At 39.0% G+C, this 144179-nt stretch overlaps 4 protein-coding genes and 1 long non-coding RNA gene across 5 annotated transcripts in view; 2 read left to right on the forward strand and 3 right to left on the reverse strand.

Moving 5' to 3' along the window:
- Positions 1-9048: 9048 nt before the first annotated feature.
- LOC132694467 (olfactory receptor 10AD1) lies at positions 9049-101092 on the reverse strand. The gene is made up of 4 exons (XM_078449905.2): positions 100906-101092; positions 42364-42488; positions 14213-14334; positions 9049-12112 (listed from the first exon to the last, which is right to left on the reverse strand). The coding sequence occupies exons 3-4, from the start codon at positions 14215-14217 to the stop codon at positions 11149-11151; spliced, it is 969 nt and encodes a 322-aa protein (XP_078306031.1). The 5' UTR covers positions 14218-14334; positions 42364-42488; positions 100906-101092; the 3' UTR covers positions 9049-11148.
- LOC144616917 (uncharacterized) lies at positions 12095-38199 on the forward strand. The gene is made up of 2 exons (XR_013556774.2): positions 12095-12144; positions 37959-38199. It is a non-coding gene; the product is annotated as an uncharacterized LOC144616917 (long non-coding RNA).
- Positions 33981-35438, reverse strand: LOC132695361 (olfactory receptor 10AD1-like). Its single transcript, XM_078449906.1, has one exon. The coding sequence runs from the start codon at positions 35430-35432 to the stop codon at positions 34476-34478; it is 957 nt and encodes a 318-aa protein (XP_078306032.1). The 5' UTR covers positions 35433-35438; the 3' UTR covers positions 33981-34475.
- A 24487-nt stretch (positions 101093-125579) lies between the features above and the next one.
- On the forward strand, positions 125580-126660 carry H1-7 (H1.7 linker histone; the record flags this gene model as incomplete). The annotated part of the gene is given in 2 exon segments (XM_060657838.3): positions 125580-125703; positions 125706-126660. Coding segments are annotated over 2 exon segments (897 nt in total), but the record flags the coding sequence as incomplete, so codon positions are not given.
- An 8234-nt stretch (positions 126661-134894) lies between these two features.
- ZNF641 (zinc finger protein 641) overlaps positions 134895-144179 on the reverse strand; it is a 10054-nt gene continuing 769 nt past the window's right edge. The window contains exons 2-6 of the mRNA XM_060657816.2: positions 141869-142077; positions 141153-141244; positions 139835-139964; positions 138836-138949; positions 134895-138007 (exon numbers count right to left, since the gene is read on the reverse strand). Of these exons, the coding sequence (XP_060513799.1) occupies positions 137253-138007; positions 138836-138949; positions 139835-139964; positions 141153-141244; positions 141869-142052 (1275 nt within the window). The 5' untranslated portion in view covers positions 142053-142077 and the 3' untranslated portion in view covers positions 134895-137252. The remainder of the gene's footprint in view (positions 138008-138835; positions 138950-139834; positions 139965-141152; positions 141245-141868; positions 142078-144179) is intronic.

Here is a 144179-nt window from a genome sequence, read left to right on the forward strand (position 1 = left end):
AAAAATGTTTATTTTTTTTTTTTGAGAGAGAGGCAGACAGAGCATGAGCAGGGGAGCAGAGAGAAAGGGAGACACAGAATCCCAAGCAGGCTCCAGGCTCCAAGCTGTCAGAACAGAGCTGGACTCAGGGCTTGAACCCACAAACCATGAGATCATGACCTGAGTTGAAGTCAGAAGCTTAACTGACTGAGCCACCCAGGCACCCCATGAATATCCAAATCTTTCTGTTGGTACTTCTTTTGGGGATAATTATTATATTTTCCTTACTTCTATTGTTTATTTACTCACTTCTGTTATTTATGTGCTTGTTATTCCCCCTTCCAGATTATGAATATCTTGAGGGCCGGAACTTCTTTCTAATTTTTATATTCTCTTAAGTATTTACCATATGTTATTGACTTTAAGGCATCATCAATTGTGACACATAATTATTTTAGGTGCCATTAAGAAAGAAAAAAAACACTGCCAATTAAACATTCACTGTGCTTTATCAATTTTATTTAAAAATTTTATTCTGTTTAAAAAGTTTATTTAGAAAGACTTATTTAGAAAGAGATGGGTTTTTTTTTTTTTTGTATCACTCCAAAGCACACAAATATAATTTAAAGTCATTATGGAATTCTTATAATTTCTTCATATTGAGTCTGACACTTCTGAATCACTTTTGACTCAAGGTTGTTGATGTCTGTTATTTTTCCAAACATTATATTCTCTGGGTCATTTTGAGTGTTAGTGAAGCAGCATTTCTTAAAAAGAGAGCTTCCCTATTGTCTCTGGCAATTTATTCCAGGCCAAAAAAATCTATTCTGCAAGTTTTAAAGCTGGAACTTTTTGATCTTGCCAGAAAGTGTTCAAGGAATATTTTCAGACAACAACCAGAACTAATATTCCTTCAAATGGTCCTTGAATGGTCAATTAACTGAAACATCAAGGGGTTGTAGATTTCCAGTCATACCACCTAGAATAACAACTAGGCCCAGGCATGTGTAGGCAATGACAACAATGTCATGACTGCTGCTTGGCCAACAGTAATTGTAAGCTGACATTGATTACTGATTATGAAACACATCCCATTTCAGAAGTGTTAAAATGGGGGAGTGGGAAGTATATTTGGAATTGATGAGATCAGTAGCATGGGAACTTCCTTATAATCAGAAATAAATGTTTGAGCCTTAAATATAGAATTAAAAAAATACAGAATTTTAGAACTGGTAATAAAAAAAATGTCCCCATCTCTTAGAATCTTCAAAAGTGTTACTGCTGAAAGAAATCTTAGTGATGATCATATAGCCATTTTATTTATTTATGTGTTATTTTTATTTTATTTTAGAGAAAGAGAGAGAGAGCACAAACCTGAGCAGGGGAGAGGGGTGGAGGGAGAGAGAGGGTGAGAGAGAGAGAAAGAGAGAGTCTTAAGTCCATGCTTAGCATGGAGCCCAATGTGGGGCTCATTCCCATGATGCTGGGATCATGACCTGAGCCAAAATCAAGGGTTGGATGATCAACTGACTGAGCCACCCAGGCACCCCGATATAACCATTTTATGTATAACTCAGATGTCTGAAGAGACTGCTATGTCCCTTAGAGATCTGATTAAATTTGGTCCAAATTCAAATGCCAAAATCTGGGAATTCCACAGGATTCCATACATGCCTGTAGCGTCTTATGGTTTATTTTGCTTTTGCTTCTTTCTGCATCCACAATCCCGAGTCCATGCAAGCTGCCTCAGTTTGACTTCTTATCAGCTCTGGGACACATAAAACAGCCCTTTCACTGGTTTCAATAACAAATATAACCTTACTAGGCACTGAAAAATTTTTACTGTAGACTTGAATAAAAAAAGATGAGGGAGAAGTGATCACAAGGAGAGTTCCCATTGAGGAGTTTATGCCTTTCACAGGCTCCTCTACCCTATCCTTCCTTTACTCTCTTCTTCCTCCTGCCTGCTCCAGAGTAACAAGCAAATTCTTTCTCTTATTTTGAGAAAAATAGTTTCTCTCCCATTTAGTGCCTGGATGAGAGAAATTTATTTTATTCTACTCCAAGCACGTTATAAAAAAGTGTAGTCTCCTGCAGTGAATATATGATGCCATTGCATATAACTAAAGAAATAGATGAGATGACATACCCAAGGTTGCATAGTTAATGACAATATCAGAACCAGAACTCTGTCTAAATTATATAGATCAGTGTTGTTTTTTTAACCCATTAAATGGTACTGTACCTTTCTCTGCTACAAGTAATTCTTTTTTAATGTTTATTTGTTTTTTGAGGTGGGGGAGGGACAGAGAGAGATGGAGACAAAGAATCTGAAGCAGGCTCAAACCCATGAACCACAAGATCATGACCTAAGCTGAAGTAGGATTCTCAACTGACTGAGCCACCCAGGTGCCCCATCTCTGCTATTAGTAGTTATAATATACTAACTGGTGGTTCAGCTTCAATAATAAAAAGGGCAAGTCAACATTCCTTTAGAGCAGGTGAATAATTCTTATAAGCATGAAGGAAAAAGACACCCAAGAAGGAAACCATGACTGAGTCAATTTGCCAACAAGTATTTACCAACTGCCTACTATGTATCATGGAAGGTGGTAGGCACTGGGGCAGACTCTAAGAAGTCATGGTCTCTGCCCTTAAGTTTCTCATAGTCTAATGATAAGGGAATGATGTGCTCTCAAATCGGGAGAGAGTACTTCTCAGAATATTGAAGGAAAAATCTGTTTTCTTTGAGCATTGTCAACTGAATTAAGGGTACTTCAATTTTAAAATGGAAATGGTGGGTATGTGTGTGATGGGGGCCAAGGGGTGGGGGAAACAAGGTAAAATGGAGAGGACAAAAGTAAAGAAATGCTGAGAAAACCCACAAAAATTTATACTACAGAGGACATCAAGTGCAACATTGGAAGAAAAGCAGTAGCTGAGCTGGCATCTCATACTTCTCTGGAAAAAGTAAGTAGAAAGAGGTTGGGGAAAAATACTTATGGCCTCTACACCAGTGCACAAAGTACAGGTAATATACAAATAGAACTTGAGATTTCGTACAATGAGAAAAATAAATTCTCACAGATATAAAGAAACTTGGTAGGGTGGGACTCATGTCTGGGACACGGCAGTGAGAAAAGGTGCGGTACATTGTTCCAAATAAACAATTGGGATCTGATGTGCAGCTGGAAAGGAACTGGCAGTCATGTGATACACACCACATATAAGTGGGAACATAAGCAGCTTCTTTGCTGTGATCTACAGAAAGTCAGCCCCTGCTCTTAGTATTTATAAAATTCAGAAAGGAAAAGAGGAAGAAAAAGTGTAGGGAATGGAAGAAGGAAAGAGACATAAGAAAGTAAGCGGAGGAATACAATAAAAAACAAAGAAAATGATAAAAGAGTAGCACTTTACATCATGAAGACAGTCTTATGGGATTTTATATCCTTGAGAGTGGAAACAGGAAATGAATTATTTAGGTGAAGGTAAAGGAGAGGAAAAGAAGCAATATTATTGTAAAAATGTGCTAGATTCCACCAAAACAGATGAACTGGATTATAGATGCCAGGAACAAATTATGAAACTGGCACAAAGAAGTTCCAGAAGTGAGGGGAAGTTGATTTAATGTAATAGAATCCTTCAGAAGGAAGAAGATGGCAGAGGAAAGATGATTCCGGGTCAGATTCTGACCCACAAAGATGGAATTGATTGGTGAAATGAGGGTGAGGAAAATATTGAAAATAACTATTGCATTTTGGTTCTTCCTGATAGCCAAAGAAGTAAGGTAAGAGGTAGTCCAGGGCTACTGGAAGCCTGACTTCAAGTAACTAGAAGGTATGATTTTTATAGCCTGCAACTCTATAGGGGGAAAAGGCTCAAAGAAGATGGCGTTCTCTTAAGAATAAAATTTAGTCAGTACAATTGCTTTGGAGTCCAATGAAGAGGACTGGAATGAATGATCACAGGGACCTTGCCAATGAACTCAGATTTAGAGATGTCAGGCAGAGAGTAGGCATAACTAAGAGAGTAGTCCATATATTTCAATACTTTCAAATGCACAAACTATAAGGCAAAAACTGGGGCATTTGATTACAAAATAAAGATTTATGTTCTACAAAGGCCAACATGGACAAAGCTAATAGGTAGATGGCAGAATAAGAAACCATTTGCTTTGTCTAAAACTGACAAGGATATAATAGCCTAGAATAGATATGGATCTCCTACAAATGAATAGCAACCAGATAGAAAAAAAAAGGTGCAAAAGATATCAATAGGCAATTTAAAAAATAGGAAAAAGCTAGTATGCATATAGAAATTTGATCAAAACCATCAATAATCAAAAGCACATTGAACCAACAATAATATATTAGTTTACACCTATCACACCAGCAAAAATTAGAAATCTAGAGAGTTACAGATGTCAGGGATGTGGAAATCTGCTACAAGATTGGTTTCACCACTTCTGGAAAGCAAGCTGGCATTACTTGGACACATTAAATAGATTCATACCCTATAACCCTGTAATCTCTCTCTTAAGTAACATAAAACAAATTCTTTACAAGTTCAGAAGGGGGCTAATAAGAGGATGTTCATTGCAGAGTTATTTGTAGTGAAGTGGAGCTGGGGCAATGTGGGTGTTCATCACTGGAGTAGTGGAGAAGTACAACATGGCAAATGCACACCATGGCATCAGTGTGAAAGAACAGATTAAATGTTAGCATATGGCAAGATGGATGGAGATGAAAAACAGTGCTTAGTGAAAAACGTAAGACACAGAATGAGACCTATAACTCAGTAGCTTTGGAATACATTTAAAAATACATGCCTACCAAATAATAACTATTTTCTAAGAACACATTTAAACAGAAATATACACACTAAACACATCAGAAAATTGCCTATTGTTGGGGAAGAATGGGAGTGGAGATAGAATGTAAAGATGGAATAAAGAAATAAAGACATAAAACAAGAGGGTTTTTCCCTGCAGGCACAATGATGGTGTATCATGAACTGAGGAGTATGATGAACTCAATCCTTCAAGGAACAAAAACTTCAAAACAAAACACAGGAAAACACAAACACAAATTTATCAGCACTAAACCATGAACAGAATAGCACTTAGAGAAGAAAAAACCGAAATGAGGAAAAACTTGTAAAAATACTGACAGCAAAATAGGCTTGTTATTCCAAAAAAGAAATACAAAGAATTGATACCTTTGATGCTCAGAACACATGGGGTGCTATATACATTTTTGGAGGCACTGATTTTAGATGTTTGAAATACCTCATCTCATTTAATCCCCATAACCACATGAGGTAGATATCTTAGAACTTTTTTGGTTGCAAGAAATGTAAACCTATCTATAATAATTTTGAGGGAAAAAAGTTTATTATAAAGACACCAGGTTATCTCCAAAACCCAAGAGCAAAAATGCAATTGGCCCTCCAAGGTTGACAAAACCAGGGCAACCATTATCTCAGGCTCTTTCTCTGAAGATATGGTTTTCTATCTTTGCTTCTCTCTGTCCTCCGACTTCAATCTATTCTCCCTACCTGCCAATTTTCTTTGCTTCTTCACATACATGCAAGAAGACAATGGCTCCATATCTGAGTATCTGCCTGTTCCAGTCCCAAAGTGGGTATATCTGCTGCATACCAATTCCAAATTCCTAGGAAAGAGGACTTAATCAATCTAGCTTTGCTGCACTGATTGTGGTGATAATGGGGTGTGGTGTTCCATAGTACTAACTTGACTGCTAGGGCTCACCCCAGTGGGAGAAGAAGAGGGTTCTTGGAGAATGGGCTGAGTGCCATAGCACCCTCTAAAGTATCTCCCATGGCCAACAGGACTGTGGAATATTTGCCAAACAAATGAATAATTGAATGACATGAAACTCAGCTTTCTCTCACTTCAAAGCCCATGCTCTTTGAACTACATCATACAGCCTCCAAAATGTTTCCATTTGAAAAAAACTGATTTCATTACTTCTGTAAAAGAGAATGGTCTTATATTAGGTATCTCCAGAAACCAGATGGCATATTCAAATTAGGATAGTTTGGGGAATTTCATAAAGGTTTATTTATAACGGTGTGGGTAGGTTGTAGGGAAATTGCAAAGGAGCTACAGTACCCCAAATCTGGTATTAGAGGGGCTAAGCCTGAAGAGGTAATGGGAGATGCAGTTCCACAACTTAGAAATAGATAAGTAGAGAAGGCTACAATGACAAGAGCTGAGATCTTACCTAAAGGGACTCAAGTGAGCTTGCCACAATGCCACAGGGAAAGAGCCAGAGGATTAAATAGCCTAACCTCACATTCCTACTTCCCTCTAATCTTCTGCCTATACTACTCATTGGCTGAACCCAATAGAAAGCCAGGGGTCAGGGGATCTGTTGACCTGGTTCCATGCAGGTCAGCCTCCCAAGCCCAGAGCTGGGTAAAGAGGGCCAGGAATTGATCTGCAGAGGCAAAGAGATATCTAGGCCTGTAGACTAGAAAATAAAAACAAACGTGCAATCAAATTGGAAGTCCAAAAAGATAAGACTTTAAGAGTTCCCTATAGAGGATCTAGACATGTTTAATTTTCATGTCCTGGGTAAGCCATATTTCTAGATATTAAAGTGAATATTTAGCTTAAGTCACTAATGATGAATGCCTCAGGGGCTTCCTTGGGGGGTTCAAGGCTCTGGACACTCCCTCTCCACTCCTACTAGAAGAGTTTTGCTATTTTGGTTTAAAACATCAGGATTCTGCTACGTTGAGAAAATAGCGCTACAACACCTCCAGGTACTATGCTAAGGACGCATAAATGAATATCAGTGGGGAAGACAGAGAAGTAAAGAAGTAAGAGTACAGTGTTAGGAAAATGCATTGGTTATGAAGGGAACCCAAATAAAGTCCAATGAATCCAGAAAGGGGAAGGAGTCAAGGAAGGCTTCCTGGAGTAACTGCAAAGGGAGGTAAAGAAGTTTCGAAGACACCGGCCTTGTCTAGAAGGGAGGAGGAGCCCAACAATTATTCACTATCACCTGAAAATATCGAAGCTACAGATCGGTGGACTAGGCTAGGAGGTAGGAAGACTCGACGTGATAGGCAAAGATCTATGCTCAGCCCAGCCTCCAGCCTTGCTCCGCCCCCATCCCATCCCATCCCATTGCATCCCATCCTCCACCAAAGGGGAGCGGCCTTTCAGCATTTCCACTCAGCTGGGAGGGTATTCCAAACCCAAGAGACGCAGCTACCGCGGGGCGCGGCTGCTGCCTAGTCTCCCAGAATAGCTCGTGTTCCCGGGAGGTCTTCAGGTTAGCGCAATCCCGCCCCAGCGCGGCCAAGAAGACGCTCATTGGCTGCCATAACGGTGATCCGAGAAGTTGGGGAAGGGTGATTGGCCGCAGGTTTGTTTTGTTTGTTTGTTTGTTTAGTGCTGACCACGCCCATCTTCTTTACCCTTCGCAATCGGGTCAGGGCCCAAAGCCTCATGGGTAGTTTGGGCATGCTAGATTGGGAAATATGGCGTCGGTTTTAGGAGGGATCCTGAAGGCTGGAAGAGCTGGAACCAGAGCTAGAATTCCTGGGTTCCCTCCCCACGTTTTCAGGGCCTGGGCTGAACTGTGGTAACCTTAGAGGCTTGTCGTGCATCCTCCCGCGACAAGTGGTTTTGCATACGGATAGTGAGGGGGCTGGGACGAGACGGTCATTTCGGAGTGATTTCTGGTTGTTGCATTTACGTGCGTTTTCGCAGTCGCTGGGGGCTTTTCGTGTGCCTCCCGGGCTCGGGAACCAGGGCAGAGGCTGAAGCAGGAGACACCACCAAGGCGTCGGCTTCTCTGGCGTTGGAGCGCTGCCTCCGCGCCCCTGCCCCTGCAAGGTCCGTTGGTGCCCCGGCCTCCCAGAGCCCAGGTCCTTGAATGAGAAAGTGCTCGCCCTTGAGAAGACAGTTTAGGTCGCTCATCCCGATTTTACAACATTCCTGGCCATACTCACCCTCCACCTTCCACGTTGAAAGCATTTCAACAAGGAATCAGGCAGTTCGTTATACCTGGAGTTACTCAACCCCAGCTTCTAGCCTCCCCGCCCCACCCCACCCCAATTTACAATTCACTGCTTATTCTTTAAGGCTTAGTTCTAATGCCATCTCCTCAGTATAAAGCCTGCTCCATTCTTTGGGACAGTTATTCAGTTACATCCTTACGCTAAATGTGGGCTCTGGAACTGCTGCCCACTTAGAAATGCCATTTGAAATGTGTGATTTTGAACAAATTAACCTCTATGAGCCCCAGTTTTGCCTCTTAAAATGGAGGTAATGTACTTCCAGGGTATTGTGAAGATCAAATGTAGAGCTGTTAGAACATAAGTGCTTGATGAATGTGAGCTGCTGTTATTATCTGCCCTCCCAACATACTTTGTATAGGCCCCTTATAACGTTTGTTCTTTATATTACCATTAATATATTATATTATATTGCCCTATTAAACTTTGAGCTTAAAAGCCAGAACTGTGTCTTGTTACAATGTCAGCATACAACAGTGTTGGGCAAATGTAAAGCCAAGAAATTTCTTGGAAACTTTGCAAAAAGCACCCTCTTCTTTTCCTTTCTTACTTTTTGTTTGTTTCTCTTAAAGCCTCTTTGAGACAGGAATTCTCAAACTTGGAGAAGAAGCTGAGATCCTAGGGGGAAGAATAAGCACTTCTTTTGTTCTCCATGGTGACCATGAAGGCCCTATCCTTTCCCTTTCTGCTTGACAACTTTAGACAGGTTTCATCTTAAGTATAGGCCCCTGGCCCCTTTTCTCAGAGCATTTATTTTAGAAAACTTGTAATTGCCAATCTTTCTGTGCCCCTTTTGAAATGTATATGAATCTCCTTTAAAGCCTTTTTCTAGTTTCCAGACCCAGGGAAGGTCTTTCTCAATGACCTGGGAGCCATCCCTTTTTTATTTTATTTTATTTTATTTTATTTTATTTTATTTTATTTTATTTTATTTTATTTTATTTTATTTTATTTTATTTTACTTTACTTTATTTTATTTTTTATTTTATTTTATTTTTATTTTTAATATAATTTGTTGTCAAGCTAGCTAATATACAGTGTATACAGTGTGTTCATGGCTTCTGGAGTAGATTCCCGTGCTTCATCACTTACACGCTACACCCAGTGCTCATCCCAACAAGTGCCTTCCTCAATGCCATCACCCATTCCCTGCCCCATTAAGCCTCAGTTTGTTCTCTGTAGTTGAGTCTCTTATTGTTTGTGGGAGCCATTCCTTTAAAATGCAACCCTCAGGAAGATGGCATTCCTATTTCCTAGTCTCTATGGGAGGGTAGGAGCCCAACATCAATGGGCATCTTGCTCCAAATTGCAAAACTACAACCTGTAAACTTACTTTTCCTTTGAGTAAAACCAGTCACCACACACAGGTAGCCCTACTGCAGCTCTTAAGAACTCTCCAGCCACTTGTTTTAGTAGAGTTGAGTTCAACCTCCTATTGCAATAGTCTTTTATTATTTTTTTATGTTTATTTATTTTTAAGAGAGAGTGAGAGCAGGGGGAAGGGGAGAGAGAGAAGGAGACAGAGGATCTGAAGCAGGCCTCTGCGCTGATAGCAGCGAGCCTGATGCGGGGCCTGAACCCACAAACTGAGATCATGACCCGAGCGGAAGTCAGACGCTCAACTAGCAGCAACCCAGCTTCCCCTCCTATTGCAGTAGTCTTAAATAAAGTCTTTCTTTCCTGTTTAACTTTGCCTGGTGTAATTTCTCTTCGATAATGGAAATTTTTTTGTTCTGTGTTTATTGTTTCTTCTCAATTATAGTGGTGTTTCATTTCTTCCTCCTTGCTGACTAAGAAGTGCTTCTCACATGTCCTCTGATATCTAGAGATTCACCAATTTGGACTCAAAAGATTAGAATTTTGTGGAGTGAAGCTACTGCTTTAAGTCATTGCAGAAGGTAGTGTGATTTGTATAATATGGAAAGGGTAGTACATCTATTTGAGGGAATCCTAACTGAGGTGAATTCATCTTATGGAAGTGGCACCAGAAAATAACAGACCTGTTCCCTTTCCTATTATTAAGAAAGGGGCATGAGAAAGATGCAATTTAAAAAAAAAAAAGAGTGGTTAAGAATATAATGCTCTCTCAAGGGACGCTAAATTTGGTTAAGGAGAAAAGCTAGAAGAAGTGAGAGGGGTTAGGGTTGCAAATGGAAAGACTTCTGCAATGGTAGAGATAGTGTGGAGAGGTGTTACTTAAAGTACAGGGAATGAAATATGTCTATTTAAGGTGGGAAGTAAGGTGCAATGAAATGAAAGATGGTTGGGAAAAAGGAAGGCAGTAGGGAGAGGGGAGTTAATTTGGAGTATATACCAGGGAAGGAAACTAATAGTCTGAGAAGCTTGGAAGAGGTATTGACCACTTGGATCATAAGGGAAATATCAAACAGTCATGTTACTTAAGGAAACTAGAAGATTTAGAAGGGATTTGACAGATTGGTCTATCTCACCTGCATTTCCTCAACAACCCACAAGCATAAACATAAGTTGAATGCAGTGTTATGGTAGCCACTTAAAGCCATCATAAAAGTTCTCCCTTATGGGCTAATGGAAGCTAAGAAGATGGGGTTCAGGCTTATCATCCTTCGTTTTTCTTTTTCTTCTTTTCTCTGACTTTTCTTAATGTCAACACTGCTCCCTAATTCCCTTTTTCTTAACTTCTTCCCCTATTTTTTCTTATGTAGGAGTGGGGTGGATGAGGGTGGATTCAGGATATGAGAGTGGAATGTGAGAAAGAAAAGAACACTACAATGATAAGTTGAAAGAGAAAAGTTTGCTCCTAAATGTGTATGCAAAACTCAGGCTAGGAATAGTATGTAAAAGTACTGTACGAATAAAATTAAATGGAGTTAAGTGCACTTATGCCTTTAAAAGATGTGACAACATAGAAGAAAAACATGAAAGTCTTAAATTATCCTCAGGAAGGCCTAAGAGAAAACAATGCTTGAAGTGAAATCAGACAGATGAGCATTAGACATCAATAGGATCTTCCAGGACTGATGCTAGTAGAAAGAAAGCTATGAATGCTCTTTCCTGGAGGCTCTCAGCATTGGAGAGTTGCCCAATTGTCAAGACTTGGGTGGGCGGGGGGAGACCTCTCTTCCAGGAGTCTTCCCACTAGATAGATTCTGCCTGGGCCAGGCTGGTCCTCCCAAGGGCCCTCACCATGGCCCCCTTCATTTCCTTGTTTCGAAAACTATAGATGATGGGGTTGCACATGGGGGTGATGATGGTGTAGAGAAGGGAGAAAGGCTTGTCTTTGTCAGGGCCGTGTGTGCTGCGAGGATTCATGTAAGAGAACATGGCTGAGGTATAGAAAAAGATGACCACAGTCAGATGGGAGGCACAAGTAGAGAAGGTCTTCCCCCGACCTGAGGAGGAGGTTCTGCCAAGGATGGAGGCCAGGATGCGGGCGTAGGAGATAACAATGAGCACCATGGGGCTGAGCAGCACCACGATGGCATCGGCAAAGATCATTTTCAGGCTAAACTGGGGGTCTCCACAAGAGAGGGCAATCACTATGGGGGCCTCACAGAAGAAGTTTTCTATGTGGTTGTCTCTGCAGAAGGGATTCCGGAATGACATATACTCAAGAAAGATGCCATTGATCAGCCCAAAGAACCAGGCAGTACTCACCAGCCTCACACAGACATGCTGGCTCATGATCTGGGCATAACTGAGTGGGTGGCAGATAGCAACGTAACGGTCATAGGCCATAAAAGCCAAGAGGATGCACTCGGCTACACCCACACAGAAGACCAGGTACATCTGGGTCAAGCAAGAGACAAAGGAGACAGTGTGGTTCTTGACCACCAGGTGGATTAGCATCTGTGGGATGGTGGTGGTGATGAAGCAGACATCCAGGAAGGACAGATGGCCAAGGAAGAAGTACATGGGGCTGTTGAGTCTGGGGTCTGTCCAGGTGATGAAGATGATGAGGCCATTCATGGCCATGGCAAGGCTGTAGAGGGCTAGGAAGAGGGCAAAGAGCAATGCCCGAGTGGAAGAGGAGCTCTGCTCAAAGCCCACGAGGATAAACTCTGTCACTGTGCTCCCATTCCTTAGGTCCACCATCTGCGGCCTGCTTGAGGAGGGAGGACAGGAAAAGCACAGGTGAGATAGTTGTAGGGGAATGCAAGGTACTCACTTGGGCCCCAAAACTCAGCTATAAAGGAATAACGAGCAGCGGTAAACATTTTAGAACTTTAGTAAAATATGTAAGTGGCCATGTTATGGGGCAGTGAAGATATCAAGGTCACTATAGGCTACATACATGGAATTGTAATATCAAAAATTGAGGAAGTGATGGTTATACTTTACTCTGGTTTGGTCAGGCCTCAAGTGAAGTACTGCATCTTATACAGGGCTCCAAATGTTGAAGGATTAGCCACTAACAAAAATGTATTCAAAGGTGCAAAACTCAGTAGGGCTTGGAACCCAGGCTAACTGAGGAATGGTTTAAGAAATTGAAGAATGGGGGGGCGCCTGGGTGGCGCAGTCGGTTAAGCGTCCGACTTCAGCCAGGTCACGATCTCGCGGTCCGTGAGTTCGAGCCCCGCGTCAGGCTCTGGGCTGATGGCTCGGAGACTGGAGCCTGTTTCCGATTCTGTGTCTCCCTCTCTCTCTGCCCCATCCCCGTTCATGCTATGTCTCTCTCTGTCCCAAAAATAAATTTAAAAAAAAAAAAAAAAAAAAGTTGAAAAAAAAAAAAGAAATTGAAGAATGGAGTATTTGAAGGAAGACACTGTGGCTATTAGCTTATAGAAGATCATATTTAGGAAGCACTTGGGAAATGTTTAAAGACATATTTTTCTAGAAGAAAAAAATGCTTAGTCTTAGTGTATATATTTAAAATGATAAATGACTGAAGTTTCAGAGAAAACAATAACATTCTAGCCTTTGGCATTGTCCCTTAGCTGATAATAATTTGGATACCTCTGGAAACAGCCATGATTACCAGTCATCCATCCTCTTTCCAGACTCCTTCTCCTAGTGGTTGCCACTATTGCATCAAACACCCATGCTGTGCATGCTGGAGATGGGGCATACTTGTGAACTCTTTATTGTGTGCTTTCCTCATAGGAGACAGTTTTCCTACTGGGGTTGAAACTTAGGGCTCTGCACCATTGGGTGGAAAGTATGCAACCATCACTGTGAGACAAGGGAAGCTATGAGCAGGGCACAAATTCAGCCTTTTTGGAATGGACCTTCAGAAAATCTTGATCTGTCCCTTGGCTTCTGGGATAAGTCTTGTTCTTTTTCTATCATCAGAGAATGAGAATTCAGAAACTCATGTTCTTTTCTCATTATTGTAAACTTTTGGAAGTCATTATGTTCATATTAAATCTCTCTTGTACTTTTCATCTTGTCTTTGAGTTAGGATATCAGATCCCTTCCACTTTCAGATGCTTATAGTTGGTTAGTATATTCCTTTTTAACCTTAAGTTCTGCCAACTACTCTTCATTTTCTTTTCTCCCACTCCTTTTTCTATACACTCTCACTCTACCCCCTGTGTTAGTCTTTTGCTCTCCCTTTTCCACTTCTACTTCTCACTCTTTCTTCCCCCTCTCCCTTTCTCATATTTGGTGTGGGTGTTTGCCATTTAGCTACCTCTGGGTGGACTCCCTTCTCTTCTCCATATCTTTATTTTTTTCTCCATGTCTTTAAATATCTCAAGTTGCCTATCTTAATTTTAGAAGAGATGTACCCAATTACTGCCACTCCTTTTAGCTTTGTATTCTCGGTAGGTGATTTCCTGATAGGTCAGGCAGTGGGCCATTCCCATCATCTGTACTTTGGAATGCCCCTCTAGAACTTGTACCTAGATATTCTCCTCTTCAGGCCCCAGAAAAGGCAGGGAGGGTCAGAGAGCAATGTTTAATCCAAGATATGGCTTGGAATCACGGACCCAGTGGACATATTGGGGCTGAGGTCAGAATCTGGGCAAGAGAAGTCAGTGAGCTATGCTCCAGACAAGCCTGGGACTTGTCCAAGAAGAAACTGAAGTTCAACCTAAGAAAGCACTAGGATCTATAGGAGTATAAATTCTTATTTGTGGTTCACAGTCCCAGAAAGAATACTCTGTGATACCTGGCATCTAGTGCCCTGTTAACAACCAGGGTTAATGAATCAAGCATTGGTATAAATAAACAGGATAATAATTTGAAAATCATATCCCACCTCATTCTGTTGCTTGGCTGGTGGTGATGTTTGTCATTGAATCACTGCAGCAAATAATAGAGAAAATCTCATTGTATTTGAAGAACTGGTCCAGGGAGGATGGTCTGACCTGATGGGCCACTCTGGAAGAGAAGTTGTGGTAAAGACCTTGTTAGTTCTTTGATATTCACACCATAGGTGATGTTTACTTAAATAATAATATTAAGTTACGTGTGTACTGCACTTCAACTGTCACATATTCCATTTGTTAATAACCCTATTTGCTCCGATTTTTTCATAGTGTATGTTTTGACCTTCTCAGGATTTTTAAAAAAATGTGTATTTATTTATGTTGAGAGAGGAAGAGGGGAAAGAGGCAGAGAGAGAGAGAGAGAGGGAGAATCCTGAGCAGGCTCCTAGCTCAGTGCAGAGCCCAAAACAGGGCTTGATCTCATGAACCTGGGGTCATGACCTGAGCTGAAATCAAGAGTTGGATGCTTAACTAAGCCACCCAGACACCTGCTTCTCAGGATTTTTAATTTTGTCTCAGTGCTAGCTGAATCTTTGCACTTTGACTTGAAAATCACATGCTCTCTTAATTGTTACTTAAAGAAATACCAGCAAGAAAATAAGAAAACATTCATTCTCCTTTAGCTGCTGATAATCTCATATTATTCTAAAACATGTCCTTGAAGTTATTTCTGACCAAAGAATTTTCTGAGACTGGATATAAGAAATTGTTGCTATGTGCTGTAAACCTAACCTTGAACTTCTAAAATATCATTTTTATTGGTGACCTTAATTATGGCCATGGTAATATTTAAACTGATAACTCTCTGTTTTCAGAAAGGCACATATACTTGTGAGATTGCTTTGTTAAACTAGAAGAGGATCATGGGATTTTCTTATGCCAAGTATACAGATATAAGATAAATAACCACCGGTGATGCCTTGAATTTCTTGTTTAAAGAGTCAAGGGTCTGTAATCTCATTTAAATTAATAATAGTTTATAAAATAGTCCACACATGTCACGACATTTGAACCTCTGACTTAGTATTATAGTTTAATGATATAATTTAATCTCATTGAAGACCCTCTGTTAAGTTATGATGGACAATGTAGATGAACATCATTTGGCAGGGAGAAAGGAATAGGGAATACATTATCAACTGTGGGTCTAGAGTGGCTTCAGAATTGATTAACTTACTGCTCTGATTCATTTTAGAATCTATCTGCAAGCAAAATAGAACTGTTCAAAAGTTCTAAGAGCCTCTCAATAGAGCAGTGATTTGTGTTGGAGGAGTAGCCAATATGAAGGTGAAGGTAGGACTGTTTCAATATTTCACACCCTATAGTTAACCATAGACTTAATGGTTACAATGCTAGATACTATCGTGAGTAGGGTAGGGCAGGGATTAACTTCTTCCATATTCCTGATATTTCCTTCCACATGGGTGAAATTGTGATAGCATAACACTCCTGACCTTTCTCTTCTTCATTTACACCATACCATAGGGGGTGGCTTACTGGATTGGTGACTTTAGAAGGAGAAATGGAGCATGTGTTGTCTATCCCTTTCCTCTCACCTTCCCCTTGGGAATGAATGGCCTTCTCCGGGGTAGGCTCTAATCCTGTTTGGGGAGACTCTGTGGTTGTACAGTCTTGCCAATACAGAGGAAATTTTATCTGTCTGACTCTGTGCTTCTGGATTAGGAAGTCCAAATGCTCAAATGTCTGCTTTGTTATTAATAAAAATGATGTTTTAGCTTCCATCTCAGACTTGTCTTATTTCTCAGATGATTCAGACTCAGTTGGGAAGAGCAGTGTTATTTAATGAACCCCTCAAAGTCCCTAATGATTATTGTTAGTAATATAATCACATATATGGAAATAAAATTTAAACCAGGAAATGTGATACAGCCTTGGTTATAACGAAAAGAAACTATGAGTCACGATGATGTCTGGGAAGATCCTGAGAGAGCAGAGTTGTGCTGATACACATATGTTGAATGCTCAAAGTATAGTGCTGGTGAGTTAAGGGAGAGAAGTCTACATTCCATGACCACAGGAGCACAATGAACAAAGTGTGCTATTGTAGACTAGACTGGTGGGAAAATGTCTCATTATAATGCAAGATTTTGATTCATGTCATATTTACTGAAGAGAATCAGGACACTATTGAATACATTCAACAGTTAGCCACAATGCTCCTGTTGCTTTCCTAGCATGCTATGACCACAGGAAAGAAAATATAATACAATACAGCACTGTATTGTTTATTCTGTAGAGTATGTTTGTTTTAAGAATGAGATTAGTTCACTTAAGTTGTAAACAAATTCACCAGCCCTGTTTAAATCATGTAGATTCTCAGAAAGCCTCAGCCTCTGTGAGGCTTGGCTATTCTCTTTCAGGTCTGCTGTAAATAAAATGTGCCTCTAGTAATTTCAAATCTTAAATAGCTTGAAACCTGGTTTATCTTCTGCATACCCTAATCCCTTGCTTTTTGGATTAAATACATAATTTCATGACCAAGCAACAGAAACATTGTGGCTAACTGTTGAATGTATTCAATAGTGTCCTGATTCTCTTCAGTAAATATGACAGGAATCAAAATCTTACATTATAATGAGACATTTTCCCACTACTCTAGTCTACACCTAAAAAGCATTATTTTTCTGAGCAGAAAAATTTTATGATAGATATATTTATCAAGGAGTTCATGGAGCTCTGGGGAATCAGTAGGTATATTTCAGAGTGTCCGTGCATCTCTGAAATGTAGGAAAACGTGTGCACGAGATCATTTTTCTTGGAGAGTTCATAGCTTAATCAACGTGTCAAAGGCAACTGGAAACCACAAAGGGTAAAAAACTTGTCATTTAGAGATTTGAAGTCACTAAGTTCCCATAGACTTCTCTTCTTTAGACTGAAAATCAAAGTATTCTTTCATCTTGCTGAATTGTTTGTTTCCTCAAAAATATCTCTATGGAGTGTGATTGAGACATGGTTGAGCACCCAGCTCTACCACTGGTAGCCTCTTGAGATCATAGTTATTCCCAAGAGGTCTCAAAGAAGTCGTCCAGGAAAACAGTTTATTACTAGCTTGGGCTTTGGCTCCCAATCCTTATGTTAGAGGGCTCCTAGCTCTCATGTTTGAGGAGGACCACATGGTAAGCTTTCTTTGCCTGGGCCACTTAGTGTCCTAAGGCCTACAGTGCTAAAAGTAGTGAGAAGTCTCCTGGTTTCTATCCTCCAGACCTATATTCCCATCTTACTATCATAATTAAAAGAAGAATAAACAGGCCTAAGAACAGGGTTGGGATGGGGAGGAGGGTACAATAAGATGAGTAATTAAATAGCATATTTATGATATAAGTTCAGAAAATGAAATTCTAAATCACCATGGAGCCAGTATTTCTGGCCATATGAACAACCAGGTCTTATCTAGAGACAGTATCAATGTTTGTTTTTTTGTTATTGTTGTTGTTTTGTTTGTTTGTATTTGGAGAAGTAGGAGGAGGTAGCAGAATTAAAAAAAAAAAGGAGCTTCAATGCCCTTGAGGAAGTTCATCCTGGGAAAAACCTCTATGATGACCAGTGGTTTTCCATTTCCTTCAAGGTTAGGACAAGCAGAAATGGTAGCTAGATGAACTTTCTGTCCCACAAGGGCTTTTAAACAATGATATTACTGGTTAAGGGGTATAGTTTCTTGCTCTGTAGGTTTTTTGAGAATATTTCACTGAAAGTTCTAGTATGTCAGGTCTGTTTTAGACTGGTCCAGTACCAAGGCAAAGGACAGACACCAGCCTACATAATTATCAGTGCCCCCAGGAGGATCCATGATTCCTCCTCCTATCCTTCCTCCTCAGTTAATTGTATTATTTGAACTCTAAGTAACCTAAATCAGAAACCACAAAAGTCACCTTTCACTCTTGTCTTTCTAACCTCCATATTATATTAAGTGCCAATATTCTTTATCTTCTCCTACTCTCCTACAGACACCCTAAAGTCCAGCTACAGCTCACATCCCCCACAATACCATAGGCCTCCAAGTCTCTGTGTATGCGATTCCCTCTTTCTGGAATTCATTCTTCAGACATTTTCTCTATTTGGCAAAATCTTGCTTTTATAAGACCAACATCAAGTCCTGCATCCATAGTGAAGACTTCAATTACTCTTGCCCAGGTCGGCCCATCTGAAGTGGCACTCACTCCTACATCTGCTAGGGGAAACACTCATCACATGCTACAACATCTTCCATCTATTACAAGCTCCTTAATCATAGGGATTTTACATCTTTATCTCCTGGAAACTGCCTAGCACATAGCTATATTTGCTGAAAAATAGAATAAATGAACATCTGAGTTCCAACTTTCTGCATTATTTAATGTTGCCAGTGGCATCAACTTTATTTTTTTTAATTTTTTTAAAATTATTTTTTTAACATTCATTTATTTTTTGAGAGAGAGGGAGCTGTCAGCACAGAACCCGATGCAGGGTTCGAACCCACAAGCCACGAGATCATGACCTGAGCCGAAGTTGGACTGAGCCACCAGACGCCCCCGGTGGCATCAACTTGGGAAATAAATTCCTTTAAATCCATTTTTTAAGTCTGTAAAATACATAATTGTATGGTTGTTCTGAAGATTAAGAGGAGATTTATTAATTCAATCAAAAATGTGTGTGTATGTATATATATGTAAATCCCATAGAACAGTATTTGCAGTAGGGAAAGTGCTCCACAAAACTAATGTTTCCTTTTCTAGGTCACTGGATAACTAAAAAATATTGAGACATTTACATTTTTAAATGTCAGTAATCCTCAAAATGCCTTGAAGCCTCTTAAAAACTGAATCCACAAATTAAAAATGTATTTCTTTTTCTTTTTTTTTTTTTAATTTTTTAACGTTTATTTATTTTTGGGAGACTGAGAGACAGAATGAGGGAGGGGCAGAGAGAGAGGGAGACACAGCATCTGAAGCAGGCTCCAAGCTCTGAGCCGGTCAGCACAGAGCCCGACGCGAGGCTCAAACCCACGAAGTGTGGGATCATGACCTGGGCCGAAGTCAGACGCTCAACCGACGGAGCCACCCAGGCGCCCCTAAAAATGTATTTCTAAGCATTATGTTCTGGCAAAGCATGCAGTACAGTTGGGGGTAGAGATATTTTTACAAATGAACTATAATATGATATGGTTAAGAGCTCTAATAGGGCTTTAATAAAATATTGCAGAATCTCAGGGCACCCGGGTGGCTCAGTTGGTTAAGCATCCAACTTTGGGTCAGGTCATGATCTCATGGTTTGTTGGTTTGACCCCATGTCAGGCCCTGTGCTGACAGCTCAGAGCCTGGAGCTTGCTTGGGATTCTGTGTCTCCCTGTCTCTCTGCCCCTCCCCTACTTGCACTCTGTCTCTGTCTCTCCCTCTCAAAAATAACATTTAAAAAAAATTTAAAAAATACTGCAGGATCTCAACAGTAGTAAAATAATGAAATGCTCAGGGGAAAGTGTATAATAAGAAAAGTGTAATAAGAAAAGGCTCAGGAAAAAATATCTGCTAATAATGGACAGATTCAGAGGCTGTTCTTGGAAAAGGGCATTTTTATAAAAGAAAAAATGGCCAATCTAGGTGGGAACATGGATTAAGTCCAGGAAATCTTCAGTTTAGATATAAATTGAAATTATACATAAACTTTGAGGAAGACTCTAAGAGGCAAAAAGTGGCCCTAAAAAAGATGTTCTTTTAGTAAATTGAATTATTTAGTAGATATGTGATTATTGTGATATAAAGGATAGATTCAGTGATGAAAACCAGTTTCTCCTCAATATTTATTAAGGAAAATAGAAATTCCTGTACCCAGTTTGACAATGAATGGGTAGATTGGAGGCATCAAATTCCATAATGGCTGATACTCAATAATTTTGAAATTAAATATATAAAATAAAACATTTAACTAATTGGGGCTTATTCGAGAATTGAGTGGAGATTTTCACTGCTTCTCAAGGCTGAGAACTGAGAGACAGGCTGAAAAACTCTCATAATTAAATAAGACTAGATAAACAGGCAGCCTTCAGGAAGAAGGTAAAGGCATCCACTCTCCTGATTCCAGCCCAGAGAAGGTACAGTTCACCCTAAAGTGAATAATCAATTTCTCTTTGTTAACTAAGAATGAGATTTTAAAAAACAAAAGAAGGACCATTGATCATTTAAAAATACAGGCATGATGAAAAACCTCTAGAAAGCTATAAGGGTCCTTGAATTAACTCTGCTAAAAGAGAAGGGCAACCAGGATCTACAGAGCTCCTTGTTAGTGAGAGTGGGGTCATCCATAACCCGAGATCAGGAAAAATGTACAAGTTGCAGACCTATCTGTGAAGGAAGAGAACCAAGTATTTTGTATCTAGCTGGATTGTATCTCACATCAGAATTATTAGAAAGACAGGGGTGCCTGGGTGGCTCAGTTGGTGAAGTGTCTGACTCTTGATTTCAGATTAGGTCATGATCCAAGGGTTGTGGTTGTGGGATTGGGCCCCATGTCAGGCTCTGAGCTGAGTGTGGAGCCTGCTTAAGATTCATTCTTTCTTTCTCTCTCTCTCTCTCTCTCTCTCTCTCTCTCTCTCTTTCTCTGTCTCTCTCTCTCCCTCTGCCCCTCTCCCTTGCTTTCTAAAATAAAATAAAATAAAATATAAGATAAGATAAAATTTTAGAAAGATAGTAACCTACAGTGAGACTCTTCACCAGGAGCCAAAAAAAGTGAAACTAGAAAGACCTTGTAAGACAAAAGCTGTCACCCATCAGGCCTTATTCTGAGACCTATTGCAGTAGCCCCATCATTAGAAAGACAGTCCAGACCTTTACCAAATCCTTACATTGTCAGAAAAAAATAATTGTTTTTCCTTCTGATTTTATGCATTATTCAGAATGCCCTGTAATTGTGGTATTTTTAAAGATTTAAAAAAGCTTTGGACCCTCATGAGTTTTGCTAACACATCCACATGAACTTTGAGGAATTTAAGAAGAAAATTGGAAGACAACAGGTTGTGCCATGTGGTACCTAACAAAGTTTTATAGACAAAAGCATATGGAACCATGGTTGAAAAGATATTTGGAGGACAGATGTAAATGATTTTTAAGGAAAGACGACCCATCTCAATGTCTTACTAAATCACTTCAGAAGTGTTTCTATAGATCTACCATTTCCCCTCTTTTCTATTTTAAGCTCATTTCCATCTCCATTTTCCTAAGCGAGATGGACACGGAGTAGTCTCTTTGCTCCTCCGTGTGCATTTTCAATAATTGGCTTGCAAGAAAGATTTATCCAATTGAGTGAAATTGTAGAAATGTTCTAAAATCTCTCATTGTGTCTCTCTTAGTCTTCTGCATTCTTTTTGCTTCAGCTACCTCTTTGCTCCTGGATTCACTTCAATCTCTCCATATCTCTCTGAAACTGAGGCCCCCGAAGTACCTGCAGTCCCCTGATGATGACCTGGCCAGGGCCAAATATTATAAATGTGCCAATGCTGGGCATGCCAGATGCCTATTATGGGCTAGATTCCTGTGATGTCCAAAAGGTAAATGTAGGTCACACACTTTCACAGAAGACCTTATTGATCTGCACTAGTGGGAGATACCATAAATAATGGAAATACCAAAAATAACGTCAGTTTCATCATAGCTCAAGTTCTAACTCCGTATTTTGCTTCCCTCCTTCTCGTAAGACATGATCATCCATTGTGCTTATCCATTCTCTATCTGAACCCTAATGTGAACTTCCTATTCCATTAGAAGCTATAATGAAACCAGACTAGACTTGTTGCTCCTCTCCCTTGTCAGTCACTTTCAGTACGGAACGTTAAAGAGTAAAACAACCAAAAAAGCAAAGGGAAAAAGAAAATGATATGCAAAGGTATTCATAATGATATTCCTCTGAATGTTGATGGCCTGTGTATATGTCCAAAGAGGGATGAGTAAGAAATTGAAGAGGAGAACTTAGTAATCAAGAATTACTCAACATCAGCAGATTGGATAACTTCAGCTGTTCTGTGGCATTAGTTAATCTGAGCTATTTTACTATTTAAAATGCCTGAAAAAAACTGGAGTGACTCTAAATGGCTTAGAGAAGAAAGAGAGAAAAAATTAGAGGTAATGAGAGATGGGGAGGGGGGATGTGTATCAATAGAATAGAAGAATATAAAGCTGAAGCACAGAAAGATTCCTGGACTGAGAAATGGATGATTTTAAAAGGTGAATAGTTATATATTTAGAGATTCAAAAACTACATCTAGAACCTGATCTTATCACTTTATAGGGAAGCAAAGAGGCTAATGGGGTTAAGTACAGGGACTTTGGAGGCAAGCATACCTGAAATTCAGCCTTGGCATCGTCACTTACTATAATGTGGAGTTGGCTAGCTGAGTCACAAGTTTTTTCTCCTATAAAATAAGGATTAACTAAAATAATGTACAGTTAATGGGTGGCACAGATTAGATAATAAATAAAAATTAGTTGTGATCTCTGTTTCCTCTTCATCTCCTTGTGGTTTCACTTCACATGTGGAAGGAATATTGTAAAGATCTGTCCAGTTTCCCACTTGCAGAAACTCAGAGAAAGGGAAGGATCTCATCCATCCTAATGGTTCCTACTTCTCCCTGTCAGGAGGGTCTTTCCATCTAACTAAGTTTTTTTCCCCCTAATATATTTTAGTCCCATTTTCTCTTAATCTTCTCCCAGAAACATTGCAAAAAATATCAACCCCAAGCTCTGTATCACAATCTCTAGGAAAGGATCATCATTGAGTCACTTCTCAGCCTCTCTTTCTCCAGGGAACAATAAAGAAAAGTGCCAGATAAACAGAAAACACTGACATGCACAAGCATAAAGAGGAAGACTGAAAAAGGAAAGGAGAAAAAGTAATCCTCTGGGAGGATACTAGGATATCCTAGGATATCTCTGGTATAGCAGAGAGATCTTACCCACACCAAACAAAAAAGGAGGAAAAATGTTAAAGCCAAAGAAAGAATTAGAGAGACTGAAATAGAGAAGAGTGAAATAGGAAAGAATGTGCACATGTGACAAGATGGTATATGTGTGGAAAAGTGATGAATAGGTGGACCTTTAGGGGAGGGATAAAGAAGCACATCAAGAGACAGAGAACTAAGAACCCAAATCTCAGCACAGGGAGAGAGAGAGAGAGAGAGAGAGAGAGAGAGAGAGAGAGAGAAGCCAAAGCCAAAGCCAAAGCCAAAGCCAAAGCCAAATGTGGAAAAAGAGACTGAGAGACTGACCAGGCAAGCTAGTCATGGCTCCCTGGTCATGTGGAATCAAAACTAAATAGCCAGGTACTTGGATTCTGCTTCCTTAAGTTCTAGGAGTACAAGATTGACCTTCTGGATTGTCTTTCTCTCTGCAGCAATTAGAGACTGGTCTTTGCAAACCAGACTGGCCCCACCAGAAACATCCAAGCCATAAGCCCCTCAGTCAAAGCCATGAGGGCTGGTGGGCAGACTCTGAGAGCCTGGTGGGGACTCAGAGGGAGATCCCAAGAAAAGAGTAGCTGGAGAGAATTAGAAAAGTGGAGACAGAGCTAGGCATCTAGAAAGCGAGAAATAGACAAGGTGGAGGTTAATGGAGTGGCCTCTCCTTCATGGCCACTGTGTGAAGAGCCTGGTGTGATCTGAACACAGGTGGTCACTGAGGGAGTCAGGGGGTATTCATCTCTGATAGATGCCAACCAAGTCAGGCTCAACTTTCATTGCGGAAGTGAGTACATTTACTGACCTTCTCCACGGGCTTTGGTACATGAGGGTGATGACATTGGCTCTGCTGATCTCAGCCCCAGAAGAGGGATCCACAGGCATAGAGTGAGGGTACCGCGAATTTTGCTGCAAACCAGCTGCTTGTTTATAGGACAGGGAGTATGACATCCTTCTGTGAATGCACATGTGCAAGGTGTGCATGCATGCACATATGCACATAGATGTGAGCTTCTAACTGGTTACTGCTGGGAGCCAACTGTAATAAGGCCAACTATCTCTTCCTGAAGTGTTACCATTCTAACTGGATCCCCAGGGATAGTCTCAAACCAGTCCCATCCAAGACTCCCTCGTGAGGCTATGTCCATGGCAGGTGGCCTGGAAAGTCTAGACTAGTCTCAGGTTTTCCCAGGGAAGTTCTGGTCCATTTACCAGGTAACTTGATAGATAAGGGGCCTAGCAAATATCATTATCCCTGTGTTTTCAGCTTTAAATCTGGGAGCCCTCTAACTCTTATCTACCAATTTTACTTTGCATTAATTTTCTAGTTAGGGTTTCTGATGACTTGTGCCCCCAATTAAATATTCACTTTCATACGATTACACTACATTCAACACAACAACAAACACTGGCTGAGTACCCACTCTGCTCCAGTTACCTTGTTAAATGCTGCCAATAGGGTGCTAAACAAACAGCCACAAGCTCTCCTTGATAACATGCCTCCCTTCTAACTGCCATCCTCTACCTCTTCATTATCACACTTCCATTCTTCAAATCTGGAATGACCTTCTTTTTAGCTTTTTTTTTTTTTATTTTAGAGAGAGAGAGAGAGAGAGTGCACGCACACAAATTGGGGAGAGGGGCAGAGGGAGAGATAGAGAGTCTTAAGCAGGCTTCATGCTCAGTATGGAGCCCAACACAGGGCTTGATCCCATGACCCTGGAATCATGACTTGAGCCGAAATCAAGGGTTGGACGCTCAACCAACTGAGTCACCCAGGCGCCCCTGGAATAACTTCTTCCCCCTGATCTACCCACTGTTCTTCCCAAACCCTGCCTGCCTAGTACTGAATTAGATTCAGCATAACTCAAAGAACTTCAGTCATCCTCATATCCCCTCAATCCTCTAATGCTCTTCTTTCTACCCCTGGAGAGCCTGGAGTCCTATAAAGTTAAAGTTTATGATGCTTGCGTCCTGACTCATTCTAAATGTGTGGGATGGTCTCCACTCACCACCAACCAAGTGGTCTCCAAGTCTAGGTCTTACAAGATCTAATATAATTGGGGCATTTGGGAAACATAATTCAGTTTGAAGGAAGACACGATTTTCAAGCATAAGTCACAAAAGCTAAGCTTCAGGATATTGACCTTTGCAGTACAAGATGTCTGACATTGTTCAGACACCAATTCAAAAACTCCTAAAAAAAAAAAAGCCAACTTGTCAAGTTCTTTATAGCTATTTCTTTAAAAAAATGTTTTTAACGTTTATTTATTATTGAAAGGCAGAGAGAGAGGGTGAGCAGGGGAGGGGCAGAGAGAGAGGGAGACACAGAATCTGAATCAGGCTCCAGGCTCTGAGCTGTCAGCACAGAGCCTGACGTGGGGCTTGAACCCACAAACCGCGAGATCATGACCTGAGCTGAAGGCGGACGCTTAACCGACTGAGCCACCCAGGCGCCCCTATAGCTATTTCTATACCATTAATTGATACTGTAAGAAGGAACCTTATTGGTGTCCTCACTTCCCTATAACTTCTGGTTCACATTTTAAAGACAGAATTCCAACCCAAACATGATATGCAATTCAAATTTGGGTGAAAAAATAATTGTAGTTGACCCTGGAACAACATAGGGGTTAGGGGCACCACCCCATGTGTGGTCAAAAATCTGTATAAAACTTTAATTCCTCCAAAAACTTAACAACTAATAGCCTACTATTGACTGGAAGCCTTATGAATAACATCTACAATTGATTAAGACACATTTTGTATGTTATATGTATTATATGTTGTATTCACACAATAAAGTAAGCTAAAGAAAATGTAAAAATGAAAATCGTTTTAGGAAGAGGAAATACACTTACAGTAATGTACCATAAAAAAATCCATGTGTAAGTGGACTTGCACAGTTCGGGCCCCTGGTGTTCAAGGGTCACTTGTAAATCAAAAAAAGAGATGTCCAAAAGTGGTATAATTTCAAGAGCCATTAGGGCAAAGAGTTGTTAACTCTATTGATGCTATGTGAGGTAAGTCTGTATATATTTCCATTTATTTAGATTTTCTCTAATGACATTCCATAAATTTATATGCATCTTTCCATGATGGATTACCCTTTTTCATTAGAGTTATTCCTATATATTTTATATTTTGGATAGTATTTAAAATCATATCTTAAAATTTTAATTTTCTAATTTGTTGGTATATAGAAATGCAATTCAGTTTTTGTACATTGATTTTGTATCCAGTAACCATGTTAAATTATATCAATTTTAATATATTATTTATGCATTCTTTTAGTTTTTCTGTGAAGACAATCATATATCATTGTAAATGAAGGCAATTTTGCCTTTTCATTTCTAGTTCTTATATCAATTACCTATTTCCCTTATTTTATTGTACTTTCTAGGATCTTCAATATAATCTTGAATAAAAGTAGGGATAATGGTTACCTAGCCCTCTTTATGATCTGAAGGTAATTTTAATGTTTCACTGTTAGAGGAGAATGTTTGCTGTTCAGTTTGGTGTATAATCACTTTAATAGCTTAAGGAAGTTCATTTCTATTCCTGGTCTGCTGAGAAGTATTGTTTTTTAAGTTATAAACAGGTATAAATGCAAAGTAGATGCATTTCCTGCATCTATTGAGATAATCATGAGGTATTCACTTGTCTGTTAACGTAGTGATTTACATAATTCATTTTCTGATGTGAAATCAACTCTGAATTACTGGAATAAACCCAATTTTGTTCATTATATAAGGTATTATATTTTTAATACATTGTAGGAGACAGTTTTATTTGAGAATTTTGCCAACTATGTTTGAGAGTGAGATTAGCTTATTTTGTCTTCATCAAGTTTTGGTATCAAAGTTATCATTTAAAAAGTTGAGGTGCACGCCAGTCAGAGTGGCTAAAATGAAAACTCAGGAGACTATAGATGCTGGCGAGGATGTGGAGAAACGGGAACCCTCTTGCACTGTTGGTGGGAATGCAAACTGGTGCAGCCACTCTGGAAAACAGTGTGGAGGTTCCTCAAAAAATTAAAAATAGACCTACCCTATGACCCAGCAGTAGCACTGCTAGGAATTTACCCAAGGGATACAGGAGTACTGATGCATAGGGGCACTTGTACCCCCATGTTTATAGCAGCACTTTCAACAAGACCCAAATTATGGAAAGAGCCTAAATGTCCATCAACTGATGAATGGATAAAGAAATTGTGGTTTATATACACAATGGAATAGTACGTGGCAATGAGAAAGAATACTATGTAGCAACATGGATGGAAATGGAGAGTGTTACGCTAAGTGAAATAAGTCATACAGAGAAAGACAGATACCATATGTTTTCACTCTTATGTGGATCCTGAGAAACTTAACAGAAGACCATGGGGGAGGGGAAGGAAAAAAAAAAAGGTTAGAGAGGGAGGGAGCCAAAACATAAGAGACTCTTAAAAACTGAGAACAAACTGAGGGTTGATGGGGGGTGGGAGGGAGGGGAGGGTGGGTGATGGGTATTGAGGAGGGCACCTGTTGGGATGAGCACTGGGTGTTGTATGGAAACCAGTTTGACAATAAATTTCATATTAAAAAAAATAAAAAGTTGAGGTGTTTTCCTCTTTTTCCAGTTATATAAAATTAGATTAACTTTCCTTGATTGATAGTATTTGCTTTAAAATCCTATGTCTGGTTCTTTATTTATAGAAATATTATAGAAATACATTTTTTAATTTTAAATTCCAGGGTAGTTAACATACAGTTTTATATTAGTTTCAGTTGTACCATATACTGATGGTACCGTATAGTACCATATAGTGATACATCACCCAGTGCTTATTATGAGAAGTGCACTCCTTAATCCCCATTGCCTATTTTACCCATCCCTCCCCACCTCCCCTCTGGTAACCATTAGTTTGTTCTCTATAGCGAAGAGTCTGTTTCTTGATCTGCCTCTCCTTTTTTTTTTTTTAAATCTTTGCTCATTTTTTGTTTCTTAAATTCCACCTATGGGTGAAATCATATGGTATTTGTCTTTCTCTGACTGACTCACTTATTTCACTTAGCATTAACCTCTCTAGCTCCATCCATATTGTTGCAAGTGGCAAGGTTTCATTCTTTTATGGCAGAATAATATTCTATTGTGTATATATCACATCTTCTTTATCCATTCATCTATTGATGGACACTTGGGATGCTCCCATAATTTGGCTATTGTAAATAATGCTACTATAAACATGTATTATCCCTACATCTATCCTCCCTACAATGCACTATCCCTATGAATTAGTGTTTTTGTACTTTTTTGAGTAAATACCCAGTAGTGAGATTACTGGATTGTAGGGTAGTTCTCTTTTTTAGCGTTTTGGGGAAACTCCAAACTGTTTTCCAGAATGGCTGCAGTTTGCATTCCCACCAACAGTGCAAGAGAGTTTCTTTTTCTCCACATCCTTGCCAATACCTGCAGTTTCTTGTGTTTTTTATGTTACCCATTCTGACAGGTGTGGGGTGGTATCTCATTGTAGCTTTGATTTGCATTTCCCTGATGATGAGTGATGTTGAACATCTTTTCATGTGTCTGTTGCCCATCTGGATGTCTTCCTTAGAAAAAATGTTTATTCATGTGTTCTGTCCATTTTTAATTGGATTATTCATTTTGGGGTTGTTGAGTTTTATAAGTTCTTTGTATATTTTGTTACTAACCCTTTACTGGTTATGTCATTTGCATATATCTGCTTCCATTCTGTAGGGTGCCTTTTAGTTTTGTCAATTGTTTCCTTCGCTGTGCAGAAGCTTTTTATTTTGATGTAATCCAAATAGTTTATTTTTGCTTTTATTTCCCTTGCCTCAGAAAACATATCTGGAAAAATGTTTTTATAGCTGATGTCAGAGAAATGACTGTCTGTGCTCTCTTCATAATTTTTATGGTTTCAGGTCTCACATTTAGATCTTTAATCCATTTTGAATTTATTTTTTTGTATGGTGAGGAAAAAGTGGCCCAGTTTCATTCTTTTGCATGTAGCTGTCCAGTTTTCCCAACACCATTTGTTGAAGAGTTTTTTCCCCATTGGATATTCGTTCCTACTTTGTCAAAGATTAGTTGCCCATATAATTATGGGTTTATTTCTAGATTTTCTATCTGTTCTATTGATCTATGTCTCCAGTTTTGTGCCAGTTCCAGTGTTTTGATTATTACTGCTTTGTAGTATAACTTGAAGTCTAGAATTGTGATACCTCCAGATTTGCTTTTTTTTTCAAGATTGCTTTGGCTATTCAGGATCTCTTGTGGTTCCATATACATTTTATGATTTTTTGTTCTAGTTCTGTGAAAAATGCTGTTGGTATTTTGATAGGGATTGCATTAAATGTGTAGATTGCTTTGGGTAGTATGCACATTTTAACAATATTTTTTCTTCCAATCCATGAGCATGGAAAGTGTTTCCATTTCTTTATGTCATCTTCAATTTTGTGGAAATAATCTTACACTACTGATTTACTGTATGATTACAAATGTGTGCATGTTTTCTATTTCTCCCTTAGTCATTTCTGGAAAATAGTATCTTTTCTAGAACTTTTCTATTTATTGAAGCAGATTTAATGTCATAAACTTTTCCATAGTATTATAGTAGAATTTTAAAAACTTGTGTTAGTTTTCAATTGCTATGTAGCATATTACCACAAATTCAAGGACTTAAGGTAACACAATTTTATTATCTTACAATTTCCTTGGGTCAGGAGTCTGGGTATGGTTAGCTGGGTATTCTGCTCAGGGTTGCACCAGGCTGAAATTAAGGAGCCACCAGGTTGTGATTTCATCTGAGGCTTAGGGTCCTCTCCCAAGCTCACTGTTTGTCGGCAAAATCCATTTCTTTGCAGTTGTACTACTGAGGTACCTATCTCCTTGCTGGTGTCAGTCAGACAGTGCTATAAACTCCTAGAGGCTGCCCATAGTTCCTTGCCACATGGCCGCCACAGTCAGTTCACAATGTGGATGTATGTTCTTTTCCAGCTAGCTGGAGTGTTATCTTTCTTAGACTTCCAGCCCTTCTCTAGCCTGCCATAATGCAGTTTTATATAAAATAAATTTTATATTTTGACTTTCATTGTTAAGAAGACAGCTGTCAATCTAATTGTGGTTCTTTTGAAGGGAATCTGTCTTTTTATTCAGGGAGCTGTTAAGTTTTTCTCTTTGCCTCTCATTTTCAGAAGTTCTAATGGTGTGCTCATGTGTGTATTTCTTTTTATAAATAATGTATTTTTGATGTATTTAGGACCTCTTTAATCTGTAGATTGATGTCTTTTCCAGTTTTGGAAAAATTTCAGCTATTTTCTCTTCAAATATGTATTTGCTCTATCTATTCTTTCTTTCATCTTCTTTATGACATATCACTCACTTTACTAATCCTTTTATTGGTTGTTTCTAAACATGCTTAAATGCAGATTGAATGTTCCTGGATGTCAGCCCCCAAATTCTTCACTGCTTTTTTAGTGCTTTAGTGCCTTCAAGTGGATAGTTTAAAATATATGTCCAGCTTTTGCTATTTTTAGTGAGACAGTTGGTCCAAATTACATGGTCCACCAATATCAGAAACAGAAGGCCTCTTATAATTCATTCTGCAAAGTCTGCAGTTATGTGCCCCTTTAATTCTTAGTATTGTTTAAGTCTGTTTATTTTTGATCAGTCATGCCACAGTTATGAAATTATTAATTTATTCTATCAATTTAATCAATCTTTAGATTTGTTTGAATTAATTATATGATGCATTTTTATTCCTTCTATGTTCCTTGCATAATCTATTATTCTGTGATTAAGTTGGTAGCTTAATTTATTACTTTTTAACACTTATTTTTTTTTCCTAATAGAAGGAAGTATTGCTCTAGGTACATCCCACAAAATTGTAAATAGTTTCATTACAAGTTTTGGATTTGTAAAATTGTCTAATTTTTATTATAATCAATTCTTTTGTTGAAAGCTGGACATGAGGTATTGGGTAAAAGGAACTGAGGTAAATAGGCCTTTAGTGGGAAGTTTTGTGTTAGGCATTAGGCAGTGTTTACTGTTTGCTGTAGTTGTGGTGTCAGAGGTTAAAATGTCCTCGTGTCCTCGTTTTTGTCTCATTTGCTGTTTTTTTGTTTCCCCAGAGACTCCTTCATAAATAAGGTCTGAGGATTCAGCTCTTTCAGCTGTACTCCTTGAAATTCTCCAGCCTTATTGATGTGGTAGCAAGGTACAGGGGAGTGGAAGAATTCCATAGTCTTATGATTAGGTCTCAGTCTCCTAGTGAGCCTTTGTCCCTGGGCTGTAACCTTCATAGGTCCCTCACAGTTTTCCTTTTTTTTCTTGGATCCTCCCCCAGATTTGTTAGGTTCTCACAAAATAGTTTTCCTTGAGGGGAGACTGTTAGGGAGAACAGTGCTCTCTGGGTTTATTTCAAAATGCTAACTTTTCCCTTCCTCTTGCTGAAGCACAGGGGGTTTATTTCCTGATGTTCATCATGAGAAACCAATGGGGCTGCTGGAAGTAAAACTCATGAAACTACGAGAGCTCCTCTGAGGGCAGGACCTCAGTAGTTTTTATCTCTGAAGCTAGCCTATGCTCAGTCTCTAGTAATAGTTCATTTTCCTTTAATGTTCTGACCAGGCTCAAGATGCAGCTTCTACTCCCAGAAAGCTGTAACTTTCTGTGTTCCCTTGTCTCCTAGTTTTTGGGGTGGTGGTTTTTCCTGTGACTTCAATTCTCTGATAGATCTAAGAAGTCTTGTGACTTTCAGTTTGTTTACCCTTTTTTATTGGTGAGTGTGGGAGCAGCAACTTCCAAGCTTTTTATTCTTTCCACGTTGGACTAGACTTATACTTCATTCTTTGGTATGTAGGTTAATTAGAGTTGTGTTTCTTAATTTCTAACCATATGGGCTTCCTTCTAGTTATCTTTTTGATACTGATTTCTAACATAACTGTATCATGGTCAGAGAACTTGATCTGTATGATTCCATATCTAAAATGTTTTGAGATATGCTTTATTGACTAGTATATGGCCTATTTTGAAAAAATTTTCAATTCACGGTTGCTAATATGTGCCTGGTACTTGTTAGTCAGTGTTCTGGGAGGAAATGGTTGGCATACTTAAATAGGACTAATGATGGGGCTTACCAGGATGTGAATAGGATTAGGGGAATCAGAAAGGGATGTTGAAGCATCCCAGGATCTCAAGAGCAGAAAGCAGGTACCACCTTATGGGAACAGGAAAGGGAGATTTTGGAGAAGGACACCTGACAGTAATTCTGGGACATCAGGGAAGAAGCAGAAGAATAAAGAGCCTCACTCACTAATTCTCCTGACTTCCTCTATCCTGCTAAGTAACTCTTATTAGTTGAGCCCAACAGGATGTAGAAGGCAACGAAACCCATTGAGGCAGCAAACAAAGGTCTGTCTGCCAGAACACAGATCAGAGGGAGAAGGTATGTAGTTAGTTCTATAGGGGAAAAGAAAATATCCATCATACATAAAAGGAAGAGTGGATCCTTTATCTGAAAGGAGCATATGGGTGGGGGAAATATACACATTGATGAAAGAGGGAGATTGATAAGGTGAATGAGAAAAATGTTGACATTCTAGGAAGTATTCCTATTAGAGGGCACATGGTTTTCACGGGTTGCACTGAATGGCATTTGCAGGAATCATAATGCAAATGAGCAAAGGCAATGAATGATAGGATTGAGCTAGGCAAGAATGTGAGATTGGTGGGAACAAGAGAAAGATCACTGATGGATGGATGAAGTTTGAATGGAAGTAACAGAAGAAATGGGCAGAATTTAAGTAGGAGTCCATGCTAGTGGCAGGCAGAAGGATGTGATTGAGTAGGAAAAGTCCTATAATTTGAGATAAGTAGAGGAGTAAGGGTAGACTCAGAGAGGGATAAACACAGAGGTTTTACAGCAGGTTTTATCACATCTACTTATATAGATTGTTGCCGTGGCAGTGCCAGCAGAAATCCTGCCCATGGTAAACCAGAAGTGTCTTTGTAGACAAAATTCTGCATCCTAAATTCTTGGTTTCCTCCTGCCTCTTTTTTTCCCATATCAATTCCTCTCATCATCTTCCTCATTCTGTCCTTTTAATACTTTATCTCCTGACCAGGGTTACTCAACCTCAGCATTATTGATTTCTTGGGTTGCATAATTCTTTATTATGGGGGTTGTTCTGTGTATTGTAGGATGTTCAGCAGCACCCCCGACCCCTACATACTAGGTGCCAGTTGCACACACCCTCCTCCTGTTATGACAACCAAAAAATGTCTTCAGATATTGCCAAATACCTCCTGGGGGAGGTAATCATCCCTGCTGAGAACTCCTGCTCTAGACTTTAGGTAACTGAATAGGGGCAGGGAAGAAAGAGATAGAGGTGTGAGCAGAGTCTTGGAAATGTAGTGTATTATAAGTAAAACAAGAGAGAGGAAGAAATCTTCAAGAACAAAAGGGAAATATTTAAATTGAAAAACATGCGTCCAGGCAGGGCACAAAATTTTTCCAGCGAAAGTGAACAAATACACAAATAACTTAAAGTGCTCTTTTTATATTCTTATAAAATGCAGATGTCACTGGAAGCTTCCCTGACCCTACAAGATTTCATTCTATAGCTCCCACTCCCAGTTTACAATCTGGGGATGTGGATGCACCCCTCAGACTTCCTGTTCTTGCCTCTGCCCTCCCACCTCTCCATTAATAATTCACATGTATTTGGCATATAGCTCCTCCTCTTGTTTCCTTGGAGAAGTAATACAATCCTATTCATCAGTTCTTACTTTTTCTGGGAACTTTCTTGGAGAATTTTGTAGCCACCATATAGGGATAATATTACATACCCCTTAACACATTTCTCTCACCCATTGCTTTTTCCCAAACTTATATACATCCCTTTGTTTCCCTCATGGCTCTCAGTCTGTTCTTTTCCCAAAGCTGGGGCTCCTGCTAATTGCCTTTGCCCTAGAAAGAAATGCTCCAGAGAATGGAATGGTCATCCTCTTACTGTCTTTCTCTTGAAGAGCTTACTACCTTTCCCCCAAATTTGGAATAAACTTTTCCATTTCATTTTACTCGCCCCTCCAATCATGAACATGTATCAGTAAGAGAAATTTGGAAAGATAAATCTATACTGGAAGTGAAATCAGACAGATGAGCATTAGACATCAACAGGATCTTCCAGGGCTGATGCTAGTAGAAAGAAAGCTATGAATGCTCTTTCCTGGAGGCTCTCAGCATTGGAGAGTTGCCCAATTGTCAAGACTTGGGTGGTGGGGGGGGGACTTCTCTTCCAGGAGTCTTCCCACTAGATAGATTCTGCCTGGGCCAGGCTGGTCCTCCTAAGGGCCCTCACCATGGCCCCCTTCATTTCCTTGTTTCGAAAACTATAGATGATGGGGTTGCACATGGGGGTGATGATGGTGTAGAGAAGGGAGAAAGGCTTGTCTTTGTCAGGGCCGTGTGTGCTGCGAGGATTCATGTAAGAGAACATGGCTGAGGTATAGAAAAAGATGACCACAGTCAGATGGGAGGCACAAGTAGAGAAGGTCTTCCCCCGACCTGAGGAGGAGGTTCTGCCAAGGATGGAGGCCAGGATGCGGGCGTAGGAGATAACAATGAGCACCATGGGGCTGAGCAGCACCACGATGGCATCGGCAAAGATCATTTTCAGGCTAAACTGGGGGTCTCCACAAGAGAGGGCAATCACTATGGGGGCCTCACAGAAGAAGTTTTCTATGTGGTTGTCTCTGCAGAATGGACCACGAAATGTCATATAATCAAGCAGAATGCCATTGATTAGCCCAAAGAACCAGGCAGTACTCACCAGCCTCACACAGACCTGCCGGCTCATGATGTGTGCATAGCTGAGTGGGTGGCAGATAGCAACGTAACGGTCATAGGCCATAAAAGCCAAGAGGATGCACTCGGCCACACCTACACCAAAAACCAGGTACATCTGGGTCAAGCAGGAGGCAAAGGAGACAGTGTGGTTCTTGACCACCAGGTGGATTAGCATCTGTGGGATGGTGGTGGTGATGAAGCAGACATCCAGGAAGGACAGATGGCCAAGGAAGAAGTACATGGGGCTGTTGAGTCTGGGGTCTGTCCAGGTGATGAAGATGATGAGGCCATTCATGGCCATGGCAAGGCTGTAGAGGGCTAGGAAGAGGGCAAAGAGCAATGCCCGAGTGGAAGAGGAGCTCTGCTCGAAGCCCACGAGGATAAACTCTGTCACTGTGCTCCCATTCCTTAGGTCCACCATCTGCGGCCTGCTTGAGGAGGGAAGACAGGAAAAGCACAGGTGAGACAGCTATGTGTGGATGCTACCTAGTTGTATAAAGACAAAGGGGACAAAGGAATGAAAAAGACAGAAATTTTAGTACATTCTATGTGAGTCAATATTGTCATGGGCACTGAAAATGCTAGTGCTATTGTAGGCTGTACTAGTGGAACCATATTATGAACCGAGGGAGATTCTGTTGTACCTTATGTGAATCAGGCTGCATCTGAAAATATCGTATCCAGTTCCTGGACCTCTGTTTTAAATGGTTATCCACTGGGACTACCCATATCCATGGGGCTATGTTCATGAGACAAACAAGATGGTGAAAGATCTGGGAACCACGTGACAAAGCTTTGAAGGAAACTTTAAAGAAGACTCAAGAAATCTGAGACGTCCATTTAAATATTAATGGGATCTCCATCTAGAGGAGTGAATTTTCTATTTCTGTATGCTGTCAATAAGTAGAACTTGAACCAGAGAGTAGAAATGTCAGAGAAAAAAAATGAGTGATATTTCTAATCGCACATTTTCTTTCTGCTCTTAACTACAAAAGCAATGCCTGTTCATTATAGAACATCTAGAAAATACCAAAAAAAAGCAAAATTAAGTAAATAAAAACAACCACCTAGAGAGAAACTGCATCAATATTTTAGTTTATGCTATTTTAGTTTATGTTTTAAGATCAACATAAGGTCTGAGTAGAACCTGCCTTCAAAACTTAAGTTGGAGAGAAGTATAGCTTCAGGAAGAAATGCAGCACTGATTCCAGGTTGGAGGATTCCAATAGGGAGAAAGTATAAAGGATAAACATTCATCTTTTGTTTGAATGGGCAGTTGGGAACAATTGCATTCCAACCCATTTTGCAGCCCCAAATAATTTATTCATTTGATAAGTGAATGTCTACTATGTTTCACATATTGTGCTAAGTGCCATGGATATAAAATCATTAATGAGACCTTTCTCCCTGACCTAATGGGTATTATACTATATCCTAAGTCATTAGATCAAGGGGATAAGTGAGAATATAGAGAATCCATATAATATATGCATAATATTAACAAAAAAGCATACATTTATAAGCAAATATATTTCAAACTCTCTTGCCTCCATACAGGGAATGTATCTTTTTGAAAGGTCATGGAACATTTGTAAAATACTGTTGTTATATTAGAGTACAAAGAAACCTTAAATGAATTCCAAAGATCCCAAAGAGTGCAGACTATGTTCACTATGCTAACACTGGGCATTAATATTCTTAAATTTCTGTATAGAGGGGATTTCTTAAAATTGTGTTTATTTTCTTCTCTTGAGGGAGAAAAAGAGCACAGTGGCTGGTCAGCTTGTTTATGGGATTTTGCTTACCAATATTGTGTATCATCCCATTGTATGCTTTAAATATCTTATAATTTTGTCAATTAGACCTCATTAAAGCTGAAAAAAGTCTGTCAAATCCAAGTGGATAAAAGAGAATATTGTTTGCTGAGGTTTTTGTTTTTGTTTTACTTCAAGAAAATTAGTAAACTCTTACTGGAAATTTTACATTTCAAATGTGTTTCTTTGATAAATAAATTGTAAATAACACTCTTCTGATTAGCAAGGCTGCAGGAGCATTGTCCCATTTGTGCACTGCACAAAGGCTCCTGAAGGGAAGAGTGAATGCTGAAATCCAGCCTATGTAATCTAGCCTGTGCTCAATTTATCAAGCTGTGCACCCTGGTGAGGTGTGAGTTCAAGAGAAGTGATGCCTTTTCCTCTAGTTCTTGCCTGACAGAGAGTGACTTTTTATAATTAGCCCAAAGGTACCGTATGTGCTAGGGAAGCAATGCTGATCAGGAAGATCTGGCCTTGAGAATATTTAAATTGTAGCACTTAAATTTTTTGTCTTACAACATTGGTGAAATTTTTGAATAAATAACAATAAATAGGCCTATGTTCCTCTGAGTGGATTTTAGGAATAAAAAGGCAACAGGCATTTCTTATAATGCAGTGGTACTCAAAGTGTGCTCCAAAGACCATCACCCCCAGCAGCATTAACTGAGAACTTGATAGAAATGCAAACAGTTGGGCCTTACCTCAGCCACTGAATCAAACTCAGGGATGGGGTCCAGAAACCAGTATTTAAAATACAAGACCTCCATGGGAGTCTGATGCACATTAAACATTGAAAACTACCAGGTTAATGTAGGGCAGGACAAATTATGGCCCCCAAGCTAAATATAGGCCACTGCCTATTTTTATAAACAAAGTTTAATTGGAACACAGCCACTCCCATTTACTTATGCATTGTTTATAATTGTTTTCACACTACAATGGCAGGGCTGAGTAGTTGCCAGAGACCAAATAGCCTGTAAATACGGTTGTTGGATTTAGCAAATAAAAATGTAAAATGATTCATTAAATGTGTTCTTCAGACAATGAATACTTTTTATTATAAATATGTTTCATGCAATATTAGTAACCCAACACACAAAGCCTAAAATATTTCACTATTTGGCCCTTTACAGAAAATGTTTGCTGATCGTGCTTAATGTAATGACTTTAGAGTAGACTTGCTTCTGATAAACAAGGGTGTGTAAGGGAAGCAATGAAGAAGGCCTCAGTCCTGAGTACACATCTGGGATTCTGGTGCATCAAGTCTCAAGGACTTCCTTCCCAAGAAGGCCAAAACTAGGAGACCAATTTGCATGGATGGAAGGGCAGCTGGTGCCACTTCTTTTTCTTTTTATTAAACTCATTTAATCAGTTGCTTTTCCTTTTTTAAGTGCCTGGCATTACACATGTTCAATTAATATAAAGCAGATGAACTTCAATAATGAAAATTTTAAAAAATATCAAGCAGATGTTTTAGAAGCATTGGCCAAGTAATTCAGAAGTGGTTCTGTGACAATAATAAAACTAGACATGATTATGAAAATAACCCCAGCTACTTGAAAATGGAGGGAAAAAAAGCCCTTTGAAAACAATCCTTAGATCAAAGAAGGAAATCAAACAGTAATTACAGATTATCTAAAAAGTACTGATAATAAAAGTAGCATATATTAATAAGTACTATACACAGATTTTTGTTAGAGAAAGTTAATAGCCTGAAATAGTTTCATTATTTAACAAAAAGGAATAAACATAAACGAAAGAAGAAAAGATAAAATTGATGTAGAGGTTAGAAGCAGATAAACAAAATTAACTTAAGGAAGACCAGAGGGGGAAATATGTACTGGAGGAAAAGATAATTTTCTAGGTAAATATAAATCACTAAAACTCATTAAAGAAAAGATAGAAATCAAGACAAGCTAATATTCTGAGTGAAAGGAATGAAATGCAGTTGTTCTAAACCTTAGCTTCACATGATAGTCACTTGAGTTTTTATAAGATTTTTGTGGGGTTTTTTGGTTTTGTTTTGTTTTTTAGTTTATTTATTTATTTTTTGAGAGAGAGAGTGCACGGGGTGGGGGTGGGGGTGCAGAGAGAGAATCCCAAGCAGGCTCTACACTGTCAGCTCAGAGCCCGATGCAGGGCTCAAACTCACGAACTGTGAGATCATGACCTGAGCCGAAATCAAGAGTTGGACGATTAACTGACGGAGCCACCCAGGTGCCCCAACTTGAAGAGTTTTTAAATGTTCCCATGGCAAAAGACATGAACAGACATTTCTCCAAAGAAGACATACAGATGGCCAACAGACACATGAAAAGATGCTCAACATCATTCATCATCAAGGAAATGCAATTCAAAATCACACTGAGATATCACCTCACACCTGTCAGAATGGCTAAAATCAAAAACACAAGAAGTAACAAGTGATGACAAGGTTGTGGAGAAAAAGGATCCCTCTTGCACTATTGGTGGGAATGCAAACTGGTGCAACCACTCTGGAAATAGTATGGAGGCTCTTCAAAAAATTAAAAATAGTATTGTCTTATGACCTAGCAATTGCACTACTAGGTATTTACCTAAAGGATACAAAAATACAGATTCAAAGGGGCACATGCACCCCTATGTTTACAGCAGCATTATCAACACTAGTCAAATTATGGAAAGAGACCAAATCGCCATCAACTGATGAATGGATAAAGAAGATGTGGGGGTACCTGGGTGGCTCAGGTGGTTGAGCATCCAACTCTTGATTTTGGCTCAAGTCATGATCTCATGGTTTGTGAGTTCAAGCCCCACATTGGGCTCTGAACTGACAGTGCAAAGCCTGCTTGGATTCTCTCTCTCCCTCTATCTCTGCTCCTACCCCACTCATGCTCTCTTTGTCTCTCAAATAAATAAACTTTAAAAATAATTTAAAAAATGAAGATGTGGGATACACACACACACACACACACACACACACACACACACACAGAGGCATATTTACTCAGCAATCAAAAAGAATGAAATCTTGCCATTTGCAACAATGTGGAGGGATGTAGAATGTATTATGCTAAGTGAAATAAGTCACAGAAAGACAAATACCAATGATTTAACTCATATATGGAATTTAAAAACAAAACAAATGAACAAAGGGAAAGAGAGAGAGAGAGAGAGAAGACAGGAAACAGACTCTTAACTATAGAGAATGAACTGATGGTTACCAGATGGGAGGTGGGTGGAGGGATGGGTGGATTAGGTGATGGGGATTAAAGAGCACACTTATCATGATGAGCACCAAGTAATGTACAGAGTTGTTGAATCACTATATTGTACACATAAGACTAATATAACACTGTATGTTAACTATACTGGAATTAAAATTAAACTTTAAAAAAATATGTGGTATAGATGTGTATATATGTGGCATATATATACAATTAATATTATTCAGCCATATAAAGAATGAAATATTGCCATTTGCAACAACATAGATGGATCTAGAGGGTATAATGCTAAGTGAAATAAGTCAGTCAGACAAAGACAAATACCTATGGTTTCACTCATATGTGGAATTGAAGAAACAAAACAAAGAAAAAAGAGACAAACAAAAAAGCAGACTCTTAATATAGAGAACAAAGTGATGGTTACCAGAGAGGACGTAGATGGGTGAATGAGTGAATTAGGTGAAGGAGATTAAGAATACACTATCATGATGAGAACTGAGTAATGTATAGAATTTTTGAATCACTATATTATACACCTTAAACTAATGTAATGCTGTATGTTAATGATGCTGGAATTAAAATAAATAAATAAAATAAAATGTCCCCATGCCCTAGCTGCATATCAGACCAATTAAAACAGAATGTATTGAGAGGGCTCAGTCATCAATATTTTTAAAAGTTCCCCAGTAAGTCCAATGTGCAGCCAAATTTGAGAATTATTAAAATAGAGAAGACAAAGAGCTATGACAAAATAGTGCCAGGCTCTGATAGTTCCTTAGGTGAGTTCTTTCTAATATTGCAGCAATCAGATATTTTTGAAGGCTACCAAATCTGTTTACAAGAACAGAAAAAATAAAAGCTTCCTGATTACTTTTAGAAAGTCATAAAACCACTGATACCAAAACCTAAAAAGTACACAAAAGAAAATTTTGACCAAGATAATTTATATTAATAAGGAAATAGGCAAAACAAATTATTAGCAAATGGAATTCACTAGTGTGTTCAAAGAACAGTGCACCATGACTAACTGAAATTTATTCCAGGGATTTAAGGTTTTTCTTATATGAAGAATTCTACTAATAAAACTCACCATATTAATATGTCAAAGATCAAAAGTGTCTAGTCAATGAGATGTAAAAACATTTGATAAAATTCAGCAGCGATACCTGACTTTAAAAATCCTTAGTAAAATAGGACTAGAAAGAGGCTTCATGGCATAATTTAAAAAGGGCACTTGTGATGAGCACTTGGGTGTTATATGTAAGTGATGAAATACTAAATTCTACATCTGAAACCAATTTTACCATATATGTTAACTAACTAGAATTTAAATAAAAACTTGAAATAAAAAATTTATCTAAATTAAAATAATTATGCATATTATGTGTTAGGTATTGTTTGTTCTACATGCGTTTTAGGTAATAAGTGCTCTAACTTCAAAATCATGCATGGGGTAGGTAATCTTTCTTCTAACTTCACAGAAAGGATCAGTAATTTGCCCAACATCACACAGTAAATAGTGAAGCATGGACTCAAATCTGGGAAGTCTGATTCCAAAGCTTCACTGTCAACTACCCCCAAACCTACAGGGGTTTGAATGCCCTACAAGTACCAGCCAAAACATATGACAAATGAATTAAAGGAGTGGGGTGTTGGTAAGTGTTTAACAGATGGCTCTGGGAGGGGCTCTGATCTATAGCATTTGCCAATTTCCAAAGTGTAAATCCTCCCACCATGACCTATTTCCAGCTAGAAATGATTGAAACCACTAAACATGTTTTAGGAATGGATACACCTTAGGTTACTATCATATAATTTTTACAACCATATAGATACAATAGATGTAAATAACCTTGAGAACATAGATATTAGTAAAATATAAATGAAAAAACTTAGGAAGTGATGAATTTTAGTATTACCTTTGTTTTTTAATATAATTTATTTGGTTTTAAGTTTATATAATTTGTTTATAATAGCTCTGTTTAACAAGTTCTTAAAATTCCTGAAAATTTAATAATTGACCCTTGAGAGCTGGTACTAACTGGCTCTAGTACACCACTGGAATGAAAAAAGGAAAGGGCAAAATTATCATTATTTGTAGAAGATATTTCTAGGATTGGGGTGAATTTCTCCTCTCTATGTTTCTGCCTCAACTTATAGGGAGGCCAGAATTTCTACCTAAATTTCTCCCATCAGGAGGGAATAATGTTACAGGAAACACTTTGACCCCACTGTTCATCTTCACTCTACAAATAAATACCCCTCAGGCACTGGTTACATATATTATGATACATACATAAAATGGGGCAATCTTTTGGAAATTGTGTCTTACCTCACTCTATGAGGCGGAAATGGCCTTTTTGTCACCAGATCACTGCAACAGGTAAAAAAAAACAGTCTCTCGTGGACTCCGAAGATGAGCTAGCCCAGGAAGAACATCTGATGTTGGAATCCTCTCTGGAAAAGATGGTGCCCCTAAAAGTTTACATAATCCCTCATATATAACCTCTCAAATCATTCCAAATGAATGTCTATTCAGATAAAACTTCTTTACTCATTTATAGTTTACAAAAGCACATCCACATATATTATCCCATTTAACTCTTACAAAAATCCTGTGAAGTAGATGCTACCTCCATTTTACAGATAAGGAAACTTAGGCTCAGAGAGCTAAAGTAATTTGCTCAAGATTATATAGCTATTAAATGAAAGCAATGGGAAACTACGGCTTTAAAGTCCTTAGAATACCTTTTTCACCACACCAAGGTGCCTCAGGCAGAGGTGTTACTACCTCTTTCAGGTTATACCATTAATGAATGCCTCATTTATTCAGGAATACACACACACACATATGTTATAACCCTCCTTTCCTTGTAGTTACATTCCTCATTCTTTGAATTTAATCATGGTAAAGAACAACTTATTGTGAGTGGGGGGAAAGTCCCTTTGAAGTTTGAATACATTCATTAACCTTTTCCGTCAAGCTGAATATTCATGAGACCTTTTACCATGCCATGCTATCCTTATTTCTTTATTACCTTTAAAGTTTCCAGATATAAGAAAAGAAACAATTAAAGAAAAAATTGATTGGAGACACGGAGGAAAGTATAATAAGAACTAAATAAGCACATTTTGCATTTTTAAAAATTCAATGTGTATAATGCCTTTGGCTGATGGGCTGATCAGATCATCCCTGAAACAAACAATTATATGCTAAGGAGGGGACTGAATCAGAAGAACACTGAAAAGAGACATTTAAGATGTTAAGAAAAAACAATCTGGGAAATATCCCTCTTCAAATATGCAACCAAATGTTCTCCACCTCTCACAAGACAGAGCTATAGGAATGAAGGTAAGTGCAACAAGAGTATTAAATTAGAGAAAAGGAGTGCTGCTATAAACATTGGGGTACAAGTGCCCCTATGCATCAGTATGGAAAGAGTCTAAATGTCCATCAACTGGTGAATGGATAAAGAAATTGTGGTTTATATACACAATGGAATACTACGTGGCAATGAGAAAGAATGAAATATGGCCTTTTGTAACAACGTGGATGGAACTGGAGAGTGTGATGCTAAGTGAAATAAGCCATACAGAGAAAGACAGATACCATAGGGTTTCACTCTTATGTGGATCCTGAGAAACTTCACAGAAACCCATGGGGGAGGGGAAGGAAAAAAAAAAAAAAAGAGGTTAGAGTGGGAGAGAGCCAAAGCATAAGAGACTGTTAAAAACTGAGAACAATCTGAGGGTTGATGGGGGGTGGGAGGGAGGGGAGGGTGGGTGATGGGTATTGAGGAGGGCACCTTTTGGGATGAGCACTGGGTGTTGTATGGAAACCAATTTGACAATAAATTTCATATATTAAAAAAAATTAGAGAAAAGGAATACTTTACTGATTTTAATGAGGGAGTTGAAAGCATCATAGTGACTAAGGAGTGATAAAAAATCTTTTTGGTGGTCTTTGGAAATAGGACAGATTCCAGTGCATCGGGTCTTGTTTCAGCTCAAAATGGTCCAAAAGCAAAGAGTGGACTGGAGCCTTCACTTCCTTCTGTTTGCTTTCTTGTTTAACAGCATCAAGACACATCCACTCATTTAAGTAGGAGACTGGGTGACCTCTTCTGCTTCTTCCTCACTCATCTCCATATCCAATTAGCCTTTCATTCTCTCATTTTAACCTCCTCCACCCCCTTTATGCACCCTACACTCCAGTTACTATTTACCGTACACAAACCCACCCATCTGTTCATTCACTCATCACTTGGTGCCTACTATGTACACACTCCACTCCTACTTGCCTCCATGCTTTCACACATGCTGGTTGTTTGGTGTGTAATGCCCTTTACCTCTATTGGCACCTGGTGAATTCTTTCTTATTTTTTTGTGACACAGATCATATGCCACCTCCTCAACAAAGCTTTCCCCAATAGCCTATCATTCCCCCCAGCTTTCTTTTACTGAAAATAGCTTAATTTTTTTAGAAGTAGCTTTTTAAAATTCCATTATTTGCTCTTTTTCTTTTTGAGTATAGTTGACACACGATGTTACATTAGTTTCAGGTATACAACATAGTGATTCAACACCTCTACATGCTGCGCTATGTTTATCACAGGTGTAGCTACCATCTGTCATGACGCAACACTATTTGCTCTTTGAGCCACAAGTGCTGTATCAAGTTTAAACAAGGCCCCCAAAATAATCAGAAGAATTAAATTAAATTAGATCAATTCTCAGGAAGAGACCAATACTGAAATATTTAACAACTATATAATGGATTAGCTAAGAAATAAATACTAAATATAATTGATAGAAATAATCCATACAAAAATAAAACTGAACATAGGTAAAACTGGATATGCTAAGATTTAGATCTACAAATTTTGACCTGGGAAAATGGAACAGGAAAAAATATGTCCGCAAAAGAAAACCCACGGTAGCAGAAGCTATTATGTAAACTTGATTTGTACGAAGGCTGATAACAGAACTGTGTTGGTATATTAAACATAAAGGAATTAGTTTGGGTGAAAATGATTTAGTATTGACAGAAATTGGAAATATCTTAAGTACTATACTAGAAAGTTGGTTAAGGAATTAATTTGGGTTAATAGAATTATTAAGAGTAATTTCATATCAAGAATTTATATGGATTTGGTGTTGGTATAATTCCAATTTAAATGTTTGTATTCATTAACATAGAATCAACTTCAGGGCCAAAATAGTGAGGGAAAACATAACTACAAGGTGATAGTTGTGGAACAAAAGTATCTACCTGTTCTCCAACATAGAGTAAACTTTTGATTAATGATTTTTGAACAAGGAAATGAATATTTAAACAGTGTAATTTTGTTGATCACTTTCTAATTATGTAACCCACTAACTGAAATCTGTTTTAAATTCATATTTACCAAATTTGCAATATTTAATATATGATTATATTATTTTAATCCTCTTTGAAAATGTTGCATTACTTTGTGTGCTTCTCCCTTTCTATTTAGCTTTCTTTTGAACATTTCAAGGAGTTTTAAATTCTAATTTATATATGGACCCTTCTGCCTTAATTTCCAACGAACATATTATATTCTATTAGTCAGGAAATGAGAGTATTCAATATAAGTCCATCATACAGAAAAAAGTAACAATTATTCTTTTACAGTTAGAGAAATCACCATCATAACATTTAATATATCATTATTTCATCAATTCTTCTGCTTTCCAAAAGAGAAAGAGAAACTTGAGGACAAGAGAAAAGAAATATAAATTAATGCTTTAGTTTAAGAAAGCAACTAGACACTTCACACCACAACCTAATTACAATTGTATAAAATTTTGCATATATTTCAAAAACTCACAGGAAAACTGGAAGAAAATAGTATTGAATTTTGAATGAAGGAGAACTTCTGAACCAGAGGTGATAAATCAACACCCCTCTGGCCTACAGAGATGTGTTTTATTAAACTACAGTCTTCTGTAAAGAATACCTCACATAAAAATCTAGATTCTGCTTACCAGGGAAGAACAATCAGAAGGGCTTGCTGCACTGTGCCTGTTCTCATCATCAAACTCATTGGAGTTTAGTGCTGGTCTCTGTTCCAGGCTAGTGGGACTGGAAGGTCAGTCCCAAGACACACCATTGTCATGCCATTGCAATGTCTATTTGACCACTTAAGGAATTTGTGCTTGAGGTCTTTCTCTCAGTCATACAAGAAATCATGAAGAGAAAGATAGACTTGATAGATTTTTACATCAAATGGGAAACTTTGGTACAACAACAACAACAACAAAAAACTACCTTATGTATTTTTAACAAATAACTGATTCAAAAAGAACGCAAATACAAGGGGCAACAATATATTAAATTTATTATGTAAAAAGTCCATCCAAAACACCTAATGTCAAGAGATAAAAAGAATAAAGCATCATAAGTCTAGAGAAAGAGAAAAAAGAGAGAAAAATAAAAGAATAAGAACTCATAACTCAGAAGTGGAAAAACCATCCTAAAGCATTCAAACTTATTAGTAATCAAACAATAGTTTTAAAACAATCAGATACCATTTCTGATCCATAAATTAAAGAATTTTAATTATAACATCAGTGCTGGTGAAATTGTGCTCCATTCTTGGTTGGAAAGCAGTTTGGCAATAGGTACCAAAAACTTTAAGAATGTTAATTCCTTTTAATGTAAGGTCCCTTTAAAAATACAGACCTTGGAGTCCAAACATCTGGATTTAAATCCTGGCTTCTCCACTTACCAACTGTGTAAACTGAGGCGACTTAAATTAACATGCCTCAGTTTCTTCCTTTCTAAGATGAGAATAATACTGATAGTACCTACTTTATTGGATTATGAGGATTAAATGAATCAATACTTGTGAACTTTTTGGAATAGTGCCTGGCACATTGTGCTATATAAGTTTGCTAAATGTGAATAGATTCAACTATTTTAAAAACTGACTCCAAGAAATTAATTACCAGTTGAGAAAAAGCTTTATATACAAAATTATAAATTATCACTATTTATAATAGCAAAAAAAAAAAAAGCTACAGTAGAGGAATGGTTATATCATTGAAAATTAAAGAAATATGCAGTCGTTAAAATTATGTTTATGAACTCTGTGTAATAATGTTGAAATACATTATAAATTTAAGCAAAACAAAAAGCAAGATACAAGTCAGTATATTTGGTATTCTCACTACATTAATTAAAAAGAAATTTGCTTTGTATTGATAAAAGATTGGAAGGAAGTTCACCAAAATGTTGAATGGATGCTTATAGATGATAGAACTATAAAATATTTATTGTTTAACACTTTTCTCTACTTTCCATTTATTTAAAACTCAGCATTCCTTTACTTTTATATATTTCTTTACACACATTTTCAAGGTAGAAAGTGATGTTATTATTCTATGATTTAGCTGTTATAAAGTACACCAAAGATAACACACTTCTCATTTACCCATTACATCTTCTTACTCTTAGTGTTTAAATACTCCTCTTAAACTGAACATTGTGTAGTACTAGTTTAATAATTACATATGTATGTAATTAAAGTTTATTGAAAATATTAAAAAGGGATAATTCAACTTAATACTTAATTTATTCATTCACTCAACCAATATTTATTAAGAGCCTCTTATGGGCCAGGCCCTGTTTTAGACACTTGAAAAAGTGATCAAAATCATTGTCCTCATGATGCTTCCATTCCACTGGAATTATGAAAATAAAGTGGGAATGGCTTTGGCTGAAAGAATCTTGAGATGTCTACAAATATACTTCTCAAAGGATTTAGAAGGGTTAGATTCATGGTGTAATTAACCAAAGTCCAACAAATTTAATTCTTAGGCATATTGACCTCAGATGACCATACTCTGAGATGATTTCCTTAGATGTTAAAATTAAGAAAAATAAAGACAGACCCCTAAACAAATGCAAAAATAGAAAATATCTGAAGTCATTTAATTACATATAAGATGTTACAAATTTAATAAATGTTAACCTATCATTGTGAAAATTAACCATTAGGCTCACAGGAGAATTGGTTTTAGGATACTTAGTTTTCTCTCTTTGGGCTATGGTAGAATTAATAACTAAATAGCTTTTGGGACTTTTTTAGTGGTAATTAAAAGGGGTACTGCTATCGAATGCCTGGATATGTCTAACCTACATCTATTATGGAACAATTTATGTTATCCTAGCCTCAGAAAAAATTGAGATTTATGTTGAAACTTTTCTTTACTATGTGATAGACAACCTTAACAAGTTTGTTAAATTACAATAATATTTTCTATTATGTTATCTAGACATTTTCCAAGGTAAATGTAGTTTCTTTCCCTTTCTCTGCCCTCTAATACTTGGATCCACCGCAAAGTCTCCATATTTCTGAAATTGAGAGACTCTGAACTACACTTCACATCTAATGATGGACTGACTGACAGTGAGAGGGCCCTTGCTTGGCATAACAGATCTTTACAACTATGCGCAAGACAGAAGAACAAGCTCTATTTACAATGAAATTTCTCTGGCATTCACATGAGTGAGAGACAGCACATATAACCTTATTTGAGACCTTTATTTCAATTGATTTTCTTAATTCTCGATGGATCTCAAATCAACTTATCCTTTCTGCTAAAATACTTAATAGTTGTTCAGAGTTTCCCCTCCAGAGTAACAATCTAAGCTATATACAAAGCAAAAATCAAATAAAGCCAAGAATACATTCCTCCTCCTGACATTTCCCTCCTCTTAGAAGGGGATTTAAATAATTTGTGGAAAAAAGTCCCTAAATAACTCCCAAAACCTCCTCCTGACTCCAAATACCCTAAAACGTAGAGGGAAAACAAAATGAAAAGGTGACAAATTAATCCATACATAGAATGACTAATCCTTAAATATTAAGAGTTTGGCTATTTGTACAAGATGGATTTGTAGGAAATGATACCGAAGGACTTTGTGATTGATGAAGGCAAAACTGAGCATTAGACTGGCTCTTTTCAGCAGTATTAGCAGTCATGGTTAATGTGGACTATGTGTCATTTATGTTGTCTTGAAAAATTGTACTGATTGTAAAAATAACCAGAAACACAAAGATAGGGACATGAGATAGTCACATATGAAAAAGTCTTGGAAAGAACTAGAGTTAGTTGGTCAATTATATAGATGGTATTAAGAAGTGAAATAATCACTTTTTGAGATCCAACATCTACATGTGAAACTCACATATATATGGTAGACGTGTAGAAAAAGCTTAGGGTTTGGAATTAGATAAATCAGTACTTACATCTCAGCTTTAATCACTTACTAATAGTATTTTGGGATATCATCTCTGGCTTGTCAAATAGTGTAAAGATTAATTGATAATGGAAATAATACACTTAAAGTGACCTACAAACAGTAATTGCTTAGTACATGTTCATTACCTTCTCCTTTACTTTTCTCCCACCTTTTCTTATTTGCACCTATATGTCGGAAGAGATCTTTTAAGGTCTTGAACCAATAATCCACTGCCATGGAAAATTTCTAGGTAGCAACTATGGTTTAAAAAAAATCACTTTTCCAGATCAGGAAATTCTTTTGGATAGCAGATTAAACTCCTGTCCCATCTCTGGCTCCTTGGCTTACTTCCTTGTAATTTTATTTATTCTGTAGATCTTAGAGGAAATGAGAAAAACTGAATCTTCATGTTATTTACCTTATTTTGTAACATATTTGCAAACCTCTTTAAGAATCCTAACCCATCTTTTCTCAAAGGTACAGGAAAGAAAAATGCACAGATATACAGGAAAACTATGCAGGCAAATGGATTGGGAGAAAAACACAAATGAGAAGGGAGGAAGAAAAATAAATCATGAGGCAGATAGAAGAAAATAAAGTAGATGAGCAGAAAACAGTGTAAAGTCAAATAAGGAAATAAAGTGAAAGTTACAAATAAAAGGAAACAAGAATAGATTGTGAAAAATGTAATTGCAACAATCCCTCCCATTTCTGTGATTCTCCATGGTTTAGATTCTCTCATTTGCTCCTCACAACAACCAGTGAGGAATTTTGTGCTCTTAAAAAGTGCCACTAACAGGACTTTAAGATGGGGAAATGGAGTTTCAGGAAAGAATAAACAAGCTGACTTACCAAGTAGCTAGATGGGGATAGAGGCAAGACTAGTTATGTGGTCTTTTAAGGGCGCCTGGGTGGCTCAGTCAGTTAAGCATCGACTTTGGCCCAGGTCATGCATGATCTCACGGGGTGTGAGTTCGAGCCCCGCACTGGGCTCTGTGCTGTCAGCTTGGAACCTGGAGCCTGCTTCAGATTCTGTGTCTCCCTCTCTCTCTGCCCTTCCCCTGCTCACACTCTGTCTCTCTCTCTCTCTCTCTCTCTCTTTCTTTCTCTCAAAAATAAATAAAAAACATTAATTAAATTTTTTTTAAAAAACATTATGTGGTCTTTTACTGTCCTCACACCTCTGTGGATCAAGGCCACTTATAAATAAAGTATTAAAACCAAAATAAATTTTCTGGCTTCTGGGATGGTGCCTTTCTTCAATTCATGCTGAAAGAGGATGGAAAAATGGTGAAAGGGGGGATCTAGAGAAAAGGAGGGGAAGGACATAGTGAAGAAAGAGCTAGAAAATGAGAGAAAAAAATCCCCAGAAAGATGAAAAGCCAAATAGGAAACAGACTGAAAGGCTCACATAAGCATAATGGCATACGTCCGTGGATGATGTGGAACCAATCCCCCAATCTAGGGGTTTAGAATCCTCTCACTTCAACCAGGTGACTCTGAGAATAATTAGTCTGGGCTCTGGGTTCTATCTGCCTTGTATACAGGTCACCTCAAACCCAGACCAAACTGCTCATCCAAGTCATCTGCCCCTCAGCCAGAGCCAGAAGGGCAGGTGGGAAGACTCAGAGCCTGATAGAAACATGGAGGACACAGAGAAAGAAGCAACTAACTGGAGAGAGTTAGGCAAGCAGAGATACAGTTAGACATCTAAAGAAGAAACAGAGCAAGGCAGAGGTAAACTGAGTCAAGATCTGTACTGTCATCAATGGTCATTGTGTGTAGAGCCCTGGTGTGATCTGATCTGAACACAGGTGATTGCTGAGGGAGCCAGTGTTCATCTCTGATGATACCAAGAGAGGATGTCAACTTTCAGCATGGGAGAATTGAACATATTCACTGACCTTCTCCATGGGCTTCAGCATCTGCAGGTGAGGACATTGGCTGTACTGATGTCAGGCCCAGAGTGAGGATGCAGTGAATTCAGTTGTAAGCCAGCTGCTCATTTATAGTGTGAGTTCCTGAGTCTCTACTCCCTCTGACTCTATAGTACTCTCCATGATGTCTCTCTCACCCCACCCCCTCACGGGTTTACCAGGATATCCAATAGGCTCTCAACATTAGGTAGAGGCTACTTCTTACTGGTCACTGACAGGAAACTAACAGATGAACAATCTATTCTTTCAGTCTGCCTTAGTCTGACCAGGTCTCAGGAGTTTAAGCAGATTAGACCAGTCCTAGGATCCTCAGGGAGACCTGTCCATTGGCAAAGGGCCCTGGAATTTTTGAGTTAGCTTCATTTTTTTCTAGGAAGAATCTTTTCCCCACCCAAGATTGCTATTTGGAAGAACTAAGGGTCAGGTTATCTTCATGGTTCCTGCTCCCTTATGCCAGACAAAGAACCCTCATCCCCAAAGGTAGAACCTACCTACCTACCACTCTGACACTCCAACCCAAGGGATTCAGGAAGATGTAATCCAACATAGGACCCCAGGAAATGAAATGGATAGTAAGTTTTCTTTGGAAAAATGTTTATTCAGGATAGTTCCTGAACTGAATAAGTTATCCAGTCATCTTCAAAATTTCCTGTTTGTCTCATAGGCTTTTTTCTTACAGTTGCTTTCTTAGAATGAGAATTCAAACAAGACCCAAAATTTACAAGCAGCACAGGAAAGAGTGGGTCCATATCAACAGACTAATTCTGCATACCTCTCCTAGTGGAGGAGAGGTTATAATTTCCTTCCTTGCCTTGTTCAGTTGGGCTTAGCAATTGCACAGGGCTGAAGCTATAAGAGCAACATTTCAATCTCTGCTGTGAGTTCAGCCAGAGACTACAGGGCTGATAATGAGAAAATAAATATGTAATTCTATCTGGCTTGAAATACTCCCTTCCTGGAGTACCAGATACTGAAGCTAAGAGATTCCACATGATACCACCTTCCAGGAAGCAGCCATTACAGGCATTTTAAAGCGGGTGGGGTCTCCCAACTACATTTTCTAGAACCCCAGAACTCCTTTTCAGTCTTTTCTAATGTTGGGTAGACTTTCTTTTTGTGGAAGTGATTTTAGGTAAATCTTAGGCACTTTACTCATTCCCCTCTTCTTTCTTCCATCCTTTTTCCTGAATGGCCCTTACTCTCTAAAGCTTACCAAGAGAGTATGAAGAGTAGATCTGTTTGGATTTGGTGTATATGCTTTTCTACTTATACTGGTTTGAAGTTTGTAGCACCCTCTGTCTTCTAATTGTGGTGAGGCATGTCTTTTGTTGAATTTTATTTCTTCTTTTTGACCTATATTGCTTTTGAAGTATTTGTGGAGAGATTCAGTTTTAGGTAGCTATCATTATCCTTGACTAGCCAGATTGCAGCCACTTTGGTTTCTATTTTTGCAACTAAAGTCTTCCTTTGGCCTAATATCTCTTCTTTGTCAATAGTATCTTTTCCCTCTGGCTATTCTTAAGACTTTTTCTTTGTGTTTGGTATTTTGAAATTTCACTATCTTTTTTTACTATTATTATTTTGAAAGAGGGAGAGAGAGTATGTAACAGGGGAGGGTCAGAGGGAGAAGGAGAGAGAGAATTTTAAGCAGGCTTCATACTCAGTGCTCAGAGCAAACGATGTGAGATCATGACTTGAGCCAAAATCTAGAGTCAGATGCTTAACTGACTGAGCCACCAAGATGCCCTTATCTTTTTTATCTATCCTATTTGAGATTTGTTGTCCTTCCAAAATTTTGTTTAATATTTATTTATTTTGAGAGAGAGAGTGGGAGAGGAGCAGAGAGAGAGGGAGAGAGAATTTCAAGCAGGCTCCATGCTGTCAGCAAAGAGCCAGACACAGGGCTCAATCCCACAAACTATGAGATCATGGCCTGAGCTGAAATCAAGAGTTGGTTGCTTAACCGACTAAGCCACCCAGCCGCCCCCTGGGTAATTCTTCAGTTCCATAGCTAATAAGTTTTCTAATTATTTCTTCTATTATGTGTAAGGTACTATTTAAATGTCTAAGTTTTTTATTTCAAAAAATGTTTTGACTTATATATCTTATTTATTCCAATATATCTGCCTTCACTGATAGTATCTTGTTCCTTTCTCATGTTTCCAACCTCAGATTTTATTTCTTTGAACATCTTAAGCATACTTACATTATATTATTAAGCCAAAAATTCCATTATCTGAAAATACTGAGGTGTCCAGTGTGATATTTTTTTTTTTCTGTTAACTGTTGCTCAGAGTAGTTGCTTTGTAATTTTGGATCATCAGTTCATGTTTAGCTGGATTTCACATATGGAAATCCTGTGCAGTCTATTTTATGAGAGGATTTATGTTTGCTTCTGTCAAGTGCTCCAGAAAGATACTAACTCAGAACCATCTTATAATTATTTGGCTTAGAATTATTATTCTGTGTTCCACCATGCACAAAGTGTAAATTAGCAAATGTTTGTGGTCAAATTTTCAAGGGAGATTCCCCCCCCGCCCCAGAACTAATATAGACAGATATCCATGTTGCTTTCCTCTGCCAACGGGAAGATTATTTTCTTGAGCATTCTTTTACTAGGCCTTTCTTGTGTAGGCCTTTGAGGAGACAGCTTGAGACATGATTTCATTTCCAACTTCCTACATTATGTAGAGCCAAGGGTTTGTCTCTTGTTCCAGTATAGTCTTCTGAAGCCTCTTATGTATTGAGATCTTCAAATATTCCCCCCAAAACATGGTGTTACTGTCATTCTGATTTTCAGTTTTTTCTGTTTTTGCCCACTGAGTGTTTTCCTTATTTTCTTGAAGGCTCAGCAATAATTTGATAGGATTTAAAACATATTTTATATATCATTGTTAGGATTTTATAGTTGTGTATGTGGGAAGGGATGGAAAGGTGGTTGAGAAATGGAAATCCTTCTCCAAATCTTCTTATATATTGATATATAGTTTATATTCAGTAAAATTTACCCTTTTTGGTACAGTTATATTTTATATATAGTCATATAAAGTCATATAAGTTTTTTCATATAGTCATCTAGTCATGTAATCATCACTGCACTCAGGACACATGTCCCCAGATTCCATCATCTATCATTTCAAAAAACTCCCTCATGGCCCTATGTGGTTAATTTAGTCAACTCTTCCATCAACCCCCAACAGTCACTGAACTGTTTTCTGTACCTATAGTTTTGTCCTCTCCAGAATGTAATTAAAATTGAATTATATAGTACGTAGTCTTTTGAGTCTGCCTTCCTGTATTGAGCATAATGTATCTGAGATTCATCCATGTTGTGCATATCAATAGTTTGCTCCTCTTTATTTCTGAGTATTTCACTGTACAGATGTAGCACAGTTTGTTTACCCATTTACCATTTGAAGGTACTCATTACCACTCAGAATGTCAGTTTTTGTGATTATAAATAAAGCTCGTATAAATATCTGTTTTTGTGTCTATGTTAAGTTTTCAATGCCCCTGAGTAGAAACCTAGGAGTGAGATTTCTAGGTGGTATATTAAGTGTTTCAATTTATGAGACACTGAAAAATTGTTTTACAAGAGGTTGTACCATTTTACATTCCCACCAGAAATATATGAGAAATATACGAGAGTTCTACTTGCATTATTTGTCAGCACTAGGTATTTTCAGATTTTTATTTTACTCTATAATTTTTTTTTTTTTTTTTTTTTTTTTGGGACAGAGAGAGACAGAGCATGAACGGGGGAGGGGCAGAGAGAGAGGGAGACACAGAATCGGAAACAGGTTCCAGGCTCCGAGCCATCAGCCCAGAGCCTGACGCGGGGCTCGAACCCACGGACCGCGAGATCGTGACCTGGCTGAAGTCGGACGCTCAACCGACTGCGCCACCCAGGCGCCCCCTCTATAATTCTAATAAATGTGTAGTGTGATCAAATTGTGATTTTTATTTGCATTTCCATAGTGACTAATAACGATGAGCATTTTTCTTGTGCTTATTTTCCACCCATATATTTTCTCTGGTTAAATATCTATCAATTATTTTGCACATTTAAAAAGTTGGGTTGTTTTCTTATTATTTAGTTTTGAGCATTATTGATGTATTTTGGATACAGATAGTATCTCAGATAAGTGCTTTGTAAATGTTTTCTCCAAGTCTGTGCTTGTTTTTTTTTTTCATTCTCTTAATAGTAACTTTCAAAGTGCAAAAGTTTTAAATTTTGATGAAGTCTAATTTGACAATTTTTTTCTTTTATGGTTTATGCTTTTAGTTTCATAGTTAAGGAAACTTTGCCAAAGCCAAGGTCATAAGGATTTTTGTCTATGTTTTCTTCTTGAAGTTTGATTATTTTACATGATACATTTAGGTCTATGACCCATTTTGAGTTAATTTTTTCATGAAGTGCATGTTATGGGTTGAAGTTTGTTTTGCATATGTGTGTTCAATTTTCTCAGTGCCATTTCTTAAAAATATCGTCGTTTCTTTATTGAATTAACTTTGCACTTTGTTGAAAATAATTTGGCCATGTATACAAGATCTATTTCAAAAATCGATTCCATTCCACAGATTTATAGGTCTATCCTTTTTCCAACACCACATAGTCTTTGTTATTGCAGCTTTATAGTAAATCCTGAAATCAGGTTATGTGAGTCCTCCAACTTTGTTGTTGTTGTTCTTTTAAATTAATTGACTCGTTTGTTTGTTTATTTATTTATTTATTTATTTATTTATTTATTTATTTAGAGAGTCTGCACATGCATGAGCATAGGAGGGGCAAAGGGAGAGGGAGAGAGAATCTTAAGCAGGCTCTGAGCCTGACACAAGGCCCAAATCAGAGCTTGATCTCACAACTGTGAGATCATGACTTGAGTCAAAATATAGGGTCAGATACTCAACCAACTGAGCCACCCAGGAGCCCCAAATAGACTCTGCTTTTATTTTTTTTTTAATTTTTATTATTTTTTTTAAAGGTTTATTTATTTTTGAAAGAGAGAGAGAGAGAGCAAGCATGAGTGGAGGAGGGACAGAGACAGAGGAAGGCAGAAGATCTGAAGCAGGCTCTGCACTGACAGCAATAAGTCTGATGCGGGGCTCAGACTCACAAACCATGAGATCATGACCTGAGCTAAAGTTGGTCGCTCAACCAACTGAGCCACTGAGGTGCTCCTAGACTCTGCTTTTAAGAGCAGCTTTAGGAGGCGCCTGGGTGGCCAGTCGGTTAAGCGTCCGGCTTCGGCTCAGGTCATGATCTCACAGTTCGTGAGTTTGAGCCCCGTGTCAGGCTCTGGGCTGACAGCTCAGAGCCTGGAACCTGCTTCAGATTCTGTCTCCCTCTCTCTCTGCCCCTCCCCAACTTGTGCTTGTCCCCCCCCGCTCTCAAGGATGAATAAACATTAAAAAAATTTTTTTTAAAAAGAGCAGCTTTAGGTTTACAGAAAAATTAACATAAAATACAAATAATTCCTATATACACTCCAAGATCTTACCCCACCCACCCAACTTCCTCTGTTATGAACACTTTGCATTAGTGTGGTCCATTTTGTTACTACTGATAAGCCAATATTTATATGTTAACTAAAATCCATTGTTTATATTATGATTCACTGTGTGTGTGTACATTCTATGGGTTTTAAAAAATGTATAATGGCGTGTATTTACCATCACAGTGTCATACAGTATAGCTTCACTATCCTGTGAAACCCCTGTGTTCCACCTATTCATGCCTCCCTCTTTCCCCCTGGACTCTTGGCAAAACAAACAAAAACTGATTTTTAAAAAAAATTGTCTCCATAGTTTTGCTTTTTCCAGAATATCATATAGTTGGAATCATACAGTACGTACCCTTTTCAGATTGCCTTATTTCACTTACTAATATGCATTTAAGAATCTTCCATGTCTTTTTGTGGCTTGATAGTTCATTTATTTTTATCATTGAGTAATATTCCATTGTATGGATGTACCACAGTTTGTTAACATAGTCACCTGTTGAAGGACATCTTGCTTCTAAGTTTCAGCAATTTTGAATAAAGCTGCTATAAACATTTGTCTACGGTTTACCTCTCATTTGGGTAAGTACCAAGGAGTGCAATTGCTGGATCATATGGAAAGAGTATGTTTATGACTGATGTTGAGGATTTTTTCATGTGGCTGTTAGCCATTTGTATGCCTTCTTTGGAGAAGTGTCTTCTGCCCATTTCTTAACTGGATTATTTGTTTTTGGGGGTTGAATTAGGTAAGTTCTTTATAGATTTTGGATATTAGCCATTTATCCGATATGTAATCTGCAAATATCTTCTCTCATTCTGTAGGTTGTCTTTTAGTTTTGTTGATTGTTTCCTTTGCTGTGCAGAAGCTTTTTATCTTGATAAAGACCCAATAGTTCATTTTTGCTTTTGTTTCCCCTACCCCTGGAGACATATCTAGTAAGAAATTGCTACAGCTGAGGTCAAAGAGGTTGCTGCCTGTGTTCTCTCCAGGATTTTAATGGTTTCCTGTCTCACATTTAGATCTTTCATCCATTTTGATTTTTTGTGTGTGTATGGTGTAAGAAAGTGGTCTGGTTTCATTCTTCTGCATGTCACTGTCCAGTTTTCCCAACACCATTTGTTGGTGGAACAATAACAAATGTTGTTTCTCCATTGGATAAATGGATTTTTTTCCATTGGATATTCTTACCTGCTTTGTCAAAGATGAGTTGACCAAACAGTTGTGGGTCCATTTCTGGATTTTCTATTCTGTTCCATTGATCTCTGTGTCTGTTTCTGTGCCAGTACCATACTGTCTTAATGATTACACCTCTGCTATATAGCTGGAAGTCTGGAATTGTGATGCCTCCCGCTTTGCTTTTCTTGGCTATTTGGGGTCTTTTCTGGCTCCATACCAATTTTAGAATTGTTCGTTCTAGCTCTGTGAAAAATGCTGGTGTTATTTTAATAGGGATTGCATTGAATATGTAGATTGGTTTAGGCAATATAGACATTTTAACAATATTTGTTCTTCCAATCCATGACCATGGAATGTTTTCCATTTCTTCGTGTCTTCTTCAATTTCTTTCATGAATGTTCTATAGTATTCAGAGTACAGATCTTTTACCTCTTTTGTTAGGTTTAATCTTAGGTATCATGCTTTTTGATGCAATTGAAAATGGGATCAATTCCTTGGTTTCTCTTTCTGCTGCTTCATTATTGGTGTATAGACATGCAGCAAATTTCTTCACGTTGACTTTATATCCTGTGACTTTGCTGAATTCATGCATTAATTCTAGTAATTTTTTGGTGGTAGTAATTTTTTGGTGGAGTCTTTCAGGTTTTCCATGTAGAGTATCATGTCATCTGTGAAGTGAAACTTTGACTTCTCCCTTTTCAATTTGCATGCCTTTTATTTCTTTTTGTTGTCTGATTGCTGAGGCTAGGACTTCCAGTACTATGTTGAACAACAGTGGTGAGAGTTGGACATCCCTGTCATGTTCCCGACCTTAGGGGAAAAGCTCTCAGTTTGTCCCCACTGAGGATGATATTAGCTCTGGGTCTTATATCAGGGAAATATATTTCAAAACCACAATGAGATGCCACCTCACACCTGTCAGAATGGCTAAAATTAACAGCACAGGACACAACAGATGTTGGCAAGGATGCAGAGACAGGGGAACTGTCTTACACCGTTGGTGGGAATGCAAACTGGTGCGGCTACTCTGGAAAATAGTGTGTAGGTTCCTCAGAAAGTTAAAGATAGAACTACCCTAGGATCCAGCAATTGCACTACTAGGTATTTATCCAAAGGATACAAAAATACTGATTCAAAGGGGCACATGCACCCCAATATTTATAGCAGCACTATCAACAACAACAGGAAAATTATGGTAAAAGCCCAAATGTCCATTGACTGATGAATCATAAAGAAGATAAGGTATATATATACAAAGGAATGCTACTCAACCATTTAAAAAATGAAATTTTGCCATTTGCAACGATGCAGACAGAAGTAGAGTGTATTATACTAAGTGAAATAAGTCAGAGAAAGACAAATACTTTATGATTTCACTCATATATGGAATCTAAGAAACAAAACAGGTGAACATAGGGGAAGGAAAGGAAAAATAAAATAAGATAAAAACAGAGGGAGGCAAACCATAAGAAACTCTCAACTACAGGGAACAAACTGAGAATTGCTGGAAGGGAGGTGAGTGAAGGGATGGGGTAAATGGGTGATGGACATTAAGGAGGGCACTTGTGATGAGCATTGGGTGTTATATGTAAGTAATAAATTGCTAAGTTCCACTCCTGTAACCAATACTACACTGTATGTTAACTAACCTGAATTTAAATAAAATCTTGGAAATAAAATAAAGAGTATGTTTAGTTTTGTTAGAAATTGCCATACTGTCTTTCAAATCATTTTGCATTCCCACTAGCAATGAATTTAGAGTTCCTGTTGCTCGATATCTTCCCAACGTTTAGTGTTATCAGTGTTCTGGATTTTAGCTGTTTTAATGGGTGTGTAGTGGTATCTCATTGTTTTAATTTGTAGTGCCCTAATGACATATGATATTGAGCATCTTTCATTTGCTTACTTCTTGTCATCTGTATCTCTTCTCTGATGAAGTATCTGCTCATATCTTTTGCCTATATTTTAAAATCAGGTTATTTTTTTTACAGTTGAGGTTTAAGAGTTCTTTGTATATTTTAGATACCAGTCTTTATCAGACACGTGTTTTGCTAACATTTTCTCCCTGTATGTGGCTTGTTTCATTCTCTGGCTATTGCGTTTTGCATAGCAAAAATTTTTAATTTTAATGAAATCCAATTTATCATTTTTAATTTCATTCATTATAATGTTGGTGTTGTATCTAAAAAGTCATTGTCAAGCCCAAGTTCACATAGGTTTTCTCCTCTGTTATTTTCTAGGAGTTTAATTGTTTGGCATTTTTCATTCAGGTCATGATCCATTTTGAATTAATTTTTGTGAAAGATGTAAGATATGTATGTAGATTTTTTTTTTTTTGGATGTGTATGTCCAGTTTTTTCACTACCATTTTTTTGAAAAGACCATCCTTTCTCAATTGAGTTGCTTTTGCACCTTTCACTATCAATTGACTATATTTCTGTGGATCTCTATCATGTTCCATTGATCTATTTGTCTTTTGCCAATAGTACACTGTCTTGATTAATATAGATGTATATTAAGTCTTAAAGTTGGGTTTTGTCAGTCCTCCGACTTTGTTCTTCTCATCCAAATTGTGTCGGCTGTTCTGTGTTTTTTGTCTTTCCATGTAAACTTTAGAATCAGTTTTCCGTACTCACAAAATAACTTGCTGGGTTCTTTTCAAAGTTGTTTTGGATACTTTAGTTCCTTTGCATTTCCATGTACATTTTAGAAACAGATTTCCGATTTCTACAAAAATTCTTCTAGTTTTTTGAGATTATATTAAATCTATAGATCAATCTTGGGAGAAATGGCATCATAACAATGTTTAGTTTCTAATTCTGAACACAATATATATATATTTTAAAAAGTTTTTAATGTTTTTTTATTTTTTATTTTTGAGAGAGACAGTGAGACAGAGAGCACAAGCCGGGGAGGGGCAGAGAGAGAGGGACACACAGAATCTGAAGCAGGCTCCAGGCTCTGAGCTGTCAGCACAGACCCCGATGCAGGACTTGAACCCACAAACCATGGAGATCATGACCTGAGCCGAAGTCAGACATTTAACTGACTGAGCCACCCAAGCACCCCTGAACACAATATATCTTTCCATTTTTGTTTTCTTTTACTTCTTTCCTCAGCATTTTATAGTTTTTATCATAAAGGTCCTATATGTAATTTAGTATGTCATGTCTTTTGGTGCTATTGTAGAAGGAAATTTTTAAGTTTCACTCTTAGTTATTCATAGCTAGTATATAGAGATACAATTGATTTTGTATCGATCTTACTAAACTCACTTATTTTGCAGATTCTTTGAGATTTTCTGTCAACAACCATGTCATTTGTGAATACACAGTTTACATTGATTGCATTCTAATCTGTAGAGCTAACAAAATCTGTACCCTCCCTCCTCTATTTTTTTTCTTTTTATGCCTTTTTTCTTTAGTATTATTTCACTTTCTAGAACTTTCTGTATGATGTTGAATAAGAGTGGTAATAGCAGTTATTTATGCCTTTTCTTACTCTTAGTGTGAAAAGAATTAGTCTTTCACCATTTTGGGTTAAAAATTTTTATTTTCAGATGTTCTTTATCAGTTTGGAAAAGTTCCCTTCTACTCATAGTTGCTAAGAGGTTTTATAGTGAATAGGTGTTGAATTTTGTCAAATGCCTTTTCTCATCTGTTAAAACCATATATAGTTTTATTTCTAAAATCCATTACATGGTGAATTTCATTAATTTTTTGATTGATGGGTGTTGAACCAATCTGTATTCCTGGGATAACTTTAGTTGTGATGTACTGTCTTTATTATATAATGCTGGATTCTATTTGCTAATATTTTTTCTTAAAGATTTTTCCATTTATGTTAACAAGGGGTATTGGTCTGTAGTTTTCTTTTTTTGTAAAGTCTTTGTCTCATTTTGATATTCTGGCCTCAAAAAAGTTGAAAATAATTCCTTTATTTTCAATTTTCTGGAAGAGTTTGTGAAGAATTGGCATTATTTTTCCCCTTAAATATTTGGTAGAATTCATCAGTAACCACCTCTAGGCCCCATGTTTTTTTGGTGGAATATTTTCAGCTATGAATTAATGTAATATATATAACTTCATGTTATTGATTTCTTTTTCAGTAATATTAGGTAGTTTCTGTTTCCCAAGGGATTTGTCTATTTCATTTAAGTTGAATTTGTGAGCGTAAAATTGTAATATTTCCTTATTATCCTTTTTTAAAATTTAAATTTAAATGTTTAAGTTTTTATTTAAATTAGCTAGTTAACATATAGTGTAATATTAGTTTCAGGTATACAATATAGTGATTCAGCACTTCCATACAACACCTGGTGTTTGTCACAAGTGCATTCCTTAATCCCCATCACCTATTTAACTCATACTCTCACCCACCTTTCTTCTGGTAACCATGTTTGTTCTCTATAGCTAGGAGTCTGTTTCTTGGTTTCTTTTTCCTGCCTTTGCTCATTTGTTTTGTTTCTTAAATTCCACATATGAGTGAAATAATATGGTATTTGTCTTTCTCTGACTTATTTCACTTAGCATTATCTCTCTAGCTTCATCCATGTCATTGCAAATGCCAAGATTTCCTTATTTTTTATGGCTAATATTCCATTGTACGTGTGTGTATGTATATATATACATGTGTATGTATATATACACCTATATATGTATATAATCACCTCTTCTTTATCCATTCATCAGTCGATGGATGCTTGGGCTGTTTCCATATTTTCACTATTGTAAACATTGGAGTGCATGTATCCCTTTAAATTAGCATTTTTGTTTTCTTTGGGTGAATACATAGTAGTGCTTTTGCTGGATCATACAGCAGTTCTATTTTTAATTTGTGAGAAAATTCCAAAATGTTTTTTAGAGTGGCTGCACCAATCTGCATTCTTGCCAACAGTGCAAGAGGGTTCCCCCTTCTCCACATCCTTGCCAACACCTGTTGTTTCTTGTGTTCTTGATGTTAGCCATTCTGACAGGTGTGAGGTGATATCTCAGTGTGATTTGATTTGCATTTCCCTGATGATGAGTGATGTTGAGCACCTTTTCATGTGTCTGTTAGCCATCTGTATGTCTTCTTTGGAAAAATGTCTATTTATGTCTTCTGCTTATTTTTTAATTCATTTTTTGAGTGTTGACTTTTTAAAGTTCTCTATATATTTTGGATACTAATCCTTCATCAGATATGTCATTTGCAAATATCTTCTCCAATCCTGATACATTGTGTTATAGTTTTGTCAACTGTTTTTCTTCAATGTCCAGAAGCTTTTTTTAAAAAGAAATTTAATGTTTATTTTTGAGAGAGAGAGACAGAGAGAGGCAGGGGTAAAAAGAGAGCGAGAGAGAGAGAGAGAGACAGAATCTGAAGCAGGCTCCAGGCTGTCAACACAGAGCCCAAAGCAGGGCTCGAACTCACAAACCATGAGACCTTGACCTGAGCCGAATTCAGACGCATAACTGACTGAGCAACCCAGGTGCCCCCAGAAGCTTTTTATTTTGATCAAGTCCCAATAGTTTATTTTTTACTTTTTTTCCCCCTTGTCTCAGGAGACATATCTGGAAATAAATGCTATGGTCAATGTCAAAGTTACTGCTTGTGTTCTCTTCTAGAATTTTTATGGTTTCAGATTTCACATTTAGATATTTCATCCATTTTGAATTTATTTTTGTGTATGGCATAAGAAAGTGGTCAGTTTCATTCTTTTGCTTGTTGCTATCCAGTTTTCCCAACACCATTTGTTGAAAAGACTGTTTTTTCTCCCATTGGATAATCTTTCCTGCTTTGTCAAAGATTAATTGACATTTCTGGGTTTTCTATTCTGTTCCATGGATCTATGTGTCTATTTTTGTACCAGTACCATACTGTTTTGATTACTACAGCTTTGTAATATAACTTGAAGTCTGGAATTTTGATACTGCCAGCTTTGCTTTTCTTTTTCAAGGTGGCTTTGGCTATTCATGGTCTTGTGGTTTCATAAAAATTTTAGAATATTTGTCCTAGCTCTGTGAAAAGTGATGTTGGCATTTTGACAGAGATTGTATTAAATGTGTAGATTGCTTTGGGTAGTGTGGGAGAGAAAGACAGTGGCAGAGTAGGAGGACCCTAGACTTGCCTGGTCCCACAAACAGAACTAGATAACTATCAAATTATCCTCAATACCACAGAAATCAACCCTTTTATTGTCCTTTTAATTTTTGTAGCATATTTTGCAGGAAATATTGTAGCATCCATAGTCAAATTTCCTATTTCATTCCTAATATTGGAAATTTGTGTCTTCTTTGTTTTTCTTTGTCTGACTAGAGACTTATTAATTTTGTTGATATTTTGAAAGAACCAGGTTTTTATTTCATTGATTTTATTCTGTTTTTATTTTCAATTTCATTAGATTATTCCTTCATCATCCTTATTTTTCTTTCTTCTGCTTGCTTTGAATTTAATTTTCTCTTCTTTTCCAGTTTCTTTTGAGTTAATTTTTTTTAATGTTTATTATTTTTGAGAGAGAGACAGAGAGCAAGGAGGGGAGGGGCAGAGAGAGAGGGAGACACAGAATCTGAAGCAGGCTCCAGGCTCTGAGCTGTCAGCACAGAGCCCTCCCTATGCCAGGCTTGAACTCACAGGCCATGAGATCATGACCTGAGCTGAAGTTGGACACTTAGCCGACTAAGCCACCTAGGCACCCTATCTTTTCCAGTTTCTTAAGATGAAAGTTTGGAGTACTAAGTTAGACCTTTCTTCTTTTCTAATATAAACATTTATTGTTATAACTTTACCTAAAAGCATCACTTGACTCACATTAAGCACTAAGCAGTGCTTAATCTCTCACAAATTTTGATATGTTGATTTTAAATTTTTGTTCAATTTAAAAGTTTCTGTCTGGTGATCTCTTCTACAACTCAGGGATTATCTAGAATTGTGTTTAAAAATGTTTAGATATTTGGGGATTTTCTGGATATATTTCTGCTCTTTCTTTTTATCTTTTTAGAGAGAGAGTGAGCATGTGTGAGCAGGGGAGAGGGGCAGAGACAGAGACAATCTTAAGCGGGCTCCATGCTCAGCACAGAGCCAGATGCGGGACTCAATCCCACAACCCTGGGATCATGACCTGAGCCAAAATCAAGTGTCAGACACTCAATTGACTGAGCCACTCAGGCACCCCTGTTATTGATTTATAATATAATTTTGTTATGATCAGATAACATAACTTGAATAATTTCAATTCTTTAAAATTCCTTATTTATTGCCCAGAGTCTACATATAGATCTTACATCTTTAAAAAAATAATTCAAAATGGATCTCCTCTTAGAACAGCTTTTGCTGCATCCCAAAGATTTTGGACCACTGTGTTTTCATTTTCATTCGCCTCCATGTATCTTTTTATTTCCTCTTTGATTTCTTGCCTGACACATTCAATGTTCAGTAGCATGTTATTTAACCTGCATGTATTTTTTTTTCAAAATTTTTCTTGTGGTTGATTTCTAGTTTCATATTATTGTGGTCAGAAAAGATGCATGACATGATCTCAATCTTCTTATTTTTTTCAGTTTTTTTAAAAATATTTATTCTTGAGAGAGAGAGAGAGATAGAATGAGATTGAGCGGGGGAGGGGCAGAGCAAGAGAGGGACACAGAATCCAAAGTAGGCTCCAGGCTCTGAGCTGTTGGCACACACAGCTGTGTGTGCTATAACTCACAAGCTGTGAGATCATGAACGGAGCTGAAGTTGGACGCTTAATCGACTGAGCCACCCAGGCACCAAATTCAATCTTTTTGAATTTGTTGAGACTTGTTTTATGGCCTAACACATGGTCTATTTTGGACAATATTCTGTGTGCACTTGAAAGAATGTGTATTCTGTTTTTAGATGGAATATTCTGAATATATCTGTTAGATCCATCTGGTCTAATGCATCATTCAAAGCCACTGTAACTTTGTTGATTTTCTGTCTGAATGATCTATCTATTGAAGTGGGGTGTTAAAGCCCCCACTATGATTGTATCACTATTGATTTCTCCCTTTATGTTTGTTAGTAGTTGCTTTATGTATTTGGGTACTTCCATGTTGGGTGCATATATATTTACAATTGTTATCCTTGTTGGATTGTGCCATTTACGATTATATAGTATCCTTCTTTGTTTCTCGTTATAGACTGCTTCAAAGCCTATTTTGTCCAATATAAGTATTGCTACCTCAGCTTTTTGCTTCCATTTGCATAATAAATGTTTTCTATCCCTTTACTTTCAATTTGCATTGTGTCTTTACATCTGAAATGAGTCTCTTGTAGGCGGAATATAGAAGGGTCTTGCTTTTTTATTCATTCAGTCACCATATGTCTTTTGATTGGAGCATTCATTCCATTTACATTCAAAGTAATTATTGATAGGTATGTACTTATTGCCATTTTGTTACTTGCTTTACAGTTGTTTTTGTAGTTCTCTGTTCCTTTCTTCTCTTGTTCTCTTCCCTTACGGTTTGATGGCTTTTTTAGTGATATGCTTGGATTCCTTACTCTTTATTTTTTGCATATATATTACAGTTTTTGATTTGTGGTTACCATTAGGTTTATATATAACATCCTATGCATATAGCAGTCTATATTAGGTTGATACTCGCTTAAGTAGGTAACCACTCTAAAAGCACTAAATTTTACCCTCCTTATGTTTAATGTATATTTTGTCATACTTTACATCCTTTTATTTTGTGAAAACCTCGGCTGATATTTATAGATATAATGATTTTACCGCTTTTGTTCTTTAACCTCTGTACTGTTTTTTTAAAATTTTTAATGTTTATTTATTTTTGAGAGAGAGCGAGACAGAGTGTGAGCAGGGGAGGGGCAGAGAGAGAGGGAGACACAGAATCAAAGCAGGCTCCAGGCTCTGAGCTGTTAGCACAGAGCCCGACGCAGGGCTCGAACTCACAAACTGAGATCATGACCTGAGCTGACGTCAGACACTCAACCAACTGAGCCACCCAGGAGCCCTGACCTCTGTACTGGTTTTATAAGGGATTAATCTACTACGTTTTTATGCTTGTATGTGTCTGAAATTTTTTCCTTTCCTAATTTTCCTACTCCTAATTGTGGTCTTTTCTGTCCACTCAAAGAATTGCCTTTAATGTTTCTTGTAAGGCTGGTTCAGTGGTGTTTAATTCCTTTAACTTTTATTTACATGGAAACTCTTGATTTCTCATTCTGTTCTGAATGATATCCTTCCTGGATAGGGTATTCTTGGTTGCAGGTTTTTTCCCTATCAGAACTTTGAGTATTTCATGCCACTCCCTTCTGACATGCAAAGTTTCTGCTGAAAAATCAGCAGATACTCTTAACTATTTTCTCTGGCTCCTTTTAAAACTTTCTCCTCATTTCTATTTCCTGCCATTTCAATTATTATGTGTTTTGGTGTGGACCTCCTTTGGTTCACTTTATTAGGACTTCTCTGTGCCTCCTAGATCTGTATGTTTATTTCCTTCCCCAGATACAGGAAGTTTTCAGCTATTATTTCTTCAAATAAATTCTCTTCCCCCTTTCTCTTCTTCTTCTGGGATCCATATGATGCAAATGCTATTACGTTTGATGATGTCACTGAGTTCCCTTAACCTATTCTCATTTTTATTGTTTTTCCTTTTTCCTGTTCAGCTTGGTTGCTTTCCATTACTTTGTCTTCCAGCTTGCATATCTATTCTTCTGCTTCCTCTAATCAACTATTTATTCCCTTGGTGTATTTGTAACTTCAGTTATTGAGTTCTTCACCTCTAATTGGTTCTTTTTATATTTTCTATCTTTTTGTTGAAGGTTTCATTGAGATCTTCCACCATTTTCTCAAGTCTAGTATCTTTATGACTATTATTTTGAATTCTCTCCAGCATATTGCTTATGTCTGTTTCATCTAGCTCTTTTGCTGTGACTTTGTTCTCTACTTTCATTTGGTACATATTCCTCTGTCTTCTCATTTTTTCTAACTCTCTATGTTTGTTTCTATTAGGAAAGTCAGCTATGTCTTCTGATCTTGAAGGTGGAGGCCTTTTGAAGAAGAGGTCCTGTAGTACCCTGTAGCAAAATTTCCCTGTTCACCAGAACCTGGCAGTTCAGGAGTGTCTCCTATGTGTGTTGCATGCACCCTACTGTTATGGTTGAGCCAAGTTCACCTTCAGAGTTGTAATGGCCATCTTTGCCTGTTGTGGGCAATGTTTGGTCCCTACACTATTAAGGGGACAATCTGGGGCCACCCAAAGCTTGTAGTTGGGTCAAACCAGAAGCCTACCCTCAGCCCATTTACCAGAATTGCATCCCCACTGAACTGCAGGGTGCTCTACTTGCACTGTCCTTTGAGAGACTTTGATTGGTGGCCTGGACCTGCAGCTAGACCAGATGTCTGGCCCCAGTCTGTCTATTGGTTTTTGCAGTAACCCTGAGCCATAGGGCTCTCTATTTGTGCTGTCTCCTATGAGATTTTTGTTGGTGGGCAGGGCTGGAAGTCAGATCAGATGTTTGCCCCTAGCCCACTGCTGGGGCTGCATTTGAACCAGTGTATGTGGTTATCTTCCCCTCTCCACAGTGCAAGAGTCACTTTGGAGTGGTTCTGGTCACTGTGGGGGCTGCTTGCAGAATAGATATATCAAGCATCGCTTTGGAGGGACTCCTATCATGTGGGGTGGGTTGAGTGGGACAAATCCACAGGAGAACTTGGGAATGGGGTATGAGGTGTTCATGCTGGTTCCCACAGGTGACTGGGTATCTAGACTATGAGATGGGGGAAAGAAATGATGCCTGCCAGCTCTTTTGTTCTTGGAGAAGTCTCCTAAATATCACTGCCCCTTTAGTGAATGTTTTGAAAAAAGTAAGTAAATGTCTTTGCTGTATACCCCAGATGCTTTTCAAAATGTTGCTTCTATGCTGTATCTCAGTGGGGTAGTTTGTTTTTGTATCTCATTAAGCATGGGGGCTGTTTCTTATTGCCTTCCAGCTCTCTCAGAGGCAAGTCTCCTGATTTTTATAATTTCTTCTTTTTCTTTCTTTCTTTCTTTCTTTCTTTCTTTCTTTCTTCTTTTTCTCTCTCTCTTTCTTTCTTTCTTTCTCTCTCTCTCTCTTTCTTTCTTTCTTTCTTTCTTTCTTTCTTTCTTTCTTTCTTTCTTTCATAGAGAGTGTGAGAGCAAGTGAGCAGGGGAGAGGGGCAGAGGTAAAGAGAGGAGAAAGAGAGAGAAAGGGAGAGAATCTCAAGCAGGATCCCATGCTCAGCATGAAGCCTGATGTGGGGCTTGATTCCATGACCCTGGAATCATGACTGGAGCCAAATTCAATAGTTGGACTCTCAACTGACTGAGCTACACAGGCGCCCCCAAGTCTACTGATTTTTAAAGTTCCCAGTGTTAAGTCCCACTGAAGGTAAAAATTCATGAAGTTAAGTCCATCTGCTTTTCAAAATCAAATGTTATGGGGACTTGTCATCCCAGTGCAGGCCCCCATGTCTGGGGTGTCTAGTGTAGGGTTTATTCTTCTCGTTTCTCCATTCTTGTGGTGTCCTTCCCATTTGTGGGTAGTCTCATTTAATTTGGTTCCTGATTGACTAGGACTATCCTTTCTTACAGTTTTTTCTGTGGTCTCTTCACTACAATTAATTGTGGAAAGTATGTTATGCCAGTCTTTGGTCCATTTTATGGATTATTTACACTGATGTGGCTATTATCTAGGTGTGTCCGTGGGATGAGATGAGTTTAGGATCCTACTCTGCCATCTTCCCAGGCTTCACTCTCAGGTCTGTTATGTTTTGTGGTATCTACTTGTTGAATTGATTACTGAGATCTCTCCAATTCTAGCTCTTTGTCCTTTTCTCCTTCTAGTTTTATCATTTTTGCCTTATGTATTCTGAAACCTACTTCTTAGGTACATACACATTTAGGATTATTATGTCCTTTTAGTGAATTGTCCTTTTATTGATCTTTATTTGATTATAATATTATTCCATCTGTCTTTGATTAATGTTTGTATGATATATCCTTTTACATTCAACAATCTGTCTTTCTACAGGTATATTTGGGCCATTTTCACCTAATTAATGATATGATTGAATCAAAATCTACCTACCATATCACTAATTACCTTTACGTTTTTACCTTTTTTTCTGTTCATTATAGATTAATTGAATATTTTTTATAATTCTATATCTTCACCATTGGCTTATCATTTATAACAAAATTTTTTTTAGTGATTGCCTTATAATTTTTATTTTAGTTTACTTTTTGAGAGAGAGATAGAGAGTGCATGAGTTGGGGAGAGGGGCAGAAAGAGAGACAGAGACAGAGAATCTTAAGCAGGCTCAGTGTGGAGCCTGAGGTGGGGCTCAATTCCATGACACTGGGATTATGACCTGAGCTGAACTCAAGAGTCTTGTACTCAACCAACTGAGTCACCCAGATGCCCCACATTTTGATTTTTAATAGGCACATTTAGTTATTTACAGTCCACCTTCAAATAGTATTATGCCACTTCATGCATGCTTTATAACAATCTACTCCTAATTCCAATTTCCTATTCTTTGTGCTATTGTCCTGTATTTTAATTTTATATATGTTCTAAACCCATAGTACATTGCTACTATTTTTGCTTTAGACAGTAAATTATTTTATAAAATAATTAAAAACCAGAAAAAGTGTATATTTACTTTTCTCTTCATAATTTCCAAACATATTTTTGTGGATCCAAGTATCTTTCCAGAATTATACCCCTGCCTCTTAAAGAACTTCTTTTAACAGTTCTTGTTCTGCAGGTCAGCTGGCAATTTCTGTTTTAGTTTTTGTGAAAAATATATTTACAGGTGGTCCCTGACTTAAATGGTTCAATTTAGGATTTTTTGACTTAAGAATGGTGTGAAGGGGCACCTGGGTGGCTCAGTTGGTTAAGAATATGACTTGGGCTCACATAATAATCTTGTGGTTCATGAGTTCGAGCCCGTGGGTTCTTTGCTGACAGCTTAGAGCCTGGAGCCTGGAGCCTGCTTTGGATTCCATGTCTCTCTCTGTCTCTGCCCCTCCCATGCTCATGCTCTGTCTCTCTCTCTCTCTCTCTCTCTCTCTCAAAAATAAACATTAAAAAAATGGTGTGAAAAGGATATGCATTCAGTAGAAATCATACTTTGAATTTTGATCCTTTCCCAGGCTAGCAATATGTAGTAAGATACACTCTTGTGTGACAGTGAACTGCAGCTCCTAGTCAGCCATACAATCATGAGGGTAAACAACTAATACACTTACAACCATTCTATACCCAGACAACCATTATTTTTCACTTTCAGTGTAGTATGCAATAAATTACACGATATATTCAACACTTTATTATAAAATTGGCTTTGTGTTAGATGATTTTGCCCAATGAGAGGGGAGGGGCCAAGATGGTGGAGCAGCATGGAAGTTGTTTTTGCCTCTATTGGCCCTGAAATGCAGCTAGATCAACACCAAACCATCTTGTACATCTTGATTTGAGGATTAACACAACAATCTGCACAATTTGAACCACAGAACTTGGCAGGTACCCAGTGTGGAGGGGTTAACTGGGAGAGACAGAAGCTGCAGAGGGTAGGGAGCTGTTTTTACTTGCAGAGAGAGGACAGAGACAGTGGGGGGTGAGTACAGGAAAAGGACTCCCCCACCAAAAGCAGCTGGAAAGAAAGAGTGAAAACAGCCGCAAAGGACTGAACAAAAAAGAGAGAAAGGAAAAAGTAGGGGGTTTAAATTCCATTAAGACTTTATAAACAGGGGAGTGCAGGGTCTGAAACTCTACAGCTCAATAACTGGCAGAGCTCTGGTGGGAAGGACAAATCCCCAGGAGCAGACAGTGAAGTCTGAGGGGCCCTCAGGCCACACAGGAAGAGGTGGTTCCCCTGCTGGGAGGACATTTGGTAGAGGCTGTGTGGCCTCCCCACAGGCAAAGGTCCCAGTGGACACTGGAGAACAGCCACATTCACTGGTGTTGGAATAAGGATGTTAAGGGTGAAGCCTGGCGCCAGACATGTGTTGTGATTTACCATAACCCCTGGAACACTGCTGCTACATGATTGCATGAACTTTTTCTGTGGCAGGTTGGCACCAGGCTGCAGTCTCTGGGCATCCTGCAGTAGCACAGTTGCACAAATGTTCCTGGGTTGCTCAGCAAGACCCTCCCCCAAAGGGTCTGAACAGGTCAAAACCACAGGGCCCTCAGAAGTGAGGGGTTTGCAAACATAACTCCATCTGAGATAAAACTCAGCCTGGCAGGCTGACGACTTGGTCAAAGACAGTTTAGAATCAGGGAGTGATGGAAGCCAGGGACAAAGGAGGGGTTCTTGATTGCCAGATTGCAAAAGCACAGTTCTGATACTAGAGACTGGGTAGCTGGGTAAAGCCTTTTTCACCCCTCCTGTGCATGCTCATAGGTGCCTACATGTGCCACAATGATCTACCCCAGTAAACTAAGCAGCGTCATCTAGTGGAGAACAGAGCTGTTACACTGAACCCCGCCCAACTGGGCCAACCACCCTCTGGAGGAACACCACAAGTCTCTCCGTCTGCTTAGTTTATGGACTATAAAGTGTTTCACAGTTTGACTTATAGTGGAAACTGGATGTAATTTCAATTGTATTTCATTCTGTTCCATTTTTATTTTCCATTTTTATAAAAAAGATTTTTCTTTAATTTTTCTACTATATATTTTTTTTTTTTGTAAATTAAAAAAAATTAATGTTTATCTTTGAGAGAGAGAGAGAGAGACAGAGTGTGAGTGGGGGAGGGGTAGAAAGAGAGGGAGACACAGAATCCGAAGCAGGTTCCAGGCTCTGAGCTGTCAGCATAGAGCCAGATGTGGAGCTTGAACACACAGACTGTGAGAGCATGACCTGAGCCAAAGGTGGATGCTTAACTGACTGAGGCACCCAGGCGCCCCTACTTTTTTGTAAATTTTTAAAATTCTATTTTACTTTCATCATTTAATTTTATTCTATTTTATTGTATTTATTTTTTAAAATTTTCAAATGTTTTCCTTTTATTTACCTTTTTTCTCTATTCTTTGAAGCTTCTTTCAACAACCAGACCAAAAAACACCTAGGATCTAGCATCCTTTATTTGATTTTTTGTGTGTTGTTTTAAATTTTTAAAGTTTTACTTTTTAAATTTTATTAATACTTTTTCTTCCTTCAAATGACAAAATGAAGGAATTCACTCCAAAAGAAAGAACAGGAAGAAATGACAGCTAGGGACTTAATAAAGACATATACAAGCAAAATGTCTGAACCAGAATTTAGAATCACAATAAAAAAAAATACTAGCTGGTGTTGAAAAAAGCATATAATCCCTTTCTGAGGAGATAAAAGAAGTAAAATCTAATCAAGATGAAGTTAAAAATGCTATAACTGAGATGAAATCTCAAATAGATGCCACGGCAGCAAGTATGGATGAAACAGAGCAGTGAATCACTGATACAGAGGACAAACTTCTGGAGAAAAGTGAAACAGAAAAAAGGAGGGAAACTAAGGCAAAGAGCATGATATAAGAATTAGAGAACTCAGTGACTCATTAAAAAGGAATAACATCTGAATCATAGGGGTCCCAGAAGATGAAGAGAGAGAAAAAGGGGCAGAAGGGTTATGTGAGCAAATCATAGCAGAAAACTTTCATAACCTGGGGAAAGACACAGACACTAAAATCCAGAAAGCACAGAGAACTCCTTTTAGATTCAACAAAAACTGAACATCAACAAGGCATATCATAATCAAATTCACAAAATACTCAGGCAAGGAAAGAATGATATAAGCAGCAAGGGGAAAAAAAGTCCTTAACCTACAAGGGAAGACAGATCAGGATCACAGCAGACCTATCTATAGAAACGTGGTAGGCCAGAAAGGAGTGGCAGGTTATACTCAATCTGCTAAATCAGAAAAATATGCAGCCAAGAATTCTTTATCCAGTAAGGCTGTCATTCAAACTAGAAGGAGAGACAAAAAGTTTCCCAAACAAAAACCAGAGGAGTATGTGTCCACTAAACCAGCCCTGCAAGAAATTTTAAGGGAGATTGTATGAGAGGAGAAAAGATGAAAAAGAAAAAAAAAAAAAAAAAAAAGACCAAAAGCAACAAAGACTAGAAAGGACTAGAGAACAACACCAGAAATTTCAATTCTACAGGCAACACAATGGCAATAAATTCATATCTTTCAGTGCTCATTCTAAATGTCAATGGACTAAACACTCCAATCAAAAGACACAGGGTAACAGAATGGATAAGATTCATCTATTCTGTTTACAAGAGATCCATTTGAGACCTAAAGACACCTTCAGACCTAAAGTAAGGGGAACAATCAATCATGCTAATGGTTGCCAAAAGAAAGCCAGAGTAGTCATACTTGTATCAGACAATCTAGATTTTAAGATAAAGACTAACAAGAGATGAAGAAGGGCATTATATCATAATTAAGGGGTCTATTCATCAAGAATATCTAACAATTGTAAACATTTATGCTCCAAATGTGATAGCACCCAAATATATAAATCAATTAATCACAAACATACAGAAACTCATTGATAATAATACCTTAATAGTAGGGGACTTCAACACCCACTTACAACAATGGGCAGATCATCTAAACAGAAAATCAGTAAGGAAACAATGGATTTGAAACACACTAGACCAGATGGACTTAACAGATATATTCAGAACATTTCATCCTAAAGCAGCAGAGTATACATTCTTCTCAGGTGCACATGGACATTCTCCAGAATAGATCACATACTGGGACACAAATCAGCCCTCAAAAGTACAAAAAGATTGAGATCATACCGTGCATATTTTCAGACCACAACACTATGAAACTCAAAATCAACCACAAGAAAAAATTTGGAAAGACAACAAATACTTGGAGACTAAAGAACATCCTAGGTGACTAAAGAATGAATGGGCTAACCAAGAAGTTAAAGAGGAACTTAAAAAGTATATGGAAGTCAATGAAAATGATAACACCACAGCCCCAAACTTCTGGGATATAGCAAAGGTGGTCAAAAGAAGGAAGTATATAGCAATCCAGGCCTTCCTAAAGAAGGAAGAAAGATCTCAGATACACAACCCAACCTTACACCTTAAAGAGCTGGAAAAAAAAACAGCAAATAAAACCCAAAGATAGCAGAAGATGGGAAATAAAGATTAGAGCAGAAATCAATGCTATTGAAACCAAAAACAAACAAACCAAAATAAAACAACACACACACACACACACACACACACACACACACACACACACACACAAAACCAGTAGAACAGATCAATGAAACCAGAAGCTGGTTCTTTGAAACAATTAACAAAATTGATAAACCTTGGCCAGTTTGATCAAAAAGAAAAAGGAAAGGACCAAAATTAATAAAATCAAGAATGAAAGAGGAGAGATTACAACCAACACTGCAGAAATACAAACAATAATAAGAGAATACTATGAACAATTATACACCAATAAATTGGGCAATCTGGAAGAAATGGACAAATTCCTAGAGACATATAAACTAACAAAAATGAAACAAGAAAAAATAGAAAATTTGAACACACCCATAACCACTAAAGAAATTGAATTAGTAATAAAAAAAATCTCCCAAAAACCAAAAGTCCAGGGCTGGATGGCTTTCCAGGGGAATTCTATGAAACATTTAAAGAAGAGTTAACACCTATTCTTTTGAAGCTGTTCCAAAAAATAGAAATGGAAGGAAAACTTCCAAACTCATTCTATGAAGTCAGCATTACCTTGATTCCAAAACCAAAGACCCCACTAAAAAGGAGAACTACAGAGCAATTTCCCTGATGAACATGGATGCAAAAATCCTCAACAAGATACTAGCCAACCAGATCCAACAATGCATTAGAAGAACTATTCACCACAACCAAGTGGGATTTATACCTGGGATGCAGGGCTGGTTCAATGTCTGCAAAAAAATCAATGTGATACATCACATCAATAAAAGAAAGGACAGGGGCGCCTGGGTGGCTCGGTCAGTTAAGTGTCCGACTTCGGCTCAGGTCATGATCTCACAGTCCGTGAGTTCGAGCCCTGCGTCGGGCTCTGTGCTAACAGCTCAGAGCCTAGAGCCTGTTTCGGATTCTGTGTCTCCCTCTCTCTCTGCCCCTCCCCTGTTCATGCTCTGTCTCTCTCTGTCTCAAAAATAAATAAACGTTAAAAAAAATTTTTTTTTAAATAAAAGAAAGGACAAGAACCACATGATCCTCTCAATAGATGCAGAGAAAGCATTTGACAAAATACAGCATCCATTCTTGATGAAAACCCTCAAGAAAGTAGGGGTAGAAGGATCATACCTCAAGATCATAAAAGCCAAATATGAAAGACCCACCGGTAATATCATCCTCAATGGGGAAAAACTGAGAACTTTCGCCCGAAGGTAAGGAACACGACAGGGATGCCCACTCTTGCCACTGTTATTTAACATAGTATTGGAAGTTCTAGCCTCAGTAAGCAGACAGCACAAAGGAATAAAAGGCATCCAAATCAACAAGGAGGAAGTAAAACTTTCACTCTTCACAGACAACATGATATTCTATATGGAAAACCAAAAAAAAAAAAACAAACCCTGCTAAAACTGATCCATGAACTCAGCAAAGTCACAGGATATAAAATCAATGCACAGAAATTTGTTGCATTTCTAGACACCAATAATGAAGCAGCAGAAAGAGAAATCAAGGAATCGATCCCATTTACAATTGCACCAAAACCCATAAAACACCTAGAAATGAACCTAACCAAAGAGGTGAAAAATCTACACACTGAAAACTATAGAAAACTTATGAAAGAAATTGAAGAAGACATAAAAAAATTGAAAAATATCTCATGCTCTTGGATTGGAAGAACAATATTGTTAAAATGTTGACACTACCCAAAGCAATCTACATATTCAATGCAATCCCTATCAAAATAACACCAGCATTCTTCACAGAGCTAGAGCAAACAATCCTAAAATTTGTATGGAACAGATTGGCTGAGTAGCCAAAGTAATCCTAAAAAAGAAAACCAAAGCTGGAGGCATCACAATCCCAGATTTCAAGATGTATTACAAAGCTTTAATCATCAAGATGGTACGGTACTGGCACAAAAATAGACACTCAGATCACTGGAACAGAATAGAGAACTCAGAAATGGACCCACAACTATATGGTCAACTCATCTTTGACAAAGCAGGAAAGAATACCCAATTGAACAGTCTTTTCAGCAAACGGGGCTGGGAAAACTGGACAGCAACATGCAGAAAAATGAACCTGGACCACTTTCTTACACCATACACAAAAATTAACTCAAAATGGATGAAAGACCTAAGCATAAGACAGGGCACCATCAAAATCCTCGAGGATAAAGCAGGCAAAAACCTCTTTGACCTTGGCTGCAGCAACTTCTTACTCAACATGTCTCTGGAGGCAAGGAAACAAAAGCAAAAATGAACTATTGGGACCTTATCAAAATAAAAACCTTCTGCACGACGAAGGAAACAATCAGCAAAATTAAAAGGCAACCAACGGAATGGGAGAAGATATTTGCAAACGACATATCAGATAAAGAGTTAGTATCCAAAAGCTATAGAGACCTTATCCAACTTAACACCCAAAAAACAAATAATCCATTGACGAAATGGGAAAAAGACATGAATAGACACATCTCCAAAGAAGACATCCAGATGGCCAACTGACACATGAAAAAATGCTCTACATCACTCATCATCAGGGAAATACAAATTAAAACCACAATGAGGTACCACCTCACACCAGTCAGAATGGCTAAAATTAAAAACTCAGGCAACAACAGATGTTGGTGAAGATGTGGAGAAAGAGGATCCCTTTTGACTGTTGCTGGGAATGCAAGCTGGAGAAGCCACTCTGGAAAACAGTATGGAGGTTCCTCAAAAAATTAAAAATAGAACTATCCTATGACCCAGCAATTGCACTACTAGGTATTTATCCAAGGGATACAGGTGTGCTGTTTCAAAGGGGCACATGCACCCCAATGTTTATAGCAGCGCTATAGACAATAGCCAAAGTATGGAGAGAGCCCAAATGTCCATCGACAGATGAATGGATAAAGAAGATGTGAGATACACACACACACACACACACACACACACACACACACACACACACACACAAACACACACACACACACACAATGAAGTATTACCCAGCAATCAAAAAGAATGAAATCTTGCCATTTGCAACTATGTGAATGGAACTAGAGGGTATTATGTTAAGTGAAATTAGAGAAAGACAAATATCATATGACTTCATTCATATGAAGAATTTAAGATACAAAATACATTAACAGAAGGGAAGGGAAGCAAAAACAATATAAAAGCAAGGAGGGGGACAAAACATAAGAGACTCTTAAATACAGACTACAAACTGAGGATTGATGGAGGGCTTGAGGGTGGGGGATAGGCTAAATGGATAAGCGGCATTAAGGAAGACACTTGTGGGGATAAGCACTGGGTGTTATACACAGGGGATGAATCACTGGAATCTACTCCTGGAATCATAATTGCACTATATGCTAACTTGGATGGAAATTTAAAAATGAATAAATAAAAATATAAAAAATATAAATAAATAAATAAATAAATAAATAAATAAAAAGATTTTGCCCAATGATAGGCTAATGTAAGTGTTCTGAACACCTTTAAGGTAGGCTAGGCTAAAATATGATGTTTAGCGGATTAGATGTATTAAATGGGTTTTCAACTTATGATATATTCAACTTACAATAGGTTTATTGGGAAGTAACCCGATCCTACACTAAGAGAGATTTGTATTTCTAATTTGTTTTGAAGGATATTTTCACTTGATATAGAATTCTGTATTAACAGTTTTTTTTCTTTCAGCACTTTAAGTATGTTACTCTGTTGTCTTAGTTTCTGATGAGAAGTATGCTGTGATTTTAATCTTTTGTTCCTCTGCATAAAATGTGTCTTTTTCTTTTTCTCTAGCTGCCTTCAAGATAATCTATCTTTTATTTTCACATTTAAATATGATGTGTCTAATTGTGTGTGTGTGTGGGTGTTGGAATTTATTCTGCTGTGATTCTCTGAGCATTTTGGATCTGTGATTTGACATCTTTCATTATTTCTTTGAAAGTTCTCACCTATTGTTTGTTCACATTTTTCCTACCTTGCTCTCTCATCTTCTAAATTTCTATTTACATGTATGTTAGGCTGTTTGAAATTTTCACATACCTCTTGACTATTTGGAGTTTTTTCATTCTTATTAGTTTTTGTGTTATAGTTGTGTAATTTCTATTGACCTATCTTCCAGTTCACTGATTTCCTCCCCTTGGCTATGTGGAATCTACTTATGAGCCTATTGGAGGCATTCTTCATTACGTTTACCATAAGTTGTTTTTATTTCTAGTATTTCATTTGTCTTTTTCCTATAGTTTCCATTGCTGCCAACTGAAATTACCCAACTTTTGATGTATATTAGCCATATTTTCTATCATAGCCTTTCACATATTAATCAGAATTACTTTAAATTCCCTTTTTGATAAGGTAAACATCTGGTTAACTTTTTTTGTTTTTGTCTTTTTTCTTTGATTTTTTTAAATGACTCCTAATTTTTGGTTGAAAGTTAGACATTGTGGATAGGACACAAGAAACTGAAGAATATAGTATTATGCCTAGAAATGGCCATGATCTAGTATCTATAATTTTGGAAAAGTTCTCAATTGACCTCACTTTCCTTCCAGTTATTACTACCTCAATTTCCTCCAGTGATTCCTTTCAGTTTGCAAAGGAATTTCCCTTATTTATAAGAAAAGTTGTCTGTATAAGTTGTCTCTACTTGCCTGTTTCTTTCTTTAGTCCATTGCAATCTGGCTTCTATCTCAATTCCTCTGAAAATATTCTCATGAAAGCCTCCAACAATGCAGATGGTCTCTTATTTATCCTAATTTTTATTCAGTCTCTCAGCTCTGTTGGGGGAGGTCATCAAGAGGACATAACTTCTAGCTGACCCATGAGCTAGACTCTGGTAATCAGAAGCTCCTTACCCCCTCCTCTAGTCTTAGAGTGTGTATTTTGCTTGCCTTCCCTGATCCCAGAAGCTGCTCCAAGGACATAGCCTCGAGATAGTGATGTGGTGTTGAGGCCATTTGGATGGTAAATGTGACTGAACCCAGTTAAGGCTTCTATATAAACTTTTAAGATTTGGCAGGCAGGTGTTAATGGAGATCTACTCATCTTGTGGCCACTCAAGACAAGCCTCATGTGTAAACTGCTTTGCTTTTTTAAGCCTGCCACCTAACAATCTTGAGTGGCCTGCCTCTTTTTCAGTTTCCCCTTGTCCTCAGCTTAGGAGCTGGTCTCAGGTTACATCCAGGAAGCTCTCAAGGAGGTTGCAACCAACAAGCTGCTTATTCTTTCTCATGATCTTCCTGTGACAGAGCCAGACACCTACCCATATTCATTCTCACCCTTGTTATTATGTTTTATTTTTTTTAATGTTTATTTATTTTTGTGTGTGAGAGAGAGAGAGTGTGAGCAGGGGCGGAGCAGATAGGGAGATACAGAATTTGAAGCAGGCTCCAGGCTCTGAGCTGTCAGCACACAGCACGACGCTGGGTTTGAACTCATGAACTGAGAGATCATGACCTAAGCCAAAGTTGGACACTTAACTGACTGAGCCACCCAGGAGCCCCTCACCCTTATTATTTTTAAGAAAATCCTAGTTTCATTTAGTGTAGCAATTTAGTCAGCTGAAAAAAACCCAAATTTTTTTAAGGCTTCCCTGCATATAGATGGTCATTTGACTAAGTCCTGGCCTGTGAGATAAATATAAGCAGATGTTTCTGGGTGGAACTTCCTTTAAAAGGGGTAGGGACTAACTCTGCTGCATTTTCCCCCTTGTTTTCTCTCCTCTCCCCTACTTTTGGCTTAGAATGAAGACACTGTCATTGGGAACCAGAAGCTCTTTTGCAAGTATGAGATGATCTTGAGGGTAACTAGAATACTATCACTTCTGCCTAAATTATTTTTTTAATGTTTTTATTTATTTTTGAGACAGAGAGAGACAGAGCATGAGCAGGGGAGGGGCAGAGAGAGAGGGAGACACAGAATCTGAAGCAGGCTCCAGGTTCCAAGCTATCAGCACAGAGCCTGATGTGGGGCTCGAACTCACAGACTGTGAGATCATGATCTGAGCTGAAGTTGGACACTTAACTGACTGAGCCACCCAGGTGCCCCACTTCTGCCTAAATTCTATTGGTCAAAGAAAGTCACATGATCAAGTCCAGATTCAATGGGTAGAACTGTATAGTCATATGAACAATGGATAGGAATTATTATCCTATTTCAAGGAGAGAGTAATAAGTCTATTAAACCAGTGTATACAATTGCTCACTCTAGAAACCTAGGAGTCATCTGTGATGCCTCCATTTTCCTCACTCTCAACATCTAATCCATTGGGAAATCCTATTGAATCTGTTGTCAAAGTACATACAGAATTCATACATTTTCTCTCTGCCACCTTATCCAAGATATCATCACTTCTTGCCCAGGCTTCAGGAGTCTCTTAATTGGTCTTCTCCCTTTTACTCTTATCTTCCTATCAGTTTTCTTCACTGCAGCAAGAGCCATCTTATAATATAAATCAGTTTGCATTGGCCATTCACTTAACAATGACTTTATATTGCATTTAGAATAAAATTTGAATTCCTAATAATACCATTCAAGGCTACGTATTACCCTCCCTCTGCCCTCTGACTTCTCCAATCTCATCTCACTCCGGTTTCTTCTTCTTTCACTATATTCCAGCCACATGAGTCTTATTTCAGAAACTTAAACTTTCCAAGCTCTTCCCTATTTCATGCCTTTCCGTATGTTATTACATCTCTAGAATGCTCTTGTCTTAATTTCTTCCATGACTAGCTCACTCCCATCCCTTATGTCTTTGTTTATGTATCATTTTCTCAGATTAGCCTTCTCTGACCCTCCTCTTTAAAGCTGGTCCCCTTGCTATTCCCTAACTAGCCCTTTGTTGAATTCTGTCATAATTCTTATTTGTCTGTTTACTTATCTCCTCAAGTAGAGTGTAAGCTCCATGAAGGCAAGAGCCATTTCTGTTGTTCACTGTTGTATCCCAATACCTGGCCTTAACCCTGGTACTTTGCAGATTTTAAACAAAAATGTTGAATGAGTGAGTGAATGCATAAATAAATGATATAATAAAGGTCTGAGCCAGGACAGTTGCCATGGGTAAAGAAAGGATAGAATATTTGAAAAATTTAAGTTTCAAGTTAAATGCCCAGTCCTTTCTGAAGCCTCTCCTTATTTCTCTAGTCAGAAATTGAGTATAATGTCTCATGGCTGAACATCTTCTAATTTCTGTTTGTGCCTCACCTGTGGTACTTAATATGTGGTACTCTTTAAGTGATTGTTTTTAATGACTTCTCTTTCCTGCCAGATTTTTACCTATCTTAATGCAAAACTGTATTTTATTCATCTGTCTCCCATAATGCACAGCATTGGCACACAGTAGACTGAATATATGTTTTGAATGAAAGAATGAGGGAATGATATGAACATTTTCTAGTTCTAGGGTAAGAAGAAGGGGTTTCCATAGATTGGGTACCTGGGTAACTTCCCTGTGACTCAGCCTTTCAGGGAGGAGCCCATTCTGCTTGAAAGTTTTCCAATCTCATTACAAAGGTTCTTTGTTCAGGGCATGACTTTGCCATGCTTCACTTTCTGAAGTAAATCAAAGAAAGATACAAATAATGGATATTCTTCCAGATTTATTAATCTCAAGCAAAAGCCTACTATTATAGTAGGCAGCAGTAATTATAACACAGAGCATTTCCCAGCACATCCCAGTTAGGCCAATAGAAATGACTTTGAACTTCCAAACTTTTGCTACCTGGGGAAACCTGGTAATAGTGTTGAGCATACTCTGAGGAGGCACTTGGGTTCCAGCCAGTCTCTGCCCAGGCTGAACCCCTCATTCTCCCTTCTTCTCTGGTGTCTGTGGAAATAGGCCTTAGGGGAGAAGAAAGTAGAGTTGAACTGAGACTGTCAGGGCCTCATTAGCATTTGCTACTTACAGATTCCCTGTAGTTCCAAGTGTGGAAATTCCCATAGGCAGCTTTACTTTAGATCAGTTTAAGGTCAGTCTCAGGTTTGCTTTTACTCTAAATAAGTCTCAAGAGGTTAGTTAGAAAGATGCCTACAGTAACTCCCCAAGTGACAGCTCAAAGAGGATCAGAAGCAGCTGGGATTTATTAAAAGAGTGAACAAAGGGCACATGTCCAGGAAGTGTCCCTACAGATCTTGTTTCAAGCATCCTGAGTAACCTGGCAACTCCAGGGTCAGCTCTCCCTGGTATGTAATTTACGGACTGTTCCTGGAAGACCCACTCCACTCCTACCCTAAATCTTTGCTTTGCGGTCATTTCTGGATTAGTGAGGAGAGGCTGGTCTCTGACTTTGGGACATCTTTGTTAACAAGCACTTCTCTAATCTATACCAATCATCAATAGCTAGGTTAAATCCCCTTCTGGAAATAAGACTTTCATCTCATCATACCCTGCATCACAGATTGTTTCCAATAACAAAACAAAAAGAACCTAAACAAAACAATCATTCAAAAAAACAAACTGTTAAGTAAAACATGGAACACCTATATAATGGCATTTCATGTTGCTTACTCCATGAATACCTGTTTACCGATAATTTTAAGTGAAAAATCAGGATGAAGAATTCTATATATCATATAAAAAGCTACGTAAAGCCACATTTGGCAAGGGATAAATGGAAAATACCAAAATGATAACCATGAAAGTATTATGGATGTGATTTCCTAATCGTTATTTTTCTTTGAATCTTTCTATTTTTTTAATAGCATGTATTACTATCATAATCAGGAAAAAAAAACATTAAAATGGTAACAGCCATTCAGCACAGAGTTATGGTTTTCTAACATTATGCCAAAAAAAAAAAAAAAAGACTGATTAATGTATTTGTTTTTTAGGGTTGCCATAACAAAGTACCACCAACTTCACAAACTGGGTAGTTTAAAACAACAGAAATCTATTCTCTCTCAGTTTGGAATGCTAGAAGTCCAAAATCAAGGTATCAGCAGGATTGATTACTCCTGGAGGCTCTGAGGGAGAATCTGTCCCATGCTTCTCTCCTTCTGGTGGTGGCTACTGGCAGTCCCTGGCATTCCTTAGCTTATAGACACAATATTTCATTATCACCTGCCCATCTCCCTATATGTCTGTGTCCAAATTCCCCTCTTCTTACAAAAAGACACCAGTCATTGGATAAGTGCACACCCTAGTCCAGTATGGCTTCATCTTAACTTGATTACATCTGCAAAGACCCTGTTTCCAATAAGGTCACATTCACAGAGAAGTTGCTGGGAGAATAAGTACCCAGGCCTCATCCTCTGTTCTACCTCTCATCTTCAGACAGTGGCCCTCTTGGTAGAATCCAAATGGAAGTAAGATGGCAAGGAAGCCCATGGTGGAGAACTTACAGATTATTCCCTGGGAGCACAGAGCAGGGTGGAGAATGGATTTTTAAGGGCAAAAGGAAGCCATCCAGCATACTGGATATTTATTTAATGTCATGAATGTTTATATGTTTGGACTGAGGCCTTGGTTCTTCCCTAGTAATGCAAAAGGCTGACCTCTATTCCTTGCCACATGAGCCTTTCCACTTTGCTTCATTGAAGCACACAAGAAAAGCCAGACAGAGAAAATGCCAGCCACATGGAAGGTGAAGTCTCTTATAACCTAATCATGCAAGTGACATCCAATCATTTTTCCTGTATTATATTCATTAGGAAAAGGTCAATAGGTCCAGTCCACACTCAAAGGGAAAGAATCAAACAAAAATGTAAACAACACTTCTCCCCTTTATTCTAATAGATTCCTAATTTTTTTTTTTTTTTTAATTTATTTTTGGGACAGAGAGAGACATAGCATGAACGGGGGAGGGGCAGAGAGAGAGGGAGACACAGAATCGGAAACAGGCTCCAGGCTCCGAGCCATCAGCCCAGAGCCTGATGCGGGGCTCGAACTCACGGACCGCGAGATCGTGACCTGGCTGAAGTCGGACGCTTAACCGACTGCGCCACCCAGGCGCCCCATAGATTCCTAATTTTGTTTCCCCTTTTCAAATGCCCCAAGGGTAGTTGGGTAGCTACAGGGGGTCAGTCTTAATTAGTCCATACCTATCATGGTGATCCTATTTCCCTTGCCAAGCATTACTTTAAATATAAGAGTATGATGAAAATCCAGTAAAATATATGGGAGGCTAATCTCCTGGTAGGCTTCTGGGAAGATTATCCTCACTCTTTATTTTTTTAATTTTTTAAAATGTTTATTTATTTTTGAGAGAAAGAGAGAGACAGAGGGCAAGCAGGGGAGGGGCAGAGAGAGAGGGAGACAGAATCCAAAGCAGGCTCCAGGCTCAAAACTGTCAGCACAGAGTCTGATGCAGGGCTCAAACTTGTGAATGGGAGTTCATGACCTGAGCTGAAGTCGGATGCTCAACCAACTGAGCCACCCAGGCACCCCTGTCCTCACTCTTTTAAGGGACATAAGCACAGGGACATTTCCTGCTCCTCTGAATGTGTGATGTTCAGGATTTTGTCAGCCATCTTGGAAGCATGGAGCATCCAGACTAAAAAGATAAACCAACACCAAGTGAGGATAGCAGAGCAGAAAGATTTAGAAGGCACCTAAGCTTCTAATGAAGTTAGTGAGTTGTTGAATTAACCAACTCTGGATCATTCTTCTCTGTAGTCCTTATTATGTGATTTAACAATGTATTCATTGGGGGCACCTAGGTGGATCAGCCAGTTGAGCTTTGGACTCTCGATTTGGGCTCAGGTCATGATCTCATAGTTCGTGAGTTTGAGCCCCGCATCTTCGGGCTGTGTGCTGACAGCTCAGAGCCTAGAGCCTGCTTTGGATTCTGTGTCTCCTTCTCTCTCTGCCCCTCCCCTACTTATGTTCTGTCTTTCTCTCTTTCTCAAAAATAAATAAACATTAAAAAAAAAAAAACAAGAAAATGTAGTTTAAAAAATAGTAAATAAAGTGAACAATGCCTGACACATTACAATGGTGCAATAAATGTGAGGTATTATTATTATTACTTATGTCAAACATTAAACTCAGCAATTTACATGGTGATTAGTTTATTTCCAGGGAAGCAGATATTACCACTTTTATTTTACTGGTGGCAAAGTGAGATCAAGCAGATTAAATAATTTATTCAAAGTCACAGAATGACTATATTAGGTAGAGACTAGAATATCTCCATTTTATAGATATGGAAATTGAGATTTAGCCACTCAACTAGTAAACAGCAGAGCCAGGATTTGAATCCAGACATTCTAACTCCAGAGCCAATGTTTTTAACCACCATTCTACGTATTGCCCCCACAGATGGATCATAATTTATTGAACTATTCTCCTGTTGTTGGATAATTGGGTTTCTAAATTTTCATTGTTATAAGTAAGTGAACATCTTGTACACATATCCTTGACATAGCTGAACAATGATTTCTGTATGATAAATTCCTAAAAGTGGAAGAGGGTCTGTTTTTTCATATCCAACAATCCCTTACATAATCAGAGGAGCAAAAATCAGAAATTAATAGAAACTTTTTAACATGGTCTAGAGCAAGACATCTGAGCTAGAGAGGAGAGAGATCTTTGTGTATTTTCTAAACTGGATGTAGACATGCAAATTAGGAGCAGATCTGTACTCCCAGCCCCCACCCCTATTCTTACAAATTTAGGACTCTGTTCAGTAGTACCTTGAGATTAGAGCAAGGGTATGAAACTGAAAACTGGAGGGGAATTCATAACAGTGCATCCCAGCCTTGGGGCTGCTCGCTCTAGTCCCTACTCCAGTTACTCTCACCCTAAGCAGCTTAGTAGCTTCTTTCCCCTTTTCTTTCCTCCAGACCTTCCCCTACCTTATTGGAAGGCAGGGATGTAGAGTGGCTGAAGGGAGCTCTTCCACTGACAGGAAGTGCACGGCATTTTTCAGAATTAGTATTCATGGACGACATTATGATTCTGGATGTTAGTGTTATCTGTCTTATCCCCATTCATTTATTCATTCCACAAATAGACTTAGAATGTCTGTAATTTGCCAGGCAATGTTCTAAATGCCAGGGATGCATCAGTGAGCAAGAGCCAAAACTCCCTGTCCTTGTGACACTCTATTCTTGTTATTGAGTGAATGACTATACAGGACATGCCAATATGCAGATTTATTATGTCAACCATGAATACTAATACATTCAGAAAGTCACTTCTACTGCATTCCAGAAATTCTCTCTGGCTTCACCCTAGTCCCCAGAAATGTCCAAAATATTTGGCCCTCATACTCTTGCTCTAATCTCACAGATCCTTACATCCACTACTCCAGGCTTAACTTCTTTACCTGCATGATGACCTGCCCCAGGAAAATGCATACCTCAGTCCACTTCCATTAGGCTGTTAGCCTTCACCATTGTCCAGAAACTATTTAGGCACAGCAAATTTAGAAGCAAGTCTCCCGTTCTCCCCTTTTAAGATTACTTTATTTTTAAATAGATAATATAGACAGGTGATTATGTCTCCAGCCTCTAAATTTCCTTTTCCAGAGGTAACCAGTGTTTCCACCTATTTGTGTATCATTTCAGGAAAAAAAATGTAAATGTAACTAATATTGAGTGGAGCTATCTCTGTTGCTCAAGAATTGATGCCTAGGGCCTTTAGTGAGGCAGAGAGGTACTGAAATCCTCATGTTCAAAAGAGATACCACCAAAGAGCTAGCCACATTTGGGAGTCAGATACTCCCTCCAGGTTCAATAAGGTGCAGACAAACTAGTTTTCCCACACTCAACTATCTACTCCATGTTTCCCAGTTCATAAAAGCAAAAGACTGGGGAGGGGAGAAGAAAAAATTATCAGAGTTGCGATGGCTTAGAAAAGATTTGTGGCTTTTCCCTCCTTTCTCATAGAAGACAGGGCAGCTTCCTCCACCATCACACCAAGAAGAGTAAGGAGGGAGGTCCCAAGAAAATTCCCAGTAGGTTTTGGGGAGTGTATTTAGAAAGGGGGAGGCAAGTGGATACATCCCTGCTCAGATGCTCACAGATGGTGGAACTGATGATGCTACTGTCATAACTTTTGTGGGGAGCTTGTCATATTTATATGTTCCTAAAGAAGTATGCCTACCATTTGCCTTGAAATATCTGGATGTGAGAGGCTTGCTGGAGTAACCTGAGCCAGTAGGGCAATAAGGGGCAATGGAAATACGATGGTTGATTTTATGTGTCAATTTGACGGGGTCACAGGATGCCCAAATGTTTGTATTTCTAGGTGTATCTGTGAGAATGTCTCTAGAAGGGATTAACATTAGAATAGCTGGACTGAGTAAAGAAGACTACTCTTCCCAATGTGGGTGTGTATCAATTTGTTGAGGGCCTAAAAAGAATAAAAAGGTAGAAGAAAGGAGAATTCACTCTGTCTGCTTGAGCTGTGGCATCAGTTTTCTCCTGCCTTCGGATTGCAACTTCTATCATTGGTGCTCCAGTTCTCAGGCTTTTGGATTCAGACTGGAATTATACACCACCTTGCCCGTGTCTCCAGTTTGCAGGTAGCAGATTGTGAGACTTCTCAGCCTTGATAATCCTATGAGCCAATCCTCAAAAATCTCTTAAGATATATACTATACTATTAATCCTTATCCCAGCCTTCCCCAAAGGTAACTATGGCCTTTTTATCAGAGTAACTGTGCACTAGGGAAAAGGAAATAATTAGATCTTTCAGAGACTACTAGACACTAACCCTGAACTGACACAACTTCCAGGAGACTCAAAATGTCACTGTGGTCCACCAGTCAGAAAAGGGGCTTATAGAGGTTAGGTAATCAATGGAGTTTTAGCTCAGATTCACCTCTCAGAGGGCGCAATGGGTCACCAAAAACTATCCCGTGGTTATTTCTCCATTTCTAAAATGCACAGTCAGCAGCTGGCAGAATCCTCACACTGGTTCCCTGACCTGTGGAGTGAAGGCTATTTTTCTGGGAAAGGCAAAATGGAAGCCACTAGGAAAACAGTAAATCAAAGGCAATGTCACACTCCTGGAAGGAATACAAAGATTAGTGCCACCACCAAGAACTTTAAAGATGCAGGGGTGGTGATTCCCACCACATCCCCATTCAACTCTCTTTTGTGGCCTCTGTGATAGATCTCGAAAATGAAAATGGATCATCCAAAACATAACCAGGTGTGGGGCGCCTGGGTGGCTCTGTTGGTTAAGCATCCGACTTCGACTTCGGCTCAGGTCATGATCTCACGGTTCGTGAGTTCGAGCCCTGCATCGGGCTCTGTGCTGACAGCTCAGAGCCTGGAGACTGCTTCGGATTCTGTGTCTCCCTCTCTCTCTCTGCCCCTCCCCTACTTGTGCTCTGTCTCTCTCTGTCTCTCAAAAATAAATAAATAAATGTAAAAAAAAAAACAAAAAACCTTAACCAGGTAGTGACTCCAATTGCAGCTGTTGTACCAAATGTAGTTTCATTACTTGACCAAACTGACACATTCCTTGGTTCCTGATATGCAGCTATTGACCTAGCAAATGCTTTTTCTTGATATCTCCTAGTAAAGATCATAAGAAGGAGTGAATGATTAGGAATGAATGTTGCTTTCAGCTGACAATGCCAGCAATACACCTTCACAGTCTTACCTCAGAGATATAGCAACTCTCCAACCCTATGTCATAATTTAGTTCACACGGATCTTGATCACCTTTTCCTTCCATAATATATCACAGTGGCCTGTTATATAGATGTTGTTATTGAAAGTTTGAAATTTTCTTTTTTCCTTGGATTGAAACAATTGTTTTATAATGATAGTAAGGATTTTCTTAGCAATGTCTTCATCGTGATAGTCAAGTGGAAAAAAAAAAGGTATGTTTTCATGTTTATACATGACACGTTAGAAGCCATGGAAATTATATAATCTTTAAAGACATCATGCACTCCTTGCCTTCACGCCTTAGCTGACCTTAGTCCCTAGGGAGCATGCCAGCCCCCTTTATTAATCCTCCTCCTCAACACAGAGCTAACTCCATAGGTGGAGTTAGGACTCCCCTTGGAAAACGATGTTACTTTTTCCTCTTTGTAGGCATACCTGGGAGTATATGATCCAAAATTTAGATTTGGGGATCAGGGGAAAGTGAGAGCTCCCCCATAAGCCTTGAGCCTAAGCAACACTTGCAAACACAGAATTTACTAGAAAGTCTTACACTAGGAGTTTTTAGACACTGACTCAACCAATTAATGATTCTCATTCTGTCAATTCTCTTTACTTCTGGGTCTAGGATAATGTCAGTGATGGACAGGGCCAATGAAATTTCAGAAGATCAATATTAGATAAGGCTGAAGTCTAGTACTATCCACAAGATTTGTCACTAATTCCCTCACATGAAATGTGTCCACAATCTAGGTAGTTCCCTATTTTAAAATTCATTACTTTTTCTTTCCTTAGCTTGATGTTATTCTCAGATAGTAGAAAGACAAATAGCTACATAAACATAAAAATACACAAATATAAGTAAACATGAGATTTAATACTTGAAGAATGTTGTCGTATATTTCCTGACTCCTGTGCTATTTGACACAAAAACCAAATCTCTCTATAATCCAAGTATTTATTATGTAAGTGATGAAAAGGGGTCTAGTTAAAAGGAAAAGAGCAGGCAATAAGTAAAAGAGGTGGAAGTCAAAAGGAAGGTAAGAAGTTTGTTTAAGGAAAGATAGGAATAAGCAGAAGGGGCAAGGACTTCCTGTTGGCAGTTTTTCCCTTAATGATGTATCATTGTTCAAGTATTTCTAGTAAATTCATGTAATTCTTTTCCTACTCATGGGCCATTCACTCTAATTTATATCAAACTAAGGTCAATTCTTGCTTCATAAAACTAAGCGAGCCCAGATCATTATCCAGTGAAACAATATCTCAATGTCTCTTGCATGAGGGCCTTTTAGTTCTTCTTTAAAGAGAAATTTTGCTCTTCCATGCTTCCTGGAATAAAGTCATACCCAAGTCCTCACACAGTCATATTTGTGGGCTTCCTCCTTTACCCATTCATAAGGGGCAGTGAAGAACAGGCTACTACACCACTGTATTCTCTACACCTTTAAATATATGGCATTCAGCCTTATATTTATTGAGCATCTACTATGCCCCAGACACTCTTTTATTTTTTATTTAAAAAAAAATTTTTTTTAACGTTTATTTATTTTTGAGACAGAGAGAGACAGAGCATGAACAGGGGAGGGGCAGAGACAGAGGGAGACACAGAATCTGAAACCGGCTCCAGGCTCTGAGCTGTCAGCACAGAGCCCGACGCGGGGCTCAAACTCACGGACCGTGAGATCATGACCTGAGCCAAAGTCCACCGCTTAACCGACTGAGCCACCCAGGCGCCCCCACTCTTTTAGATGCAAGAATTGCAGCAATGAAGAAGACATTCTTACAGATCATAGATTCTGGAGGAAGGGTAAGTCGATTAACAAATCAGTAGGTAAACAAGCAGGACATCATTCAGATAATAACAAATGTTACACTACCTTAGATCGGGTGGTCAGGGAATGACCTGAGACAAGAATGATGTGAAGGAGCAAATATGAAGATTTTGGAACAGAGGGTTCCAGGCTGAGAGAATACAAAGTGTCAAAGTGCTAAGGTGGGAATGAGCTTGGTGAGTTCAAGAAACAGAAAGACTAGAGTGACTGGAGCAGAGTGCAAAGGGCAGAGAAGTAGCAGGGTGGCCAGAGGACAGATCATGTAGATCAGAGAAAGTGTCTGAATTTCATTTTACATGTATAGGGAACAGAATTCTCTAGAGTAGGATTCATAAGAACTTCATCACAGAGTACGGTAAATTAAGAACTGCAGTCACTGGCAGAGTCAGTTCCTTTTTGATTGAACATTTCTTTTTGCTTTCAGGATAACTTATTATATATCTTGTATGATGTCACCTTTTTGGAAAAACTTCTTAAGAATAAAAAACTTCATTAAAAAATAAGGATTTCTGGCTAAGGAAGAACTTCACTGACAGTTAAACATTAATATTCAATTAATAAGAGCTTTTCAAAAACAAATACATTTATTCTTACAAATAGAATCTACTTAGGTAATTACTAAAATATGTTCATGAAGAATACATTCTTAAATAAAATCATAAGAATTCTTCGTATTCTAGAACATGTTCTTATTATTTTCTGTTTTTATAATCTTTCATCTCCTCTCTCTGCTCCTCAGTATCTAGCTATGGTACCAAGAGATGGTGTAAAGAAAACAGAACATTATTTAAAATGCTATTAGGCAACAAATGATTTTTTAAAAACTTTAAATAATAGTAAATAGCTAAAATAAAGAGGTAAATTTGTTGGAGTGCCTGGGTGCCTCAGTCAGTTAAACGTCTGACTTCAGCTCAGGTCATGATCTCACGGTTCCAGAGTTGCCGCCCACGTTAGGCTCTGTGCTGACAGCTTGGAGCCTGGACCCGGCTTCAGATTCTGTGTCTCCCTCTCTTTCTTCCCCCTCCCCTGCTCATGCTCTGTGTCTCTGCCTCTCAAAAATAAATAAAGATTAAAAAAAACTTTTAGGAGGTAAATTTGTCAAAATGATGATTTCATGACAATGCAGCAAACTGGCCATTTGCTTTTGTTGCACTGGCATCCTATATATTGTTAATGAATTAATTGAGGGCTAATAAGAGAGGTCAAAGTTAATGGAAGCCAGAATATTGTAGTTTGAATACAAACATCTAATTTAGCAGAAGGATTTTTTTGAAAGATACAAACCTACAGAGTAAACAAAAGATAAAACATCAGCACAATATATTTTAGAAACTGAAGGCAGATAGATGCATGGTATCTGATTTTGCAGAACTAAGAAAGACAAATTCCAGGCCACCAGCTAGGCAGGGGCATGGGGCTAAGAACAAATTGTGATGTGCAAAATCCTCTGGAACTGAGAATGAAAAGTGTGGAGTGAAGGCTAAAATGGGAAGAACTAGTTGAAAGTTACTTAAAATTTTTTTTTAATCCTTCATCCTTTCCCTCACTGCAATAGCTCTGAGACCATCTCTTACCCATCCTAGCAGAAAATTGGATGTTTATTCTTTGGAGGAAGTAAACAGAGTGATTTTGTCTCAGCTACAATAGTTCTATTTGAAGGCATTAATATTACCCCAAAAATAGGGGGATTAAAGAAAGATATGTTTCCTAGATGTTAAGATTCTCAGATCTCCTCTCCCATTTAACTCCCAGAGTGCTGGCAGCCACATCTTTAGCCTCCAAGTAGAAGACCAGAAGAGTCTTCTTTGATGAATCAGAGCAACCAGAGAGGAAGGACCTAAACGTATTGATATCAGGACTTCCTAACCAAAGACCCAACCAGTGTAACCAATAAAAAAGCTCATAGTTAACAAGTCCCCACTAAAGCATTTTGGAATTTCAATCTATACTTTAGCCTTCTACTCTACATATGAACAGACAACGAAGTATTACCAGGCAAATGAGAAAACTTCCAATATGAGAAATAAAGGCCAAATCAAACTAATAGTAACAAAGGTGGGCGGGGAGGCAACTTGGAGGAAACAGAGAATGTGCATAGAAAAGAAAACCAAAAGTCAAAATTCACAGACACTTAGAGGATGAAATGCATCCATGAAGCAAATATAGGATGCTAAGAAAAGGAATATTTAGAAGACAAATGAAGGGCTCTTAGAATTAAATATGATATAGAAACACAATACAAGAGTTGGAAAATAGTATCTCTCAGGAAGTGAGGCAAAGAGCCAAAGAGATTATCATATGGGAGGAAATCATCATCAAAATCATTTAAAATTTTTTTCTTAGAACCAAACAATTTCTTAGAATTTCATGAATTTCCAGATCGAAGGGTCCACAAAATGCTCAGTGTGATAAAGAAAATAGAAATACACCACAGTATATCACTGTAAAACTACAGTACACTGGGACAAAGAGAAGATTTTGTAAGCTTCCAGATAGATAGAAATATAGAAAAATAGATAAAATAGGTAAGATAAAAAGAATCAGAAACAGAAATGCTTCTCAAAAGCAACTCCAGAATCTACAAAATAATGGGTAAATACCACAGAAAAAGAATATATCCAACCTAGAATACTAAACCCAGTAAAACTACCAATCAAGTGTGAGGGTAGAATAAAGACATTTCTGACATGCAAGTTCTTACTTTTACCTCCCATGCACTTTTTCTCAGAAGATACTACAGGATACTTTACTCCAAAAAAAGGGTGTAGACTAAGAAAGGAGTAATATATGGGATGCAGAACATAGGAGATCCCACAAGAGAGAGGTGAAAGAATCCCAATGACGAAGAGATATCCTAAAATGAGAATTACGTACCAGACTAGAGCAGTGTGATTCAAAAGTCATACATATTAAGTGCTGCTATCCCAATTCCCTCTGTCATTATGCCATTTTTAAAATCTTGACAAAGCTACTAGTAAGTATATTCCATCATAAAAAAAGGAAGCCATGAGATCCAAGAAATTGGTAATTCAAATCAGGACAAAGCCGAGGGGAATTCTTAGGATAGCAGTAAAGGGAAGTCTCAGAATCACAGCTGCACAGCAGGATCAAAGGAGAAGAATAAATCTCTAGGGAGAGCCTCTCTCTCTCTTTCTTTCTCATTTACACACACACACACACACACACACACACACACAGACACAGACACACAGAGACACACACACACACACACACACACACACACACACAGGCACACACACACACTGGAACTGATAGATTAGCTGATGAAGTTGCCCTTGTGGGAATCTGTAATGAAAAGTTTTTGGAAGACAAATGTCAGAAGAAATAGCAATTGGTAAAGGAAAATTTATGTAAAAACTGTGAAAAGATAAAGCAATTACCAATGTTAGTGAAGAGGTAAGAACGTAATCACAGTACATTACAATAATCTAATAGAATATCTGGACAGACAATAATAATGTAAATACTGAATGCTGACTTAACCAAAAACTGTATATAACTCTACTGGGAAGATGGGGAAAGAAAAGTAGAGAGTTATGGAAGCACAGCAAAGCTATATTTTCTCTACCATTCCTATCTATCATAATTGGAAGTCAAAGGACAATGTCAAAAATAAATGAATGAAAAAGATATTTGGAAATTTGTAGATAGGCAAACAGAGATATATGAAAGCCAGAAGACATAGCTAGAAAAGAAGTCCAAAGTTGTTGTCTCTGGGTAGGAAGACTTGAAGAAGTAAGAAGGAGTGGGGTGGAAAGCCATTATATTTATAGTAAGTCTTTCAATGTTACTTGACTTCGTTCTTATTGCACGTATTACGTTAATCAAAATTGAAAGTAGTATTTAAAATCCCTGGGTTCCCATGCAAATTGGTGCAGCCGCTCTGGAAAGCAGTGTGGAGGTTCCTCAGAAAATTAAAAATAGACCTACCCTATGACCCAGCAATAGCACTGCTAGGAATTTATCCAAGGGATACAGGAGTACTGATGCATAGGGGCACCTGTACCCCAATGTTTATAGCGGCACTCTCAACAATAGCCAAATTATGGAAAGAGCCTAAATGTCCATCAACTGATGAATGGATAAAGAAATTGTGGTTTATATACACAATGGAATACTACGTGGCAATGAGAAAAAATGAAATATGGCCTTTTGTAGCAACATGGATGGAACTGGAGAGTGTGATGCTAAGTGAAATAAGCCATACAGAGAAAGACAGATACCATATGGTTTCACTCTTATGTGGATCCTGAGAAACATAACAGAAACCCATGGGGGAGGGGAAGGAAAAAAAAAAAAAAAAAGAGGTTAGAGTGGGAGAGAGCCAAAGCATAAGAGACTGTTAAAAACTGAGAACAAACTGAGGGTTGATGGGGGGTGGGAGGGAGGGCAGGGTGGGAGGGAGGGCAAGGTGGGTGATGGGTATTGAGGAGGGCACCTTTTGGGATGAGCACTGGGTGTTGTATGGAAACCAATTTGACAGTAAATTTCATATATTAAAAAATAAAAAAAAAATAAAAAAATAAAAAAAAAAATTAAAAAAAATAAAATAAAAAAATAAAATCCCTGGGTTCCCAAGGGATACAGGAGTACTAATGCATAGGGGCACTTGTACCCCAATGTTTATAGCAGCACTCTCAACAATAGCCAAATTATGGAAAGAGCCTAAATGTCCATCAACTGATGAATGGATAAAGAAATTGTGGTTTATATACACAATGGAGTACTACGTGGCAATGAGAAAGAATGAAATATGGCCCTTTGTAGCAACATGGATGGAACTGGAGAGTGTTATGCTAAGTGAAATAAGCCATACAGAGAAAGACAGATACCATATGGTTTCACTCTTATGTGGATCCTGAGAAACTTAATAGAAACCCATGGGGGAGGGGAAGGAAAAAAAAAAAAAAAGAGGTTAGAGTGGAAGAGAGCCAAAGCATAAGAGACTCTTAAAAACCGAGAACAAACTGAGGGTTGATGGGGGGTGGGAGGGTGGGGAGGGTGGGTGATGGGTATTGAGGAGGGCACCTTTTGGGATGAGCACTGGGTGTTGTATGGAAACCAATTTGACAATAAACTTCATATATTGAAAAAAAAATAAATAAATATTAAATATTGTCACCCTTGAAAAAAAATAAAATAAAATCCCTGGGTTCCAAGAGAGATCATAATGCCTGACTTTGGCCTATATTTAATCGGATATTCACTCTGAATATCCAGCTTGATATCCCCTTTTAAATGCCCACAGTTTACACCCCACTCTGTACTTCCCAAATGCACAATGAAATCTTATGAACATAGAATAGGAATGAGCAAACTACAGCCCTCAGGAAAAATTGGCCTGCCACCTGTTTTTATATGAACTGTGAATAAAAGTGGATTTTCCAATTTTAAATGGTTGAAAAAAATCAGAAGAAGAATAATATTTTGTGACACATAAAATTATATGAAATTCATATTTCTAAAATTTTTTTTTTTTAACGTTTATTCATTTTTGAGACAGAGAGAGAGCATGAACAGGGGAGGGGCAGAGAGAGAGGGAGACACAGAATCCGAAACAGGCTCCAGGCTCTGAGTGGTCAGCACAGAGCCTGACGCGGGGCTTGAACCCACGGACCGCGAGATCGTGACCTGAGCCGAAGTCGGCCGCTTAACCGACTGAGCCACCCAGGCGCCCCGAAATTCATATTTCAATGTGCATGCTTATTTGTTTACATTTTGTCTATGGCTGCTTTTATGCTACAGTGACACAGTTGAGTAGCTGTGATAGTGACTATGGATAGCAAAGTAAACAATATTTACTATCCGGTCCTTTATAGAAAATGTTTGCCAACTCATGACTTAGAAGCTTAGTAAGACAGGATAGGTATATGTAGGACCATCTATCCTCTATTAGCACTATTCTGAAATCACATTCCAGAAATACACACACATATAAACAAATGCATACTACGAACTATCAGAAAATCATCTTCCCTAGGTTCACCATTGAAGCTTTTTGTCAGATTTCATCATAGCAATTCCCTGGCAGTCCCCACTTCCCAGCATTATGATTTCTGAATTAACGCATAGCCTGTCATCTTCTCAATAAGAAACAAAGAAAAACTTACTTAGGGATTACATTGAATGTGTAGATTTCTTTGGGTAGTATAGACATTTTAACAATATCTGTTCACCCATTCCATGAGCATGTAATGTTTTTCCATTTCTTTGTGTCTTCTTCAATTTCTCTCATAAGTGTTCTATAGTTTTCAGAGTACGGATCTTTTACCACTTTGGTTAGGTTTATTCCTAGGTATCTTATGTTTTTCGATGCAACTGTAAATGGGATTGATTTCCTGATTTCTCTTTCTGCTGCTTCATTTTTGGTGTATATAAATGCAACAGAATTCTGTATGTTGATTTTATGTCCTGTGACTTTGCTGAATTCATCTATCAGTTCTAGCAATTTTATAGTGGAGTCTTTTGGGTTTTCCATGTGGAGAATCATGTCATCTGTGAAGAGTGAATATTTGACTTCTTCCTTGCTGATTTGGATGCCTTTTATTTCTTTTTGTTGTCTCATTGCTGAGGCTAGGACTTCCAGTACTATTTTAACTAACAGTAGTGAGAGTGGACATCCCCGTCATAATCAAAATAACACCATCATTTTTCACAGAGCTAGAACAAACAATTCTAAAATTTGTGTGGAACCAGGAAAGACCCCAAATAGCCACAGTAATGTTGAATAAGAAAGGCAAAGTGGAAGGTCTCACAATTCTAGACATCAAGCTATATTACAAAGCTGTAATCATTAAGACAGTATGGTACTCGCACAAAAACAGACACATAGATCAATGGAAAAGAATAGAAAACCCAGAAATGGACCCACAACTATATGGTAAACTAATCTTCGACAAAGCAGGAAAGACTATCCAATGGATGGATGCCTGGATAGCTCAGTTGGTTAAGTGTCCAACTTCAGCTCAGGTCATGATCTCACCATTCGCAGGTTCGAGCCCCACATCAGGCTCTCTGCTCTCAGCCCAGAACTCGCTTCAGATCCTCTGTCCACTCCCTCTGCCCTTCCCCTGCTTATGCGCGCTCTCTTTCTCTCAAAAAATAAACATTAAAAAAAAGAGTATCCAATGGAAAAAAGTCTTTTCAACAAATGATGTTGGGAAAACTAGACTGCAACACGCCAAAGAATGAAATTGGACCACTTTCTTACACCATACACAAAAATAAATTCAAAATGGGTAAAAGATCTAAATGTGAGACAGGAAACCATAAAAATCTTAAAAGAGAACATAAGCAACATAACCTCTTTGACATCAGCCATAGCAACTTCTTACTAGACATGTCTCCTGAGGCAAGGGAAACAAAAGCAAAAATGAACTACTAGAACTTCATCAAGATAAAAAAACTTCTGCACATGAAAGACACCATCGACAAAACTAAAAGGCAGCCTATGGAATAGGAGAAGATATTTGCAGATGACATATGTGATAAAGGACTAGTATCTGAAATACATAAAGAACTTACCAAATTCAACACCTCAAAAATAAATAATCCAGTTAAGAAATGGGCAGAGGACAGGGCACCTAGGTGGCTTAATCGGTTAAGTGTCGGACTTCAGCTCAGGTCATGATCTCACAGTTTGTGAGTTTGAGCCCCACGTCGGGCTCTGTGCTGACAGCTTGGAGCCTGGAGCCTGCTTTGGATTCTGTGTCTCCTCTCTCTGTCCCTCCCTGACTTGTGTTCTGTCTCTGTCTCTCAAAAATAAATGAATGTAAAAAAAAATTTAAAAAAAATGGGCAGAAGACATGAACAGACACTTCTCCAAAGAAGGCATAAAAATGGATAATAGACACATGAAAAAATGCTCAACATCACAACTCATTTGAGATATACAAGTCAAAACCACAAGGAGATACCACTTCACACCTGTCTGAATGGCTAACATTAACAACTCAGGAAACAACATGTGGGCGAGGATGCAGAGGAAGGGGAACCCTCTTGCACTGTTGGAGGGAATGCAAACTGGTGCAGCCACTCTGGAAAATAGCATGGAGGTTCCTCAGAAAGTTAAATACAGAACTACCCTAAGACCCAGCAATTGCACTACTAGGTATTTATCTAAAGGATACAAAAATACTGATTCAAAGGGGCACATGCACCCTAATGTTTATAGAAGCACTAACAATAATAGCCAAATTATGGAGACAGCCAATGTCCATTGACTGATGTATGGATAAAGAAGATGTGGTATATATGTACAGTGGAATATTGCTCAGCCATCAAAAAGAATGAAATCTTGCTATTTTCAACAATGTGGCTGGAACTAGAGTGTATTATGCTAGGTGAAATAAATCAATCAGAGAAAGGCAAATACCATTTGACTTCACTCATATGTGGATGACCATAGAGGAAGGGAAGGAAAAATAAAAATGAAATAAAAACAGAGAAGGAAGCAAACCACAAGAGACTCTTAACTACAGAGAACAAACTGAGGATTGCTGGAGAGGAGGAGGGTGGGGGAATGGGCTAAGTGGGTGATGGGCATTAAAGAGGGCACTTGTTGCTACCATTTTTTTTTTTTTTTGAGAGAGAGAGAGAGAGAGAGAGCACACATGCGTGCAAGCAGGGAAGGGGCAGAGGGAGAGAGAGAATCTCAAGCAGGCAGCCTCCATGCCGAGCACAGAGCTCAACATGAGGCTTGATCTCACAACTGTGATGTCATGACCTGAGCCAAAATCAAGTCCCTTAGCCGATTGAGCCATCCAGGAACCCTAAGGAGGGCACTTGTGATGAGCACTGGGTGTTATATATAAGTGATGAATCACTGAATTCTACTTCTGAAACAAATACTACACAATATGTTAAATAACTTGAATTTAAATAAAATCTTGGAAGAAAAAAAATAAAAGATGTTATTTGAAAAAAAGGAAAAAAAAAAAAAAGAAAAACTTACTTAGGACCTGACTGTAAGAAAATTGGGTATACCATCTTTCGGTCTCTAGAATTACTATCATCAGGAAGAGAAGGAAACTAGGAAGGTGAGTGATCTACAGAAGAAGAAAGTAATTAGAAATAAGGAATATTCTTACTTTCTTCATTACAATAGGGTCTATCTTCCCAAAGGTAATATTACTAGGAAAATGAAAACTGAAATGTATTTTTTATGTGTTTTTCATCCTTGATTTGAAATCTAGATCTGTTCTCCATAAAATTGATTCTAGAAAGATAGTTTGCCTTCAAGACCATCTATTGCTCTGCCCTAGGATGGTCCCAAACTGAATTTGCTTCTCTTCTCAGAAAGTGAGAGTAAGAAGTTTGGGTTGAGGGGAGAAGGAGAAAGGTCATAACCTGTTTTCTGTCTATATTGGGCTTAAATAACAGACATTTCTACTCACTTACCTGGACTTTCCCTATTCCTCCAATCTGGGATACAGATATTGTGACTCCTCTTCTTAGGAAAGTTCTTCAAATTATGGTTTAGTTTTCTGTACTGGGGAAGTCAGTAATGCCAATTCCATCGAGTTTCTGGTCCTATTTCTGTATTTAGACTTGAAGACCATTCCTTGTTGCTATAGAATTCAGGGTTAAGACTTCTTGGAAAACTGGCTTGAGATGCATAGACCTGAGGAAAAGAGAAGGGGAAAGAGAAAATAGAGTCCTGTTTTCAGGGGTTATTAGGGATATTAAATAAATTTCCAAAAGACTTTGGCCTAAACCTAAAGCTAGGATCTCCTGAGATATAGGGTACTGAGAGTTAGAAGGACCTTCCAATCTCTACTCAACTTTGTTGTCCTGTATTCATGCCTTCTAGTTTCATGTATTCCCATCATGACCTCTGCTATGCTACAGTAGTTGATAACTATAAGCAAAGAGACAAATTAAAATTAGAGGTATAGGGCCTTAGGAAAGAATCACAAACTTCTCTAAAAAGATTAGAGGCCCAAGAGAAATACAAATCTTGTAACACACAGCAAGGATACTGGCCCAAAGATACATAAATCTCTTCCTCACTGCTGCTTGTTGTTTTCCTTTTTGGAAGAAAATCCTCAAGAATATTTTCCAGTATTCCACATACTTAATTTGTGTGTGTCCTTATGGGAAACCAAGAGCCAATGAGCTCTATTCCTTCTCTTCAACTCTGCCCTTCTAGATTCCCTCTCTCGTGGATAACCCAAGTGCCCTATCTCACCTACTATGTGAACTTCCAGGACTCTTTCTGCAAGCTTTCTCTTATGTCATGGTTACAAATCCTCATCAATTTTTGGACTCTGCTACTGAACACATACCTAGATATCCTTGGGCAGAACATTAAGAATCTGCTCCTGTCCTTCCAGTATGTGTTCCTTGGTGTAATTTTGACTTCAACCCCTCAAGGCATAACTGCCAGAATTGAGTCAGAGCTAATTCAAAGAAGCTATGGAAAGAAATATTTGGGCCGAAAGAGCCCCCATTTATGCTGAACTCCTGATTCCAGGGAGGATGTTCCTGAGTTTCAACACAGGTTACTCTTCTGTCTCCAATGCCTGGCCATTATCTAGCTTGGAGGACAACTGTAGGCCAGGGGAAAAGCCATCTTTTAAGAAAATAGATACGGACTCTCAGAAGTCCAGCCTGGCATATACAGGAACTCTATGGAAATTAAACACCATCTTAATTTACATGCTGGCATTCCAAATTCTGACTACACACCTCCTGCTAACCATTCCCTCAGAAAAGAGATTTTCCCCAGAACTTCCTCTAAACACTTCTTTTTGTGTTTCTTACTTTTATACTTTTTCAAACACAACTCAGGGACATTTGGGGACCTGAAGCTCAAAATCCTTGAACCCATGTACCCTTCACCATGTGTTAAGTGCTTTACTCTGATAAAAATCTCATGTGTATTCGACCCCAGCCTGATGAAGTATCAGTACTCCCATTTAATAGATAAGAAAACTCAGAGAAGTAATTTATGTCAGATTTAATGATCAAGCTGGGACTTGAATCTAGGCTTTCCTAAGGCTAAGACCTCTGCTTTTTCCAAATCCCATGCTGCTGATTATCATTGAATTAGGAATTCAATTTCTGAAGGTATCTAAGAAGAAAATAATAAAATCCTCTAACTCTATCATTTCATAGGTTAGCTTAATGTTTATTTATTTTTGAGAAAGTGAGATAGGGCATGAGTGACAGAGGGGCAGAAAGAGAGGGAGACACAGAATCAGAAACAGGCTCCAGGCTCTGAGCTGTCACCACAGAGCCTGAAGCGGGGCCCGAACCCACGAACCGCTAGATCATGACCCGAGCCAAAGTCGGACACCCAACCAACTGAGCCACCCAGGCGCCTCTCATAGGTTAGCTTAGAACTTATAATAATAATAATCACTACAAGGAAGAGGGGACATAAAATAGAAGGGATAATACAGCTTAGGTTAGAGCATAGGACACATTTGAATATGTCTACTTTACCAACTTCATGGGTCCCAGGCTCCTTATCACTGGAGATTCAGTCATTCCTCACAACCCAAAGCTCATGGGAAAGGTAAACTTACTTTGTAGAGCCAACTTACATAAGAAACTCCCCAGATGTAGGGACATCCATTTGTCTAGGCAGAAAGCCAGAATTCTGACGACACTTTTCCCTGACACTACCTCTCTAGCCTTTATTCACTCTCAGAAGTGTGAGAAGCTGATCTCCACACCTCATTGGCTTGCCTGTAGGTAAATCATTGGAGAATGAGCCCTGGGTACTAGTTTCAATGCTGTTGCTATGTCATGGTAGGAGCTTGATTGAGCTCATTATCTCTCGGTTTTTTTCTTCAGTGAAATGAGGGAGTGTTCAAGAGCTACTATGGGGAGTCAAGCAATGGGAAAGGACAGACCCATAGATCCTCTGACCCAAACCATATATTTCTTCCCTTCAAGTCGGTACCCCATAATGGGTGATCACTTTTACCCTCAGAGGCCTTTACCATATTAGGTTCCACAAAGGCCACAAACCTACTGACTTCTTTGTGCCAAGCACTGTGCTAAGCATCTTCACAGACTTGAGTTTTCCCATTAGCACTCTCTGGGGAAAAAGAAACAGAAACCAAACACAACCTCACTCCCTCACTCCAATGCTTAGGTGAGCAAAATAAAACTCCTAGTCGGTTTCTGGAACCCTCAGCAGTTTCAAAGAAAGAAACTGAAGGAGAGCAGCCCCTGATCTTCAGGAGGGTGAAATTTAGGAATCTGTCAAATTCTACCCCAGATTGTCTGTAGCCATCATCTCACCCATTTCTTATTCTATGTCTCATTAATAAGGAGCACAACAGACTCTTCCTTCTGAGGCAAATGACTGAGACAGTCCTGGGGCTGAGTGGCCTCCTAGTCCCATTTAAGAAGCCCTGAGACTACATTCCCCACAAGCTACGGCTCCACTTCCGTCTGCAGATTCCCCCTCCCCACCAAGGGGGCGTGCATGCTCTGACCCATCTGATGGTTCAGATTAGACTCACCCAGCCTTCAGAATATGGGAAAGTACTCAAAAGGTAGGTACTTTTGGCTTTTACCCACTCTTGGCACCTAATCTTTCTCCAGCACCTCTTGCGGTAGCCTCGGGACCCTGCATGGTCCCTTGGTCCTGATGCCTGTGGTACCTGGAGGACAGGAGTCCACTACATTATGTCCCCTCAGTCTTAATGCAAGAGGGAGCCAGATCTCCCAGGAAAGGGATTTTGCAAAACTGCCCGGAAATTATTTATGCAGTTTGCATAATTTTAGTTTTAAGTGTAAATAGGTGGGGAGAAAATTATGAAAGGGAGTGAGGCAAGCAGTCAGTTTCTTAGCCATTGGAAAGCATAACTGAGGGTGCAGACCTGAAAAACCCGCCCCATTGCCATGGCAACAACCCAAGGACTACAATTCCTGGTTTCTTTCATTCTCAAATCCAATCTCAAATACACCGATAAAGGCCCACCAAATAAGATCTGGCCTTTGCTCTCCAGGAGATGAAGTAAGGAGAATAGGCGGTCAGTTGATAAATATTAAACTTCTACTGTGTAGGCAACATACCAGACATGGAAGTAAAACAAATAAATGCTGCCCTTGCTTTCAAGCAAACTAGTCTAAGACAAGTGATGATTGTTGTGATGTGTGCTATGGGAACAAAACACAATGACTCCTAACCCATACTGTTGAAATGGAGAGGTAGAAAGAGTCAAGGAAAGCGACCCAGAGAAAGTGATGGGTGTGAATAAAGTCCTAAAGTGTCCCTAGATTTGGAAAGAACTTCAGCCTTCATTATCTACACACAAAGTTAAATCCCAGATGGATTAAAGAATGAAACAATAAAAACAACTTTAAAAATATGTAGGATACTATTTTTATGACCTAAGGCAGGGAAACAAGTCACAAAACTAAGAAGCCATAAAGGAGAAGACTGATAAAACAGACAACATAAAATTAGCAACTTATCAATAATAGAAGATACCATAAACAAGGTTAAGAGATAACAGAAAGACAAGGGGAAAGTATCTGTCTCATGAATGAGAGCAATCAGTATCTAGAGGTTTGTGTCCACCAGCCAAAAGTGCCAGGAAACCTGTAGGTAAGCAGAGTCGGATTTTTACATGCTGCAGCAAGAGAGACTATGCACCATGGGGAACCTGTGGGGGGTTAAGAGTGGATTAAGAGGAATTGGCTTGTGATTTGGGCTTGTGTTAAGTTTGGGGAGAGTCTGCCAGAACGTGGGGCAATTCCATGATTGGATAATTTAATTATCCAGAGGTGGGAGGACTTGAATAGAGCTGAAACTGTAATTGATAAAGCAGTAGCAGGCCCTTGTATTAGCTGGGAGAAGGGGATGTTTGGTCATTTTTTTGTAATTTGCACAGTGTTATTTTTATCTGTGCTCAGACATGATTACAGACTGGTAGTATTTTTGTCTTGCTCCAACAGAGTCACAAATAGCCTTGTTTGATGTAGGTGTTCTCTGAAATTGTTTCTATTAAGTAGGGAACTTCTGGGCCTAGGTTCTAGTTATAGGCTAGCTTCTATCTGACATTCTGTCATTTTCTTTCTTGTAGAATGTAAAGACCTTCTACAAGTCAATAATAAAACAATATAAAACATTACAGAAAAATAGAAACAATTCACAAAAGAAATACAAATGAAAAATTAAACACATGAAAGGATGTTCAACTGCACCAATGGGAAAATGCAAATTAAAACAGTAAAACACTATTGGCATTAATTTAAATCGGTTCAGCCCTTTCAGAGAGCAATTTGACAATATCTACCAAGACATTGTATGCATACACCTTTCAACCAGGAATTCCATTTCTAGAGATCTCTCCTAATGAATTATATGCACATGTACACAAAGAGGAATATAAAGAGAGACTTACTGTAGCATGTTTGTAATAGTAAAAACTGTCAAAGGGGCATAATTAAATAAACTCTGGAATATTGTAATAGGTATATTAGCAGGCACTAATCCAGACTAGCTGACTTGGCCAAATGATTGTCAAAATACAGTACCTATACAGAAAAGAGCTCATGTGGGAATGCAAGATTTTCCAAAAGTACCCAGACTCTCTGACTTATTTTAAAATTATATGAGGGCTTGCAAGGGGGAGTCTGGTTACTCTTATGTACAAGTGCTGCCAGCCTTCTAAACTGATTTAGTGACCTTGGTGACATGTTAATACTGCTTTAAAAAGCTCTTGTTATTTTTAATTACCGAGTAATGTGAGCATCAGGCCCTTTTATTTTATTCCTGAGCCTTACTCCATTCCTGAGCTTTCTTACAATTCTGGACTTTGCCAGAGAGAGTCATGGTTTGGGCAAGGTTTGAAGAAGAATAAGGTCAGGGAGGAATGTATAATAAATTCATAGGAAGTATAATCTATTCAATAAAATATTTAAACTGTTTCTATTGACTTAACTTTCACTGAAGGTTAATTTTAATATTTCCACTTTCTTCTGGAATATCTCCTTTTATTAACTCAAATGTAGAGTGCCCAAAACCAAATATATCACTTCCTCTCACAATAAGCCATTATTTAATAATTAACACAGAACTTTCAGAAGATCAAACTCTAGGCCTATCCTGTTCTCACTGCAAAAAGACCAAAGCCTAACAAGCCCTTCTTAAATTTTGACGAAAGTGTATTCCATAGTTGCAGATCTCATCTGACCTTATCCAAGTAACTCCACCATAAAGAAGAGAATGAAAAATGTAACAAAGGAGCAAGTTCAAGAAGGATCAAGTGCTAAAAACAAGTGAGGACAACAGGACTCAGGCATATCTCAAGGTTACAGTGTGGTAAGGATTAGGCTCCAAATGAAATTGCCACATAGACTTTGAAGTGATTTTGTAGAGAGAGATAAGAATAAGGGCTTCAGTAGGTTGGCTGAAGGAGTTCACTGTATAACACTATGATGACAGGTAAACTTGATGGTAGAAAGCCTATGAATATACTCAAGAGTTTAGAACCAATTAGAAGATACAAGCAAAGCACAGTTGCTCTAATATGACTGGATCCAAACAGTATTATAACTAGGTTAATGTTACAGCTCTTGAGAGTGTTAGGAGATAACACTGTTAGGAGAATAATAATAGTGATGATAATAATATATATTATAGCCAAACTTTTTACATGCCTAATATGTTGCAAGGCTGTAAGTACTTTATAATCATTCATTTAACCAATATTTATTGAACACCTAGTGTGTGCTTCTCAGCACAATACTAGTTGAGAATAGGGTGGTTAACAAGTCAGAGAAGATTCTTGTCGTATTGGGGTTTTTGTTTGTTTCAGGTGTAGCATTTAGTGATTCACCACTTAAATACAACTCCCAGTGCTCATCACAAGTGCCCTCCTTAATACCCACCACCCATCTAACCTATCTCCCTGATCACCTCCCCTCCACTAACTCTGTTTGTTCTCTATAGTTAAGAGACTTTTTTCTGGTTTGCCTTTTTCTTTCTTTCCCCCTATGTTCATCTGTTTTGTTTCTTAAATTCCACATGAGTGAAATTATATGGTATTTGTCTTTTTCTGACAGACTTACTTAGCATAGTACTCTCTAGCTCCATCGACATCATTGCAAATGGCAAGATTTCTTTCTTTTTGATGGCTGAGTAATATTCCATTGTGTATATATACCACATTATCCATTCATTAGTCGATGGATATTTGGGCTCTTTCCATAATTTGGCTATAGTTGACGATACTGCTATAAACATTCAGGTGTATGTATCCCTTCAAATCAGTATTTTTGGGTAAATACCTAGTAGTACAATTGCTGAGTCCTAGGGTAGTTCTATTTTTAACTTTTTGAGGAACCTCCATATTGTTTTCCAGAGTGGTTGCACCAGTTTGTATTCCTACCCACAGTGCAAGAGGGTTCCCCTTTCTCTGCATCTTTGCCAACATGTGTTGTTTCCTGTGTTAATTTTAGCCATTCTAACTGGTGTGAGGTGATAGCTCACTGCACTCTCGATTTGCCTTTCCCTGATGACAGGTGATGTTGAGCATCTTTTCATGTGTCTGTTAGCCATTTGGATGTCTTCTTTGGAAAAATGTCTATTCATGTCTTCTGCTCATTTCCTAACTGCGTTATTTACTTTTTGGGTTTTGAATTTGGGTAAGTTGTTTATAGATTTTGGATACTAATCCTTTATCAGATATGTCATTTGCAAATACCTTCTCCCATTCCATAGGCTGCCTTTTAGTTTTGTGGATTGTTTCCCTCACTGTGCAGAAGCTTTTTATCTTGATGACGTTCCAATAGTTTTTTATTTTGTTTACCTTGCTGCCAGAGACATGTCAGTAAGAAAATTGCTATAGCCTATGTCAAAGAGGTTACTGCCTGTGTTATCCTCTAGGATTTTCATTGTTTCAGGTCTCACATTTTAGATCTTTCATCCATTTTGAATTTATGTTTGTGTATGGTGTAGGAAAGTGGTCCAGTTTCATTCTTCTGCATGTTGCTGTCCAGTTTTCCTAACACCATTTTTGAAGAGATTTTTTCCCATTGGGTATTCTTTCCTGCTTTGTTGAAGATTAGTTAACCATATATTTGTGGGTTCATTTCTGGGTTTTCTATTCTTTTTCATTGATCTCTGTGTCTGTTTTTGTGCCAGTACCATACTGGCTGAATTACTAGAGCTTTGTAATATAACTTGAACTCTGGAATTATGATGCCTCCAGCTTTGCTTTTCAAGATTGCTTTGGCTAACAAATTCTAGCTCTGTGAAAAATCTGGTGGTATTTTTATATGGATTGTAGTAAATGTGTAGATTGCTTTGAATAATATAGACATTTTAACAATATTTGTTCACCCAGTCCATGAGCATGGGATGTTTTTCCATTTCTCTGTGTCATCTTCACTTTATTTCATAAGTATTTTATAGTTTTTGGAGTACAGATCTTTTACCTCTTTGGTTAGATTTCTAAGTATCTTATGGTTTTTTGGTACACTTGTAAATGGGATTGATTTTTCAATTTATCATTCTGCTGCTTCATTATTGGTGTATAGAGATGCAACAGATTTCTGTACATTGATTTTGTATCCTGTGACTTTACTGAATTTGTGTATCAGTTCTAGTAAGGTTTTTGTGTGTGTGTGTGTGTGTGTGTGTGTGTGTGGTCTTTTGGATTTTCTACATAGAGTATCATGTCATCTGCAAATAGTGAAAGTTTGACTTCTTTACCCATTTGGATGCCTTTTATTTCTTTTTGTTGTCTAATTGCTGAAGCTAGAACTTCTAGCACTATGTTAAATAACAGTGGTGAGAGTGGACATCCCTGTCTTTTTCCTGACTGTGGAGGAAAAACTCTCAGTTTTTCCCCATAGAGGATGATTATTAGCTGTGGGACTTTCATATGTGGCCTTTATGATGTTGAGGTATGTTCCCTCTATCCTTACTTTGTTGAGGGTTTTTATGATGAATGGATGTTGTACTTTGTCAAATGCTTTTACTGCATCTATTGAAATCATCATATGGTTCTTATCCTTTCTTTTATTAATGTGGTGTATCATGTTGATTGATCTGTGAATATGGAACCATCCTTGCAGTCATTGGACTTATTTTCTAGTGGATTTAATAAGTTATATAATGATTTCAACAATGTATCATAGGTAGTATTAAACCTATTTTTAAAATAAGGAAACCTAAGGAGCAGAGAAATTAAATAACTTTCTAAAAATCACAAGTGTAGAAAGGTGTCAGAGTTGGAAAATGAACCCAGATGGTCTGACTTCAAAGCCTTTATATTATGATCATGGTTAATTTTTCAAGGGCAATAATATATTTCTATGTGTGTATCAAGGAGTTCTTAAATTTTGAGGGGAAAAGAAAGGTCCCAATCACTACTCAAAAGGAAAACTTCTTCTTAGGCCCAAGACCAATTAGAGACATTTGTGATAGCCTGAATCTTAGAGTTCAACACCAAGAGCAATGCAAAATTACCTTTTGTAATTCTTGACTGAGAAACAACAAATGTGTGGGATTTCCACAAATGGAATGTAGTGAGAAAGAAATAACTAACTACCCCTAATATCCAGGAACTGCTTTGACACTCACAGATAAGCTATGGTGTCTTCTATTTGGACATAATCTCACAAGGATATCCACTTCAGACACCTTGTACAACCCACAATGCCAAACATCTCCCTTTCAACTAAATGAATTAATGCTACTTCTTTACCAATTACATCTTTGCCTCTGCCCTAGTTTATGCTCCCCATAGATAAAATTTATTAATACCCAATCATAGTGTTGCCTTGATTTTTAGAACCACCAAGCCTAAAACCTCCACTTCCTCAGACTCTCCCCCAAATTACCAAACCAAAGCCCAAATCCCAAAATAAATTCTTTCTAACATCCTCTTACTGAGACACTCCACAGCTCCTTGTGGTACATGTTCTCTCTTGCTATGAGTGAGTAAAAGATCCAACTTGTTTAACTGCAGGTGTTCCTGTAGCCTTTGGCTGAAGAACACTGACAGTAGCATTAATGATAAGTAACTGCTGGTTTATTTCACCAATTATTGCCTATGCTATATGCAAAGTGATATTTTAGGTTTTAGGGAGTATTTGTGCAAAGGAGCTTATAATCCATTGAGGATACAAAATAAGTACACTAATGAGGCACAAAGTGCATGGATTTTAAGATGCAAAGGTTATATTAAGGGAATCAGGACAACTTCATGAAGAGGTGTATTTTGATATTCATCTCAAAGTAGAGGAGGATTTCTGATTTCTACATGTGGAAATAAGAAAGAGGATATTAAGAACCAAGGTAAGTACTATATTTTGCTTTAAGCTACAACAACATTGTCAATAAAGCACTAAATGCTCTAGAAATATCAGCCTTATTTATTCCTCATAATATCCAAATTTTATGGATGAAATTGAGAGAAGTGAAATCACTTGCCCAAGATCACACAGCAAATAAGTGTTAGTGCTGTGATTCAAACCCAAGTTTGCCAGACTTCAGAGTCCATAAATCTTAACCGCTACAAAAAAGCAAGCCAGGCTTTGTAAGTAATGGCAACTCTGCCTCAATGTCCCCCAGTGTTGAAGTTACAGCTACAATTTAAGCCACTGGGCTCAGTCAATGATGTTAAAAGGAAGAAAGTGAGCCAAAAAAAGGTTTGAAGAAAAGGAAGAAAAAAAATAATTGGTCACTGTGGATAAGAATATTGTTATTGCAATATCTAGGCATTTGAGTATATCAGTAAGCACAGTATTTTTTTAAGGCAAATTATTCTACTGAATTTACACTGACCAGCTAAAGGTCCATCACAGGTGACCTAGTGATAATTAATGTTTACTCTGATTGGAGGGGCCCTACATAGGAGGAAAGGAACCCTGACGGATGGTAGTCAGGGGAACAATTTACTTCTGAAGGTAGTAAATATCAATAGGACTACAAAATGGTAGCCATGACACACATAAGAATTATATGAAAGAGAAAGATGGTGTAATTTCAGGACAAATAAATGGTTCAGAATCCTTTCAGTGTATAGCAGGGTTTAATGCTGGAGAGAAAGTTTGTAAATGGTGTTCAATATTTAAGGAAATTTAATTTGTTAAATTTATAAACTAAATGAGCACTAAATCTCAAAAGAAGTAAACATAAACGTTTACAGAAAATCCAAGTTGAATATAAAGTTTATAACTTTACTATTAAAAATTAAGACACAAGTCACTATGAGTATTACCCCTCCCTAATAAACACACATATAAGTGCCCTCAGACATTAAAACCCACTAATACTAGGGGTGCCAATAGGTGACAGGAAAATTCAGCGTCTTTCCATCTTGTAAGGATTTTTCTGTCCTTAGTGTGAGATGTCTTGAGACTGTACTATGAATTACATTAATTCAATTAGCATGAATTATATGACTAACTATAACTAGGCAAGTGTAGAAGACAATAAACTGGTACCTCATGGACTCCAGTAGGAGAAACCCAGGTGAAGAAATAGAACTGTGCACCTCATTCCAGAAATTCTATTAACCTTGTCCCAGTAATAATCCTCTCTCTTCCCCCATATGTAAATGCTCTCATGACTTTTAAAGTAATCACTCCTTGCTTTTTTAAAATACAGTTTTATCACACAAATATGCATCCATAGTTATGATAGTTTAGTCTTGTCCATTAAAAAATGGTTGATGTGCTACTGGAAGTCAAAAGAAAGCTGGAACCATAATTATATTAGACAAACTAGATTTTAAACTAAAGACTGTAACAAGAGATGAAGAAGAGCATTATATAATAATTACAGGGCCTAACAATTTTAAGTGCTTATGCACCAAATTCAAGGCATCCAAATATATAAAACAATTAATCACAAATCTAAGCAATCTCATTGGTAAGAATGTGGTAATTGCAGGGGACTTTAATACTCCACTTACAACAATGGACATATCATCTAGATGGAAAACCAATAAAGAAACAATGGCCCTGAATGATACACTAGACCAGATAGACTTGACAGATATATTTAGAACTTTTCGTCCAAAAGCAGCAGAAAATACATTCTTCTTGAGTGCATGTGGAACATTCCTCAAGATAGATCACATACTGGTTCACAAAATAGCCCTCAATAAATACAAAAGAATTGAGATCACACTTTCAGATCACAATGCTATGAAACTTGAAATCCCCCCCAGGAAAAATTTTGGAAAACCTCCAAATGCATGGAGGTTAAAGAACATCATACTAAAGAACAAATGGGTCAACCAGGCTATTAAAGAATAAACTAAAAAATATATGGAAACAAATGAAAATGCAAACACAACAGTCCAAACCCTTTGGGATGCAGCAAAGGTAGTCCTAAGAGGAAAATACATTGCAATCCAGGCCTATCTCAAGAAACAAGAAAAATCCCAAATACAAAATCTAACAGCACACTTAAAGGAACTAGAAGCAGAACAACAAAGAAACCCCAAACTCAGTAGAAGAAGAGAAATAATAAAGATCAGAGCAGAAATAAACAATATGGAATCCAAAAAAAACAGTAGAACGGATCAATGAAAGAGTTGTTTTTTTGAAAAAATAAACAAGACTGATAAACCCAAAGCCAGACTTCTCAAAAAGAAAAGACAGAGGACCCAAATAGATAAAATTATGAATGAAAATGGATTTATCCACAACCAATCCCTCAGAAATACAAGCAATTATCAGAGAATGCATGAAAAATTATATGCCAACAAACTGGACAACCTGGAAGAAATGGACAAATTCCTAGACACCCACACACTACCAAAACTCAAACAGGAAGAAATAGAAAATTTGAACAGACCCATAACTAGTGAAGAAATTGAATCAGTTATCAAAAGTCTCCCAACAAAAAAGAGTCTTGGGCCAGATGGCTTCCCAGGGGAATTCTACCAGACATTTAAAGCAGAGTTAAACCTATCCTTCTCAAGCTGTTCCAAAAATAGAAATGGAAGGAAAACTTCTGGATTCATTCTATGAAGCCCTCATTACCTTGATTCCCAAACCAGACAGACACCCCACAAAAAAGGAGCATTACAGGCCAACATCCCTGATGAACATGGATGCAAAAATTCTCAACAAGATACTAGCAAATCAAATCCAACAGCATATAAAAAGAATTATTCACCATGATCAAATGGGATTCATTCCTGGGCTGCAGGGCTGGTTCAATACCCGCAAATCAATCAATGTGATATATCACATTAATAAAAGAAAGGATAAGAACCATATGATCCTGTCAATAGAGGTAAAAAAAGCATTTGACAAAATACAGCATTTTTTTTTCTTAATAAAAACCCTCAAGAAAGTTGGGATAGAAGGAACATACTTAAACATCATAAAAGCCATATATGAAAAGCCCACAGCTAATATCATCCTCAATGGGGAAAAACTGAGAGCTCCCCCCTGAGATAAGGAACACAATAGGGAAGTCCACTCTCACCACTGTTAGTTAACACAGTGTTGGAAGTCCTAGCATTAGCAATTAGACAACAAAATGAAATAAAAGGCATCAAAATTGGCAAAGAAGAAGTCAAACTTTCCTTTTGCAGACGACATGATATTCTACATGGAAAACCCAAAAGCCTCCACCAAAAGACTCCTAGAACTTATACATGAATTCAGCAGAGTTGCAGGGTACAAAATCAATGTACAGAAAGCAGCTGCATGTCTATACACCAATAATGAAGCAACAGAAAAAGAAATCAAGAAACTGATCCCATTTACAATTGCACCAAGAACCATAAAATACCTAGGAATAAGCGTAGCCAAAGATGTAAAAGACATGTAAGCTGAAAACTATTGAAAGCTCATGAAGGAAATTGAAGAAGACACAAAGAAATGGAAAAACATTCCATGCTCATGGATTGGAAGAATAAATATTGTTAAAATGTCAATACTACCCAAAGCAATCTACACATTCAATGCAATCCCAATCAAAATTGACCAGCATTATTCTCAAAGCTAGAACAAACAATCCTAAAATTTGTATGGAACCACATAAGATCCCAAATAGCAAAAGTAATATTGAAGAAGAAAACCAAAGCGGGAGGCATCACAATCCCAGACTTTAGCCTCTACTACAGAGCTGTAATCATCAAGACAGTATGGTATTGGCACAAAAACAGACACATAGACCAATGGAATAGAATAGAGAACCCAGAACTGGACCCACAAAAGTATGGCCAACTAATCTTTGACAAAACAGGAAAGAGTATCCACTGGAAAAAAAAGTCTCTTTAACAAATGGTTTTGGGAGAACTGGACAGCAACATGAAGAAGAATGAAACTAGACAACTTTCTTACATCATACACAAAAATAATCTCAAATGGATGAAGGACCTGAATTTGAGACAGGAAACCATCAAAACTCTAGAGGAGAAAGCAGGCAACAACCTCTTTGACCTCAGCCGCAGCAATTTCTTACTCGACACCTTTCCAAAGGCAAGGGAATTAAAAGCAAAAATGAACTATTGGGACCTCATCAAGATAAAAGGCTTCTGCACAGCAAAGGAAACAATCAACAAAACTAAAAGGCAACTGACGGAATGGGAAAAGATATTTGCAAATGACATATCAGATAAAGGGCTAGTATCTAAAATCTACAAAGAACTCACCAAACTCCACACCAGAAAAACAAATAATCCAGTTAGGAAATGGACAGAAGGCATGAATACACACTTTTGCAAAGAAGACATCCAGATGGCCCACAGACACATGAAAAGATGCTCAATGTCACTCCTCATCAGGGAAATACAAATCAAAACCACACTGAGATACCACCTCATGCCGGTCAGAGTGGCCAAAATGAACAAATCAGGAGACTACAGATGCTGGTGAGGATGTGGAGAAACGGGAACCCTCCTGCACTGCTGGTGGGAATGCAAACTGGTGCAGCCGCTCTGGAAAACAGTGTGGAAGTTCCTCAAAAAATTAAAAATATATCTACCCTATGACCCAGCAATAGCACTGCTAGGAATTTACCCAAGGGATACAGGAATACTGATGCATAGGGGCACTTGTACCCCAATGTTTATAGCAGCATTTTCAACAAGAGCAAATTATGGAAAAAGCCTAAATGTCCATCAACTGACAAATGGATAAAGAAGATGTGGTTTATATTTACAATGGAATACTACCTGGCAATGAGAACGAATGAAATCTGGCCATTTGCAGCAATGGGGATGGAACTGGAGGGTATTATGCTGAGTGAAATAAGTCAGTCAGAGAAGGACAGATACCATGTTTTCACTCATATGTGGATCTTGAGAAACTGAACAGAAGACCATTGGGGAGGGGAAGGGGAAAAAATAGTTACAAACAGAGAGGGAGGGAGGCAAACTGTAACAGATTCTTAAGGACTGAGAACAAACAGGATTGATGGAGGGTGGGGGAGAGGGGAAAGTGGGTGATAGGCATGGAGGAGGGCACTTGTTGGGATGAGCACTGGGTGTTGTATGGAAACCAATTTGACAATAAATTATATTAAAAAATAAATTTAAAAAAAAAAACAGAACAAAACAACAACAAAAACAAGAAAAAACCCAACTCATAGATAAAGAACAGATTGGTGGTTGCCAGAGGTGGGGGGGTGGGATAGATCAGTGAAATGGGTGAAATAAATTTCCAGTTATAAAATAAGTCATGGGTATGTAATGTACAGCATAGTGACTGATGAGGGAAAACGGGGCAAGCTCCCTTGGTAAAGTACAGGCTAACAGCAACCCCCACCCCACCCCCGCCACAGCCTCCAACCCCAGGTGGGATACATATGATATTCCTCGGACACTCCTGGCTACCCAAGAACAAAGGAAAGGAGTTTAAGTGCTTGCCATGGCGATGTGGGAAACTAAGGCCAAATGACAAATTAAATTCCCTTATTGCCTACAGTCCGTTGACAAGTCCTTGAAACAGGCGGAGTGATCTTCCTCTAGGAGCTCAGCTGCCTAGATGAGCTTTGCTACGGGCAAAAGGGAATCTTGGCTTAACATTATCCTTACCCCCCAGCATCCTATAAGCCTACTTCCTTTATCTCAACTGCCCCAAGATATATGCTGGCAATCACACTCCAAGCTTATGGCCCTCTGATATACATCTAAACGGTCTCGTGACTGAGGTTTTACTAAACAGCAATAAATAGCGTTTTCCTCACAACACTAGCCTGTTAAGGTCCTGGAAACCTTGCTTCCAAAATACGTTAGACACTTACTCTATCCCTAAACCCCTCCCAACCTGCTGGTATATAACCAACAACCCCAGTGCAGCTCTCTCTGCCCACGGATCCTCCTTGTGCTTTAATAAAATCACCTTTTTGCCCCAAAGACTTTTCAAGAATTCTTTCTTGAGGCCATCAGCTCTGGAGCACCACCATCACTCCAAAACACCATCACCTGTAGTAGGAAAGCTCTTCAGAGGACAAGGAAACACTTGCAGGTGAACACAGGAAGGGAAAGAATATATTTTGTGGACTATTCAGAAATACCTGGTCTAGGTGCAGGAGAAAGAACGTCTTGTGGCCCTGCCCATGCCATTCTTTCTGACTAAATGCCTTGTTACCTGTTCTCTGCCCGGTCTAAACCTTTCACAAGCAACTCTTTCCCACCTCCAAGAGTCTCTTCCTCCATCCACTTGGCCAGCATTTTCCTCTCCTCAGCCTCACAAAGTAACCTTCATTCTCAGTGTTCCTTTCGCTCCCCGGCCTTACCTAATAATGGTCGCATTTCCTCCTTTGACTATTTTTTAGCTTTTTTTGTTCCTCTTATCCCACGCGGGGCAGGAGCTCTCTGGCAGCAGCTACCGAGGTCCTTTATAACTCCCCGTTGGCTCTAAAGAGCCGCCTTCCTTCAGCCTTTGGGGTATAGGGCGGGAAAGCCACGGAACAGCTGCTCTCATTGGCTAACATTTGCTTTTCTCACCGCGCGGAGGCTCCTGGGAGGAGGTTTGAGGTGTTTTGTTTTGTTTTGTTATGTTTTGTTTTGTTTTGTTTTGTTTTGTTCTTGCAGCGAAGCACCGCCCACTATAATTCCTGGGCTTGGCCACTATTGAGCTCGTGAGTTCCGGGTTTTCTAGGTCAGAGGGCGGGGCAGCCTGGGGAGGCTGTGCCCTCTCTCTGAATTAGGTTATCTGTGAACCATCATTTTAATTTGGATTCCTCTGGTATTCTGAGGGCCCCTCCACCTCCCTGGCGAGTCTTATGCTTGCATCCCTGCCAGGTCTGTTTGTGAACCTTCACTTCCGGAGGTGGGGAAGTTTGCTAATTTTTGAAGAACGATTTTAGCAGATCCAGAAATGGAGGCTTTCCGAACACAAATATTCTACAGCAAGGGAAGAGGCAGGAGACTCATTACGTAGTCAGTATAGGACGTGAACAGGACGAAGGTAGAATACGCAGGGGAAATGTTGCTCACCTTGTTTTCTTTGGGATAGTACATAGTAGAATTGGTTTAGGTATACAGTCATAAATATAAATAAAAATAATATAAAGTTTTAAATAAATATTTAAGATAAAAAGTAAAGATAAAAATAAATATAAAATAAATATTTTGCTACACAGAATATTAAAAAAAGGGTAGTCAAGGGTTTGGATTTAATAAAATTAGTTTTTATTGCTTCATCAACGATATTTAAAGTAAAACTTTTCTTCCCTTTCTTTTCTAGAAGTATGTAGTGGTAAAGAATATAGTGTCTTCTAGTACAGTTTGGTGCCACTGCCTTGATTCATGCTTAAAGGCCAGCAGTTTTACCCACTATTGGTTTTGCACTATTGGAGTCAAGGTCAACACAGGTAAATAGTTTCTAAGGATTATTATGAAAAGTTTTGACCTCGTGATACTCCCCTGAAAGTCTTGACTTTCCCAGGGGTATAAGGACTACATTTTGAGAATCAGTGCCCTAGGGAACAGTAAGGCCTTTTCTTTTTCTCTCTAATCCTTCTCATGCTGAGAAGGTTGTACACTTTAGTGAATTATTCAGTATCTCTTTTTCATGTGTGTGTACAGTTGTCCATTCAATTACATGCAAACACCATATTCAATTTGCAACCCACAGAAGGGATTTTAGAAGCCATCTGGACCAATAATTGGTCATTTAAAAATGTTCCACTAACTAATGGCCTGAATGCCATGATTTGAGTCTTTGTTCCCCTTAATGTAATGTCTTGTATTTCTTTGTCTGCTTTTCAAGTTTGTTTCTTCCAGTTTTTTAAGTAGTTTGATTATGATGTGTCTGACTATAATTTTAAGTTCATCTGTTTGGGTTTTGCTGTGCTTTTTGGATCTGTGAATTTATACCTTTCACTAAATTTGGGTAATTTTCAACTATTTTATATGTATGTATGATTATGTATTTTTTCTGCTCCAGTCTCTTTCTCCTCTCCCTCTGAAACTTCTGTGACATGAATATTGTTCCTTTTGATATTGTCCTACAGGTCTCTAAGACTATTTTCAACTCATTTCATTTTTTTTCCTTGTTTATATTGAATACTTTTTTTTTATCTTCAAGCTCAGTGACTCTTTCTTCTGTTATCTCCATTCTGCTGAGTCCCTAAGTGTTGCTGTAGGATTATGTTATGCGGAATCTGCTACTGCTGCACAGTGGGGAGGAGGAGTTGCTCTGCCTCTTTATTGGCACTTCCCTGGAATAGAGTAGAAGGCTGAAATAGGGTTTGCCTTTCAGGGGCTACCTCACTGGTTGTGAGGAGGGGAAGGAGTGCTGCTAGTTTGAGGATAACCACCTGCAATAGGATAGGTAAAAATTGGAAAGATTCCATCCCATGGTCCTCCCTTTCTTATTTGCCAGTCCTATAGCTAGACAGAATAGAATTTTCTCCTTTTTTTTTTTTTTTTTCTTCCTGTCTGGGCCATTGGAAGTTCTGGTTTTTAGGCTGCTCTAGCGTCCAGAATATATATGAGGCAAAAAAGAAAACTCAAGGAACTTGCAGCTACCGTGTCCCCTAAGTCCTGAGACCCTGAGCCAGTCTGCCTGCTTTTATCTGCTTTTTAGAGGCTTCTGGTAGTTTTATATATTTTAGTCCAAGGTTTTTATTTATAGGAGAGGTTGAATGGAAGTGATTATCTTATCTGGAAATAGAAGTCTCTTATCTCTGTTTTTATTAAAAAATAATCTTTGTTACTTTGATAGGTCAAAAATTATTACTTACTTTGTAATGTTATTATAGTCAAGGGAAGAGCTTGTTTTTTCACATATTAACCATTATTTTCATTTATATATTGCTTAATTTGGGGGTTTACTCTTAATTTTGAAATAACTCTGAGACTGTTTTGGCAGATTTTTCCTCAGTTTGCTTTTTCACTCTTGTCTTAATCCTTTAATGCACAAAACTTTTAGATTTTTATATAATCATGTCAGTATTTCCTCTGTGGTATCTTCCATTAATTTTATACTTAGAAAATATTTCTTCTTCCTAAAATCAGATAAATACATAAACTTCTTCCTGCTTTCATTTTATATGTTTAACTCTTTGATCCATCTCAGTTTTATTAGTGTGTTGTTAAACATGAGTATTGTGCTTAAAAATTTTCAAGTTATTAACTATTGTATTCTATGCGTTTTTCTCATTAAAAGTTACTCCTACCTTGTTAAAGGTAAAGGTAGGTCTTTTAGCCACCTGGGTGGCTCAGTTGGTTAAGTGTCCAACTCTTGATTTCAGCTCAGGTCATGATCTTGCAGTTCGTGAGGTCGAGCGCCACACTGGGCTCTGTACTGACAGTGCAGAGTCTGCTTGGGATTCTCTCTCTTTCTGCTCTCTCTCTGCCTCTCCCCAGCTCGTGTGCTCTCTCAAAATAAATAATAATTTTTTAAAAAAACATTAAAAAAAAAAGATATACATTTTTTTTTCATTTGCCACCAGTGGAGAATGGGGACTGTGTATGGGGCCAGCATTGGCCCATGGTGAGGCACGTCCCAGGCCAGAGAAGCATATGTTGGGAGTGGACTGTGAAATGAGGTGGGGACATTATGTCTTGTTCTCTGCAGCTCAAAGTGCTAGTCCACATGAGTTGTGCCTACACACCATACAAAAATAGGCAGCAGGCTGGTTTTGGCCCATGGGCCACAGTTTTCCAACCTCTGCTCTAGCAACCTGGTGAAGGACCAGAGAACCAAACTGAAAGGGAAAACCCTTTCCTCCTGCAAAGTCTCTGCAGTACCCTTTACTTATAAAGCTTAACATCACGTCAGCTGGAAAAGGAAAAATATTTAAAAGGCCCAGATCCATTTTCACATTCAGGTAACAAAAGCAATAATTTGGCAACTGGCATAACTAGTATGGTAGAAGGTATAGTGAGGAAAGGGGAATCTGAATTGCTTGCCCAAAGCTTTGATTAGTGAAATGATTAAGAGCTGGTGTGGCAATTTCTTTTTTTCTAAGTGGAAAATGAAAAATAGGAATCCTTGGTAGGCTTAATTGTGAGGTGTAGAGAATTCTTATTCCAAACTTTTCCTTCAGTACACCACTTACCTTGTCATCTGTAAATGTGAATAATATTATCCAGTTTTCAGTGCTGTTGAAAGAATTAGTGATAACTTCTACATAATACCTGATCCATAGGCCTTCAATAAAAAGTAGCTCTTCTTCCCTAGATGGATCAAAAGCTGAGAAAAAGCCAGGAAGAAGAGTAGGATTAAAATAGAAAATTAGATGTAATTATTCCCAGGAAATGGAGAGGTAAGTGTTTTTGAAATGAAATATTTAGAACTGCAGGTTTGAAGGAAAAAATGGGGGAAATTATTCAGGATAATTCCAGGAAGTGTATTGTGAATTGTGAATGCAAATCAGTCTTGCTCTTGGTTGTATTCCTGAGCATGGGCATTTATTTACACCATTTAATTTGGAGGAAAGAAATTTTTAGTTAGTGAATTTGGATTTCCTGGAATTTTAGATTTGCAAAGATTAGGATAGAAGTAAGGTTCCTTGTAGTGGTTATAGGTCTGAGATATTTCAATTTTCAGACTACAAGAGTTACATATCTATGGCAACTGATTTCTTACTCTGCCATTTTTTTGTGTTTCTGCTTTGGCTTCATTTATACTGTAATTTGGGAATTGACAAAGGGGTTTGATGGCTGGGAGTTACTATAACAGAAATGAATGATGCCCAGCATGTAGTGTTATTCTGGGACTGCAGCTTATCTGTGTCTAGGGATGACCTAAGCCTCATATTGAAAGTAAAAATCCTTAGAGAAATGGGTTTTCAGTTTTGAGATTTAACTGACTATAGCAGAATGGTTCTTAGAGGTCCCACATTGTGGGATCATGGAAAGACTTAACTATTAATGATGCCTTGATGTAATTTATGAGAGATTTAATTTATATAGCACACCTTTGGGTGAGAAAAATAACTTGGGTAGGATTTTGCTAATACCAAAGCCCTTATTTCTCTCTTGTCATTTTTGGAGGGGTGAGTATAGATTTTATATTTGTGGGGAGGGGTGTGTTACACTAGGTGTTTAGAGCTTCCTGGGAGGAGTCAGGGAGACCAGATCTTATTTTTTATATAATTGCTGAGAGATTTTCCTGTTCCTCCAGTAAGATCACCTGGATCTAGATTGTCTAGACTCTCTTATGAACAATTATGCTGAGGATTAGAAGGATGAATGCCCAATTGCTAGTCTGTTTCCATGCTTTTATGGAATCTTGGTATTTTATTTTTGCATTCATTTGTGTGAACTACTTTAGTCCTCCCAAAAGCCATGAGTGGACTGGTGGGTTTATTTGCTGAAATGACTGTTGTGCCAGGCACATAGCAGTAGTTCAGGAGAGAAAAGGAGTCTTTTGGGGAAAAACAACTAACTAACAGTTTAAGGTCAGTGGGGGAGTTATAATAGATTATTGAACAGGTTAATGTCATTTGGTTTTGGGAGAGATAAATTGAGTCAATCCAAGATACTTGAGTGAGACCTAGAACCTTGGGGCCGCAGGCCTGTGGATCAAGGAGGGACAGTGAGGTATAGATTGAAGTTAGATCAGAGTGTGCTACTAAATTTTGCTGTACCCTTACATGGAGTTATCCTTAATGAAGTCAGAGCTGCATAACTCTATGTGAGGGAGTGAGATTAATGAAATCTGATGTTCTAGAATTTTGTAAGGAATTAAAGGTAGCCCTGTCTAAGGCAACCAAGTTCCTCTGGAGACCTCACAGAATCATGACCATCATAGAAGAGTCTTGTTACCAACAGAGAACAATATGATCTTACTCTGGAACTTGAAGCAGAAGGATTTAGGCTAAACGTTATTCCCAAGTATCCTTTTTTCTCCTCTGCCCCCACCCCCTTAACTCCAAAGCTTCCAGAAATTAAGAGCTATTGATCTTTTTCACAACAGGGTGGTGCTAGGTGGTAACTTCTGGTTTGTAATCATAGACCATTAAAATTGGAAAAGATGGTTCAGTTTTGTCTTTCTGGAGCTGGAGTTGGTGTCTCCTAATTAGAGGTATGATGCTGGTTTGTAGTGAATCTTTTCCTAATGAAATCTTTTTCCTAATGCAGTCTATTTTTTTTTTTTTTTGAAATGTCTTTTTGTTTTGGGGCATCAGAATAAGAGGGCTGGCAAGTAGATTTATTCCAAAGAGGAACAAAGTAACTCCAAGGGATTGGTGCTATAGAAAGTTTCTGTCAGCTAGCTGGCTTTCTTAACCTCTGAACCAGCTGAGTGGTAGTAAGGCATTTGTTTCCTACCTCTCATTTTTGTTTTTCCTCTATTACTTAGAGTATATTTATACAGAAATCTATGTATAAATGAATGGTTATATATAAGTGAAAATGTTTTATTTTATTTTGCTTTCATATATTTCTTTTCCTTTAATTTCACCCTCTCCCAAAGGTTTCTATTTGGCCTCTTTTCTCATCACTGGGGTATCAATAAACATGGTTGATTTGGTTCTTGTCTTTCTCTCATGATGATACCATTGTGTGCAGCCAACCTATTTTTACCTGGAGCCAGTTGATATGAAGGTCAGACTTTGTTTACCTTCCTCTTATTCTCAAAGCAAACAGTTTTGCCCTTTTATCTCTAGTGGTTGCCCCATCCTATGGCCACTGACCTCTGTAAACAGGAAGTATAGCCAGACCAAGAGACTACACGAATGAGAGAAATCCTGCTCCATGTGGCTCTGCCTCTCCATCTGGCAGCTCTTCATTCATGCATTGTCCCTGTGCTGATGTGTTACTCTCCTGTTCTTAGAGATCCACAGTACCCTGCTCTAATTTAAAGACTGGGAGAAGGTACAATGAGTGCTGGTAGATCCTTTTGATTCTGAGCTGTAATTGTGGAGACAAACTTCCTCTTGCTTTGTAGTGGAGATACATAAAGGTGTGGGGAGGGTCAACCTTGGAGAAAAGGAAACCTAGCTCAGTAGTTAGTAACTCAGGCATTAGAATTCAGTAGACTTAGGCATGAATCCACACTCTACCACTTACTGCTGTGTGACTACTTATAGCTGTGTCATTTTTATGTTATGTCCTTCACACCTTGGCCCTAACCTACCTTTCCAATCTAATCTCTTGCCTCTCCTGTTCTGTCTCCTCCCCACTCCCTCTAAGGGTTGTTTTATAACCAGATGGAACTACCTAGGAGCTTGTTGGAAAGATAAAACCTCTGGCCTCATTCCAGACCTAATGTACTGGAATCTGTACTTTCTGAAGTACACATTAAAGTTTAAGAAGCACTGGTCTAAGCTACTTTCTAGCACTTTTATTCCTGGGAGAAACTATGTCACAGTCTAGCCTGTGACTGCTGGGTATATGTGAATGTCCTTTGGAGAAGTAGGATATGCTTTGCAATTTGAAGTGTTCTCTGAATAATTCCCAACTAAACTGTGTCCAAAATAATAAGTCCTTGAGCAACTAGCTTCCTTTTCAACCCTTTGAGATTCATCCTGCTCCTTTCTCCAGATTTTCTGGGAGTTTCCTTTGAATCCAGAGAAAGTCTCCTCACCAGAGAGGAGCTTACACAGACTCAATTAAATGCCTGCTGTGTTTAATAAAGAATAATGTTGAGTGCAGCATGGACCATAGAAATTCAAAGGCTATTTGGCTCTCAGGGACCTTTTAATTTAGTTGGAAAGACATAAACATTCAGGGTAAAGTTAATGTTATGCCCTATATTTGGGTAGTCCTTTGTCATCTACCATCACCTCTTCTGAATTTTTGCAATAATTCTGTGATGTTGGTAGGAACGTATTATTGGCTTTTTTTTTTTTAAGATAAAAAAGTCAGATCCAAGGATATGGAGGGATTTAGCAATGCCACATGGCTGTTCAAGAGCTGGGGTATGTGTCTATGTCTTACAGCTCTGAGTCTAGGCTGTTTTCTTGTTAAAACTATTGTGCCTCATTGTATCCTCTAGTACCGAATTAATTTAAAATAAAGAAAATGCAGTATAGCATTGCAAAATTTTAATGTGGTAGTTGAGAGAAATCATTTGACCAAAAGAATATGAGGGGGCTTCAGTGAAAAAGGTATTTTGCAGGACTCTGAAAGATGAGCAGGCATACTGGGCAGAGAAAAGGGGTGGGCAATCTAAGAAGAAGGACAAGAGGCAGAAAAGCAAAGTCTGCTCAAAGAATAATGATTATACCAGAGTTCTTAGGCTATTTGTAAACTGGACTGTTCCAATCCAACCGAATGAGGCATCTGAATTTCAGATGTAGGAATCATTGTTTAGGGTAGTGGTTTATTGGTGCCTTCTTTCCTTCATATTCTTGCATAGAATCCACCGTGTCATGAGACACATCAGGGAGGCATGACCATAGATCTCTAACTGGTGGGCGGAAAAGGTGGGAGTTTCTAGGTCGGGGGTTGTTTGCTAGACTACCACATTTTTTTTTTTAAAGGCATCATATGACCTGTTTTAGATAGTTGGGGGCAGCTTCTTTCACCTTAGGGAAATGTGGGTCAATGGTATTCAGGACCACGGAAAAATAGTGAACTTAAGTAAATGGTTGAGATCAAGGTCAAGAAGTGGTAGCACAATAAGGGGCGGGGCGAACACACCCTGGGATCATAAGGGTGATTCTTATGGGTGCAGAGGCGCTGAGGATCTGGATTGGTTTAGACCTAGAAGAAAGTTAAGTCTGATTGGACACCCTACCTGGGTGGCTGCTCCCTAACCAGGACCTGAACATCTCTGTGGGGCCTTGCCATTGTGACGTGGTCCAGCCAGTCTCAGCTTTAGCTCCCGCCTTGGCTGGGGAGGCCCAGAGCAGTGGCCCCGCGGAAGCGGGAGCGGGGCCATGGCTGAGGTGCCTGGGCCCACTGGTGAATCCAAAGGCACTGAAGTTAAAACCCAGCAGGCCACGGAAAAAACCCTCAGGGCACCGCCAAGGCGGGGTCCACCCTCGGTGCTCAAAGTGTCCCAGTTGTTGCTCCGAGCCATCACAGCACACAAAGGGCTGACTCTGGCCACTCTCAAGAAGGAGCTCGGAAATGCTGGCTACGAAGTGCGCCGGAAGTGCCGACACTCAGGCGAAGCACCCAGGTCAGATGTTAAGGGCACGCTTCTCCGAGTCAGCGGTAGCGATGCCTCCGGCTACTTCAGGGTTTGGAAGAGTCCAAAGCCGAAGAGAAAGCCTGGACGCCTGAGGTTGGAGGGGGGTGTGCGCTCTTCGAGGAGGACTCCTCCTAGGCCACGGAGCCCACGGAGGCGCAGCACGCATCGCAGGGCGGCCAAGAAGGCCAGGGAATTATGGAGACGGAGCACGAAGGGAAACACGAGGATGAGGAAGGTCAGGCCACGAGCCAAGGACTCGGTGCGTTCCAAAGCCAAGGAGGGAGCAAGGGCCAAGGTGATGAATCAGGGGAGAGGTCGGACCATGAAGGAAGACATCAGGCCTAGGACCCGAGAGAAGAGGCCAAGCTCGAAGCCCAGGGAAGAGAAGCAGCAGGACCAGGAGATGTTGGTAAAACGCACTATCCAGAAGACATCCTTGGTTAAAAGTGACCTAAATTTTAGCGGTCAGGGGAAGACCCATGCATGACCCAAGGGCTGTTCGCACAAAGACTTCTACTAAAGCTTAAAGTCCTCCTTATGCAGCCGGGAGCCTGTAGTGTGGGAGCAATTTCCCTTCCTCCAGGCACAGATGCCTTTCCCCTTAGGCTCTAATGAGAGCAGCTCTCACACACTGAAGTGGACAAAACTATACACAAGACCTTTCCACTACATTGTGTCTGTTTCGTCTTTGCTGTACCAGGAAGGGTAAGGGTGGGTGGTGAGGTGAGACCTATAGCAGAGGCATATGGAGTGAAGAGACAAGGAGATGTTGGGATTCTGTTCCTGCTTCAGGACCTGGGAAAATGCCTTTCAGAAGGAAAAAAGAAAATAGGTAGAAGAAAAGCGGCAACTTGACGAGATTAGATAGAAGTACTGAATTAACGTTAGACACCCTATCAAATCCAAATTGAGTTTTGGGGAGAAGGGTATGTAAAGAGCAAAGTGGGGGGCATCGTTGGGACAAGAAAATAGACAACCTTTAAGTTGAGTGGTCTCACTGATCCAAAGTGTTCTTAACTGAAATTCCTTTTAGGAAAAAGGCCCTTCTCCCAAAATTGTAATGGGTTTATAGTTTTTGCTTGACTTGATAATCTTAACTTTAAAACTTTGTCTTATATGTTAATCTTCACTTAAAGGAGAGTGTGAAAGCATCTAGCACAGGGTAGGTGCTCATTACTGAGATTTTAATGAGTATAAATAATTTGTGATTATGTAATAATGACTATAGCAGAAAACTATACAGGATCAGTACTTAATGAGACCAGGATTCTAGTCAAAGTTCTGCCACTCTGACCTTGGCTGAGTTGTTACTTACCTGTTCATAGCTTGGTTTTCCTTCTCTGTAAAAAAAGAGTTGCAATTGGGCTAGGATGATTTTAAGTGTTAGTAAAATAAGAAGTACTTAAAATATCATGACATAGGCTTTTCTTGCCAAAATTCAGTAAAGGAGTTATCAACTGGGAAAGCACTAACTATAAGAGAGGATATTATCAAGATTTATGAATGCAAAACAAGCAACAAAGATTTATAGAATGCTTATCAGAAGTATAAGATGGGGAAGGCTAATGAATAGCTAAGTCTTTTGCTTTTCTTAAAAAAAACAGGCATTGAACACTATATATCAAATATGGGGCAAATGTATGATTTCTTTTAGTTCTGAAAGCAAAGGTTAAGAGCAGCATGGGAGTAGTTCTCATGCCATAGGTCATGACAGGACACGGAAGTGGTCCCTAGGGAAGTAAATATCAAAGTTGCTGGTTCAGGGAAATGACGCTGTTTCCAACTGAAGCCAAACAAATAGGGGAAAGGGAACAACTGGGAAGGTGCTTTTTATTCTTGAAAAGAGGTGAGAATGATCGTTGGAGGTGGGAAGGTGTTGGGACAACCTGGGGAGCTTTTTCAGAGTGTACCTGACCAAGCTTTTGCCAAGAGTCTGATATCACCTACAAGGGGGAACAGAGTATGTGTATTTACAAAAAACAAAACAAAACAAAACAAAACAACCACACAAGAAGAAAAGAAAGCTTAGTGATGCTAATAATCACCCTCTCACACCCTTAAATAAGAATTACCACTTTAAACCTATGCAAAGCTAATAGTAAAATGCTTGAAGTATATCTCATCTATAGATGATTTGAACTTTGAAATTTCCCCCTGCTGTAATTAGGTTGTGTTCTTGAATTGTCTGTGAGTAGCAGAATGAAGCAAACGGAATCAGAGAATAGGGAGCCATCTGAAAAGAGGCTGTGAAAAACATTGTCTATTGAACACAATTAGAACAAAGTTAATCAGATGTCCTTGTGATAGCCAGATGTATTGCCCCTTTATAGTCCTGGGAGGTTTTATTATTTCATTTTTATTTTAGAGAAAGTGTGAATCAGGGAGAGGCAGAGAGAGGGGGAGAGAATCCCAAGGAGGCTCCACACTGTCAGTGTGGAGCTTGATGCGGGGCTCAAACCCACAAACCATGAGATCATAACCTGAGCCGAAGTTGAGTGCTTAACTGACTGAGCCACCCAGATGCCCCTATAGTCCTGGCAAGTTTTTACCTAAAGAATCAGATGATCTAGAACTAGATGCCTTTTCTCCTAAGATGGGATGCAAAACAGGGGCAAACATTTTTCTAGATTTCCTAAGAACCATCCCAGTTCTGTTTGTATTGTGATGATTTCATTTAAGCAAATTTCCATCTATTCAGTCAGTACATTTATTGAATTTATTAAGTGTCAGATCCTGACTGTAATAGCTATCAATGGTCACTACAGATTATTTTTCATTCATAAGCTTTTGGGTGGCTGTACTCCAATGAAATATAAGAAATGACTTTACTCATTGGCAAGCTATCCAGATTATCTAGATTATAATGCTAGCTGGGTACTTCTGTGAAAGGAACTCCCAAGAATAGGTAATCTCATCCCAAGTGTTCACTAATAACTAAATGCCTACAAGATTCTGGGTGCTTTGCTGAATAAAGATGGATAAAGCATAATCCCCACTTCTCACTGCTCACACTCTAGTGCCATATTTGGGTATTTAACTTTAGTCAGAGCAAATGGAACATCCCTGACCTCAATTCTTTGCTTTCAACTGCCTAGTCGATGATGATGATCAGAAAATTGTTGGACTTTAGAGTTGTAACAAAGCTTAGATGCCCTTTAGCATCAACTATTCAATGGTTGTTGATAAAACAGTTAACAAAAAATACAAATGGCCTTTAAAAATATGAAAAAGATACAATTTTACTCATAAGAGAGATGCACATTAAAACAATAAGATAACATTTTTAATCAATTCAAAGGTTTTGAGAACCTACTCCATTGGTAAGGCTGTGGGGGAACAGGCACTCACAACACTAGTGAGAGTGTAAATGGAGGGAATTTCCCTTTTACAATTACAAATGCAAATATCCTTTGACCCAGCGGAACCACTTTATCTTTTAGATGTAAATGCATTTGTGAAAAGACTTATGTCCAACGTATTCAGTACAGCACTGCAGTAACAGAAAAGGAAATAATCTAAATTTTACCAGGGGCCTGGTTAAACTGAAGCTTCCATAAAGTGAAATAGCATGCAGCTGTAAAAAGGGGGGATTCTCTATGTATTATGACAAGCTCCCAAAGATATGTTAAGTGAAAAAACAATTTGGGACATTGAGTATACCATACTACCTTTTGTGTAAAATGGAGGAAAATATACCTCTTTGTAATTGTATAAAATTCTGGCAAGATACACACAAAAAAAACTAACTGCTTCTCTACTGTGAGGGGAACGTGATGGGAATGGTAGAGGATACGTAGAAATGAGACTCTACTATATCTTTTTTTTTTTTTTTGGATTTGTTTTTGGAATCAAGTAAATTGTAACTTGTTCAAAAATAAAGTAGAAAATTCCATGTAGTTGTTATAGTTTTTTCATTTATAAGATGGTTTGTACTTTTGCATGCATTATTTCATTTCATTTTCACCTCAGTCTCTTAGATCTTAAGTGAAAAAGCTAATGTTTAGAAAATGTGCACTTTAGAAATTGACTTTTAACTGTGAATCCAGTGCTCTCTTGTCTACAATTATTGATGTCAGATGGGGCCACATCATCTACTCAGTAACTCTCCAAGATATCTTTTCGATGTAGGTAAAGATCAGAAGTTAGGATTCACTTCTACATTGAGTGTTTTGGTAACTTAGAGGATTTTTGTGGGGGAGGGTGTTCTTAAACACATTGTGGGGTTTTCAGAACATGCAAGCATCTCCATTTGTCAGTGGTCTCAAAGCAGTAGCTCTCTCCTGTCCCCGCTCCTCTGGGGAGCTCTGAAATGGCAAGGCAGTGTGGTTGGGCTAGAAATGCCTAGCAAGGACAAGAAGACATTCTGGGAAATTAATGTAGGGGCACCATGTCAGAAAGGGAGTTTGAAAAAGAGAAAAGCCAAAGGATTTGGAAGAGAGGAACTGAAGACTGGGGTGGGGGGTTCAGCATGAGGCCGTGGATGGGGCTGGGAAAGGCACTGATAGAGGGGAGTAAGGAGAGGAAGTCAGGATTCCAATAGACCACTGGAGCCGGCAGAAAGAACAGGGCCCTCAGTGAACAATCACAGCTGGGTTTCTCCTCCCCCTGTTGTCAATTCCTTCCTTCCTCCTTTTCTGGTCAGGAGAAAGACCAGACTTGTCAAGAGTATTACTCCAAGTGACAGTGGGAAGTTAAGAGTGAACATAAGAAAATAGGGAAACCTGAAGCACTGAGGTAGGTGCCAAAACAGTCTGGCTGGTGTTCAGAAAGCTACAGAGGCAGATTGTCCCCTAAACAGTAGGCTTGAAGCTCCATTAAGGCAACTCCCACGGAGGAAGAGCAAAGCCTTTGGGATGCACTCAAGGCCTGGGAAATGGCTCCTTCCCTTCTTCCCCATGTCCCATGAAGCTCCATAGGTGGGAGGTTGTGTCAGTGGATCAGAGGCTAGTGGTGTCCATGCCAGCTTCCCATGTTTACTCCCGCACGAACTTTATTCTCTTACCTTATTCTCTTGATCCCCTTTGCCATATGCTCATCCTCTTTATCCACAAGGGTGAGTATGTCTGGTGGACCCAGTTCCTGCCTAACCCCATCTGTGCATGCCTCCTCTGGCTCCCCCCACCAAATCTCCAATTACTGTAAATTTGCCTAGGGGGTCAATTCATAGTCACCATCATCACCTCAGTTTCCAGACTTGGGTTCAGCACTTTAAGGGTCTCCCAAGAGCAGGGTCAGCACTTGAATGACCCGAGATGGAGGGCCTTCTTATATTTGCTCCCTAGACCCTTACCTGCCTTACTCTAGGCCCAGTCCTGCTCAGCAATCTCCTTTTCCCAGCTCCAGGTTGGGTGAAGACCAGAGGAGGGACATCTGGAAGCCAGGACACCAAGAGAGAGATGGGGAGGCCTAATTTGTGGCATCTCAAGGTTTATGTTTTTGGGAGAGGCAGTGAAGGGGCTCACGCATGACTGTGTGACTCCTCCCAGAGCTGTCTGGTGTCTCCCACTCTGTTGCAGTCTTTTGATCATGAGAGAAGAGCTGAGAATGGAGGGAAGAGTAGAGGAGAGGACTGAGAGAGGAAATCAGTGACACAGCCAATAAGACCTTTATTCAACTGACAGGGACCATAGGGAGCATATTAGAGACCCCTAAGGATACAGACAAAGGTCCCCAGTGGGTAACCCATGGGAAATTCACAGTCCATCAGAGGGAATCAAGTCAGACAAGAGCTAGAAATCCAGCAGGCACAGAGCAGTTGGGTTGGATGGCAAGTGGGCATACACTCCCAAAACTTCCTGGAAGAGTGTGCCTTGGTGTGCAGTATCATGAGACATAGCAGGAAAGTGGTGCCAGGGGAGGGCTCAGTTGAGGAACATGCTGAGTACAGGGACCATGGTCACACTTGATTTCCCAGGCCTGGAAGAGCCGGTGCCTGGCACATAGTGAGATTGCCAAAAATGGCTTATAAAATTGAGAGGGATTCTCAGGAGCCACAAAAGACAGGAAGAGATTGAGTAAATTAGAGTAGCAAAAAGTAGAAACCCACTTTGGAAGCTAAATCTAGGGAAGAAGAGCCTGTAGGGAATGGAGTGTAGGGCCTGGACTTGGCAGTATGGACAACCTCTTAGCCAGGTTAGGATGTGGGGAAGGGTGAGAGAGAGAAAGAGATGCAGGGTGGTAAGATGGCAGCTGAGCTGCTAGAGCCAAGCCAAGGACTGGAGGGAAGAAAGTGGGAAGTATGAGTACTTGACCCCGCTTTGTAGGCTTACAGCTGACAAACTGGACAGCAGGCAGAGGGATGAAGGGGCTCACGGTGGAACGGAACTAGCTAGAAGCCTAAAGACAATAACTATGATGGAAAGAGAAGGATAGGGATTGGGAAGAACATATATCCTTAGGAAGGTGAAGCATTCCCCAGGCAAAACAAAACGAAAAGCTACTAAACCAAACCAACTGAAAAAGAGAAATGGGAGTGAAGAATGGAGGAGCTCCATTTATTGGGAAAATGAGGGCAGTAACTGGAAAAGCAAGAGAGAGAGACCCTGAAGACTGGAGTTGAAGAAAACTGTAGCCAAGCTTCTCCACCTTGGGGAGAGGAGCTGATCACCTCCAAAGAGACGTAGGTTCACTCCAACCTTTTGACCTTGGAGAGCCCCACAGGAGTGGTCATTTTAGTTCAGTCTGTCCTCATGAGTTTGGTTAGAAGAGGAGCTAGAGGTAACAGGACCAGGGCCTGCAAGACAGGCCCCTTCTTGCAGCCTGAATTGGACAGAATCTTCAAGCAGGAAATGCATTTTTGACACAGGTGCCATGGCTTAATTGATTACAACTCTACCTGGTAAACAGAGTCTGGGTTCAAATCTCACTTCTGTCACATATTACGAAATGAGCCTGGTTCTTTCTTGTGTCCTGGAGACTCTCCAGTACTTCTGTTGCCCTTGTCCACAGGGTATGCCAATTCATGGTTAGAAATCCCTTGCATGGTACCTCATTGGTCTCCAATGCAATTGTGAGGTTGGAAAACTTGGTTCCTTAAGGGCTTGGGAGAGCTGGCCATACCCTGTATCCTGTGCTAAATATCCACCTTGCAAGCCTCCAGGGCAACTTATTAGGCCTGGAGAAGGACCACTAACTAGCAAAGGAGGACCATTTCCTTGGATGTTAGTTTTTCAGTTTTACATTGGATTTCCTTTCTTTGAGGTATCTTCTCCTTTTTATCCTTTCAGATTTCTGGACCCGTGAATCCTCAGGGCCCATTTTAGAAGCGCTAGCCCCAGTAAGTCACAGCACATTGGTAGTTGCCCCCCGCCCCCAAACACACAATTTCTAAAATTGTTGCCTAACCCAGTCCTTTCACCGATTTAAGGGTGCGGGAAGACCTTGGGACTCAAGGGAACCAGAAATGAAGAGAAACTAGCCTGGAGAGGTTGCAGAAAATAAATCTGGCAGCAGGGGTTTAAAGATTTCCCTCCCTTTCTCCCCATTTGAAGAGGGTGAGGTACCACTGATTGAAGTGGAACTTGAATCTCCTAGCCAGTGATTCTCAAACTTTAGTATACATCAGATATTCTCGAAGGCAAGTGAAGACCGATTGCTGGGCTCCACTCCCAGTGTCTGATTCAGTTTGTTTGGGATGGAGCCTGAGAATTTGCATTTCTAAAACAAGTTCCCAGGTGATGTCCATGTTGCTGGTTCAGAGACCACCTTTTGAGACCCAAGGCCTAATATAGCACTCCAGGAATAGAAGGAAATTTTGCCAGCTCAGGATCTCTAAGGGGTATATGGGAATAGATTTCACTTTTCTGTTACTGCCCAGCTCCACTCACCCCCATCCAGTGCATTCATCTGAATAGGAATGGAAAGAACATATCTTCTGGCATCTCTGGTTCTGAGTCAGGGCTCACCTTGCCCTTGATGGAAATAAGGAAACAGTGGTTTGAGTGCAGAAGTGCTGGAAAGAAAAGGACTTTGTCACAAATTATCACCCCTTTAGCTCCCGGAAGGAGCTAAACAAGGGAAAACTTTTTCTTTCCACTTCTACTATCAGAGCTAAGGCTTAAAATGTAAATGACTTTGGGAAAAGCTAATACTTTGAGTTATTTCCTCCAGTGTAAGGGATTCTTTGAAGACATACTTTGATGGAATAGAAAGGGGAGGACACTTGGGCCCTGAACAGGGTAGAGGCACCACAGAAAGAAAAGGTGACAGGTTTCTGAAGATGGACTTCCCCATTTTACATTTGCCCAGAGAGAACACAGAGACAGTTTTTTTATTTAAAGGGGATGGGTGGACACGTGGCAAAGCAAGTTGGGAGAAAGATGGGAGTTTGAGACTGATTCCCTATGGGACAAATCATTCAAATCTATTCACCCATCTGATGGCTGTTGCTTATTTTATTTTTCATCCAAGGAAAGTGGTGTTGGACCGAGGTAGAGAAGACAGTGGTATACCAGAAATGCCCTAAGATGTCCTTTCTGCAGAAGGCCCTTAGACTCCATGATGCCTTTCATTTGGGTATTACGACTGCCCCCACACTTTGGGGGCTTCGCTTACTCTCCTTACATTTACTAAAACAGATCAAAGGCTGGAGGTTAACATTTGGTTATTAAGAGGTGTAATCTGATAGTACAGGGAGTCACCTCCCACAGGTCTTTAAAACAAAGTTTGTGAGGAGCTGGATTTGTTAGCATGTCATCGTTTTAAAAAATATAAGTAGAATGTAAGCAATACTCTTGTAGTCATTAAAGACTAGACTCTGTCTTTATCTCCTATTGCCTCTGATATCTTAGTCCTTAAAATATTTAGCGATCCTTGCCCTGTAATTCTTGACACAAATATATAACGACCATACTGGGTCAGGGTAACTCCCTATGATCCCAGATTAGTGATTCCACGGATATGATCCCAGATTAGTGATTCCACGGATAGGCTCTGAACCTGCTAAATGTATATATAAAGCAGAGTGAATTGCTAATGTCTATTATTCTCAAAAAGTGAGTTTCTGGTTATCAGATTCTCAAAAGGGTCTATGATCTAAAACAGGTTCTGAACCATTGCTTACATAGAGCTGATCTACATTAATGAATGAGGTGTAGTGGGAGGGTAAAAGAAATGGTATAGCCCAGTTTTACCACTGGAATCCAATACTCTCCTAGTCCCTGGGGTATCTCCTAATACTAATCCTAAAATGTTCCTTTCTCTGAGGACTTTATAAAGGGCTGGTCATTTTGCTCTATTACTAGGAATGTAAGCAAGAACAGTACATTCCAAGCAAAGAAGGAAGGCTGCTCTGAGCAGCAGAAGGGAGGCAGGGGCTCGGCTGCTCAACTCATATACACTCTAAGAAGCCAAGTCAACAAAATGGCCCTATTTTCAGCTCCATCTGGGTCCAGAACTCTGAAGAGCTGTGATTCACCCAGTTTTTCCTAAGCAAATGAGACAGTCATTAAACTAGATCGTTGCAGCTTACTTCCTCTTGCCTCTCTAGTTAATTCCACCAATTGTGGTTGAGAAATAAGTTAAGGACAAACCAGAGTCTAAGCATTAAAGAGAAACTACCCCACTTTCATCCACTTTGCTCCTTTCTCTCCCTAACCCCAAACTGCTCTTTCATACAAGATCATTTTTAAATTATAAGCTTGGTATTAACACATTATCAATAAAGCAAAACAATGACCAACTTATCAACCAACAGATGCTAGAATACTTATGTAAGTCCTGGAGTCAAGAGTCTTAGTGTGGATACCTGTCCAGAATTGGGAAGAAAACCCAATGCATTACCCTGCATCAGCTGAAAAGCTAAACCATAGCCATTTCCCTCAAGTTCTGTTTCTGGGAGAATGAGATCCCCAAGAAAAACTGTCTCCTTGATGAGGCAATCAAGGTCAGATAAGAATGATGACAACAACCTGCAAGCACTGTGATTCCTGCCCTAATTTCCCAGCACTAAAACAAGACAAAGAAACCCACTAAGCAGGAAGCTTCTATATGCAACTTACTTGAAATCAACAAGAAACAGCTCACCTCACTGAGGATGGGTCTTTCTTTCTCCTCCCAGGCCAAAAGAATCTGTGGCCGGGAGAGTCAGACCTAGACATATATATCCACGTTTGTCTTGATCTTACTAATACTGGGGAAGACATTATATCTCAACTCCCACAACTTAACCCATCACTTAACCCTTTCCATGAGGGCTCTCTTAATTGCTCAGCTTACTTCCTATCTTGAAACAAAACAAAAACTCCCATACAATCCCTACTACCCTCATCCCCAGAAAACAGCCCCTAGAAAATCTAGCTTGTACAGTTTGCACTTTGCATGCTCTCTGAATTCAAAGACCCTGCACACAGATACACATAGACACATAAAGACACAGATAAGAGAAGAGGGGTCTGTTCAAGGGGATAAAGTTTTTTCTTCCGTGTGGGCCTGGGTTACTTGCGGGTATAAGTCCATCTCTTAGCATTGTATGTAGGGTGATCTCTCAGCTGGATATATGTATGAAGAGGATGAAGAGAGTAGGAATAGGGGGTGAAAAGGTTCTTGTTTCTATTTTTCAGGAGGTAGGGGTAAGAGGTGTGGATGTATATTTCGATGATCTGGTTAAGGGTGATGGACCCACACAGGAATGAGGTCTGCCCCTCAGCTTTCATTTGGATAAAAAAAGGGGGACTCTGGGTACCTGATCACTATTTCTTTCCTGTTTCCTCATTACTCTCTAACCCAGTGTTCACCAGTGTGTTTCATGGAGTCACCAGTTCTGTGGGATGTAAGATAGAAAGGATACTGAGGTCAAATAAATTTAGGAAACACTGCATTAAAAGAGGCTTAACAATTCCCTGTACCCAGAAAGTTCTCAGAGTCTTTAATATGCTAATATGGTCTTTCTCTCTCTATATAGAGAGGATATAATAGTTACAGTATACAAAGGTGGTACTCAAATATTTAACTGGGATAGCATAGGCTCCAACCACTCGGCTTGGACCTCAGTAATAAACTCCCTTGAGAATGGGCTCAGGCTGAATATCAGCCCATGTAGTAAGCACTGTTTCCTAAAGTTTTGCCCAAAGAACTCATCTTGTGTGGTATCTCACAGAACTGGTGAGAAATGTCTGGCCAATGTTGGAACCTCATCTTTCCAGGCATGGAGCCAGGGCTCATGATTCTGGCCATTGGGGTACAGGAGAGGGGCAACTCTGGGAGAGACTCCTGGTAGCACCAGCTGCTGATAGATGTGACCACAGCTGCAGCAGAAACAGATCTCAAAAGACAGATGTCCCTCTGTCCCAGCTGCTCCGGGGACTTTGTCCCTGGTGGGTCAGCAGGTGCCTGTCCAGGTGATGTTTACGGCCAAAGCTCTTTTCACAGCGAGGGCACTGGAAGGGCTTCTCCCCAGTATGGGTCAGCCAGTGTCTCACCAGGTGGTGCCGTCGGCCAAAGCTCTTCCCACACTCAGTGCACACATGGCACTTTGGCACTGGTGGGGCCCGCTGCCGTTTCCTAGCCCCAGGGCTCTCTCCAACCTCTTGGCCCTTGCAGGATTTGCCTTCCGCATGCACTCTCTGGTGGCTGGCTAGATGGGAGTTGCATCGGAAATTCTTGCCACACTCAGAGCACCTGCTGGGCTTGTCATGTAGGTGGGTTTTCTGGTGCCGGATCAGGTGATGTCTTCGCCCGAAGCTCTTTTCACACTTGAGGCAGCTGTAGGGCCGCTCCCCAGTGTGTGTTTGCTGGTGCCTGGCAAGGTGGGAGCCCCACACAAACTGTTTCCCACATTGGGGGCATGTGTGCGGTCTTAACAGGGAATCCATCTCTGTGCTACATAGAAGGTTTGAGAAGCTATCTTCCTGAAGAAAAGGTGGACCCAGGAGCATTCCTCTGGAGCTCCTGGGCATGGAATCCCAGCTCTCATCCTGCTCTGGGTTCCAGAGAACAGTATCTTCAGACACACTAGATAACATTCTGGGAGGTTCTGCTTCTAGTTCAGGGGTATCACCCTCGTGCTCACTGCCATCTCCTGTGGAGAAGGGAAAATACCAACCCCAAGAGGGGAGTCACAAGAGAGTACCCCAGGACCCAAGTCATAGGTGAGGTAGTATGATTCCTGTTAGGGCCTAAACCTTACCCCACAAGGGCTGAGAGAACAGGCTCTAATGTTGTATAAGACAGTGCAAGAGGTGCAGAGGTTAAAAGCCTAGACTTAGGAAGCAGATTACCCAATTCTGAATCTCAGCTTTCCCACTTAACTTCTGTAAGCCTTCATTTTCTCTTCTGTAAAATGGGAATAATTATAAGATAAATGTTATAAGATAGATAGTAGAGTACCTGCACATAGTGAGCACTTAGTAAATGGTCTATGCTATTGTTGCTATTTATTTATTATTATGAGCATAGGTGGAGAGAGTTAAGAAATGTGCTGCAATCCTCACTGGCTGAGTGACCACCTGTCAGCAATACAAGAGACATTTTGGAAAGCATTTACAATAACATCAACAATAACAACAACAACAACTAACATTTATTGAGTGCTTATTATGTGCCTGGTACTGTTCTACTATGTTAACATATTTAAATCTCACAGTAACATATGGATGAGGAACCCAAAGAGGGGTGAATTTCTTTTCCAAGGTCCCCCAGGTGTGGTCCTAGATTACAATCCACAAAGTTTGGCTCTAGAGCCTGCCTTCTAAACCTTTCTGCTACACTGTCTTGCCGTTGAAGAAAAATATCTCTATACTTTTTGACTCCGTAACTCGCTGAGCAGAGGAGGGATTAGACGGACATGTAATGATGACACTCCAAGAGGGGTGAAGGAAGTGGCTGAAAGTCTATTGTAGGTGCTTACCTGTATATGTGACCCTCAGGATGTCCCTCTCCTCTAAGTCTTGGGGGTCAGGGACCCATTGTTCTTCCCCTCCTTCTAGTTGAGAAAGCATGTCCAGCTTGGGAATTGGAAATCCTGCCCATGGGAAAGGAAAACAGAGATGTCAATGAGTTCAACTGTAATTATCTATTTCTGACAAAAAGCTATTTCCTAGATTACTCCTTGGAACTGAAGATAAAAGAAGGCCAGATATAGGCCTCTCTCCCCAAGCCCCCATGTGATTTCTCTTAAGTCCCTCTTCTTTCTTTTAGAAAATCACATTCTCTTCCCTAGTGTGTCTGTTCTCTTCTACTCAAATTCCACTCGAATTTCAAATACTAGCACAACTGTGTTTAACTTCACTTAATTAGCCCTACTAGAGCCGTCCTACCCCCAGACTCCCATCTTACCCTAGGTGGCCGTTGAGTTTCCAAGGACTCAGTTCTATCACTTAAATGTCCTCTCTGCTTTCTAAGAATCTCCCAATTCCCAACCAAGGTGAGCCTAAAGTTCTCTTCTCCACAATTCAGCATTATTTTGCTGTTGTTTTTAAAAAATGACACCTCGGGGTGCCTGGGTGGCTTGGTCAGTTAAGCGTCCGACTTCGGCTCAGGTCATGATCTCACGGTCTGTGAGTTCGAGCCCCGTGTCGGGCTCTGTGCTGACAGCTCAGAGCCTGGAGCCTGTTTCGGATTCTGTGTCTCCCTCTCTCTCTGCCCCTCCCCTGTTCATGCTCTGTCTCTCTCTGTCTCAAAAATAAATAAACGTTAAAAAAAATTTAAAAATAAAAATAAAAAATGACACCTCACTTCCATTTTCCTTGAATTAGGCTTAATGCTCTTTCTCTGGTGAAAGCTTACACATATTGCCAGCCAGGGAAAGTACCCTAGACAGACACTCTAGAGCATCAGCTCTAGAGCAGATGGCTCCATCCTCCCAGAGTATAATCTTATAAAAGTGGCTAGGGAAGATTATGCTTACTTAGAGAGACCACTATCCCACAGTTTTCCTGCATGACATATTCTCCATAAAAGTCTGTCTGAGAAGGATCCAGGCTCCGCCACTCCTCCTGAGAGAAGCACAGTGATACATCCTTGATGGTTACCAGGCCCTGAAACAAAATGTAGCATCATCTGTTAGTAATTGTTCATTAAGGAAAATGTGATCTCAGTATAAAATGCTGAGATAGTAGAGGAGAGAGGCACAGGAGCATCTAGAAAGAGAATTTCCCAGAGATAGGGCATACAGTTTTGGTGAAGGGTAAATGAACAGAGGTGTAAAAGTAATGGTCAGTGAGTAAGGATAACGTCTCTTGAGGAGTTTCCCACTGGGACCATGGCAAGTTGGAGGCACGCTCCCTCATTGCTCATTGCTCCCTCTGTTTAATTACAGTGTCTGCCCAGTGCTTCCCACTTGCCTTATTTTTTTCATTGCAGAAATTGGGTACTAACATCTCCTTCCTCCACTTGACCTTTCCTTTTCTATCAGCACAAAATCATATAGATAAAACATTCTTTCTCGCCCTCCACCCATCATGCCATATCCCTATCTTTTGAGGTAGCAAAAACATTCTTTCTCGCCCTCCACCCATCATGCCATATCCCTATCTTTTGAGGTAGCATAGTATGGTGGCTAGAAGCCCAGATTCTTGAGCCAAATGACTCCTGGCTCTGCCACTTATTAGCAGTTTGGCCGTACACAAGTGCTTCAATCTTATCCTACCCTATTTTCTCATCTGTATAATGGGCATAATTGAGTTTCTCTCAGGGTTAAATGGGTTAGAATACGTAAAGCGTTTAGAGAACCACAGTATGGTAAGCATTCTGGGAGTGTAGTTCTTCTGTGGTTCTTCCATTGCCTTCTGAATCTAAATCTCTCTGGCTCTGCCCCTCTTTACATCTTTCTGTTTTCTCTTTTTTTCCATAAATGCTCCACTGTCCACCCAGTCCTGCCTATTTTATGTTCTTCCAAACTTCCTTCAGGTCATCTTTTCCTAATCTTTCCAGATTTTTTTTCTTAAAAGACATTAATAAATTGTTCTTAAAATCCCTCTAGGGATAGCACAACCATCCATTAAAAACAAATTAACCTCTAGGAATTCACCCTCTTCTTGTCAAGCCTCCACTCATTTTTTCAAGGGTATGATGAGCCCCTTGGAAAGGAAAGAATCTGCTCAGTTATAAGATGGGGATACTATTAGTGATCATGCAAAATAACAAATCAATAGGGTGATGCTGAGGCTACAGAAAGGCAGTCGTGATGAGACCCTGGGAGAGGCTAAGGGAAGCACACGGCCCACCTGTGATCCTGCCGCAAGAAGTGCAGCTGCCATCTCCCAATCTCCGGTGCTCCCCTCCTGGGGAATGGCAGGAACCCAGGGGGCTGACTGAGCTGAAGAGAGGAAAGAGGAACCACTAGAGATGGACCATCCACCGTTTCCCAATAAGAGACTGGGCCCCATGTTAAAGGAGCTTAAGGGTCACATTGTCCTGTATTTTTGCCCACTGATAAAATTCAAATGCATACACCTAGTGGAAGAGACCTTTACTCAAAATATTCTGCAAGGGTATTGAGTGGTTTTTAGTAGAACTTGTATGTCAGCCATCTCTACTGGACTAGCTGTGGTTTGAATTTATATTATTTGAATGTAATTTTCACCTAGTAAAGTGCATCTCACTAGGTATGTTCTCAACAGTAATCAGAGCTGCTGTCACTTCCTTTGTCTCCCACATACAATACCACTAACCATGCACTTGCAGCATGTGGAGGGAATGATTATGCAAGAAACGGGAGAAACCCAGTTTCATGGTTTACAGAACCCAGGAGCTCCTTATACTCTGTGACCAGGGCGCAGGAAGAATGGACTAGTCCTGGTACTGGTTATGGTGTTCAGTCCATGGCAATTTGGGGATTTTAACTCTGCTTTCAACATAGATTAAGAGACTACTCTTTGTACTGTGCTCTCCCCTCCCCGCTACCCAAACCCACACACACACACACCCTCCAGGCTCTTACCCTTCTCCTGAAGGGACTGTGGCTCCTCTTCAAGGTCACAGCACAGGTGCTCCAGTGGCCCTGGTGCTGTTCTCCATGGCCCCTCTTCTTGACTTCCCCTTTCCACCTGAGGCTCTGTTCCATCCAGCTGGACATTCATTGACTCCCATCCTGTCCCCAGGACTGCTGTTTGTTCTGAAAGCATCTTTGCTGCAAACCCAAATTGTGACCTGAAACAAATTCATTTTCAGCTGTGCCCATTAAAAATGTAAAGGGATAATACTCCTAAGGGAGTTATGGAAAACAGCCCTAGGGATAAAAGATGAAACTGGGTACGAGAAGCTTGATGGAAGATGAATTTTAAAAGCTTGGTGTGTTCCAATCAACTAAGCCTGGGCCGGGCTTCTTGGAGAAATTAAGAAATGAGCAGGTGCTAAATAGCAAAGTCACTAACAGTTATTTTGGGGACCTCATGGTAGATACAGAATATCCCTGATGGCTGTAAGAACTTCATTTGAAAAAAAAAAAAAGAACAATCCTGGAAATTCAAAAGCTATTCATTTAATTTCAACCACTGAAAATACAATAAAGTAAGCAATCTGGACACATGCAGGAAAGAATATGCACTGACTTCCACTCAACAAAAATGGATATAATCACATGTAAGATTTTCTGCCACAAATCCATTCTCATCAATTGGTTCAGAATGAAATGGCTACTATAGGTGGCAGTCCCAGGCAAAGGTATGTGTGTGTCAGGAGCACACACCTCCCTTATGAGACTAAACCAAATGACACCTCACTTAAGCCTCAACAAAGGGACACAACCTCTCACTCTGATGCAGAAAATGAGAACTGGTAATAAATGTGGTACAAAGACCAATAACTCAGAAAGCAGGGGTAAAACTCCCAAGCAACCCTGACAGATAGGAGAAATTGTTAGTCTACGGGGAGTCGATGTCTGATGGAGAAAAGTTAAAAAGAAGAGAAAGTGTTTGAACCAAAAGTGGGTAAAGGGGAAATAGTTGCTGCTAATATGACCTCGCAGTGAATTCAAAGTCCTATGAGTTGAAACATAAGAAAGAACCTGAGACAGGAAAGATCCAGTCAGATCTCATAGAAAAATATATTCAATTTTAAAGAAGGGTGTGAAGAAGCCAGAGTATGTTCCATCAGAAGAAACAAAAGTGGAGAAAGAGATGGGAAATATGGCCATTGGGAAAAAGTTAAAAGCAACAGATACAGTTTTCTCCTGTCTAGGAGAAAACAGAAGTGGTTTCTATCTCTGTGTACAGGTCTATTCTCTTGATTGCCAAGAGAAGAGATTTGGGTTAGATAACAAATATTCTTAATAATAATCCTGTGGTGCATAGGACCAGGCTGTGGGCTTTTCTCCTCTCTGGACATCTTAGGGGTTAGGGCAGGTCTCACGTGTTGTTGACAAGGGATTCCCTGCCTCCTGGCAGATAAACAGTCTATGAGATGGCACAGAGAGCCCTTCTACTTGGCAACATCAGTGTGTGTGTGTGTGGGGGGGGATTTTTATTCAGTACCGAAGCCGTCAGAGCCAATGAAAGGCTTCCAAAAACAGGTCAGAACCTTGGTGAACTATCCTGGCTCACTCATACCCATTCAATGACATTTGCAAGAACCCAGAAGCCCAGGATAGGTAATGACAGATGTCAAGTCATTTATTTTCTTGCCTATTTGTCTTTGACAGAAGAGGTAGGTGACAACCCTAAGCCCAATGCACAGGAAGGGAACAAATTATCCTTTCATCTCAGAAGTCCAAAGGAGTCTCAGGGCCTCATGGGAGCATCCTGGACTGATTCCCAGCTTAGGAGGTTTCCTTTTCAGAGACTTCTCATGAGAAAGGAAAATTCCCCATAAAGCAATAAAGGGAAACTTCCATTTTAGCTTTCTCTTCTGAATTCCAGCCCCTGTATTTGCCTCATTTTTAACATATAAGGTGCGAATTCCCTCCCTTCACTGGAGGTCTTCCTTGTTTCTCAAGCTCCTTTTGAACATCCTCCCTCAGGGCTTTACCTACAGCTACTATCTGAACACCTGTCTCAAACTCATTTCTCCATCCCCCCAGCAGCACAGTCCCTTGATGGGAAGCCTCCTTCTGCAGAGCTTACTGGGCTAGCTGTGAGCCTCTCCAGACTACTGGAGACTACTTTCCACAGAAAACCTGTGGAAGTGCTGGCAAAAATCTCAGCAGCAAGGGGGTGGCTACTTATCCTCACACTGCATTTCCTACATGTTCACTCTCTCAGAGACAGCACCTGGGCAGTTAAGGTGTCAGCCCTAACCAGGTTTCTCCTGGCTCC

The sequence above is a fragment of the Panthera onca genome, chromosome B4 (assembly GCF_046562875.1).
Source record: "Panthera onca isolate mPanOnc1 chromosome B4, mPanOnc1 haplotype 2, whole genome shotgun sequence".
NCBI classification, from domain to species: domain Eukaryota; kingdom Metazoa; phylum Chordata; class Mammalia; order Carnivora; family Felidae; genus Panthera; species Panthera onca.

Coding starts and splice junctions, on each gene's coding strand:
- LOC132695361 (XM_078449906.1), bottom strand. CDS start 35,432: ATGGTGGACCTAAGGAATGGGAGCACAGTGACAGAGTTTATCCTCGTG.